The sequence below is a fragment of the Ostrea edulis genome, chromosome 8 (genome assembly GCF_947568905.1).
Source record: "Ostrea edulis chromosome 8, xbOstEdul1.1, whole genome shotgun sequence".
Classification (NCBI taxonomy): Eukaryota; Metazoa; Mollusca; class Bivalvia; order Ostreida; family Ostreidae; genus Ostrea; species Ostrea edulis.
This window is the reverse complement of record NC_079171.1, coordinates 43,655,718-43,789,942: the sequence shown is the minus strand read 5'-3', so window position 1 is coordinate 43,789,942 and position 134,225 is coordinate 43,655,718. Positions and strand designations below refer to the sequence as shown.

Sequence of the window (134,225 nt, the reverse complement as noted above, 5' to 3'; positions counted from 1 at the left end):
TAAGTATATGCGTCTAGAGGCCTCGAAACATATCTATAAAAAAGTAGGTCACGATGACCTACTTTTTAAATTTTGCAGACATTCATATTTCACATTTTCAATTTTAGATGCATATTTAGGACACTATGAAAGCTAGGATCATTAAACTTTGTCCGTTGATGCATCTTGAGTTTTCATAGTTTGTTGACCAAAACGTAGGTCACCGTGACCTACTTTTGGAATTTGACGGCTATATTTTAATATTTCAGATACTATTTGACTTACAATTATCAAACTTTGTCAGTTGATGCATGTTGAGTCTTCAGAGTGTGTTGACTAGAAAGTATGTCATCGTGACCTAGTTTTAGATTTTGACGGCTATATTTGAATATTTCAGATACTATTTGACTTACAATCATTAAACTTTGTCAGTTGATGGGTCTTGAGTCAATATACAATGCGATCCCGTTGTTCTAATTGTATGCATAGTAAATTCGGTATTTAGCACCCCAACCGTCTCTATGTCCTTTGAAAAAATTCATGTAGAAGAGAAATATGTACTACCCAGATAAGCACGTAGGTTAAGTAACTTCATTTTGTAATTATGTTGATTGCCTTATCTAATAGTGTATTGTATGACATCCCCTTCATACACTATCATGTGATAGGTCTTTAAAACCTTGTTAATTGACGAATCTTGGTTAGTGAGAATTTTTGCCTGTTCTACAATGTATCAGAAGAGCGATTCTAGGCCCATGAGCCTCTTGTATCATTGTGCTACATGTGGCTTGTTACAGTAATTTTCAGAAGCGTACATCATTAAATCACATATGAACGGTTTTGGAAAACAATATTTCGCAATAAAAAGATATTTAGAAGCTGCCCCAGTCGGTCAATGTAAAGAACATGACAGATTTTGAGAAAAGAATAATCCATTCTAGGATGAAACTTCACAGTAGCTTTCATTGACGAAAACCATCTTAAATTCTCCAAAATGTAAACAATATATGCTAGCCCAAAATATATGCATCGATTCCGAATTTGTAAAAACGTTGCTATTGCTTGGTAGATAACATACAAAAACCAACCAGAGTAATGTGAGACAGATCACGTGTCATGGTTGAAGTATACACAATACTTATCCATGCTGATATAATGTAAAATACATTACAACATGGCTATAGGGAACACACATATCCCGAAGGCAAGTTTACAGTGAGAAGTAATTTTCATTCCATGTAGTTTTAAAACGTAATATGATGTTCTTGAATATATTAGGTCAAAATATGTTTCATGCCAATTGTTAGGTCGTTCTTGGCACACTGATTCCGACTACGGATTACTCCATTTACCTGATCAAGATACAGGGCTGACGTCGAATGTGACCGGTTGACAGGAGATGCTTATCCCCCTAGCCACCCGACCCCACTTCTGGTATATCAAGGGGTCCGTCTTTGCCCAACTCTCTATTTTGTATTCTTTATAGGAATTATGAAATTGATCACTGTTCGCTATCTTTCCTTTCCATGGAGTTACGTTTGCAATGAATAAGATTGTTCGTGCTAGGAACTTCTCTATGAGCCTGTTTTACTGCATCTATCTTATTATACGTTGAAGTTGCGAAAAAGTTCAAACCAAAGTCATTCCGTTTCAAACACTTTTATGAAATTACACTGCGAAATTACCGAAGATAACAGGGGGGGGGGGGGGGGGGGGGACTGATAAATCTTTGTCCCCAATCCTTTTGATTTGATCAAATAAATATGTTCAAAGACCAACATTTTTAAGTCGACGAGGCAAGTTGCCAAAAAAAAAAAGTTAATGTCACACAGATTTCAACAGTATCATTTGAAGTCAGCATTTCGCAAATTCTAAGTTAATTAAATGATCTTTTTTGTAAATTCAACATGTCGTTATGTCTAATGCTGTGTGACTGGCCTATAGTAATTTTTGGGACATTCTCGAAATACTGATTTTTACTACCGATTGCTCCATTTACTTGATCAATACAAAGGCGGGTGTACATGTAACCGGTCAACAGGGGATGTGTAATCCTCCTAGGCACCTGACTCCTTCTCTGGCGTGTCCAGGACTCTACTTTTACCCTATACTCCTAATTTTTGTATTCTGTATAGTCATTATGTCATTGCGATCAATCACTTTCGGTGATTTTTACTTTTTCATGTAAATTATGTATGCATGGTAACGGAAAAACCAAAAGAACAAAGGAATATGTAGTAACAAATCATATCAAAATCGTCTGACTTGTAATATAACTTAGAAGTAAGGGAGCTTATCAATCGATATATTTATTGTTCAGTTCTCCATTCTTACATCGCGTCAAACCTCAGACGTAAACCATTGGTTAGTAACTATTCCTTCTCCGTTCGCCCGCCAATAGAAGTGAAAGTCACGTGACTTTCGGATATGTCCAACAAATGTTCAAAGTCACGGTTGGCGTTAGCATGATAAACAAATCACCGCAACAGTCTAAGTGTAATATACAGATCACGATCTGCGGCAGTTCACCCAACGATGACGATGTCTTTACAAAGATGAAAACATGTTGAATGGGACGTAAAACAACGTACACTTCTGAATCTGCGCTTGTCTTTGTATGTTACACGTAGCTTCTTATTTTAATGTCTAATATAAAGACCGGCGATTTTCAACTTCTAATGCGAAGTTGCAGTTACTACATAATTATTATGTTAAATGTCTTATGCATATCGCGGCAGTTGAGACCAAGCATGACGACTTCCGGTTGTAAAGCGGATGTTTTAACCACTAGGCTTTCGCGTCCAATATCCTTATTCTTAGTCTATGGTTGTTGTCGCAATATATATTTTTATCAATGTGTGAAGAATTATCAGATGTACGGTAGAAAGGAATTAATACTGATTACTTTTGTGACTTCTGTAACACTCCTAGTTCCTGTAGTGTTTGAGTCTGGACGGGCAGAGGTAGTGTCGATGTCTGGACGGGTAGTGTGGGTGTCTTCAGCAATGGTGAAGATCTCTATACGTGTAGAACCGGCGTCTGTACGAACGGTGGAATCTGAAAAGAAAGTGCATTATGATAAATCTCTTTTATATTGCATTCATAGCACCAGCAATGCATCGGGAATTGCTTCTAAAGTTATTGCAATAAATCGTTTCGGTGCAAGGAAATTCATTTTTAAACGTTTTATATTCTTGATTTATAGTGTAGATGGTGTCTTCCAATTTTCATAAATACAATGTATGTGATTCTGTGTTGTTAACTATGAGAGATGAATGAAAATGCGGAGATGAATAATGGAAGGCGATGCGATTCAGTCGTTGCCTTTACACAGATCATCCAATCAGTATTTCCGTAAAATGGCTGAAATATTGCCAAAACAGCGTAAAACCATAATCAACCAATCAACACATCAGTATTAAGTGGATGTTTTATAACAGAGCACACACCAGTTGATTCTTAAACACTGCCACAATGCATTGAATGTTTACAGTGTTATTGATTTATTTTAGATATTTTAATTAATTAAAGACATTTTATGAGGATATATTAGCCTTTCCATTGTATGAAATCACTTACGAAGATATCGACAAAATTCTCGTTTAGGGTATGACGTCACAGTCTATACGAAATATTAATGACAATATGGCATTATCAGTAACAAGTATTTGCATGCAAGGATACACTCCCTCGCACCTTTCATCATAGATAATAGGGGATTATTTTGTATCGATGCTTTTGATTACCTGCATTTCATTAAATGAATATCGCGACAAGGGAGGGGACATTTTCACAGTAAAGTACATAATATATTCTATATTCAATGCAAAATGTTCACAGTTTACCAACATCTATTCGAAATATCAGATTTGGTTTTTTTCTGGGGGGGGGGTTCAAAATTTCATACTTTGTACATGTACATTCATTTCTTTCATTGTATTGTTAAATGCCAATTATTTTGATAAATTCCCTTTCATTTGGCGCTTTTCGCATACGCATGCAGACGAAACATAGAAAAACACCGCGAAGAAGTGTATTTTGTAATGTTCATTTAGCAAAATTAATTTCAAATTAATCACATAACGTCATGAAATCCTATTTATCCTATCTGGTTTTTATATATCCTACCAGTCCACGATGTTTGCCGAATACATTTATATCAATGGATAGCAACACGAGATGGGGTGTTGACACATTAAAAAGTACCTTACTGTCGCTATATAATGACACATGTACCTGTACTATACACATCTAGTGTAGATATACAATGCAATGTATTACATTGTAGTGGACCGATTGATATATCAACAAAAAATGTCTCAGAGACCAATGACCCTCTTCGCAAAAAATCTTACAATTAAGATGCAAATTTTAAAACTATATAATTTTTCTCTCAAATATTTCTGAATGAGCAAAACTGTGTATATATAGGTGATACAACTTGTATTCTTACTCATGAAATAGCTGCACTGTATTGAAAATAATGCAATTTTTTATTATGGAAATAACCACTGAGGAGTATCGACAGCCACAAAAACTTTACCTGAATCACAATCCATATCCTCAAATACCCCGTCCTTCAACAGTGTTCCTTTCAGATTGGAAGGGCTCTGACACGACGGTATGAAGACATGCCCTAACTGAATGTTTCGCGATTCAGCAAACCTGAGGAGGGCGACTAATTGACAATCGCAATGCAGAGGATTATCTTCTATTGCACTAAAAAGGCAGAAATCATGTAAAGATAAAAGCGACAAACATTGTGACCGATACTGGCAATGGGAAACAGTAAGAGTATCAAACAAATTATACCCTGTATTCGAAAAAAAACAACCTAAGGCGATAAACAAGCTATTATAATAATCAATTTCAAATTCAAAATTAAGAGAAAGGCAAACATGAACCCCTGGACATACCAGGATCAGGTAAAAAGGAGTGATTGATTGAATATTGTTTAACGTCCCACTCGAGAATATTTCACTTATATGGAGACGTCACCACTGCTGGTGAAGGGCTGCGAAATTTAGGCCTATGCTCGACGCTTATGGCCATCGAGCAGGGAGGGATCTTTATCGTGCCACACCTGCTGTGACACGGGAGCTCAGTGTTTGCGGTCTCATCCGAAGGTCCGTCCCATTTAGTCGCCTTCTACGACAGGCAAGGGGTACTGAGGACCTATTCTAACCCGGATCCCCTCGGGAATAAAAAGGAGCGAGTATTCCCCACCGTCCGCACACGTCTTGACCAGGTAATCGGAGTAATCCGCAGTCAAAATTAGTATGTAAAGAACGGTCTAAATAAAAACAATTGTATGAAACACGTCAGAATACAGTCCACGTAATGAGGAAACATTTTAATCCCATCGGTAATGTTAACTCCGCTCCGCGTCGGGCAATATTTCGTCGCTTGGGAAATAAAATTATGAATTTTGCCCGAAAACACTGTCAATAATTGTTTCATTATATGAAAAACATAACAAATCTATAAAATTCTATTTTGTTATCATTCATATATATTCAACGTACAAATCATTGGAAAGAAATTCATGAAAGGTGAAAATAACGAACAGGAATTAATCTCATAACTCCTATAATCAATACAAACTAGAGAGTTTGAAAACAGAGCAAACACGGATCCCTGGACATACTAGAGGTGGGATCACGTGTATAATAGGAGTAAGTATCCCCTGTCGACCGGTCACACCCGTCGTGAGCCATATATCTTAATCAGGTAAACGGAGTTATCCGTTGTCAAAATCAGTGTGCCAAGAACGGTCTAACAATCGGCGTGAAACACGTCAGACAGCATGTAACCAATGATGGATTGTATTGGCGAACTAGATCGTTATAATGACCATAGAATTTGCAAAATGCTGTATATACAGTAATGCCCACTGACGCGATAGAATAAGACAGTGGTTATAATTAGCCACAGTCTAAAAATGCCTATAACGAGAACTGTCATAACCCATTTATTTACGGAATGGAATTTTAAATGCTTACTGTTGAACCTGTAGTATAAATGTTTTGTCACAGCAGATTTTTGTAAATTCTTATAAGTATAAGTAAGATAAGTATAAAAAGGAGACGTTTAACTAAGAACACAGATTTAGTAACATTATACAACAGTTATTGCCTATATTCATATACTGAATTCATTTGTTGAGATCCGTATGCCATATCAATATTGAACAATCTTATAACTCCTATAAATTATGCGAATTTAAGAGAAGGGCAAGCACTTTAATATCGAATGGAACAAAACTTAAATATAATGTCTTTTGTATCAGAATGTCATGCATGGTCTATAATTATAATGAGCGACACAGATCGTGCATATGTCAAAGAAGCTAACAAAAAGCGCTTACATTGTTACATTCACCAATCCACCAAACGTCGCCTTCTGTATTGTGGTTATTTGATTATATTCCAGATATCTAAATCAGAAAGATAGTAAAATTAACATCGAATTATCAAAACTGGATTTCCATTTCCAAAGGCTTATTCAATAGTTCTAGCACTAGTGTTTTTGTGAAAACAAAATGTTTAAACTTTAGTTGGCCAAAGATAGTGAAGAAAATAGACGATTTCTAGATCAAGTTGAAGTGAATTGAATTTTCATGAGTTATTTCCACTTGTAAAGATTTAGTAAACTGTTCCCCTCATATATCTGAACACCCTGAATTTTATATTTCTTTAGACATACTATTAATTTTGTTTCTTTAGAAATAATCAATGACAGATCTTTCTTATACATGTCTGGTTATCAAATTCGAAAATTCTGTTTTTGTTTTGGTCTGTGCTAATCATTATGTATGTAAACTTTACCTTTCATGTGTTAAGTATTGCAAAACAATTCTAGAAAAATGGGTGTTTTGTGGATGGGATACTTTGAATTAAGAATAGTATTTTTTTTATTGGTAGAAGTAAGGGAAAGTAAAACTATATTCAATGCAAAACGATTTAAGCTTACTTTTAAGTATTTTTTTAAATGAAAGGATATATGCATGGGTGATCTATATAGATTTAATTTTGCGTTAAATTACTTTTTAAAAAAAATGACATTTTCTTCTATAATTAAAGTAAGTTGACGTAAACGTTATTATGAGATGTGAAGATAAGAACAGTGATCAACCTCACATAAACAATAAGCGCCTGATCCTACCTCTGGTGTGTCCAGGGGTTCGTGTTTGCCCAACTATCTATTTTGTATTCCATATAGGAGTTAACTTATGATATCGATCACTGTCCGTTATCTTCACCTCTCAGGAAGACAGAGAAAGATGAAGGCATTTGATTTGCATCACTTACACGTGATATGAAACATGGCGTCACGTTTTAAAAGGATCTCGATCACATCTTTCCTATAAAGACACTCTCGATACTCCTATAATAATTAGTTACCATTCCAGTACGCACGTGTACAATGCTTATATAGATACTCACAGTTGTTGTAGATTCGTCAAGGCGTCAAATATCCCATTCGGTAACGTTACTATCTCATTTCTGTCCAGTTTTCTGAATAATAAAGATATTTTGATTAACCCGAATTCATCAACTGTGAATTTTGTAAATATGTTACAATAAATAAAATATTACAAACTCTATATAGTGATCTTGGCTTCAATATAAAAATGCCACAAGCAATATCGTGACCCGATGGTGGATAATTATGATTTCATACACAAGTACTCTGAAGTTAAATTAAAAAAAATATGCTGGAGTTCCTCATCGTGGTCTTTGGTGATCAGATTTTCCAACAGTCTGTTGGAATTCCCATGGGCACGAATTGTGCTCCTTTGTTAGCTGACCTGTTTTTATATTCCTATGAAGCAAAATTTATTCAAATAATTCTACGTGAGAAGAAAAAATATGTCTTGCTGTGGCCTTCAATTCTACATTTAGATATATCGACGACATTTTATCTATTAACAATGATAACTTTCATTCATATGTCGAATATAAAATAAAATTAAGATCTAAATTAACATATGGTTGGCCCATTTGTTACGTTAAACGGAACAGCCAATGTATCCTTTAACCTTGATGACACTTCATATTTGGTATTGATTTTGCAGACAAGTGATATTAGAAAACTGGATCGGCCTAGTTTGCATCAAACATACATTTATTCCACGATGAAAGCATTGTCAATTTCAAAAGAAATATAAGAGAAAAGATTCAGTAACTGTAAATATATAGAGATACTTACAGTCGCTGTAGATTCGGCAGTGCGTCAAATATCCCATTCGGTAATGTTGTTATCTGATTGTTCGCCAGGTTTCTGCATAACGAATATAGTTTGATCAACATGAATTCATCAACAATTTATTACAATAAACAAAATTCTTCAAGCTCTATAGCATAACCTTGGTTTTGATAATTCCTGCCAGAATGATCATCGAATGATTTCTGACATCAGAGTTAAATATTTACCCATCACCAAGGGAACGGAATACTAATCTCATTGATAAATGAAGAAAATAGGTAATGATAACAACTCTTCAAATGTTGTGGTATGCATAAAGGGTCTTTTCCTGCACGGACCGCCCTGCTACTTGGCAGAAAGTCTTTGCTGAGGACTCGCTGCGAGCAGCGACTATTGCCCATCGGCCCTCTCTTTGGTCTTCCTCGTTGGGACGGGATGCTGACAAACAGGTCGGTGTTACCAGGGTTACCAGGGTTTCGGGAGCCTCGATTGGGGTCGGTGTTCGCGAGTTCTATCATGGTTATCGTGGCGATCTAGCTTGCCGCTGTATCCGGGGAGTTTATGTTTCCACAGCTCTCTATTTTGTATTGTTTATATGAGATGTGGGATTGGTCGTTGTTCGTTGTCTTCACCTTTCGTTTTATTGCCGCCGAGCAGCAGGCAAGTCGCCGATAAGCGGGACGGCCGCCGTGCTCCTTGGTCGACAGTCTTCACGGAGAACAGACAGTGAGAAGCGACTTTGACCACTCGGTTGCTCCTCGGATGTACCTTCTTTACCGACGACGACCAGCGACCTTTGCCTCCAGCCCGTCAATCGGACTTAGTCATTTACCGCCACCTAGGAGCAAGGTGGCCAACTACCTCTCAGCCGACAGTCTTTTTTAAAAGGTGAAGGTATCAAACAGTGATCAATCTCTTAACCCCTATCAGGAATACAAAATTAAGAGTAGGTCAAACACGGACCCCTGGATATACCAGTGGTGGGTGTCATATGCCTAGATAAAGTAAACATCCCCTCTCTATCGGTCACATCCACCGTGAGCCCTATATCTTTATCAGGTAAACGGAATAAACCGTAATCCAAAGCATTGTGTAACGAACGATCTAAAATTTGGTATGAAACACGACAGAGAGCATTTGACCCATTGACAGGTAGTAATGATAAATTAGATTCTCATAACGTTCAATAGATTAGCGAAGTCGATCTGATCAATTTATGATGCTATAAATATCCCTTCAACAATGTTTATGAAAACAAAGGTTATTCAATTATAGTCAGGAAATTTGTATTTAATTGATTTAGTCAATAGATATGACTTCTATATTATTAGGGGTATTGCTATCCACATCATGAATAAATACTACACTACCCAAATAGTTCAATCTTTTGCAAAATCGATGATAAAATCAAAATTCAAACTACAACCAGGTCATGATTCGTTTCTTGAGCAGAAGATATTTTTTGTGAAACAATCATAAGAAACTGAAAGAGATTTCCCTCTGATGGTATTTGCAACTAGATAAAATGACAATATCTAAACCACATTTAATCATAAAATATAGGACACTAAAGGACCCCCCCCCCCCCCCCCCCCCCCCCCGTCTGGTTCATAATTAGTCATTTTATTGGAAATACATATTAACAGCAAACTAACAACTCAACTTTATGACGAAAGGGATGATTTCAGCTTCTCCATCGTCAATTTCCCATATCTATGTAGCAATGTTCCATTGTCACCTGCATCTATTGTTTATATCTCTCAACTGATTTGATATTGAAGAGCATAAAATGAGCATTTCGCAAACTCTATGGTCGTTATAACAATCTAGTTTGCCAGTACAACCTATCATTGGATCAAATGTTGTCTGACTTGTTTCATATCAATTGTTAGGCCGTTCTTGACACACTGATTTTAACAACGTATAACTCCGTTTACCTGATCAAGATATAAGGCTCACGGCGGGTGTGACCGGTCAACAGGGGATGCTTACTCCTCCTAGGCATATATTCGAGAATCCGTGTTTGTCCAACTCTCCATTTACGACAAGCAAGGGATACTGATGACCTATTGTAACCCAGATCCCCTCGGGATTCATTGAGAGATACTTACAGCCCCTGTAAATTCACCAAAGCGTCAAAGACCCCGTACGGTAACCATGTTAGTTCATTGTTTTCCAAGTATCTGGATAAAAAAGAACACCGAATTGTTAAAGTGCAATGTCATGTACGAGATATTTTGCGTGGGAAGGGTGTGCTGGGAAGCAAAACTTTTCAAATGTATTCAAAAGAAGCTTTAACTGAATTGGGCCATTAGAGATGTTCCACAAACATATATAAAACATTCTCAATATATTTTATGCCTTCTATATGATAAATCTAGAAGTAAAAACATGTTTCCCGCAGCTAGTTATATTTCATCTCAACACACAAGTAATTATAGTAGTTGTAAAACTGTCATTTATTAATGACAAGAAGATATCAAGATAAACAATTAGGGATATCCTTTTGTCTTATCAAATTGTACATAGACTTGGTTTAGGATCTCCCAAAGTTACATGTTAAGATATAGTGTGAAAATTACAATCACTATGATGAAAAATAAGGTGGCAATAAACAATAGGCCACAACTATAGCCAAATGACAACATGTAAAATATACACAGCAGGATGGTTAAAGGGGTGACGGTGGGTATCTTTTCTTATGATTCTCAATATATTTTAAAGTAATAAATGTCCATCAGTCCAGCAAATCAGTTTCCCGCACTTTTTTCTCTCTCTGTTTTAGCATATATTTATTTCATATTTGGTACATTGCTTTGCCATAACAAGTTACAGATAAAAATCCCTTCCCTGCTCAAAGGCTGTGAGCGCCGAGCATAGTCCTATGTTTTGCAGCTTTTCACCGGTAATGGTCTCCATTTGGGTGAAAAATTTTCGAGTGGGACGTTAAACATTATCCAACCAACGATAACTGTCATTGAATGCCGGTTTAGGGCCGCAAAATTTAAGACTTTGCTCGGCGCTTACAGCCTTTGAGCAAGGAGGGATCTTTATTGTGCCACACCTTCTGTGACACGGACTTCCCGTTTTTTGTAGTTTCATCCGTCCCATTTAGTCCCCTCTTGCAACAAGCAAGGGGTACTGAGGACGTATTCTAACCCGGATCCCCACGAGACAAAATAAACTATGATATTTTAAAGATAACGGAGGGTTCTTGATTACATATTTCCGAAAATCAATCTCAATGTGAAGATACTGTTCGATTGTCATAAAAGGAAAAAAATCTAATTTCAGCATATGGAGATACTCACAGTTCACGTAAATTCACTAAGGTGTCAAAGATCCCGTAGTGTAACGTTAGGTCATTCAGTCCCAGGTTTCTGAATAATAAAGATATCTTGATTAACCCGAAATCATCACAGATTGTAGGAGTCCTTAGCAATGTATTGAATTTAAAACTCTAACGTAAACACCTAGATAATTGTATATACAACTACCCACGAATGTAGTTGAAATAATGTAACGATTCCATCTATATTGTAGATGTTTTCAACAAAATCGCCATTTTGAATTGCTTGCTTTCCTAACATTTAAAGCAATACTAGCTGTCATTTTTTGTGTCGAAAATTTTTGTTGCAAACTTGTGATTTACTATTTCAATGCCAGAGAAAAATAAGGTTTATAAAATATTTGTGTTAGAAAACCTATCCAGAGACTCTGAAGGACGCAAATTTACAGCATTGTCTTCCCGTGCACATACTGATTTCTGTATACTGCTATATACATGTATATATATATATATAATTCAATAAAAAAGCAGGAAAATATACAGTTCCAAAATATATTTAAATATATTGACTGTGTGATATCAACTCTTTCTATTTGGATTATATATATATATATATATATATATATATATATATATATATATATATATATTCAATAGAACCGAAATAATTATTTTGATAAATTCTTAATTTTAGTTTTAATATTATTAGTTACTGGGGTTAAAGTTACCTACAAAACTATTATAATAGCTTATTTTCACAACAAAATAGAGGTAATAAACCTGTACAGTAAATCGCAAAGTTGAGTTCAATTCAAATTACGTTTACACTAACAATACCACATTAAGATAGTAAATGTAATATAAATAAGGCGCATTGTAATAATAAAGCAATCATAATTGTTGACGGATAGGAAGAGAGAGAAAGAGATGAAACAGATTCTCTTTCGCTTGCATGCAATCTAATTGAAATTTGATCCTATGATGTAGCGATAGTAGATGAGCGGATCATAGGATCTAATCTTAATTAGATTGGATTGCATTGTGATATGAAACATGGTGCAAGTTTTGTTTCTGAAATTACTTTCAACATAAGAAGAACTCTATTTAGCTACAAACGGTGCTTCACTTTTGTGAATTGATACTCAAGTTTTTTCTTAGCTTTATGAATCCAGACCCTGTATATTGCTACAACGCCCCCCCCCCCCCCCATAATAATAATAAAATAAAATCGAGTAATCGAGGTTGAACGAAAGAGGTTTATAGGATGATTACCCCTCTTATTTTTCATTTTCTTGTATTTAAATTGTTATGCGACATGTGTATTTTGATTTTGTCTGTGGGAGGTTTAGAAGATTAACTTACAGTATGCAAGTGTCCGTGGGGATGTTGGTCGGTAATCCGTGCAGTCCTCTATAATAACAATATACAAGAGCTTCATTACAGGTAGTCTTCCAACATCTACACTGGACAGGACAGGTGCCCGTTCCCTGGCTGTAAAGCACGGAGAGTAAGACAGACAACCACACCAGCAGCCGCGCCATTACTACATATCTATGTGAAGGAGAGTGCTGCTAATCTAAATAGAAACAGTTCTTCCTGGTTAATGCAAGGACTAAAGTATCCCTCTTAACATTCTGACCTAATTGTACTTGATCTCATGTAGTAAACTGTGTCAGCATGCAACCGCATTCATCGAATTTGTTATTTTACACTCTTTTTGTATTACTGTGTAACAAGCAGTTCCCAATAATCCTAAACTGTGTCAAATTATAAATAGTGAGAGAAAGAAAAAAAGAGAAAGAGAGAGAAGGCCACTGCACTTTTTGTTATTTAAAAACCTCAATTTTTCGATGCAACCCGCGTCTTTATGAACTCTCTCTCTCTCTCTCGAACTCTCTCTCTCTCTCTCTCTCTCTCTCTCTCTGTATATCTTACAACTGTTGTGAACGCGATTTCTTGGAAGTGCGTCTATTGATTTTCGCGATATTCACTTGAACTCGTTTAATATAGGTATTTTTCAAATAAATATTATGTTGTTTACTACGTTAGATACTGACGTTTTTCTTTCCTCTCGATTTTTATACGGTTAGTTCTCGGAAACTATTTCAGATGTATTGTTGATAGATGTGTAGAATCGCATTCAAATTTCTTTAATGCGAGTAGCATGCACCGGAAGTCGGTAGGGCTCGAGCATGCGTCACAATGTTTTATTGCATATTTGTTCACATTTTAGGCAATGTCTTTTGATGCATAAATAATTTGGTTGTTTTTTTAAACATATGTATAGAGCAACATTTGCAATTCATGAAGATACTTATTGGATAATATCCGGTTTTAGGTGTCCGCCACTTAAACATGAGGCGGATGGGTCAAACGTCTTCTCTAAATACATGTACCTCTAAGTGCTTTGTTAAAACGTTCAGCAACAGCTAATGTCAACAAAATGATCCCAGATTACGTAATATGTGATTTATAGGCAATTAATGTTTGAAACTTTGATGCTCTTTATCTCTTACAGAAAAAAAAAATATATTTTGTAACGTCTCTTATAAAAGAAACTTTCAAGATTTATTATATACAAGTATTATTTTTAAAAAAAAAACGTGGGGTACATGTGGTCTGCCATGATGTGTTTAATAATATTTTTCGCGCTTTGCGCTCATCCACCATAAACGTCATTCATTCATAATATGCATTAGAAAATCACCGCTTTCTCCTTGAAATAGGAACTTATAGATTTAATGCAACTTCCAGTCCCTTTCTTACTTATGGGTGATTTCAACGTCCATAACCCGCTATGGGGTAGTGACAAAATAACAGATAAAGGTAGAAAACTGGAAGATGCAATATCTCACCACAATTTCTGTATTTTAAACGACGGTTCTAACACGTATCTTCACCCAGGCAATGGTTCATATTCTTCAATCGATATTAGTATAGTTGATCCCTCTTTACTTTTGGATTTAAACTCGTCTGTACATGTTGATTTGTGCGGAAGTGATCATTTCCCTATTATTGTTGAAGCAAATTATCCTCTTGAAAAAAATCCTGTTAGAAACTGGAAACTCGGTAAAGCTGATTGACAATGTTTCAAAGTTCTGTGTTTGCAGGATATTTCAGTTAAAAACTTTGAAAACTACACAAACCACATTCAAAAATTTACTAAAACTTCGACAAATTCTACTAATGTCAAACAAGAGGTCCATGGGCCTTAACGGTCACCTGAGTATCATAGTCGATAGTTGCCTCAATATGGATTTTTTGATGCACGTGTGTATTATCTTTCAAAATATGCATACAATTCATATTCAATTCTAGAAGAAGGAAAAATGGATGTTCGAAGTATTTAGATCACTTTGATTACCCCGATAGTCAAAAATCGACCCGTGGGCCGCGAATTTCATAATTTGAGAAGAAGACATCACGGACATTTGAACCATGTATTTAGTTTATCTCCCATAACTGTCAAGGGAGATGGGGGGGGGGGGAAATTAAGATTCTTGTACATGTTCATATGTGGCCCTGACCCAGGAACCATGCATTTCTCAATTCATTAGGTAGAGTATTTTATATTGTTTAACGTCCAGCTCGAGAATTTTTCACATATATGGAGATGTCAACATTACGGGTGAAGGTCTGCATAATGCAGGCCTATGCGCGGCGCTTATGGCCTTTGAGCAGGGAGGGATCTCTTTTTTTTTGGCCTTGGTTTTTACGGTCTTATCCGAGGGAAGGGGATACTGAGAACCTATTCTAACCTGTATCCCCAAAGCATTCAATGACATCATAACCATGCATTTAGTTCTTTTCAAATATATCTGGGATTAGAGAAGATTTTGAAAGTTTTAATAAATTTTCACGATCCTTCGAATAAGATCCCGTGTCACAGCAGGTCTGGCACGAAAAAGATCCCCTCCCCTACTCAAGGGCCGTAAACGTCGATCATAGACCCACATTTTGTAGCCCTTATCGGCATTGGTGACGTATCCATATGAGTGTAATATTCTCAAGCTAGACGTTAAAGAATATACAACCAACATCCATTATACATATACATGTAAGTGACTAGGTGTTGATGCCGTAACTATACTGTAATCTAATGTATAAGATGACCAATCTCGTAACTCCTATAAGGAGTGAAAAATTAAGAGTTAGACAAACACAGACCCCTGCAAATACCAGCGGTGGGATCGGGTGCCTAGGAGGTGTAAGCATCCACTGTCAACCGATCACACCCGCCGGGAGACTTATATGTTGATCAGGTAAACGGAGTAATCCGTAGTCAAGACAGCGTCCCAAGAATAATAAAAGAAATCCTCGTAATTGTAGATGAGTTGAACTCAAAAGTTTTAAGTCTTCAATGGTTTCTTCTCTTATTAGATTGCGATTTCTACATGATCATTTACAGAATATGTTCACATTGATGTCAACTGTATCAAGAACATTCAATGTGGAGTATCTAAAGTATCCATGGGGAGGGGAGGGGGTCGGAAGTTTATCCAATATAGTTTTCTATTAGTGAGTGGTGTACGTCATCAATTATGCTTTATCGAAGCTCGTTGATTATAGTTATCAGTATGGTGTGTGAAAGTGAGTCTACAACAAATTGTCAATCAATAAACCAGTCGAAAAAGAGACGTAAATTCAATAACGTCAGACTGTTTGCTTTTTTTCCCGCTCTTTACCGTTTCCTGAACTTGATTGGGTTATACATGGGAACACGTGACTGTAAGAGAAGATATGCATGCATTCTTTTTCGACGGTAGAGTCTAAAACAACAATACAGAGTCATACCGGAATTTTTTTTCCGAACTGCCTGAGTAGGTTACGTTTTAGACGTTCTTCAATTTATGTACTGGCTCAGTTTATCCTGTAACATAGATTACCAATCTGATTAAAATACAAATCTTCCAAATCGGGAATAGCGCATGCGCTATTTGAGAGATCGTATTCAGATTAATTGATTGATTGATTGTTTTGATGTTTTTCGCCACATTCAACAATTTTTCAGTTATATAGTGGCGCCCAGTTTTTGTTGGTGGAAGAGAGAACCCAGATACAATGTACCTGGGTAGAGACTACCGACCTTCCGAAAATAAACTGGAAAACTTTCGAACCCGCGCCGACCAGAGATGAGAGGTTTGAGTTTGAGCGCGATGCTCTAACCACTCGGCCACGGAGACATTCAGATAGAAAAGATTGCAGAATTATCGGCGCGCTCCAGTAAAGAGGCGTGTCCTAACCTACACAGGAATGTGTGTTGTGACATTACACATAAGCAAAAAAGAATTGCAAACCTTCAAGATACCATGAAATAAAACAATTAAAATGTTTCTAAATTGCACGGAAGTACCACTACACAAAAACTTAACTTTTAACTCTTTTTTATCGTTGATATAGTATGACACCTTAAGATGTAAGTAAAAAATTAATCGCAATGACATGATCATGATAGTCTTATGCATTTCATTTGCAGCAAGTGGCGAATCAACTGCGGGTTATTTCCTTAATGAAAAAACAACAACAACCTATAATTGAATTGTAAAATGTTGGCAGATATCTAGAAGACTATTAATTTGAGAACAACACCTACCTTATATATACACTAAACTATTTTCCCGTAGAAAAACATTAATGCTTTATTTATCAATAAGTGGGCAGATGGATGGGGCTTTCAAATCAATTTATTGCAAGGGCATACTCTCATTGCATAACAATAGGTTTTTTTTAACGTGAAGCAAACAAATATTATGCTATTTGAAAAGTGATGCGGACCTGATGAAATCTTCGAAGTAAAGTATTTAAATTAAAGTCTGGTTAACCGGTAAGAAATTCAACTCGCATTACATTATAATTTAAACAATCATAAATCGAACTCTTTTTTCATAAACTAAAGAGGTTGTTTAAACCAAGTTCACACGGACGGAATTGCATTCTCAAGTTTTGTATTCATTAGATATGTTACAAGAGGGCACTTGGCTTGATAGGAAACGTTTATAAAAAGCGCTTATAGCGTGTCTCGAAATACACGTGAATTCTCTTACTCTTCTCAACACGAGCTGTATTCTGAATGTCTGTGTACGGGTCATTTTCAAAAAATGTCTATTTCTAAATGACTCATTTCTGAAAAATAGATATGATTTAAATTTTATTGTTTATATCTTTTTTTTTTTTTTTTTGATAGCACATTAAATAACAAAAATCTGACAAGTTGTATAACAGAAAATATTTCTTTTGAAAATTATTAACATTTTATCTATGTCATTTAAAAAAGATCATGTCCTTCTTGTTATTTTTATTAAAAGAGCTGTAAAAGCGATATCCATTTTTTATGAAATAGATCATCAGAAGATAGAAAAGTTACTCTTAAATTCTAGGGTATTTTTTTCCTAACCTATCACGTAATTTTTGATCGAATAACAAAACACCACAAAGCGGTCAAATGCAAATTCCTAGTTTTGTTTTCCATTTCAGTCTCCATGTAGTATATCAATACTGGAAAAAATAGTACAATGTGATATTATTGATTGAAAGGAACAGTGTGTGCAATTGAAATGTACATGTGTTGTACAAAACAGGACAACACCAAAAAGTGTATCTGTAATAGTAAGGACCTAGATGTTACATGAGGGACAAAATTATAACGGGTTGGACAATTATATCAAGTATCATGGGGGAAATAAGACAATAAGCCTTTCTAACAAAAATAGGTTCAGAAAGGATCGTAAAAGGGTACAAGGAAACCGAGATACTAAACACCAAACGTGGTAATTTCTCAAGACATTTGATGATAGTAGATATTTAGATATAGCATAACAAGAAAGACATGATTGTAACAAATGCAATTACATTCTGCAACAGTAATCAATACGCCGGTTTCAAAATACGTTCGAGTTATGTCCCTTTGAAGAACTCTTGTACATAGTAAGGCGGGAAACAAGTTGTTTACATGCGGGAGTGGAATGAATATTCATCACTGCATTAGTGAATGTGCTCAGTAGGTTTCTCATACGCTGTTTCATCACCCAAATTCAACTGATACACAAACTAAGTAAGTGATAAGTATTTAGGGAGTAATTAAACACGTGTAGTTCTTATTATATCACGTAAGTTCGTTGGTCGTAGGTGTCATATCCAGTATATTACTTTTAGATATGACATTGTTTTTATGTTTCTACTTTAGTAAAACATTTTTTCGATGGTATTTTCTATTTCCTACATTAACATATTCAAAGAGAACCCCCTTTTGATACATTTTATCGTCTTCCTCACTGACTGTAGATTCACTCTGTCCCACTTAGGCACTGAAAGTTCTACTAAATGTACCTCCTACACAGGAGACCTCTTATCTTGGAACTGGCGTATTCCTTTATGTGAAATATTACATAATAATAATAAAATGAACAAATGTCATTTAAAAACTATGTATTTAGTTTTATCCGATTTTTAAAATATGCTTTAACCTATAGTAACAGTAGAGACAACATATATATATATATATATATATATATATATATATATATATATATATACATAATGCAACAAGAATACGTGAAAACAAATGAATTTCATAAGAGAATGATTGGTTGATTATATATTGTTTAACGTCCCTCTCTAGAATTTTTTACTCATATGGAGACGTCACCTTTACCGGTGAAGGGCTGCGAAATTTAGGCCTATGCTCGGCGCTTACGGCCTTTGAACAGGGAGGAATCTTTATTTCGCCACACCTGCTGTGACACGGGGCCTCGGTTTTTGCGGTCGCATCCGAAGGACCGCCCCACTTAGTCGCTTCTTATGACAAACATAGGAAATCTTAAGATCTATTCTTACCCGGATCCCCACGGGAAGGTTAATAAGAGAAAGCGACATTGTCATTTGCTCACTGTGTTCCTTTTCCCAACCGCTAAATCTGCTCTGTGTCGCTCTTTCTCAAGGCTCTTTGTCATAGCGTCTTTGTTTTTCAGCAGCGGATACAGGCATTATTATAGACCTATATGCAAATAGAGGTACAAATTACACAAAAATATTTAAGGAGAGATAGAGAGAGAATCATATTGTTTATGTAATTCCTGTTTCCATTTATGGTCATCCTGTTAGCAGAATACACTTCTATGAGAAATAAAATAGTGAGTCATAGTTATACTATGCTACTAAAACCCTTTGAATTTGATAATTATGCATAAGACCACTTGCCAAATGAAAATATGAGTAGATATTGGCATAGCCAGGCTTTCGGTTCAGTGTTACCATTGTTATACGCCTGTTTTTAGACTGGATGTATTATGGTACAGCGATGTCTGTATGACCGTCCGTTCGGGGTTTTCTGTTTCTAATTTCATTTCTCTGTCACATATCAGGCTGAAACTTGCTAAGTAGCTTCTTTGTGGATCATTCTAGATCTTGTTGGAAGATGTGCAGATGGAAAGGATTTTGATTTCCTTCAATATTTGAGAAAATTACAGGTTATTGAACTTAGCTCCTTTTGAGGAAATATAACAAATAGAGTACATGCTTTGTCCGGTGAACTCTCACAGTTTTCAAGCGATGACGTTGTTATTTTACAGAACGATTGTATGGGTATGGAGGATGTACATGTGGCGAGGATTGTGATTTTCTTCAACTTTTGTAATTACAGGTTGTTGGACTTTGTCCATTTTGAGTAAATATTATATTAAATTAAAACTATGATTCGCCCTTAAGCTTATAACTCCTCACAGTTTAGAAGCTAGGGTATTTGTAAATAACTTGAAGATTTGCATACTGCAAGGATTTTCATTCTCAACAATTTGTAATTTTCTTTGACATCTTGAATAGTAACAAGTTGTTGAACTTCGTTGAATTTGGGGAAAATATTTTACACACAAAACTCTTGGTTTGTCTATCTACCTCCTGTCACAGATTTATGCTAAAAAAAACCACCTTTATTCATATTGTACAAAGAAAGTACTGCCAAAGACTGATGATAGCTGATATTACCTGAAGCAAAGTTCTCCAAATTATGGTTTAAGAAAAACACCCTATGTAAGCATTTTCACGGGCGCATTATGTACCGTTTGCGATACTCTTGTCCATTACGTTACCAAAATATGTCACATGGAACCTTTTTTAAACACTAATTATTACTAAAGTAAGTTAAATGCTTTTCAAATAAATAAAAGTATTTATTATTTAGAAAGGTAAAATCAGTCATATTTAATTTAAAAAGAGTCGTATTATATCAAATTTTCTCTACTTTAACCATTTTTGTCCATACTGTTATAATGCTTTTAATGATAACATGAATGATGGTAACAGGGTGGATAAATTTCTATAAAATTCCCTCACATTGTATAATGGGCTCTCCCTGTGTCTTTGAACGTGGCTATTTCAACGCATTTATTTCTCTTATATTAAAAACTTTGAAGAATTCTTGATCAATCTACTTGTAACAGTTATGACTGCTTAACAGCATACACTTCCAATCAGACAATCTTACCATAATTTTGTCCACTTCTTCTTTAATAAAAAAAAAATGCACTTGCTAACTTTGATACAGCAGGAAATTGTGAAACATTTAAGGTCATAAGAAGAGTTCCAGTGAAAGTACATGCTTCATGGATAACAATGATGATTTTGTCGAAAACCTCAATTGGAAAACGGTGTTACATGTAAGTTCATCTCTGAATACAATCAATATCTGCATTATGTAGAATTTATCCACATCTCCATAAAAAAATACTTTTTTTTTTCATGATCTTTTTAAAGCTTACATGTATTATGAATAACTGAACAATGTGACACGGCTTTTAAGCTAATTTTTAGTCAGTATGCATTAATTATTTCCTGTAAAATGTTTCATTAAAAGACTGTGACTTTATTGTCGACCAACTTGTATGGGGTCATAATTAACGGGAAAATAATTTTGTTCAAACATACATTTTAAACGTTTTATGATGGAAAGACAGAATTATGGACATTTTTTGAAAATGACCCTTACCAGTAGTGATTATCGCCATGGTGTGGATTTTCAGTGTCAACTTTAAATACGCCTAAAAAGAGCGATGATTGCGTCCATAAACAATACACATTTAAGATTAGGAAGGGCCCTGGACACACGCACTCATTTAAGGATATATTCTGGTGGTAATTTTACCATATGTGATGAGTCTCCATACCTTTGAAAGTGTTAAAGATGGGAGTGAATTTTGTTATGCACAAAGTAGCACATTTATCTGTGTTTTTATTTATAATTATTGTAAATAAACTTGTCAGAACATGACAACGGTACCTACTTTGTGTAACCTACTCGCACAGCTTTTACTTAACATTTCTCAGACCTTGTACATTATAGACGTTATAAATACATTGAAGATATACTTGTGACAGTGCTTCTGTTGTTTTTGAAAAATTCTCCAAATAATATGCCATTTATCTCACAGGGGCTACGAACGTTTTAAGCCTACGCTCAGTTATACTATGAATATAGAAAGGGATCTAACTCAGATAATGATAAACCTACCCACTCGCTTCAAATTCCTAAATAATCAGAAACTAGGTGCGATATACGTAATTTGCCGGTCTCCTTACATAAATAAATGTATGCCAAATTTCAATCTGCAAGTTTTTAAAATAATGGAGGTATACGTTATCGTTTTCTCGATTTCATTTTTATCAGACATTTTTCGCCTAAGGCAGCAGCAAAATTCAGACAAGTGTGGAAGATTTCGAACTTCGAAAACGAAATCCAGATTCCTCTACGTCTGCTTCGTACTTAGTTTTATTGAAAATATATATAAACCTCTTCCCAGGTACATTGTATCTGGGTTCTCTCTTCCACCAATAAAAATTGGGCGCCACCAGATAACTGAAATATTGTTAAGTGTGGCGGAAAACAGCAAAATCAATCAATCCATCGTCAACTTCCCATATTTATGAACATTCCATTACCCCCTGCATATGATGTTTATATTTGACAACACGCAAGAACGTACGCGTGTTCTGTGTTTGGTAATTTTTGAAATCGAGGCAAGCTACTAACAAACAAGGTGGTGGTACAGGGGTTTCAACAGTCTCGATTGAAGTCAGCATTTCGCAAATTCTATGGTCGTTATAACGATTTAGTATGCCAATACAACCCATCATTGGGTAAAATCTGTCTGACGTGTTTCATACTGATTGTTAGGCCGTTTTGGTACGTTGATTTGACTACGGATTATTCCGTTTATCTGATCAAGATATAGGACTCATGGCGGGTGTGACCGGTCGACAGGGGATTCTTACTCCTCCTAGGTCCTAGGAACCTGCTCCCACCTCTTGTAGATCCAGAAGTCCCAGGGGCGGATCCAGGAATTGTGGTTACGGGGGGGGGGGCACTTTACGAGGCAGTGGGTCCAGGGCAAAACCCTGGTGGGGGCCCAGGGGGCGAAGACCACGGAAGCTCCTGGATTTTACAGATTTTATGGGGCTTGAAATATTTCTCCTATTAAGTCATTTGTACTATTTTCTATCATTTTAATAAAGTGAATTTAATAAAATGATCCAAATTTTAAGGGGTTTTTGGAAAAAATTAAGTTCTTCCAAATAAAGTAATTCAAGAAATTAAAAGATTTTGTTATTTATTTCTCCTTGAGTGGAAGAAATTATTGCTTCTTTTATTGTTTAGTACATGTTACGAAACAAGATACAGCGATTTACCTTAAATTTGAAAATTGTAGGGGCTAAGGGGGGCGCGCATCGGCTGCGCCCCTCTAAATCCGCCACTGGATCCGTGTTTGTATTGTTATAAGAATTATGAGTTGATCACTGTTCGTTATCTCGCCAAGCAAATCAATATCTCCTTAACTATTTTAAGTTAGGTCTTTCATATTTTATGTACAGATTTCTTATGGCAAGCTTTTTTCATTCTACATTATGACCTTTCACCTTGTAGCCTTATAGTTTAATTCTATTGTTAGAAAATGTAATCTATTAAATAATATTCGGAACTATTCAAGGTAGGGCTTTCATATTGTGAATATAGATTCTTTAGTACAAGACCTTGTGATACAATTATGTTTGATATTGTGACCTTGACTTACTCTTTAAAAATCTGCAGGACCTAATCAATATCTCCTGAACTATTTGAGATAAAGATTTCATATTTTGTATAAAGATGTCTTATGGCAAGATCTTTCGTTTCATACTATGATAGACCCGTAGGGATCCGGGTTAGAATAGGTCCTCAGTACACTCTTGTTTGTCGTAAGAGGCCATTAAATGGGGTGGTCCTTCGGATGCGACCGCCAACCCCCCAACCCCCAAATAAATCAAACAAAAAACACCGAGGCTGTGTGTCAAAGTAGATTTGGTGCGATGAAGATCCCTCCCTGCTCAATTGCCATAAGCGCCAAGCATAGGCCTAAATTGTGCAGCCCTTCACCGGCATTGGTGACGTTTTCATATGATTGAAATATTCTCACGATTGATGCTAAACAATATATAATCAATCAATCAATCATACTATGATGTACATGTACAAATCTATGACTTTGTGACCTTGTCTTAATCAGAACGGCAAAGTCATGTTATTCTTTGTATATCCATGTCATGTGAATTTATTTTCAATGATGCTGTGATCCTTTGGGGCACAATATGGGGTCAAAAATTTTGATGGGAATAAATATTAATTCTAAAAAATCATTTTAGAAATCCCAACTGCTGAACAGCGGTAGTGCAGAAGTCACTCAGGTGAGCGATGTGGCCCATAGGCCTCTTGTTTTGTGTTTTTATTAATTTCTGTTAACTAGAGACCACCCTTGAATGCCCGTGTTAAGTAAGACACATGTATTAAAGTTTACTTACTTTTAAATGAACACTCAGCTACATTTTAAAGAATTTACATTTACCTTTACCTGTAATTATGGACCGCTTTGTGCATTTTCTCACTTTCTTACTCTCTTTATTGAATTGCATTAAATCTTTTGTGGGCGTTTGTGTACAGTATAAAGGCGTATCATAAACTTCTCCAGATTTCTTGAATCGTAAATCTAATCCTACGATATTTAATTAAGCAATAATTTTCTCCTCTCTAGAAGCGGATCCAGGATATCAAGGTGTGTCTGTGTGAGAGGGAGGGGGGGGGGGGGTCCAAGTCTTTGGGCGAAACCAAGTAGGGGTCAGTGGTGAAATCACAGAAAGCTCTTGGTTTCTGGGATTTTGTAAGGCAAGAAGGAAATCTGTTAGATAGACAGTTTGACAATTTATTTTAGTCATGCATGATTAATGGTGTACATGTATATAATAAAATGTATCTTAGATATGATATTTTTAGAGTGTCGCGCACCGAGCGCTTTCCCCTATAATTCTGCAACTGCTCACCCCCCCCCCCTCTTTGATTTTTCTTGATCATCTCAGTATATGGATGTACAAAAGTATAATTTATTCCGTTTCCATTTGCTTTTATCTGGATAATTTTCGGATATACTTGTTTAAATTAATTATCGCTAATAAAGTATAATCTCCTATTTTAAAACATCAGTTAAATACAATGTGTATGATACTCAAGCAGAGACAATTTTCACCCGACCCGCGCCATTCATTTACCAGTACTAACGCATACGCATTATATGTATTGGTTGAAATACATCTACACATATACTGTTGGTAAGGCGTCCAATCAAAATAACCCAAGCAATCAGTTCTTAATGATTAATCATAAATGCTTAATTATGTGTACTTTCGTTTCAAATTCTTGATAATTACATTGCATATAGAGAATTGCATTCTATATAGATAATTACATTCTATATAGATAATTACATTCTTTATAGATAATTACATTATATATATATATGAGAAATTCAGCACTTAACATCAATTTCTTTACTTTTCTTATGGGTACCTTTCAATAATTTTAAAAAAAACAAACATTTTTCCTCTCATGTGGAAAAAGTACATGTATGTAAAGACAATTAACTGTCGATATAATTATAATTATTTTAAAAGTATTGTCAACAAAATAACTAAAAAAATAAAGTTAATGTTAACTTATTGATTCAAAGTATCATTAAGCGTTGCTATTGCAACGTTCTGTGTCATTAGCAGTTTGGACTGCAAATTTCTGGTGGTATCAAGCAACAACTCTGCAAGTGGAACGCTTAATGATACAATTGTTTCATAGGGGTGGGGTGGGGGTACCACTAACGGTTTATATTGCAATGTATACAGATATGTAATGTAATGTTCTGTATCCTTAAGCATAATTGTTTCATTAGCGGTTACAGCGACGGCGGTTTTTAATAGAATCTGAAAACGTATGGGACCATTGGTTCCCGCCACGTCTGTGTGTCTCTATATCACGACATCAAATTATTTTTTTTTCGAAATATCTAGTACAATGTAAATGGCATTATATTGTCGGGTCATCTGAACCGCATTTAAATTACTCTTGTCTGCACCAAAGTCCTGTTGTTTCGCAAAATGCAAAACGCACACGTGAAAGATAAATGACATTAACTAATGTATAGTATTTGTAAACAAAATCCTTTATTTTATGATAAAGAAATTACAGCACTGCAAACATCTTTTCTGTTAATATTCAACAAAGCTATTTTGTGATGGCGTTCATACACAATGCGCACGCACAGTGCAGATCCAGATATATCTGAATATATCATACAACTATTCAAATATATATAAACTACATGTATAATAGTTAAATAGGATACACAATGAATTATGAATTCTATACAATACATTGCCGACCTTTCACACAAACACACACTTTCATAATTATACACACGCTTGACGACGGACGCTGTTGCCGGTGTGGCTAGTATGTTTACCAAGTGGTACCCGTTGCCGAGTTTGTCAGCTTCTGTTGCCGTAATCGTGACGTTAATGAAAAGTCTCGAGTACTATTTCTGTAACTGTTCTCGGTGTCAACCGTCCTACCCTGGTCCTGCTATCGTTGTTGGTTTTAGATTCGTATTCAGCGGCAGATCCAAGAATTGTGGTTACGGGGGGGGGGACGCCACTTTATATCCGCCACTGGTATTGTACGTTGGAGATATAAATAGACTACACAGAAATTTACACGAAATATAATTCATGTACATGTAATATAAACTGTGTTATGGGTAAAACATCACCTACATCCTAACGGTGTGGAATAAACAGTTGTTGTTTTCCTCATCTAATTTCAAAAATCTTATCAATGTAAAACAGTTAAAAAAGACGAGAGGATAGAAAATCTGATAATATTTAGACAATGAATTCTATTGAAACAATATGTCAAACATAAAAGTGATACAAATAGGAAAACCCCCAGACCATTTCAATCCAGCTTAATTTTACTAATAAAATATGTCAAACATAAAAATGATAATAATAGGAAACCCCCCAGACCATTTCAATCCAGCTTAATTTTATTAATAAAATATGTCAAACATAAAAATGATAATAATACAAAAAACCCAGACCATTTCAATCCAGCTTTATGCGAGTGCGTTCTCTAATCAAAAGATCCCCACATCACGATTTTTCTCTCTATATGATGTTTAAATATCCTATGTTTCCTGACCAAATCTGTATACAGTATCTATATGTTTTCTGTTAGTTTTTCCTTTATGTTTGATTTTCGCATAGAGCCTGGATTTATGTACACTATCACTATTTCGTTTACGGAACTTTACTTTTTTGTCTTGTTTATACTGTTCATATCAGAAAACAAAACAGCTCCGAGGGTCACTTGCCATGTGAACGCGTAATCTATTTTGCCATGGATAAATATATATGTATATATCTTAAAGGTTATCAAAAGCTACTATAACCGTTATAAAGAAAGCTTGACCAAACATTTGATAAATACAGATCATAATTTTTTAATCATAATTATGCATCATTAAGATAACGAAATAATCGATATCGCATATTAGATACCCGCATTCAGAGTTATCGCCCTTTAATGTCCCTTTGAGACGTAAATACCGATCCCTAATATCTAAAAAATAGTATATTAACAGTCAGCATAATGATTGTAACGTTACATCTTGTGTGCACTATGCTAAAACAGATGTAAAGGTTTTAGTGCCTTCGGTTTGTGCACTATGTGTCAAAGCCCTAAGAATTATTTGGCATACATATGTAATGCATGAAAAATAGTTAAGGAAAGAATTCATAAATTTCTTTCGTCGGATGGGGGGTAGCGCATGATGAAAAGTTTTCCATCTTTCTGTTTTTGGTGGTATACCCCAATCCAACAAAAAATAATGGAATTTATTCCTTATCTTATATGACATTATCATATAAATACACTTCATCCAGGGTTTAAATCAAAACATAAAAATATGTCCTATCTTCGCCACATTTGGACCCGCCTTGTCATCGTTCACACATTAAGGAACCCTTGATCCACCAACCACTGTTTCACTATATCGTAGTTTTTGTCCATCCAGTTGATGTTGCTCTTGGTTTTCTCAATAGCCTGTTGGAACGCACGGGTCCCAGATCCCATATTTGGATTTTCTTTCAGAAAGGTTTCCAACTGTTTTAGAGATAACAAAAAAAAAAAAATAAATAAATAAATAAATGTAGGTAGTGCCTATACAAGATATACAGCATTACTCGTCTATGTCGAGTGCTATGCAATCCGAAATATTGTACAATTCGTACTGAACTAATATATCAAAACATATCTTGAATGTCGAATATCATCTAAACCGAATCATTGTATAGAAGCGCGTCCGGCAGAGACAAGTTTCACTGTAATATATATATATGAGAGGGTGAGATAAATATATTTTTAATCTTTTATCATATTATTGTTCAAAAGTTTAAACTTCTCCTCAATCAGATAATAATTATTGTTATCATAGTAATTAGTGATGTAATATTGAGATGCAAAATCCAAGAGATATAAAAGTACACAAGCTTCCTACATGTAAACATTACGCAGAGAACATGCCGTGACACTCACACGCATGCGTATATAAATACCTGGGTTTTTGATAAGCATTTCATGCGTATACGTCACAGACAAATATCACACCTAAATTCCCATCACTTCATAACATTGCCTAAACTTCCCACATGGAGCAGGATTCTATGGAATATATCCGCGTATGTTACTTGTAGATGCTACACGTTCAGGAAAATCCTAGGAAGCACCTATCGTCTAGTGCGTCTGTGAGTACAGACTCATTATATTGAGCAACTTTCGACTAAATACTGTAAATCACGATTTATTCGCGAGAACTTTATTTACATGTAATGGCGTCAGATCCTCTCAACGCGTATATTAATAAGTTAAACTTCCTTGTAAACAGATATATAAATGATCATATCGTAACATATGAAAAGTTGGAGCGCACTTATAGTAACATATCAAGACGCGTAACTCAAAATAGACCAATTGGAATATAACTATAACTCCCACTTAAAACTATACTTAAACGTGTGAAATCATTTGCCTTTTTTCATACTCATACCCACTCTCTACTCAGAGTTATCATTCCTAACATTCACAGGTCTGGGGGATTTTTCAAGATTCTTGTAAAACGGAGAAAATGCTCAAATAAGATATCATTTCGACTTCAGTTGCATAAATAAATCAGTATTAAGTATATGTCAAGAAGTCTTTCTGTGACATAAAAAGCATCAAATTGTCGTGAAACGTGGATATTGTTTGATTGCACTACATAGGTAGATATGTATTGTAATGGGAAATAAAAACTACAGTAAGTTACTTGCCCAATATTTTCCTGATATTTCATAAACTATTTCTTAGTTATGTTTTTATTAAACGTGAAATAGTGGATTTACACGTTGAGTAACACTGCTAATTTTAAGACGTTGAATGAGGTATATGTGAATGTCAAGGCCGACAACACTGGGTAGAGATTGAAACAATCTTTAGATAGATCAGAGTTACCTGCCCCTGCTTTAGGGATACTGATACCGATTCATTAATTGTGACTTCCGCTTTCAATTCTTAGAAGACGTGCCCGATATCGTTTTATTTTAGTATTGTTTGCGACGGATGTTTTACCGTTTTCTAAAATCAGTTGCGCTATCCATACCAATATTTTAGATGAAACGCCGTAGAGGCAGACGGTGTCGATATACTGACTCTAGAATAAAAACTAAACAACTCATGGACTTTATATCTGTTCAAAGAATAACCGGACACTAACTAGTTTTCACGGTCATCAGCAGGCCCCCATTACAAGAAAAGGGACATAACTCATATATATAATAGTACCACATATTGTCATTTCAATGATTCGCAGAAAATATGTCTCGCAAAAATCACGATGTCATTATCTCGCGAAAATAAAGTCTCTCAAATAATAGGTGATTTACAGTAGCTGTAATGAACTGTTTTGTACCTGAGAATGTTCAAAATTAGTGTTAAATGCTGCGGTCACTCCAGATATTAGTCGAGAAAATTGAAATGACGATTCACCATACCTGTAACAGACAATCACGTGATTAAATAATCAATCTGGTGCTGATGGAGATGAATTAATTCTTATCTTCATGATAAGACTCTAACAGGCCTCTAGTGCATATTAAATATCTCACCCCATCCCCCCACCCCCACGAAATAAGCGTCGTTTGAACAAATGTTTTAATACTTTTGATTTCCATTAGTGGAACTCTTCAAATTAAAGGCGCGTAAAGTCGTGCTACCGGGACAACGTAAACAAATATGACATTGAATACGAATTATAATCAACTGCAAAACACAACACTGATCAAAATTCTAAAGTTAAAAAAATTTAATTATTTTAACAAGAAAAAAGACAAACTTATTAAACTATGTGAGGGAGCATAGGTACTGAATTTGCTAAATTTGACCGATATAAAACATCAACTGCAAGAAGAACTGTAAAGGTTTTACCTATGCACATCCAACATAACAAAATCTTCTTGCAAATAATGGGGATTCATATGCTTTTAAAGTTATTCTGTCAGACTATGAAGATATTTTATCATACAATTAGTGCAGGTTCATATGGCATGAACTTTGTAAGTATAAATTGGTACAGTATAAGTTTTACATGTAACACCCCCCCACCCCCTCCTTTTCTAATATTAGAAAATAAATTACCCATCTGTCAAACTGCAATTTTGTTTTAATTTTGAGATGTTTATAACACTAATTAACACAACTGCTATGTTTCTGAACTTCATCTAAACTATTTCAAAAATTACATATGTCGATGGAAATCGGATATAAAACATCGATTTTTGAAACAGATGTGATGGCGTTCAAAAACACATTAGTCTTATATATTAGTGTTAGATTTTTTAAATGTAACTTGACTAATGGCTATTTTACCATATATATATATATATATATATATATATATTGTACAATACCTGAGGTAATCTATGTGTGTATACAGTATATATATTGTACAATACCTGAGGTAATCTATGTGTCTGTATACAGTATATATATATATATATATATATATATATATATATATATATATATATATATATATATAAAATTATATATAAAAGGGGGGGATCAACGTTTTGCTTATGTCCCGGTAATCTCGCACTTGCTCGCGAGACTTGTTTCATTGACGCGCAAGAGTCATCAAAGCGCGATAACTCTGATGGGCTGGTAATAGGAAGTATTCCTTTCACCCACTTTCTATTAAATGTTCAACTAGTGGATTGACCGGTACTTTAATAATATCAACAATAATTTAGCGTACACAAACACAAAGCATATGGTAGAAATAAGTTTATTGATAACTACATGTATATGGAGGGAGGGAGTGGGTGTACATGTATGGCGAGGAGAGGTAGCCATTCAGAATTGTCCTTCCATTGATGTGTCTGTTCAACACGAATTCCTCCTGCTGTTATAATGCATGTAATTATAGAATATGTAAAAACATGCTTTCACAGGTTTTCCATATACAGTCGAGCATCGACTGGAACAATAATAAATATCATAAAGAAGAAACAGGCTTACTTTCGTACTTTGCTAGTTGGCTGGTTTTTTTTTTTTTTTTTTTTTTTGTCTGTCCAGGTTTTTTTTTTTTTTTTCTTTTTTTAGTGTTTGTTGCTTTTTGGTTAGTATTTAATTTGGTTTCTTCTTTTGTTCAAAAATATGTTAAAATGGTATTAGATAACTAAAGAAATAAACAGGAAAATCGTTTTGCAAAATGAATGTAATACTGGTAATGTGAGAAAAATTTATCAAATTTTCTGTAGCTTTGACATCTCACGAAACTGTAAAGGCTTCCTGCCCAAGAGAAAAATTATTGATTAGAATGTGTCCAAAATTCGAAACTTTCGCTAAGAATTTGAACATTAAACTAATAACACAATGTCAAAGGTTAACGCTAGTATGTTTTTACCGGGAAGGAACGACAACTTCAGTGCCTGGACACAGGGCAGTGCAGTGCTTCACCTTACTAAACAAATACGTGATTCTCTAACATTCTGATTTCTTGTTCTTTTCAATAACACGTCATAAGTCAATCAGCATAGAATCAATATTCGATTAATTTCCGTTGCTGCCCTTTGAATTTCATTCAGAATCACTAACTTCTTTGCTTGAATCTAAAATGAATGATTATTTTTCATCTTTCTGTTTTTATAATGTTACGCTATATTACTATTATGTATTTGAATGACACTTTCGTACATACATTAACACACACAAGACGACACAATTTCCTCTTTTAAGGGTAACTTATACAAATAAAACGTAATTTTAGATACAAATTGTTTAATACATTCAGTTATTTTATAGACTATATAATGTTACATCAGTTTAAACCCTTACCCTTTTGTTAAATACTTTGAATTGCACGTGATATAAAACACAGTATTTGAACTTGTTAGATGTACCGTATCTGTCCTAATAAAAATTCCCGATACTAAACTCTTCCAGAATTCCAGAAAACGACCGAATACGTGTCATGGATACAAATGTTATTAGCAGGAAGTAACGTGATTTCGATACGTATTGACTAATACACCATTCATTCCGGCATAAGCGATTGGAATCTTGTGACGAATGCCTGCATACTGAAAGATCAAAAGTATTATGTACGTCGCGATACAAGTAACATCGAACAATTCAACTGTCGCACACGAAGGACCGTTTCAAAACTGCCAAGAAGACAACCCCCGCAACACCAGTCTTGACAGATACATCGACGGCTATATCACTTGGAATCAAGCCTCGCCAAGTCACTGATAGGCTACCATTAAATGCTCATTTACGTCCATGCTTACATGTACATGTATGTGATTTCTACATTATTGTCATTGCGCGTTTCCACAGGAAAAAAAAGTTATGTTGACCAGTGCTTTGTTGAATATACTCTTGTCTAAGGTGTCGGTGATATCCATGATGAATGGAAGACTTCTTTTCTGGTCATCGAGAGGAATACACCATATCCCATATTTTTCAATACAGCATTGATTCTCTTCATCAGAATATCATTCAGAAGTTTTTTTAAACTCCCAACTCACACCAGCAACGGATCACGTTTTGGTTAAGTTAGACACGTGCATGTACGTAAGCGTCAAAATCTCCACAAAGTGTTAGAGTGACAGCACGTTTGTTTAGATCGAAAAGAAAAATCAGATAATCCGTGTTACACCCATGTGATATACCCAGACGGAAGACATACATTTTATTTAATGCTGAAACATACAAAATGTTGTCGACAATGTCAAGGAAATTTATAAAGTTTGAATATTCATCTTTAGCAGTACAAAATTAAATTTATGACATTTCTGTTACATAACAGTCCAATATGATGTTGTTTTGTTTTTGTGTTTTCGTTTACTGTGTGATGCGGGTCCTTCGCGTGTTAGAAATATTTAGCCATGTTTGTTACACTCATTGTGTATTATCTTATAAGGGATATATAAATAATTAGGCAACCATGCAAATTCGAGTAAAACTCTCATACAATTTTGACATTTGGCAAACTTCAGCAGATTCCAGTACCCTACATCTAACCTCGGATGTAAGACGGTAAGTGATATGTAGCTGCGTCTAACATTTGCAATGCGGTCGTCTATTTACTCTCCCGGAAAAACTTTCACTTTCAGGAAGTAGTGATCAAAATATGTTTTTAAATGAATTTTTTGAGTTTGCCTTAGAAAATAGCCCTCTATTTCGAAAAAAAACAATCTCAAAGAGAAACAGTTGCAAACATTGAGAGTGTTACATTGCATATGTTAAAATGGACTATATTTCGCGGGAGCTGTCCGTAGTTCCTGTTAATCTAAATAACACATTATACAGGGATTCGGTTCTGGCCTTTTCACCTCATCCACGGACGCGCTTCCGGCGAAGAAATGCATCGATTTGATGCAATTCCTGATCCGATCCACATCCGAGTCTTCTTATCGGATTACGGAAAAAGACGAGCGCGTGATCCGATTGACATCCGAGGTTACATATTGATGGAATTGATCGAGGTGATCCGAGTTTATTTTACTTTTTTTTTTTTGAAGGACATGATTCACACGAATATTGACAATATGATGTGAAATTGACACTAAGCAGTGAGGTTGACTCTATGACGTGATATTGACTCTATTATGTGAAATTAACACTATGACGTGTTATTGACAGTATGATGTGAAATTGACACTATGACGTCATATTGACACTATGGCGTGATATAAACACTATGGCGAGATTTTGACTCTATGAAGTGATTTTCAATGTTACCTGATACAATTCAAAACGGGTATTCACCGAACGCAACAAACCCATGATCAATCTACCAAAGGTGCTCATTTGGCCGAAGCTAAAAATAAATTTAACATGGGAATATTTCATAAACACAAACTGTTAGAGAAAGACCTTCAAGGGATAACACATTTCTAATTTCCCTATTGAAGGGAAATTAAGAGAGATATTGGGGAGGGCGTAGTAATTGTTACAAACATATTAAGCTACTGTATGTTAGCTTAATATTTTTACGCTTAAATCATCCTACTTTTGACGTATTCTCGAAAACTAGTTCTGTCTGTTTGTGCCATCACAATATAGGTTTAAGTGAGAAAAAATTGATAATTGCCTTATATCAATATACACCATGTCTCTGACAATGTAGATTGAAAAATCTATGAATAATGCTTTTTTTCACTTACAATACGTAAATTTTAATCATTTAAGAAATGAACATCACTTTTGAGCTGTTCATGGTCAGTATGAACGGATTTGGATTTGAGTCAAATTCTGTGAATTGCGCTAGCAGCTCAAAAGTGATGTTCATTTCTTATATTTATATTCATTTAGTAAAGCACCCTTTGTTTACATTGCTTCTATTTTGTTGCATAAAACGAACTCCACTCCTCTGTCACAGTTGTTATTGTGACGTATGACAACACATAGACATGACGTCACATTTCGTCTCAACCTGCCTTTTATCAACATTGCAAGGTGCACTGTATTTTGGAGGTTGGAGATAATCCACGTAAGTTTACAATCTTAATCCAAAGGTGTGACTTGCGAGATCTTTGTAACAGTTGTTCTATTTTTCTTCTTCAAATCATTACGCTCTCTCAGTCGCGTGCTTTAAGCTAGTTCATAATCCGTTCATAGTCGATGTGAACGGATTGTGTCGCGCGCTGAAATTGGTTGGTTCATAGAGGAAAATGCGATTTGTAATATAAATATATTGGCATATGGAGCTTAAAGTATATTCTACAAGTACTAACACATGTTAATATACTCTGCCTCAGAAGTTAAGATGGAACATAGATGTTATATTATACATGTATAATATGAAATATTGGAATGCTTGGTCATGGCACTGAATATTGAAACAAAATACACAATGAATGAATTTACAACACCCATATTAGTTCTAAATCTCTATTACTCGTAAAAAATACAAAATTGATATACATATCTTGGGGTATAAATACTGGTAATATATTTTTTGAAATTGATAGGGCAAAATCATGCAAAGTTACAACTCGTTTATATATATAAAAAAAAAAACACCTTCCACCACAAAATAGTCCTTTCCACATTTAGATATTAATTTGCATAAAAAATGAACTGGAAACTTCAGGGTTACCTAACGAATACAAATTTATTTTTATGTGATTGGATCCATAGGATAATTTCTGAATTTTGGATATAACCGCTAAGCGGAGGCCCTGTATCGCAGCAGACGTTGGCACATCAAAGAACCAACACCGCTACGGTTCTAACTACCCAACAGGAACTTCCTCAGAGTATGAAGGGTAGTGGCGTGAGGATTTTTCTCATATTTGGCGGATTCATGGACTCTAAATAAAAATATGTCCAAACAAATGAGTTTTCCGTCATTTTTAAGATAGTATAGACATGAAAGAGTTACATCCCTTGAAAATCACTGAAAACTACATGAAAAAAAATCCATGTGATTACTGTATTATACGCACTAGAACGAATGGATACCTAGTCAAGGCTCTTTTAGTGATATAACTGAAATATGATGAATAAACATAGTATATGAAAAATTAGCTACAGGTTTTTTTTTTTGTTTTTTTTGTTTTTTGCCCTTGTTATTCATCTTATTAAAAACTACTTTATAAAACAGAGTGTGTCGTTGATTTTTTTTTTTTTTTTTTTTTTTTTACAAAACACATTATTTTTGGTATTCAACACGTCATGGTAAATATGCAGTACCCTAACTGACCTCAATGTTGAACTTTGTGACATTGAACTTTGTGCACTACCACTGTGACCCATTAGCTAGGGCGTTCGCGTCGCGACCAGGAGGCCTGGGTTCAACCCCAGTGCTGCATCAACCCTAAGACACCTTACAAAGGCCGTGACAACTCCTTCGCCTAATGCCCGATGATGAAAGTACACAGCATGGATACGAGTTTTAGAACGGATGTCCCATATCACTACTATGACCCTAAGCGCCATGCATAGAGCAAAACTATATGATACTTCACCTACAGCTGTTGACATCTCCACACGAGTGAGAATTTCTGGAATGGGCTGTAAAACGCTTTCGACAAGATATAGAGTTTGACCGGTCAACTGGGGATGCTTACTCCTCCTAGATACCTGATACCACCTCCTAGACACCTGATACCACCTCTCTTACTCTTCCCAGACACCCGATACCACCTGTGTTACGCCTCCTAGACACCCGATACCTGTGTTACTCCTCCTAGACACCTGATACCACCTCTGTTACGCCTCCTAGACACCCGATACCACCTGTGTTACTCCTCCCATGACACCCGATACCATCTCTGTTACGCCTCCTAGACACCCGATACCACCTGTGTTACTCCTCCCAGACACCTGATACCACCTCTGTTACGTCTCCTAGACACCTGATACCACCTCTGTTACGCCTCCTAGACACCTGATACCACCTCTGTTACGCCTCCTAGACATCTGATACCACCTGTGTTACTCCTCCCAGACACCTGATACCACCTCTCTAACTACTCCTAGACACCTTATACCACCTGTGTTACTCCTCCCAGACACCTGATCCCCCCCCCCTTTTATTACTCCTCCTAGCACCTGATACCACCTGTGTTACTCCTCCTAGACACCTGATACCACCTCTGTTACGTCTCCTAGACACCTGATACCACCCCTGTTACTACTCCTAGACACCTGATACCACCTGTGTTACTCCCAGACACCTGATACCACCTGTGTTACTCCCAGACACCTGATACCACCTCTGTTACTCCTCCTAGACACCTGATACCACCTGTGTTACTCCCAGACACCTGATACCACCTCTGTTACTCCTCCTACACACCTTATACCACCTGTGTTACTCCTCCTAGACACCTGATACCACCTCTGTTATGTTTAGGGTGCCGTGTTCATGTATATGTCTGTCCTACTCTTAATTTTGTAATCTTTACAGGAAATATGCTATTGATCTTTGTTCGTTATTTTCACCTTGTCCTGTTGTTTGTTTTTTTTGTTTTTGTTTTTTTTTGTTTTGTTTTTTTTTTGGTTTGCTTTTTTTTGGAAAGCTCATCGCTCGCGTGGAAAATAAGAAATGCAAATTCTGAAAGGCAACGTGAAGCGTATTGATAAACATACAGTGCATGGTGATATAGTCACTAGTGATAGAAATAAGACGTCTGGGCACTAGCTGCTTAGACCTTCTTTCTTTGATTTGTCGCATCGATAATCGAATTGTTAAAGACATGACCCACTGTCCGTTTTATGAACTAGCAATCATTTATTGAATGAGAAAGTATTTTCCAATTATACTTTAAATTTAAATATTCATCAATTAGCAGCGTGAATGTCATGTTTCCAAAAAACACATTCAAAACATAATTCCAATACGCATTGGTCTAACCAAGTTTTTAATGAGTATTAACATTTGCATCACTGATTAATTTCCAAAATTTCCAAAACATGTGTTATGCACTTTTTACTACACTGACGTCAGATAAATTGCATCAACACGTGTAATTTTGTCAACCTGGTAGTATTAGAATATAAATGGAGTAAGATCCTTGAGCAGTGTCTTTTTTAAAACAAAATGTGAAAAATTCTTTCGGAGATTCAAATGTCGGTCATTTTGTAAAAGGAAATGATGGAGAAACATAAGGAATGATATAGCGCAGGTGCATATATTCTTCGGGCTCCCAGTCGCCCATTTCAGATAGCAGTACCTTGAGTAATACGGGATACCCATGTATGCAAGCAAAAGCAAACTTTACTTACGCCATGCGCATGCGCGTCAACATAACCTGTAAATTACCTCTTTTAATTCATATCTTGTGTTGAATTTGTTCAAAATTCCGGAAACAAGACGAGCAAATCTATATAAGACACTTCCCTGTCTGTAAAAATGAACCAGATGGACATGAAATTTCGTGAACTTGCCAAAATACAATACATATTCATTATTGGTATGGTGTACTGTATATTTAGGGAAGTTAAACCTTCAATCTTTCCTCTGAAATAAAACAGTATATCGCTGACCACACAATTTCATGATTTTGTTCAATAATAATCAATGACGTGTATTCAATAATATTTAAGCCACAGTTTCCCTTTAAATAAATTGTTCTCCAAATAATTTAATGCTTAATACTGTTGTTTATTTGTAAAAGTATATTAAAGTCATACATTGAATGAAGTTCAACGATCTTTATGATTCAATCGGTCATGTTCCCTAATAAAGGCCTCATGAATTCATTTCAAAATGTCATATGTATATAAACGATACATGAACAAGCGGGCTATGTATTCAATATCTTTCACATTTCAAATACATCATGACGATACTGAATATAAGTATTGTAAGCAGGGCGTTGTTTGTAATGTGGAAACTGTTGTACATATATTTTAGATTGATTGTTAACACGCGCAGTTCAGAAACTTTTAATGTATTGGTATAGAAACAAACAGCTGAAACTGTATAGAGAGAGAGAGAGAGAGAGAGAGAGAGAGAGAGAGAGAATGAGAGAAAGAGAATGAGAGAGAGAATGAGAAAGAGAGAGATTTACACCAATACACCCCATACCTATACCCTGGTAATGACCATTTAAGGATACAGTATTCATTTTTTAAAATTCAAAATCATCCTAACTATATGCTAGTATACTCACTCTTCCAGTAGTTTATTCCAATGCGCGCGCACAAAATCCCAAGCTAGGCCACGCCCAATCGCATTCTCGGAGATGTAAACAATGACGGAAGTGGAATCCTGTCTCCGTATTTCAGAGGAAATTAACGAGTACTGTAAATACCTAAAGAAAAGAGTACATAAATGCATAAAGTACTGAACAGTGTACTTGTATATAGGTATGTATTATGTGTACATACAGGACATTGTATATAGGTATATTTTATGTGTATATACAGGACATTGTATATAGGTATGCATTATGTGTAAATACAGGACATTGTATATAGGTATGCATTGTGTGTAAATACAGGACATTGTATATAGGTATGTATTATGTGTAAATACAGGACATTGTATATAGGTATGTATTATGTGTAAATACAGGACATTATATATAGGTATGCATTATGTGTAAATACAGGACATTGTATATAGGTATGCATTGTGTGTAAATACAGGACATTATATATAGGTATGCATTGTGTGTAAATACAGGACATTATATATAGGTATGTATTATGTGTAAATACAGGACATTGTATATAGGTATGCATTGTGTGTAAATACAGGACATTATATATAGGTATGCATTGTGTGTAAATACAGGACATTGTATATAGGTATGCATTGTGTGTAAATACAGGACATTATATATAGGTATGTATTATGTGTAAATACAGGACATTATATATAGGTATGTATTATGTGTAAATACAGGACATTATATATAGGTATGTATTATGTGTAAATACAGGACATTGTATATAGGTATGCATTGTGTGTAAATACAGGACATTATATATAGGTATGCATTGTGTGTAAATACAGGACATTGTATATATGTATGTATTATGTGTAAATACAGGACATTATATATAGGTATGTATTATGTGTACATACAGGACATTGTATATAGGTATGCATTGTGTGTAAATACAGGACATTATATATAGGTATGTATTATGTGTAAATACAGGACATTGTATATAGGTATGCATTGTGTGTAAATACAGGACATTGTATATAGGTATGTATTATGTGTATATACAGGACATTATATATATGTATGCATTATGTGTACATACAGGACATTGTATATATGTATGTATTATGTGTAAATACAGGACATTATATATAGGTATGCATTGTGTGTACATACAGGACATTGTATATATGTATGTATTATGTGTATATACAGGACATTGTATATATGTATGTATGTATTTTTTGTCAATGGAGTCGTTGTGAAGTCTTGACCAATGACGAGTAACACATCGTTCCATTTTGTTTTTAAAAAATGGAAACATACAATAGATGCGATATCATGAAATTAAATATTTTTTTTGTCCGCTCTGCTCCTTGGATTATCTTTTAAGCTGTGGATTCAGATTTCGTGGAGCTCGGAAAAAAACTTTTTGAAGATTTCACACTAAAATTACAATCAATACCACGAAAACATAATACATATAGACATATTATAATCTCCATTGATAAGATTTTGAATAATATGTTGTAATCCTAAACTTTTAATAGATATGACTTTTTCTATTCCTCAATATGAACTTCATTTACCGTTACCGGTATATTTAAAAAAATATATTTCCTTTCTGAAAATACAAGAGGGTAAAACTGTGCCGCAACAAGCCGACATATTTTGAAGCGTGTTAGCGCTTCATGAAAAATATGTCGGCGTGGGGCGTTGCAGTTCACTGCTTTGTGTATTTTCAAAAGCGAATTATATTTCTACTCTCATTTCTGTTGGTATTCCCAGCCGTTTACATGTAAATAGACGAACTATATTAACCAAAATTCATACGCGCATTGTTTACATCTACAACGTATTCACGAGGAATTGACTATCGTTACATATTGCAAAGGTACATGTATCAAAGGTAATAGGCATACTACATATACCCAAAACAAACATTGAAAATGTGAATAATTTGAAATATTCGTTAGCTATTCTCTATTGTTATGTTCTTACAAAAGAAACACAAATTATGTTTTCCCAACCTCTATATTAATCACCCTAAAATCCATGGATCTTAAGAGAAGGTCATTCATACATAAGAATAGAGCAACGTTGTAAAACAAACCTTACCTACTTAACACCCAGACCTCATTGCTACACGACAAAGCAACCATAAGTCTAGATTTCTCCGACGCGACATTGGCTTCTTGATACATCTTATAGGCAAAGTCCCACTCCTCAATGGTACCGTGCTTGATGGCGGTACAATACACTGTCAAACGCACAGATGATCGAATTCTGAAACGCAATACGTAAGTATCAAATTCACTAGACGCTTAACAGTCAAACCATTTTGCATTTTTTAAAATATCCAATTAGTACGTTATCTTATTCGAGGGATGAGGGTATTATTATTTTGCCGTTAATACAGATTCAATATGTACTACTTTGTTATAAATTGGGTCATCTGAGCGCGCATACGTAGCTCGAAACTTAAACCTAATAACTCGAACAAAACCATTATGCAAGCAGTAAACAACCGCAAATATTATAAGACTTCGAAACTTTCAAATTTAGCTAGAAAAACTATTTTTCAATTATTTTGGTAAAATCATCGAATTGCTCTTCTGAAGTCTTTAAAACGTTCATTTATCATTCATTGATTGTACGAAGTGGGGAACTTTTAATAAAACATTAATTTAGATGCACTATATTCATATATGTAAAACTTTGGTATATTGAAGTTAAGAGCAAGAAAAGACAAATACTAGAATGAACTTGTAAAATGTTGGTTGGCACGTGTTTGCATTAGGATTTGTTTGGTGTGCGAAAGTTTTAAGCAAAGTACTTTAAATTAATATTTGTAAAATTGAGAAAATTGTGTAATATATGTTTTCGAATGTTTAATAAAGCAAGATAAAAATAACTTCACAAAGAGTGCAAGAGACCCATGTGCCATATCGCTCTACTGGGTCACATTGACCCTACTGGTTTTCAGCTGTTGTGGTCTGAATAAGATGTTTGGCCAATCTTTATTATTATGAAAAGTTTCAATCCCATACTACGGTCCCAACATAGTTCCAAATGATCGCGACATAACCATGACACAACGTCACAAGAAAATCATGGAATGAATGTAAGGTCTTGTGATAAGAAATCTATATTCAAAATAAGAAACCTCCCACACAAAATAGTTGAGGAGATATTGCCTAGGTTAAGTTTTCTTAAAGGGACTGGTTCACGATTTTTGATAAAAATATTTTTCATTTTTGATGTTAAACATTAGAAATATAACTCATTTAATGTTGACAGCCAACATTTTGACCTTCTGAATGCATGAATGAAAGCAATATTTTAGCCTTGAATATGTGTTATGTAAACAAAGACTCCAGTCTTTTTATGTAAACAAACAAACAAGTGAAATATTGATTTTGTAATACAATGCATCTTAATTTTGCATAGTCACAAATTTTAACTTTTAGATGACACATTTCACCCCAAAAATGCTTGAAAAATGAAAGATATAATAATACTTAGATCGATATCCATTTCTTTTGAAAAATCCGTAAACAATAACATATCACAATCTATGTTTACAAAACAATTAATAAACTCTCTAAAATGAGCTTCTGTGATGATGTATAACCTTTTTCATGTGAAATCTTTCAAACAGATTAGACAGTAGATTTTGATCATTAAAAGTGAAAAACAAAATTTTGGGTAAAATCGTGAGTCAGTCCCTTTAAAAGATAGTCAAACTCAAAGTGAAGATCACAAGGTTAGAACTTTAATATAAAAAACGCGCTTGTCACAGGAAATCTACGTTTGCAATATGAGAGTCATCATTCAAAGGTAAGAAGAAGATTAAAGTTTTGGTTAAGGTTTTGAAATTTGAGTCCATCCCTGAAGTCTAGACCACAAGGTCAAACAGCATGACATGATATGTTGGGTCTTGCCTTAAGGAATCTATAGATACAAGATATGAAATCCCTACCTTACGTTCAGGAGATATTACCTAGGTTAAGCTTCCTTAAAAGTAGGTCAAACTCCAAGATCAAGGTCACAAGGTTTAAAAATATGGTACCAAAAGAATGTTCATTCAAAAGAAATGCACATATTAAATATGAGACCCATATCATCCACCATTCAAATGTAATGGGCAGCATTAAGGTTTCCAACACACAAACGGATATGACAAAAAGAATATGTCCCCGCCTTTTGTCACGATGGCATAAGAAATTGAATCCACTGAGGTTAGAAACTTTTGCCTTTTGATATGATTGTGTGGCTCTGCTACTCTTGGAAAGATTTTGTTTGAAATGATTTCCTGTACATTCCCATTCAAATTTTGATATCATCATGACCCCACCCTACCCCTCAGTGCCCCTGAATTGAACGAACTTGAATCTGCACTACCTGCAGATGCGTGCGTATTAATTTGACTAATCAATACCCTGCTGTTCTTGAACAGGAGATTTTAAAGATGATTCCTCTCTATTTCCATATCAAATTCCCTATTGTGGACCCACCCTACCCCCGGGAGTCAGGATTTGAACAGACGTCAATCTGAACTACCTGGGGATGCTTGTTTATAACGTGATAGGAGTACCTATGACCCTGCTGTTATTGAGAAGATTTAAAGATATTCCCCCTGTATATTTGCATGTAAAACTTCAATCCCCTTTTATGGCCCCATCCTAACCCGGGGGCCACAATTTGAACAAACTTCAATCTGCACTACCTGGAGATTCTTGCAAATTCACATGATGTCTCATCAAGGCTCTGTTGTTCTTGGGAATATTTTAAATATTTCTCTATATATCTCCAAAATTGTGATTCCCTGTTGTTTCCTAACTTACACCCGGAGGCCATGATATAAACTCTGTCTGGAAACTTGTGTAAATTTCATCTTTTCTGGCCCAGTGAAGAAAAAGATATTAAATGACCCAACACTATTTTTACCTTTTCTTGATTATTCCCACTTTGAAGAGAGCATGACCCTTCATATGAACAAACTTGAATTGCATTTACCGTAGACAAATATGTATCAAGTTTGATTAAGTTTGGTTGAGTGGTTCTGGTGAAGAAGTCGAAAATGTTGGAAGTTTATGAACAGAGAGACGAATGGACGGGCGCCGGACAAAACGTGATAAGAAAAGGTCACTTGAAGGTGAGCTTATAAGAATTATAATTCTCCCGTATAGGTCCGCTGATTTGTACAACTACCACACCATGAGTTAAATATTCATGAACTTGGGCACAACAAAGAGCAGACATTACATGAACGAAGCAGCATCTGATGCCTTACGGGTTTTGTTTTGGTGTTTGTTTCCAGAGGTTGAAGAGTCGGGAGGCTTCATTAACACAGCTCTGTATCCCGTATTTACAGGCCTCCGCAGCGATCAGCGTGTTCACAAAGCTAAATATAATTAAAGACTTTTCAGCAAAATATAATATATTTCTTTAAAAATTGCAATGTTATTTTACGTATACGTACGATTTATATACCTGTATACGTATATTGTGGTCATAAAGTAGAACTTTGTTGAATTGAGAAATCTATAGAATTGCATTCGATATAAGGATTTTAAAGAGAAGAGATTGGATTACAGCTTTATAATAGATTATCTTTTAAAAAATAAACTCAGTTTGGTAGATGAATGACTTTGCATGCTTACGATTCCAGATGTGTCATATTTGAGCTACTCAAAGAGGATGGATTGAAAATGCCACTGACTTTATTCCTCATGAATTTCTGAAAAATAAACATACAAAGGAATGTTTTAATGGAATGTCTAAAAGTGATACATTATTGCGAAATTTTACATAGGTGAAAATGTGAAAAGATTATTTCTACAAAACATAATGATTTTATAAATGATAAATATCATCAATGAGTTACATTTATCACACACTTCTTTAAAACATCTTCATCTTATATGTAAACTTTTGAGATATTCCCCGTTTCATTCGATAATGTTTCACTCATCAAGAACCGTTACCAACGTTAGGTAACGTGCCGCAAATTTTGACCAATCTAGGGCGGTTACGGCCGCAGCAGTAAATGATTCTTTATTCATTGATTGATTGTATATTGTTTAACGTAGCTCTCTGAAAATTTTCACTCAAATGCAGACGTCACAAAAGCCGGTGAAGGGCTGCAAAATTTAACTTATGCTCAGCGCTTACAGCCTTTGAACAGGGAGGGATCTTTATCGTGACACACCTGCTGAGACACGGGATCTCGGTTTTTGCGGACCACCCCATTTATACGTATTTTACGACAAGCAGGGGGTACTGAGGACCTGTTCTAACCCGTATCCTCATGGGATTAAAGGATTCTTGTCAACACCTACATGGCACTGTGACACGGGACCTCCGTTATTAAGGCCATATCCGAAAGACCCGTGACTTTCACTACTAATACCGGGCGCTCGACGAGGGAACAGTCACTACCTATTTTGAATATGAAAGTCTTAGGTTTAACGCGGGGATTTAATCATGGTTTTCTTTGTTGCGAAACAAACGCCTTACCCATTAGACTAACGGTCACGGTGCTCAAAGACTGTAAGCGTCGAGTACAGTCCTAAATCATATAGCCCGTCACCAACAATGGTGACATTTCAGTATGAGTGCAAAATTCTTGAGAGGGACGTTAAACAATATAAAATCAACCAATCACATGTACACTGTACATATGAACGTTCTGGTGGTAACATTTACTTGATACTCACAGAGAATGGACCATACAAAGACGTCCGTTCCAGCATGGAGTCTACGTATCCCAGCTCACGGAGAGCGGCCTGCCAGGCCACAAATTCCTTCTCTTTATCCAAGTAATTGACGGTTTTTAGTGCAATGACCATATCTAAATCACCAGATCTGAAATATAGAGACATGAAAAATATTGTGGAATCATTTAAATTCGTGGGCGTCAATTTTCGAGGATTTTCAGGATTTTACGGTTTCGTTGGGATGTAATTTCGTTAATATGATTCCTGTACATTAAATTTGCTCATCACTGAAGAGACATAATTTGTCGAAATGCGCATCTGGTGCATCAAAATTGGCACCGAATAAGTTTTTCATGGACACGTTATACTTGTATAATCTGTGTCTTTTGTTGTGAAATAGGTGTGGAGGAGAGCCAAGTGCCGTATACAAAAATATATCTATCTTATAGATGATGTATATTAAACATAACGAGGCATCCTATAGACTTACAAAACAAAGCATCTAAATTCAAGGAACACAAAATTTTCAATTTCCAAATTTTTCAAAATTCTATTGCGATGTGTTACATGTAATACTGGTTTGATATAGTAGGGGGATTTTCTCTTGGGGACGCATGAAGAATTAAACCTTCCTAACTGAGCTTTGACAACATGTTATTCATAATCCAATACTTTATTCAATCATTCAATATTTGGTATTTTTTCAAATAGTATCCAAGAAATCATTAGATTTGTTCTGATAGGTGAGTCTGTTAGAATATTCCGTCTTACTTAGCCAAGTTCCAGGCGTCGTTGATAATTTGAGCTCTATTGGTTGGATATAAAACCTGAAAAAATATATCAACCATTTAATGCCTTCTTCATTTCAATTTAGAAAAAGTACTTTAGAGCCTTTATACCGATTCAATAAAAGGAAAAGCAAACCGAAATATTAAGGCAGTGCATAATTAGAAAAGAAAATGTCTACTTTCGCAGACTGAAAAAATATCTTCATAATGACAATGATATTTTTATATATGATATACATTCCCGATAATACAAAACAACATAGTAGACGTTCCATCCTTATTTTCATATTTTGTACACTAAAGTTACAATTGATAATTTTATGTTCGAATAACCTTCCATACAAAGTAAGCCTTATTTTGACGTAAACATGAATTCCTTAATAATGACATGTAAACATTGATCCGGTAAAAGACTGTTATTGATAGATGATTTGTGAATGTAGATGATATAATACAAGGAATATTTCATGTGGTAGCTGCGATTCAATATGTAGAGCAGCAAACATTCATTGAGGAAAATCCCCGTATAGCCCATTCACTTCTTACCGTATGATCCTGGTTCATTTGTTCAATAAGCCTATTCCAATTCTCGTTGCTGTAGGTCACGCGGTAATACCCATACTGCATCACGTTACCAATTATCCAATCAGACTGCGGTATGTTAGATGCGATAATTTCTACAATAAGATGTTAACATATGCACATATATGTATTATGAAACAAAAACTCATATTTACTACACATGTAGCTGCAGTAAAGTTGGCATGGCTTTTACAGTACTTAAAGCAATAAAAGTTATTTTACACACGACACAGGTAGTTCCTTTGAATTTTAATATAAAAGAAGCTGTTGATTAAACTATAGGATTAATTCCTCACTGAATATTACTAAATTATGAAAAAAGTGAAAGGATTTCTCTTTTTCTTACTGTCACTATAAAATGTATAGATCACGGTAGTGAGTATTAAAGTCTCGCCTATAATAGTGAAAGCACAACTGTCAAAAAAATTCTCAAAACCATATAAACCTTGGTCTGTCTTATGCATCCAGTGAATGTCGGCATCAGTTACATTAAATTTGGGGTTGGATTTAGTCGTGAATGTGAAGGGAATTTCCCATTTGTAACTGCAAAGAAGAAACAAAATCGTGATTCTTAAAATTCTGAAAATTGCACTTGGTGTATTTTTAGACAAAACTATGATTTTCATAATACCTCTGTTTTTTCACAAAATATCATCAAATTGGATTCACATCTTATAAATGGTAATACAGCATGTGATATCATAGAACCTTACATTGCTGATTGGTAATCTTGGGAGAACTTTCTGGGTGATGTAACTACATGTATCACGGTACTAGTTTCCACAGTACATGGGTTTGACATTTTTACTCTCAAACCGGTTATATCAGTGCATACACTCTACCCACGTGACCACGTTTTATTGCAATTAATACCATGACTTCACGAATTGTTTTCTTTTTATCTATTACATAACTCATTTATATCTAACATTATCTAAAATCGTGTATTCATATAATATACGTATGCAAAATATATTTGCAAATGCAACCTCTCGTTAGGTCGAATACTGCCTGAGGAGTTTCATACCAAATGTTAGATTTTTCTTTACCTACTGAATTTGACTACGAATTACTTTGTTTCCTTGATCAAAATATAGGACTGATGGCGGGTGTGACCCGTCAACAGGGGATTTCTACTCCTCTTTTGTACCTGCCGTGTTTGCCCTACTTTAAATTTGTATCCTTTCTAGGATTTACGAGATAGATCATTTCTCGTTATCTCCATGAATATGTGAGTACAACGGTTTTTAGTTTGTCTAGTTTTTTGTTGTTACTTATTTTGTTTGTTAATTTACCGAACACAAGTTATGTCATTTATTTTAAACACAAGATAGTTTTAAGACAACAAAATGCAATTGTTTTAAACTAAATGTCTATGTCCATTCATAACTGCTCTCTCCTTACTTAAAAGGTGACACGTATTTCCCCGGATCCGTGGAGCCGTAGTCTCTTAGGTATCTTTTCTGTGTGATTCGAACATTTCCGTCCGCCATGACAGTAACCTTGACGACGGGATAATTCATTTGAAGTGTCCACGTGTCCATAATTTCCTTCACATTTAAGTTCTTGTTTTCAACAGCAGATTGCTGAAAGTAAAGAGAAGTTTTACTTGTCAGCTACCATTCAAAGCTATCCTTGAAATAGGAGAGAACTTGTCAAAATTATTATTCCACGTTTTATAATATACCTTTATCGTGGAATCAGGAATTGTATAAAAGGTAGCGTGGAAAATTGCTTAAATATCTAATATTGTTATAATAGTAGGCTACCTTCAATACCCCTTCACAATAACAATAGATAAAATCATGAAATTCTTAAAAACAACAAATTCATAGATGAATCATTCGATTCTTAACACAAGATATTTTATACTCACATTACCAAGAGCATACCACAGATCATCATGAAAGGCGGCTTTGTACGCTAGGTTGTTCAAGTATCGCTGAAATATTGTAATGCATACACGTACATATATACCCGTACAAGCACACTGAATAAACACATCATAGACATATCCTTAGTTGTAAAGTTTTCACATGATATTCATAATTTTCAAATTAATTTCGTAATCACGTGTTAAATAGTCTTTTTTACAAATGAAATGCTATTTCAAATATGGCAAAAATGATAAATGGCATACCTTTAACCCATTTTTAAACGTTTCTTCACCCAAGAAAAACCGCATCATATGAATTATAGACGCCCCCTAAAAGTACAACACACGCACATAATCAATTTTAAAGAAGGGCAAATTTACACTTCAAGTATAAATATTCTTTTTTCTTTTTACAAATTGGTCTTGCATTTTATAACAACTTCTTTTGAATTTAAATCTCTTCGTGCTGATGTGGTATTAATTATCAACATCATATGTGTATATTGTGTACAAGAGCTATGTCATAAGTTAATATGAACAACAGTAGACCATTTCTATTTGTGTGTCCATTTGCTGCATACATAATGATCAGGAGTAGAGCATTGAACATACCTTTCCATATGATATTCTATCAAATATTTCATTAATTTGGTCTGGATGAGACACAGGAACATATACCGGATGTGACGTCACCAATCCGTCAAAGTTGAATACGTCTTGTATGTCTTCAACAACGATTTGATCAAACTGAGGAAAGAATCAGTACGTATTTTGTAAGAAAAAGAACTCATCTGTAACATTATAGTATTAGTCGATTTCTTACTACGCAGAATAATACCACTAAAAGTATCACGTCTTTAAAACTTTCATTAATGTAACAGTTAACATAAAAAGAAAGCCATTAAGTTTGCAATCGTTTCATTCCGTTCTGGTATTTTATTCATTTTTAAAATCGCAAGGCTTTTGGCATTATTCGCATTTTGCAACATGCTTTGAGGTTTTCCATGATACAAAAACTTTAGCAATAAAACACTGCCGTGGTAAATTATGTAACTGAATCAATATAGAGTTCAATGAGTGAATTGGATCCCCGATCGTATCAAGCTCCACGTGTCATTCACTGAAATACATGGAGGATTTTATTTCACATTTCACATCATAATCAGATGTCTCATCGTTTGATTTGAACAGGAAGATGATCTTTAACCGCGTTTATTACATGCAATGCCCAGCGCGTTCTCTATACACCCACGTTCCTCCCAGAGTCGCGTAATGGCTTGAGCGCTCGGAACCGGAAAGTCCCCATCAAACCTAAGGGCATCTCACATAGATAGTGTTACCGTAGAGACTGTTCCTACAACAACCGCCGAAAATTACAAGAGAGAGTCAGGGATATCTCAAATAGGAGGTACCATGTTACGATAGACGTTAACACTACAAAGAACCCCTAATACTATGACCTTGACCTTCATATACATAAATCAACATTTGTCACACAGCATTTCAGCTGGGGACAAATCCGAGTGATTCTTTTTAATGAGACGTGCCGATATATCAACAAACACGTCACACCCACAAAGTTACTATTTTTTATTGAAAATGTCCAATACGAATTTTAACACCAATGACCCGGGCCTGTGGTGCCAGTCTAGTTTCTACAGATTGACCCGGGCCCGTGGTGCCGGTATAGTTTCCACACATTGACCCGGACCCTTGGTGCCGGTTTAGTTTCTACAGATTGACCCGGGCCTGTGGCGCCGGTATAGTTTCTACAGATTGACCCGGGCCTGTAGTGCCGGTATAGTTTCTACATATTGACCCAGGCCTGTGGTGCCGGTATAGTTTTTACATATTGACCCGGGCCTGTGGTGCCGGTATAGTTTCCACACATTGACCAAGGCCCTTGGTGCCGGTTTAGTTTCTACAGATTGACCTGGGCCTGTGGTGCCGGTATACTTTCTACATACTGACCCAGGCCTGTGGTACCGGTATACTTTCTATATATTGACCCGGGCCTGTGGTGCCGGTATAGTTTCCACACATTGACCAAGGCCCTTGGTGCCGGTTTAGTTTCTACAGATTGACCCGGGCCTGTGGCGCCGGTACAATTTCTACATATTGACCCGGGCCTGTGGTACCGGTATACTTTCTATATACTGACCCGGGCCCGTGGTGCCGGTATAGTTTCTACAGATTGACCCGGGCCCGTGGTGCCGGTATAGTTTCCACACATTGACCCGGGCCCTTGGTGCCGGTATAGTTTCTACAGATTGACCCGGGCCTGTGGTGCCGGTATAGTTTCCACACATTTACCTGGGCCCGCTGTCTGAATCTAGTTTCTTCATGACATCTAATTTCGGAATGATACATGTACCTAGATGTACATTAAAGATAAATGAATGAAACAGACAAACCGGTTTCCACTCAGGGTGTACATGTTCGATTCCCATATACTCCACAAAACTTGCAAATCCCTCGTTGAGCCAGAGGTCATCCCACCAAGACGGCGTCACAAGATTTCCAAACCACTATCAAATATTTATAGCAATAAAAACAAAATACATCAATAATTAGTGTGGTTAGAGGTGTAGGTAATATATTCCACGTAATATATACCTTGAATAATTTTAAGCATTTCGCCGCAAACATCCCCATCTCTTCTGTAGTATAATTATTATCACTTGGTATAAAAAGGTATTTCACATTTATTTTCAATTTGTTTAAGAGTGGTTAAATCGCCTTATGTGACGATCAATTCGCATGTTAAAGAAATCTGAGATTCATTAATAAAACTGAATTTTGATTTACTGCAATTGCAATCTCCAATATTTTTGTTGAATGTTTAAAATATATCAAGGGTGAAATATTACACCCGAGAGAGAGATTACATCTAATGATAAAAGCCAAATAACAAATGAATGACAACCAAGAACTTTCTTATCTGTGTCAGTATTAATTCGTGCTACTCAATTCACTGAGATACAAACCTGATGTGCAAGTTCGTGTGAAATAACCTCAGCCACGCGCTGTTTGTTAGATTCGGACGACTCGTGCTCGTCATACAACATGGCGGTTTCGCGGTATGTAATGAGTCCCCAGTTCTCCATGGCTCCGGCAGCAAAGTCCGGTAGAGCTATCATATCTGTATAAAATGTCGTTTATTGGGTAAATTTTGGCGTCAGGAATATCTAGTAGATTTTTCTGTTTCAAATTCATTTTTGGTCGCCATTTCATTCAGTCTATCATTCATATGAGAAGATATTTTGATGTTTTTAGTTTTGGTGACTGTTGCCTTTTTGCAAAGCAATCCAAAATTTTCCAGCGCACCAAAATTACCCGATGTGGGGAATAAATATGTCCTTATCAATGTAATTCGATTTGTTTTTAAAAAAGGAAAACTCTACCAAATTACCAATAAACAACCGTGTTGGTGATAAAATATTTTATGAAAACTGATCGTAATGAACGTCACCAGTTTAACCGATACGGAAATATTTTAGACTACACTGTATATGCGCATCGATCAAATACTGTATGCATTTATTTTCCCGGTATTTAAATTCTAGTGGCGTTGGTGGTAAAGTAAGAACCCTTATTTAAGGTTGAGCTACAATATGCTGTGTTTACATACATGCATTTTGACTTTTCAAAAAGAATAAGACGTAAGTTGTATCTTTACCTTGTTTTGGGAGTGGGAAAGGAATTCCAAAGTAATTCTCAAAGTAAGTGAGTACTTTTGTTCCAACAGACAAGGCGTATTCAGTCTGGTTCACTGCCTCGGGTCTGGCCCAGGCTCTGTACTAAATGGAAAGTGTACAAATAACAATGAATACGAAACAAATCAGAACGAATTAATAAAACATGGTTCTATTTGAGGATGTTCCTGAACAGTTAGGCTACTGAAAAATAGCAATGTTCATCTCCTATTTGTAATAGAATTCCAGCCCATACATGCAATCAAAAGAATGATGTACATCGTTATTGATGTACTGGGTAAAAGCTTGAAAAGGGATACTTTCACGGGCGTGTGTGTATCTCCTTTTTCACGTAGCGTTAAATTGACGGTGATTTGTCTACTGTATACAAAGAAATGTTCGCCCCCGTTTTATTTTCGCCTTTTTCGCCCTTGTTGTCAGTGGGTGAATTTGAGACTGGGCAAAATTGTTTTTCTCTCTTACATGTACATCTCCTTTACCACAACTGTGTCTGGGCGAATTTAAAACTATGCGAAACCGTCAGCAATTGTAGAACGGCGAAAATAACACGGGACGAAAATACCCCTGTATACAGTATCATATATACAAATATGTGTACGCTATGACGTGGTTGTGGACACTGCCGGTTTAACTTTTCGGATTTGTTCTACAGTGAAATCCGCAAAAATGAAATTGATTGCAAAAGTAATGTTGTATACTATAATGAAGTGTACAGAAATGCTGTATAGAACACGTGACGTACTGTGATTCCATTGGCTGTTACATCTTCCTTGTAGATGAAATCGCTGACAATGAAGGCCAGTAAATAGGTGGATACTGGCGGGGTGGTATTAAAATGATCAGCTATCCAGCCATTTCCTCTACAGCGAACAAACTCGGATCAGTAAACAAATATATAACATATTCCATCGTATTTCATTTCTCGATAAAGACGCTGCCCTTCAACTTCAAATAAAAACATACATTCATTAAAAATAAATCAAAATATAATGATAAGTAATAATGACAGTGAGAAAAGAGTGGAGGCATGGTAGGAATTTCTGTATAATCGACTTTACAGACCTCACACATCCATTGCTCTTTATATCCTCGTGGTACAAACAACGTTCACGTTTATTCCGTAACAAATCAACGTAATGCAATTACTGATAAAAATATTGTAAAATAAAAAAAAACTAACGAGACATTTATTCTTTAACAAAAAAGTAATACAATTTAAATACCGATACAGATTTTGTAAAGTAACATTTTCTAGACATTTACTATTTAACAAAACAAAGTAATATAATTCAATTACCGATACACAATATATATTGCAAAATAACATTTTCTTGACATTTATTCTTTCACTAAACAATGTAATTTCTGATACAAATATTACAAAATAACATTTTCTATACATTTATTCGTAACTAAACAAAGAGATTGAATTACTGATACAAATATCATAAAATAGTATTTTCTAGACAGTTATTATTTAGCTAAAAAGAAAAGTTAAATCCATATTGATATCAATAATGTAAAATAACATTTTCGAGCATATGGTTTCTGAATATGGATAGCGTAGTTCATAGAAAAGATAGGGTCGATAAACAGACCCCTTTATGACCCCTTCATGACTGTTTCGGTAATTCAACACATTTTATATTTCAAGTAGGATATCATAATACCACGATATGAAGATTAGACAGGTTTAACCTTAATTGTAAAGAGGGATAACATTTGAAATGTCCTTATATAAATGATTACTATAATTAGATGATTTCATTTGTAACTATATGTAACTACGATTAAGTGCATTTAAAGTGTGTTATTGTATACTATATCCAATATTTGAGTGCATCAAATTACACAGGATGAAGCTATGTTATGAAAGGTTATTGAATGGTTACTGAAAGATGACTGTCATTCCGTCACATATCCGGACCATTCATTGAACTTGATTTCAGTAAACTGTAGGACAGTTTCATCCTGTTATATTAAAATGACCATATAAACACTAATTTCTTTGACACATTAAGGTTGAAGTTGATATGGATGGAGAGTGGAAGATATGTACAACAATAATTTGAAATTTGAAATAGAACACTTTCAAATTTTCTTTATCTAGTAAAAATAAAATGCAGTTTTAGTATAAAACAATTTGGAAAAAACCTGCTGAACTATAACTAGGGATCCACATTCAGCAGTGGACGCGCTAACTAACTGAGCTATTCAGCTTGGCATTGCTTTTTTTTTTAATGAATAGACAAATATTGCTAATATTTATATTTCCATTCTGTTTTAAAAAGAATTCAGCCATTATGACGATGTAGAGTACCCCCTTAAAGATATGACCCCTAAAATGGACACGTGATTCACTTCCGATGTTTTATTCCATATACATTTAATTGAAATTTTTTTTTATCGACTTTCGATGATTTTTATTGTAGTTTGTGGCATATTTTGATAAACGTAACAAAATAATATAGGTCTTTACACTTTCCTTAAAATCTCGTGTATCGCGAGACTACATATAAAGTCGTTCACTTGTTAATGAATTATTGATAACCTGCGATCGCGAGATATAGTTAGCCAGTTTCAATACCAACAAGAACACGGGGAATTTAAAACAAATTCATCAAGAAAAAATCCGTCTACACGTTTACGTCATTATGTAAGGCCTGTTTAAAGTAGCTCAACTTGATGACATCTTCTTCAGGATGTTACATGTTAGAGACAACAATATCCATTAACTTTACAAAGTAAATGAAGTATTTGGGGTAATTCATAATTATATGTAAAACATTTATTTTTGTGTTTTATCTTCGACATATAACCATCGAATTCGCAGTTATGTCAATGTTCTTTTCATCGTTCGTTAAGTACAATTTTGGGAAATGAAAATTTAGCTTCTATTGAAAAATACCACAGATACATATATTCAATGTAGAAAGCAGCGCTTTGCAGTTGATTAAAACAGATGCACTGTATACAGTATATACACATATTTAAAAGAAAGGAGAGGAAGAGGGAACTATACATTGTATATACGGGGAAATTTTCAACTCGTGTTATTTTCGCCTTGATGCACGAAAAAAGAACCATTTTGTTCCAAAGTCATCATGTTTTGCTTCTTTGATATATTGCCCTAATATTTATAAATTATCCATAATCTTTTTCAGAAAAGGTCGAAAATGAACGAGTCAAAATATCCCTGTATGCATTAAATGCATTTAAAAATAGCTATGCAATTATTCTAAGATAAGTTGTTTTTTTTTAACTCAAATGTAAGTGCTTTCAAGAAATATTTTCAAAAATGGCACAGTTATCTATTGATGTCAAACATATAAGAAGAAAGAAATCATATTTGGTTACGCTCTCGGAGAGCTATTTTTGTAAAAGATCAATTTCCAACCATGTCAGCTTTAATATGTAAAACGTATACGGTACCAATTTTGATGCACCAGATGCGCATTTCGACAAATAATGTCTCTTCAGTGATGCTCAACCGAAATGTTTGAAATCCCAAATAACTATGAAGTTTTGGAGCTAAATATAGCCAAAAACAGCGTGCCAAAAAAGTGGAGCCAAATTCGTCCAAGGATAAGAGCTATGCACGAGGGAGATAATCCTTAATTTTGAAATGAATTTCTAAATTATATAACAGCAATTAAATATACATCCGTATTTTCAAGCTAGTAACGAAGTACTAAGCTACTGGGCTGTAGAGACCCTCGGGGACTAACAGTCCACCAGCAGAGGCCTCGACCTATATATATATATATATATATATATATATACGTGTACATATAGCACTCGAAAGTAAGATGCATGCTTAGTTACGATAATATAATCCTTATGATATCATTAAGTCACGCACGTTGCTTCGTTGTGTGATTATACGTAAGCCTACTACATACTATATCGGGATTTTTTTTCCACCCAAGTAGATAACTGAAGTACCACAAATATTGACATATTGGTGGCGATTACAGCGGTAAACAGTGAGGGTTCTTTATCGTGCCAGCCTATCTTGTCACAGGACCTCCGTTTTTTTAAAGATGTCGTCCGAAAGACATAAATGTGACGAGGCCATGGTACGAGCGCGGAACGAAGGCAATTCCATATAGTTATATCGACCTTACTTTGTTCATATAAAAAGTATCGCCTTGTGGTACTACGCATTACTACATGAACATATCCCTATTACAAAATGTTTTCCCGCCAATTTTTGAAATGTGGGACAATTCTATCCGTGACAGAGGACAGTCACACTTACAATTAGTACTTTTTGTAGTACATCACATCATCAAGGGGAAAGATATCTGGTTGGCATTTATATGTCAATTGATAACCTCTTCAGCATTAAAATAATATTTAATTCTAATTTATTAATTCATTTATCTATTTTTTTTTTTTACAATATCGTCAGATAGCATGTTAGAGATTTTATATTTGTACATTTATTAGGTATTTTCGTAGGTTAATTTAAAAGGAGAAGAAATATAATTCTAGCGAGGAAGTTAGTGCTCTAAGCTAGGCCCTTTGTTACCTCTCCTGTGAGTGTAAACGGATCGTATTAAATAATGACGTCATATTTTCTCTTCGCCAAAGTGTGACGTCAAATTTGGCCTTGATGGCAGGTTCGTCAAAACACGGAAGTATGTTTCTGGCGAACGACGGCGCTAGAAATGAAGCTACAGTAAATCTGAAATAGAAAGTGACATAAAAACATAAAACTCACCTATCTTCAGAATTTATTTTCGGCATATTTGACAATGACGTCATATGACTTTTGCGTACTAAAGTTATATCAAATTTTGCTTTTATAGCTGGTTCGTCGAAGCAGGGGAAGGTTTTCCGCAGGTCGGTTGCTTGAAATTGGGTAGCAGCGGCATATCTGTAAAACATTACATGCTAAATGGAATTCATATATTTTTTTAAAAAAATGGCAAAGAGCGATTCATATAATTCATTGATTACGTGAATATATGAGCCGTTCCTAGCAAAAAGGGTCGTTAATTATATCAGTGCTAAAAGTGTGAACGATATAGAGAACATCCCTCAAAATATTAGAGCAATGTTGATTGTCGTTAAAATATTACAGTCAATCAAAGATGGCAACCAACTCGTGATTGGTAATCATGACCTTTGGCTTTACAAGTATACCAAAAAATGACGTCACTCTTTTTTTCCCTAGGAACGGCTCATATGATCAGGTAAAAAATGGCAGTAAATACTATCCATGCAAACTTAAGCAATGTCAAACATGCAGACTCTAATCACTCTTAGGTTTGAAGCGGCCATGTCACGAGCGGAACTCGTACTTACGACCTCCCGGTCAAGAAGCGAACGCTCTACCATTGAGCTACCGCGACCAGTCTGAGAATTCATAGCAACTGATCTAAGCAGTGCGGCTGTTAGATGTATTCTTTCAGTCACAAAGTACACACGCTGTTATTTAGTGATCGGCAATACAAAGTTTATTAAGTATAAATATGTCAACATCGTTTTGTATCAAGGAATCTGAAACTGGAGTTTTGAAAATATATATAGTATATATAAGAAGTTAATATGACAAAGAGTAATATGAATCTACCTTCTTCTATCCAAATAGGAATCTGCACTAATAAGAAGTGACGTCTATGATAATTGTACGTACATGTATCACGAGTTCAGTAATCAGAACATGGGCACGTGTAACAGTGGCTGTAATTCTTAAAGGAATCCCTCTCTAGCATGTAGAGTATGTCAGATGCACGATCCCTCACATAGATGATTTTTATAAATAAAAATATATTCAAACCACTAACATTTATACTATTTTATCAGAACCCTGCAGCTTCAAGACAGACCCCTTGACCTTTACTGCACCCGGTTCTGAAGTTTTTGGATCCGCTACTCTATGTGAAATCATTCATGAAAAATGTGATGATTTCCATAATAACAACGCCTTATGCATAACTCATCACATTGCCCATTGGAATCAATCAGCTCACACACCCATCAGACTAGATAGTGTGATTGCTTATACTTATATTTGAAATAAAAATGAAATTATGAAATAACTACCTAATAGAAATTAAGATACACATGTTAATTTCTGTTGTCCCTTGTCAGTGGCAAGAGACAACATAAATTAACATGTGTATCTTAATTTCTATTATGTAGTTATTTCATAATTTCATTTTTATTTCAAATATAAGTATAAGCAATCACACTATCTAGTCTAATTTGTATGCACGTGAAAAATTAATACCAGTTGGGGAGTCCCCATGATTTTTTTGATTAATCACACACTCGGAGATCATCGCGTGGTTCGTAGCGGATAAACTGGCAAAATAGCCAATCAAAATAAGTTTATTGATACAGAATTTGCTTGCATAGCCACTGTTAGTATGGTATATTTCATTTCATATGTAGTTATATACTTAACTTGCTTATAAAAGAGTGGTCTGCAAACATTTTGTTTGTAATTATTTTAAGCAAACATTATACACGTTTCATCTGCGGATACAGCCATTGAAATATCGAAATCTGTTATCATGACTGTGATTGGTCAATAAAAGATGTGTCATTTCAGAAATGTTCATGAATCAAAGTCGAGGTTTCGCTGATCATCTCAGCCACGGTTTGAGGTATGGTAGGTACTCCCAAACTCGGTAAGCGTGGCTAGCAACGATAATGCTAATGTAGCGTATGGAGAAACTAACACATTTGGATATCTCGAGAGCACAGCTGGACATGTAAATATATTAAAATAAATCTACAACTTGAATTCTGAAACTTAGATATCCTATATATTTCCTCGCTGTTCCGAAAGTCGGATACGAACATTGCACGTCAAACACTGCTGCAATGATGTGATAAAAGATATAATTCATTTTGTAAGGTAATGTTTCGACATTGAAAAATGTGTGCTATTATCATTTGATAAATATTCGCCTAGAGGGATATTGTAAAACACCTACTATTTCGGACAAGCCTGTATTTCTGTTACTTTGAAATACATTTAAGAAATGAATTTCATTTTTTTGAAAATACATGAGGGCGTGAACGGCGATGTTTTACGCCAGCACACTTCATATTAATTCTATGAAAGTGTTTGATTTTAAAATAAATCCTCCTAATGAAAGATTTCATTCCATTGATCACATTTTAACAATCCCTTCTAATTATTTTCATCATCCCATATGCTATCACAATACATCACAAAATGGGGTCTTGGATATCATATGGCAGGGGTTCCGAGTGATTACCACTTCACAACACAATATGAAAAATATCCATTTGCTGTAAAACCACCATCGTATAAAGAAGTAACACCAGCGTTTATTAAAAAAGCTTCATCTTTTGAAGGAAAAAATCACCAACTTGAACGTAAAAAACCTCATCTTATGATAAAACCCCAGCATGTAATAAAGTGTCACCATCTTAACATAAAAGAACCATAGCATAGTATGACAATCCATATAATAAAAACACTATATCAAAAATGAAACACTTGACAGCATATGTATGTCACAAAAAAGCACCACCTTATAATTAAAAAACCACAACATGAAAGGTGAAGATAACGAACAGAGATCAATCTCATAACTCCTATATGGAATACAAAATAGAGAGTTGGGCAAACACACAGACCCCTGGATATACCAGAAGTGGGATCAGGTGCCTGTAAGAACCATAACGTATTATGAAAAGGCACCACCTTATGAAAACAAAAAACAAAAAACCACACAGTACATAATAAAAATGCACATCCTTATCATGAAAGAATGACTGATCACTAGGTATGAATATTTCCTTTTTCCATTTTTGTTGAGAAAGCATCTGTCTATGATGTCAAACAGTCTAGTATTTGCTTTAACGTGATGAATGGTCGTGTAAAGTGTTGAAAAGTCACACGTTTTGATGTTGGTGGTTTGAAAAAAGTTTTGAAATTTACTAAAAGTTTTTAAGAATCCACATTTGATTTACACCACTTCTGGCATATGTTATGGCACAATACATTTGACATTTCTCCTTCACAACTGTTAATGTTTTCATGAGGAGCAAAGATATGGGCTTGGGAGAACACTTACTAGATCCAGCAATGTATCTTTGTTTGTAAGGGTTTTGCTGAAGTTTAGGAATCCAATATAGGTACGGTAACTCATATAAATTCGTCCCATTGTATTGGATATCAAATGTGTTAACACAAGGCCTATGGGCCAAGATTATTTTCCAGTCTTTAATCCCATGAAACATTTTGACCCCATATTGTGGCCCCAACCTAGCCCAAAGGCTCCCAATATACACGTTACTGATTGATTGATTGATTGTATCTTGCTTAACGTCTCACTTGAGAATTTTTCACCATGTAATGCCTGTGTCACATTACTAGCGGGTACCGGGCGAGGTATAGGTATCGGGGGGGGGGGGGGGGGGGGGGGCTGTCAAGATCTAACACCGTAGGGACACATTTCCAAGTCTGCCGGGTGATTAACTCTCCTCATATACCGCCCGCACCTCGGGCGGGACAAGGAAGGCAGCCGTATGTTTACCGGGCGGGGAGCTATGGAATGATGGTGTTGGTGGCCGCCCGATATCCATAAGGTTATCGGTAGGTAACCGGAAGGTAACCGGGAGGGGTACGTCCGGTACCCATACGGACATCGTACGGACTAGGTACCCCGTGCGGTCACCGCTCGGACACCTGAGGGGTATCGGATGAAGCCCGGACGATGTCCGTTCTGAGAACATCCGGGTATCGTTCGGTGACCTTTGCCTTTTCATGCGTGTTAAGTGCAATTAAGGCAATTGCAAACTGGTGTATATATACCTATCGTCATCGTCATCATCTCCAACATCATCATCGACGCTGTTGCCATCAACATCGACATGGTCAATCCTCCGAGGCATCTGAGACTGCCGTTCCTACGTCTACAACTCGCTGAAGCACGTGAGCGTTATCTTACGATGGGGTTGACATCGCCAGGATTTAACTCCGCGCTAAAAGCTGCCGGTGGGGTATACGGGCCCTGAATGGCGTGTTCTCACCGCATGGTCCCCGGCCGGACACTTTTCAGATTTTGGCATTCTCAGGCCGCTCAGAACCCGCTACCTAGTCGGATACCTAATCGCAGTGTAATGTGACACAGGTATTACTGAAAATGAATTCACATAAGACAACGATACCTCAACACCAATATGACTAACATGATCTTGTTGTTCTGGATAAGAACAAGGTCACGAGGTCATTGATCTTGGTATGATATGAAGACATTGCCATAATGAATTTATATACTGAATATGAAAGCTCTACCTTACATAGTTCAGGAGATGTTAGATGGGGAAGGTTTTTTATTAAAAGTAAATCAAACTCCAGGTCAATGTCACAACGTTAAGCTTCACAAAATGATAAGGTCTTGTCATAAAGAACATATATACAAAATATGAAAGCCTTACCTTAAATAGTTCACGAGATATTGAATAGGTCAGCGATTTTTTAAAAAATTAGATCGAACTCAAAGGTCAAATGATCAAACACCATTAGATGAAAGGTTTTACCATAAATTATCTATATTTAAACCCCACCTAGAATTGTTCCGAATATATTTAAGAGGTTATGTTTTCTTTAAAGTAGGTCATACTCTGACTTCAACGTCACAAGATCACAGATAATGATATGAAATGAAAGCCCTTGTCATAAAAGATTTATATACAGGATATGAAATATTTACCTTGAATAATTCAGGATACATGTATATTGTGTAGCTCAGATTTTTTTATCAAAAGTAGGTCAGACTCCCAGGTCAAGGTCACAAGTTCACACATCTTTGCATCACATGAAAGGTCTTTCCGTGAAATAGTTCCAGAGATATTTCAAAAGATTTTCCCATAAATGTCTATCAGCATATAACAATCTGATCCACCACTGTGGCCACATCCTACCCCGGGGACCATGAATTGCACAAACTTGGATTGACTCTATGTCAGGAAGCTGTCATGTAAATTTGAACTCTTCCGGTGCAGTTATATTTTAGAAGTTTTCCCTTAATACTTTGATCCCTTATTGTGGCCCCACCCTACCCCCAGGGGCCATGGTTTGAAGAAACTCAAATTTGCACTACGTCAGGAAGCGTTCTTGTAAATTAATTTTTTCTGGCTTAGTGGTTCTTGAGAAGATTTAAAAAATAATTCGTATATTTTCGCATGTAAAATTTTGATCCCTTATTGTGGCCCCATTCTATCCCCGGGGGCCATGATTTGAACGAATGTGAATTAACACTATGTCAAGAAGCTGTCATGTAAATTTGAACTTTTCTGGTTCGGTGGTTGTTTTTAAATGACCCCACCCTATTTTTGCATTTTCGTGATTATCTCCCCTTTGGAGGTGACATCGCTCTTTGTTTGAACAAACTTGAATACTTGTATCTACCAAGTTTGATTGAAATCGGCTCAATGGTTCTGGAGAAGATGAAAATGTGAAAAGTTGTCAGATAGACGGACGGACAGACAACGGGTGATCAGAATAGCTCACTTGAACTTTCAGATCAGCTGAGCTAAAGGGATAGCAAATGTAATTTTGTTCAAATATTTTGAAAGAAATAAAATGAATTTAAACGACTCGTACAAGTTATTTTCCCTGTGAAAAAAATAACAATTGTATGCATTGATCTGCAATTATTTCCAAATTGAAAACAAGTATAATCTTCAAATTATGTCCCCATACGTCTTGCTTTATAGACAAAAATTCAATCTGCTATAGAAGTTGACTCCTACTGTAGTTTAATGCTAGACAAACACGCAGTCATTTAAGAATTGAATAACATCGTTCATATATCTTTTTAACTACAAGTATATTAGGAAGACATAAGATGATTTGGGTTTAGGGGGGAAAATTATCAAAATGGGCTTTAATATATCTTTAAAAACTAAAGCATGATTTAGGCAAAAGCTTGAAATGTTCGATAGTATCAAATAAATTGAAGCAATATAAAGTGTGACTGACGGTATTTTTCAACTAGTAAAGTATTCACTAATTAACATCCGTCGGTATAACTAATATAATCCCCAAGATAAAAATAAACGAAGAAATATTGTTTCGTATAAACCGCCATAGCCTCGAACACCATCGTCATATCCTCGGATACGGGAACGATAATTGTCGAGCATAATCGTGTTCCCGAGATCGAGACCATTCGAATATGGAAACTTTTAAAATATTACATCGTATCATGAATGACATTCATGTATGGTAAGTGTAAAAAAAAAAAAAAAAAAAAAAAAAAAAAAAAGCAGTTATAATTACAGAAATGTATCATTTAAATGCAATTTCGATAAAGAATTTTCAATAAAATTGGCATAGTGGATGAATTCAATATCACGAGGTTACATGGGGAATCCTCGCTAAATCTGCATTAGTTTCATCGATTAAAATAATCTTGAATTCATTCGATCGATCAATCTGCTCGCTGATGTAGATTTTGTTTTTGCTTAACTTTGAATTTACTTCTCGTTTTCATCGTTATTTAGCAGAATCAATAATTTTCATTTCCCGGCACAAATATGACACTAAAGCGCTTTGTCTGCATTTTTCTAATGACCTCCGGGGTCAATGCACATCGGAAATTATGAATAGGAAATATTGTCAAGAAAACAATAATTCATGAATCGACATTTTCTGCAGATTTGACGAGTTTAATGCTTCAGATCCACTCTGATTTTAATAATGAGATTTATATATTCAATCACAAATACGTTATTCTATTTGTTCTTCTATTTTTTTTTCAATATTTTATCATCATTTATATAGCTTGCATTTCTTTAAAGAATTCATGTGTGGAAAAGTAAGAATTTAATTAGCATTCAATTTGCATAGCATATTTTATTCATTGAGAGATGCACATTTCAAAGGTAATGCACTTTAATAAAATGTAAGAATTGTGTCCTTGGTTTTATTTGTCTCGCTATGTGATATATATTGTGTTCGACTTTTGTCTGTAATATGATGTTTAATCTGATAATATAGCTGTGTAATATTTATGTCTACCCGTGTGTCCCAGTTTCGAAAAAGAAAAAAAAAAGAAAACCATCTAGTACAAGGTTTTCACTAGGTGTCACAACTGTGGCCTCTATGCAAACTCTACCCAAAAGGTGGCCAAGTTGGAGACTCTCTCTCTCTCTCTCTCTCTCTCTCCAAGAATGTTGTTCTGCGTTAACTCTCGAATTTTGTGCTAAGCATCATGGATACAAAGGATAAAAAACAAGTCTGATTACACTTTTCATGGAATATATTCACTTAGGTCAGGTAAAATCCAATGAATAACTTTCAGAGGATAAATTCAATTATCTGTGAATTAAATAACCAATGCAGTGCTCCTTATCCAGTCTCCTTCCGAACAAAAAATATTCAATTTACAAGCATATTGTAAGCAAATGTAAATCTTTTTTATATGTACTATTTTGTTATAAGTGTTACGAGAATAATATAAGTGTGATGCTAAACAATTAACTAAATGGAAAGTTAAATTGATAAAATTACTTTTCTTAGTTTAATAAATTTATGGGTTTGTTAAACGGGGTATGAAAATTGCATTTTTTTTCTCTTATGTTTGCAACTTTCATTTCCGTTTAACAAATCAAAGGCATTTTCTTACTAATATTTTTCTGTAAAATATAGATATTATTGACCTGTATCTTATTTAAATGTAATGGCTGAGAATCATTTTAACTTAATTTGTCTTCATATTTTGTAATGATATCCATATTACATAATATATCCAAGTGCTTTTATCATTCTAAAAAAAAAATATTAAACAAAATGTGAAAAATTACACCAAAAAACATATTTTCCAACAATTTCAACAATGTTGCGAAATAGGTCGCGAAGTTTGTGGAATGTGCATATCCACACGCGAACGGACGGCACCAAAAAAAAAAAAAATAATAATAAAAAAAACGGATTGTGCTAGATTGAAACATAATGAATCTTCATAGTTGTAAATGATTGATTGATTAAATATTGTTTAACGTCCCTCTTGAGAGTATTTCACTCATATGGAGACGTCACCACTGCCGGTGAAGGGCTGCAAAATTTAGGCCTATGCTCGGCACTTATGGTCATTGAACAGGGAGGGATCTTTATCGTGTTATACCTGCTGTGTCACGGGGCCTCGATTTAAGCGGTCTCATCCGAAGGACCGCCCCTATTAGTCGCCTTTTACGACAAGCAAGGGGTACTGAGGACCTACATGTATTCTAATTCGGATCCCCACGGGACGGATGTAAATGACAAGCTATGTCAGTAATGTATTGCGTAGACGTATTTAGAATAATATATAATACATGAATTGTTGACTTAAAAAGTCACACATCTTTAATTTGATAAGTCATACGCAAAAGGTTTAGATTTGTAAACCACGTCTCGTATTGTTATCGGTGACATGATATGGTAATTGTTGAGTTTGCCTGGTTTATTTGTTTGAGCTACTGGATTTCGAGTTCGTTATGTTTGGGCAGGGACGGATAAAAAAAAACATTCTTTGGGGGTGGGGGAGGGCTTGTGACCCAATTTTGTACCCTTTCCATCCCAAGGGGTGAGATGAAGACACCAAATTGGCAACCAACGGTCATTTATGTTACAAATACTCAACCTAAATGGTATGGTGCAACTCCCGTATCCAAAGGCGGATCCAGGCCCCTCCCCTCCCTCCCCCCCCACACCGTTTGATTTTTTTTTTTAATTTTTACAATTACAAACGCCCACAAAAGAGCAAAATATACGTATGTAGACGTTATATGTTCATTATCTAAACGAAAAAGAACCCACTCTCTTATTGGCACGATTTCGTTCGCCCCCTGCACCCCCATCAATGCAAAGCTTCAAGGCAACCCCAGCCTTCTACTGCGCCCCCCCCCCCCCCCCCCGTTATGAAATTCCTGGATCCGCCACTGGTATCCCATTCTAGATCCGCCACTGGGGAACTATCAGGTTGTGATTGGTTGATATGTGAACTTGTTTGCCGTATGTCCAATACTGTGGAATCATTTTAATTCGCGTGGCCCAATGTTCGTGGGTAAACAAAATTTTGCTGGTTCGTGGGGACGTCGTGCGTAAGCGATACGACGTCACTACGAAAGATAACTCTACTTGGTTTTAAAAAAAAATGTTTGAGGACACGTAAATTCGTGGGTAAGTGTGACCTACGTACATCAATCCCCCATGAACAATGGTGATTCCAAAGTATATGATATATAAGGACTGGTTATCTCTGCTACCGAAGTATTATACCACCCTCCTTAAAATGCCAAGTGTTTGTTTTGTCCCAATACGGAGTAAGAGAGAGCATTATAAAGCACGTAAAGATGAAACGAACAAACACTGCTACCACATATACCGGGAATTTACTACACTCTGTGACATTAGGGTGATGGGATTATCACAGGTAAATATAAGCACGAGGAATATAACCGAAAATTTATTTAACTTCAGTATTTAGGATACCTCGCAACGAGAAAGAAAAAGAAATTATTGGCTGTGTATATCAGACTTTACATATATCACTGATTGTAACTAGAGAGCTACAAATACCGAATGGTCTGGTCAGGAAAAATAATGACCCCCCCTCCCGATAAACGGTTGGTTTGAAATTGTCTTTCTTTCAATCTATGCAATTATTCACAACAAAACATACGAAGGTATGAGAAAGTTTGTCTGGAATTGAAAATCATTTGTGGTAATTTCCAAACTATTTACTTGATTTATCTACGTGGTTGTCAATGAAGTATACCGCAGTGACAGAGACAATTTAATAGAAGCATTATGGGTATTCCCCATCATTTTTCAACGGATGAAGAGCAAACCACGTGACTCAATTGTGTAATCGACGCGTCGCTGTGCTTCGCTCACTATGATATGACGTGAAAAGGCGGCGCTCCTCTTCTTAGTTTTTCTTATGCAAAATGAAAATTTTGTTTAGGTAAAATCGTATTTACGTAGATGTATTTTCGCAAGATAAACAAAACACATGTTAGAAATAAAAATTTTGTTGATAGGAATGAGGTTGAAAACATAAATTAAGAGGATCGGTAATTAGCCTCGCTCTGAATCACGTTTTCTTACCTTTGCCCAAATATTACTTAACATATTTCAATACATTGACCATGTACATTTATTCTATATGTATACTCCTCAACGTCATGCACTACGAGAGGATGATAAGCAAATTGTGCACATACAACAATAAGTACATTATATAACTTACACAGGCTTGTTGTTTCTGGTGTATGTACTTCGATACAATCCATGGAGGTCGTCCTTGAGGGGACCGATAAAAGACATGTCAAGGTCATATTCCTGATCTGGCTGCAGAGGAACCGATGTGTAAACAATTAGAAACTGACGAGTCGTGTCTATTTCATGCCGCGTGTATTGGATAGAAATAGAAGAAGAGGCTGCAGTGACTCGAATTTCCCCTGTCAGGTTTAATTTGTTGATATGGAGAGTTATGTTAGAAGTTGTTTCGTGACATTTAACCCTGATTCGCACAGTTCCGTTAAAGGTGAAGCGGTCAGGAGGTCCTTCGTACATGTTCGGCTGAAGTTCGACTGTGTATAGTTCCGGAAGCACGGAGCGAGGGAGCCGCACGTCCAGCAACATAGGGGGCGCTGGTGTGGTCACTGGAATAACTGTAGACGATTTCTTACACAAATCACCTGCAATAAGAACAGACTTGTATAATCGAATTTCATAGAGAATGATAATATGGTTGGTTTGTTAGTTGTACAAGTGTAACGTTCCGTTGGAGATTTTTTTCACTCATATGGAGACGTCACCATTGCCGGTGAATGGCTGCAAAATTAGACCTATGCTCGGTGCTTACGGCCTTTGAGCAGGGAGGGATCTTTATCGTGCCACACTTGCTGTAACACGGGACATCGGTATTTGCGGTCTCATCCGAAGGACCGCCACATTTACACGCCTCTTACGACAAGCAAGGGGGTACTGAGGACCTATTCTAACCCGGATCCCCACGGAAATATACATAGACGTGTATAAAAGCTTGTGGGCAGAACTCTAAGAGATGAGCTACGACGCAAAACGAGACAATATACTAAACTCTGAGAGAAATATTTCCATATATTCTGTAAGAATTTGCTTTTTCGAATCTGATTAAAATGGATGTGATGTTCATTTTGTTCATTTCTGAAAGATTAAATTGAGTCCAAATGACTCGTGCAAGTAATTTCCTGTAAATTATAACAATTTTATGCATTAAGCTACATTTACATCCAAGTATAAAACAGTTATCATCTTCATATTACATGTACGTCCCCTGAATTTTTGCTTCTTGGACACAGATTCCAACTGCTTTATAAGTTGTCTCCTAGCGTAACTTTTGATGAACATGCAATCATTTCAAAGTGGATAAATATCATTCATTTATCTCTTTTTTTATAATATTAGAAAGGAACATGATGATTTGGTATGAGAAAAAAAAATCATCAAATTGAACTATATTAGCTATTTAAAAGAAACTAGAAAACTGACACGGTCAGCAAGGGCCCCGCTGAGGGTTATTAGAGGAAAATGACATTTGTATTTGATATAGCCATGTTTGGGGTTGGTATATATGTTAGAATTAATAATATATAAAGATACATTGGAATGCCAATTTGTGAAAAAGGAATCATGAAGCATATTTATGAGAGACTTATGCAATTTAAATTACTTCTGTTTGACACACACTCATGACATCCACTCAAACACAACAGAGTGCAACAAAATCCAATTGTAATAGGGGATTCAAAATGGATAACTGGTACAAAATATGGTACATACTATTCGAAAAGGATTATAAATTTGACATAGTGATGTCTTGGAAAAGGAAATTCTGACATCGGGGCTCTAAGCTTAGCGTTTTCAAACACATTGTCATTTCTTGCGGGGCCCTAATTAATAGGAATCTTCACCACTATTATGTACGGTCTTGAGTTCCAGCCTGCTTATTAATTTTGATTAGCTGGTACATAATTGGGAACTAATTGTATCGATTTAAGGATCGCGATATTTGACATTCTAACGCAACTGGAAGGAAGAGTATGGTTAAATGCGATTAAAATTACTACGCGTATATTACTTCTCTATCACATGAACTTGTACACATACATCTATTTAAACAATGAAGAGCGTTTTGCTGCCAGTATTTGAGGCGTGTCGATCGCCAGCGTTTTCGAGAAATCAAGTAACGCCCTTCCTACATTTCTCCCCTACAACTCTGAAGAATGTGACCCCCCCCCCTATCATTTCATTGTTTATTTTGTTGTATCTGTTTATTTGAATTATGTCTCTGAGAAGTTTTTACCCATATTGAGATGTCGCCAGTAGTAGGTGAAATGCCACATTTAGTTTTGTGTATGGAGTTCGCGGCCGCAGCAATGAGAACTTATAGGTGATTACACGAGTTTCTGATTGGCGGGGAGGTCCGCTTTATTCCTATTGTGTTAGTGTGGTAATCCTGTGAAAAATCGTATGTTTGAATTAGGTTCCAATGTCTGTGCTTTAACAGATAAAACAGCAAAGAAATATTTCGTTTTCAGTTTTTCAGCCACTGACACGTGGCCCACCCACATCATTGTTTGGTATCGTGTGAAGTACAGTCAAATTCTCAACCCAGTTCAAGTTCAGTTTATTCTCTCTAACCGTTTTTGGAACATGAAGTGTACAACAGCAACATAATAATCAATGAATAAAAGTTTTTACATGTACATTGTCGATAAGATTGATTGATTGTATACTATTTAACGTCTCTCTCGAAAACATTTCACTCGTATGGAGATGTCACCTTTGCCGGTGAAGGGCTGCAAAATTTAGGCCTATACTCGGCGCTTACGGCCTTTGAACAGGGAGGGATCTTTATCGTGCCACACCTGCTGTGACACGGGACCTCGGTTTTTGCGGTCTCATCCGAAGGACCGCCCCATTTAGTCGCCTCTTACTACAAGCAAGGGGTACTGAGGACACATTATAACCCGGATCCCCACCTGACTTAAGAAGTCGAAACTCTAAGCAGAGCTTATATGGGGAAAAAAAGTGAATAAAAACAAAAACCAAAACAAAACAAAAAACCCAGGGTGGATGGGTGTAAAAATAGCCTTACACAGCATTATAATTGAAAGGGGAAGAGGAACGCCTGCCGATAAAGTGAATAAAACGTAACATAATTTCTAATTTTGATTTATCAGTTGTTGTTTTTTTCAAATATGATTTAAAGCTGTAATATCATATATCGACGGCAAGATGCGATTGGAGAAAAGATAATGTTTTAATGGCTATAAATGTCTGATCATTGAGCCCGTTGCATTGGAAATTTAACATCATTTGCAAAAATACTTTATGCGTGGTGTGTGCGCTGCAAAAATGACATTTTGTTTCTTAATCTGCGTAAGCAATCCGACAATGATTATCAAAATGTTCTGTGAAGAGAGTTCTTTATTTTAAACCGGCAAAGTTAGAGAATGTAACAAAATTTCATAGTTTAAATGAGAGGGGAAAAAATCCCTACCCCTAAATTCCTAACCCTGTCAGATTTTTTTCCAAGCATGTAAGTTTATCACAAGCTTTTGTAGTTCTGTGGTATCTTAATACACATTTTTTCCAGCTATTTTACTCCACGCATTCCTGCCGTGAACGCCACGCTTTCATTATACGGCCAATGCACCTCCACTTATCAAAGAAACCGTGCAGTGATCATGTAACGAAATTTTCTTTTCTTTCAATTTCCTTTTTTTATTTTTAACTTAGTGCATTTTTCCAGAACCCATGGTACGTTTGATGTATATATAATTTTTTTTTGATAAACCAGATATATATTTTTTGTTTATCTCATGCCTATCACAATTCATAACATCTGGAAATCCCCTCATCATAAACTTCTACTTTAATAATAGGATTCAGAAAAGAATGAATGTGATTTTGATACCTCTTTCTCAGCACGCGAGGTGCTTCTCACAATATCTTAATATTGTTTGATGTGCGGGAGTTTGTAAAATAGGTTACACACAGACGCCGCCTGAGGCCCCCCGAGGTTTTCCCCCATTCACTAATGCAGCGTACTCCCCGTAACGAAAAGAATCTTGGATGTTAAAACAAGAGTGTTGTATTTATGAATCTCTCGATATCTTATCACTGACATACAATATGTAGTGACGCCTTGAGACAGAGAAAAATGGAGAAGCATTACTGAAAATTTTCCGAGATAGCAAGGAATGAAAGCAAGTCGAGGGGAAAACATTTGATTTGATAAATATTGGGCGCAAATGTCATGTGTCATAATGAATATTCGCAGTTATTTATCAGAATGCAATACACATATGATGATAATATTGATAGTACCATGTTCTAGCATATTTCGTAGAAGACGGTAGCCGAACGAGGTATAATACAACAAAGTCATCATGAAAAAAAAAAATAGGGACTTCGATTGTTTTTGTTTTTATCATTCGTTCTTTTTTTTTTTTTATTCCATTTCTCATCATAATTATAAACTCGAGATTTCTCACTCTAATTTTTTTCCAGAATTTTCATTTTCTAATTTGAGGCCGATTACATTGAAGTACGCGAAACCCAATTTTTTGAAATTTAAAAAAACAAAACCAAAAACCAGAAACAAATAAAACAAAATAAAAGAATAAAAATGAAAAGGAAACTGCTAAATGCAAACACCCACCTCCTTAACTTTAAAATACAATTTTCTTACTATGAATGAATTTTGTTCAATCATATTTTCGTACTACACTAAATGTGTATGATAAAGGTGATATATCCTGAGTAACTTGTAAGACGAGTTCTCATTGGTTAACAAGCCGGGTGTAAATATCCGTACACCTTGCTGAAGCTGGGGGTAACTGAGATTACACCGCATGCAATGTGAATCTACACACATCAAAACTATAATGACGTTTCTTCCTAATTAGATCGTATTAATTCGATTAATTCACTGTAAAAGCATGTTATTTACCCTCGGTTTGCAAAACACGCAAACATCTTTATTGTAATCACTAAATAATTACATCTAATATCAGTACATAGGAAATGATCCAGCGGGGAAGCCCTAGCTTGTCGACGTAAGAGGCGATTAAATGGGGCGGTCCTTCGGATGAGACCACAAAAATCGAGGCCCCGTGTCACAACAGGTGTGGCACGATAAAGATCCCTCCCTGCTCAAAGCCCATGAGTGCCGTGCAGCCCTTTATCGTCAATGGTGGCATCTCAATATGAGCGAAAAATTCTCGAGCGAGATGTTGAACAATATACAATCAATCAATCGACCTCGAGCTTGTGTAATGGGTAAATCAAGGTACATTCTTCATTGGACCGCTTCTATACGCACTAAAAACTAATGCATTCTGTGCTAAATTTGAAAAGACTATTCATTACAACTTTGGAATAATTACGAATTCACCTATTTTAGAATTCGACCGTTTGATCTGGATGAGGACGCGCATGGGGTTATCAGGGGAGACAATTTCCCGGTAAACGCTGTCTAGGTATATTATTAAAAGCAGGAAGATGGCCATGATCAGCAATTGCCCCAGCCCTCCCACACCACGAGCCCCACCCCCACCCCCATCACTCCTTCCCCACCACCAATCCTTGCGTCAAGTATCGTGATAGAAAATAGTTGAAGTTCCTTATCAATATCGCCCGAAAAATTTTTATTTACCACGCCTCGGATGAAATTTTTTACGAGCAGGTGTTCCCTGAAAACGCAGGCTGGGGCACTTGGTGCTTCACTGCGAATTGTCCAGTTGATATATTTCATGAATAAAACAGATCATCAAAAAAGCGGCCAATTTGTTATTAGAATGAAAAATCTTTACGCTTTATATTATGTCTTTCCTCTCTAGATCCGCCAATTTAATTTCTTTTGTGCGTGTCCAGGATAGATTTGAATTCTGAGAACCGTTCTCATAATGATGTTTAGTTCTGTATAGTGGTGTTTCTAACGCCAATATTTGTACTGTGTATATGTGTCTACTCGATTGCGTTTTCTGTGATATAACCCTGACTTCACCAGGTTTTGACAGAGAGACACGAACGCATCAAACATAGGAGTGGTTTTACGGCAGTTTAACTTTTTAAAAAATGAAAATAAAAAAAATTATCGCCAGCAATAAAATGAAAGTAAACTGAGTCATTTCACTGGTTTTATACCGAACGTTTCATTTTTTCTATAATATTACACAATTTACTATTTCTGCAACACCAACTTATCCTTTACAAAATGTTATCGATATATAGAAAACGCAATTCCCGGCCGTCATTTAAAAGCCATTACTAAAGGCTATCAATTTGGCCGCCAGAGTTTAACCCCTCCCCCTTTTTTATATCTGCTTTTATCTATATTTAAGTTTCTCACAAGTAGCACGCCATTCTCCACAATTACAAAAAATTAGTGTGTCGGGCGGCGAAAAAGTCCCGATATTGTTCTCAAATTAATCGTGATATATTTCACATAAAACAAAACGTTGAAATTTATTTTATAAATTTATATATTAATTGAAATTATTTTTATAAAGAAAAATATGTCTGAAACGTTTCTAAACTTTTCTGTTGCCGTTAGACGTAGCTCGAGATGCATGTACACTATGTACATGCACAGAGTCCACGGAATATCAACGTACCCCTTGTATCGCGTTATGATTTACAATATACACACAACCGCATTACGCCGCTCTACGAACATACAATGTACATAATAGAAAACACAAAACACATTCTTTTCATTTATTAATCAGATAACAAGCACTAGCAAGCATGTTTACAAAAATATTATTATATCTTTATAAAAGCTGTTTTCATAACCTCTCGTTCGTCTTCGGTCATTAGGTTTGGTGCGCAATACGGCACGTGTAAACTTTCGCGCGTGCTTTCCCTTCAGATTGCTGAATCAGATAGTGTTAATTACTATGTGTATTTAGATCACAGATCCCTGTAACGCAGTGGTTTTTCCTCGGTCATTTGTCTTCATAATTCTGCCGTTACCGGGTTTAAATATCAGGGCGAGAAATGGCTGCGTAAGGGTTCGTGACAAGGAATAAAGAAATTATACAAAGCCTCAAGAAAATATCCAAAGATGTAAATTATATGTCAATGAGATATCTTGAAGCACAAAACAAAATTTCTCTTCTGTTGCAATTTCATGTGACTTAAGATACATCACATTTGAACATTTATTTTTATGTCTTAGAATTATTTTTTAAAAATATATCCATAGACCTTTCTCTCTATCTATCTCTTTCTTTCTCAAAACGCAGTTATCTGAAATGAATGTTTCAAAGCAAGAACATTAAATTTTTTTAAAAGTTTTTTTTTTTTATTATTATCGATAAACTAATCCACCCCATCATGTGAGACCTCCCTATCTACACAGTAATACTTAAATTTATTTTAGTTTGGGCACGTATCGGTTTCATTTATATTCGTTAAAATTTTGACATATTCATATCTGAAAACTCAACAATATAGATTTTTGCTGGGGTGGCATCTTCATCGACAGGAAAAATTATATCAAACACATTTCAACACCTACACAAAAATTCACTTAACCATCAATGTTAATCTATCTCGTGGAAATTTTCTAAGACTCCAGAATTTTGAAATTCTGTCTCCCCGTCTCTTTGTACTATTAACAACAATATACTTTGAAATGAAGTCATATTTAAAATCATTTTGATTTACAACCAACGTTTGAGTAAACACTAAACGTGCAGAATTGATTGCTAAACTGAGATCATTTCAAAGTGGCTTTTGTTCAAATAAGATGCTTTTTTTTTGTTTTCCTGAAAATATCCCTACAGATATTGATAGTGAATGGGCATTCTTAGTAAAACGGAGACTTATTCACTACAATTAACGTACTGATTCAGTAAATAATACATGTAAATGTATGTGAGCATATATATACATGTAGTCGAATTTTTTAGCGTTCAAGTCTCGCCTTTCAGCTATTCAACATTAATGGCTTTCTCTCGTTCATCGGTATATATTCTGTTATCTTAATATGACACACCGAGTCAAAAACTAAATCGATTTCAAGGTCATAAGATTGAGGTATTCAAATCACACGCCCATTCGTTCTAGATCCGCCACATAACGCCTCACCGCATTCCTGTACCTGTAGGTAAATCTTACTAAGTGTGCGTTAGAGACTTCTAACATCGTAATACTACGTAACCACTAATGACTCATTTATACAGTAGGTAAATTTTACAATTCAAATGGTGCAATTATTCATCACGGGATTTCCGACTTGAAAGGGATTATAATTGTTTAATTAATTCTTACAATTACAAAACCTTAAGTACTCATTTACAATGCAATTTCTCTTTTCCTTTTCCATTCAAATGAAAGTGGACTGGGTTTTCCTTACAAGACAATCGAATTCTATATATTCAATTTGAAGTCGAATAATATAAATGTTGTTAATCATAGACTGATATGGACCTCGTCTATTTTATTGAACTCGGTTTATTGGACAATCGAATAGATGACGAGGCCAATGTCTTTTAAAGTGCAAATTGTTTTCCGAACACAGATTTCATTGTGTATTATGGTGCATAAAGAATTCTAGGAGGAGTGAAATTGATTTGTTGTGACAGATTCATCACACCAACAATTAGAACTGTGGCACGTTTTCATTGCTCTAGATTACGCAATGAATTCTACAGAGAAAGAGAGCGAGATAGATAGAGAGAAAGGGGGATAGAGAGAGAGGAAGATAGAGAGAGGGGGATAGAGAAAGTTAATATTGTTCATAGAAAGGAAGAGGGATGATAGAGAGAAAGGGAAAGAGAGAAAGGGAAGAAGAGAAACAGAGATTTGAGAGGTCGTTTAAATTGTGTGACATTCTGTTCTAATTTAAACTAGACAAAGAATCGGCTCGTGCAGGGTGAATGAGATTTATTAATCAAAGGATACAAATTACAAAGTTTAAGGATGTGCATCGAGACTAAACGTTTACTCACAACAAAAGAGTTGCATAATTCCTGTTTCCTTTGTTGTACTTCTACATTGGATAGAAGTCAAATTATTCATGTTCGACGAGGGAGAGAGGAAAGAGAGAGAGTGAGAGAGAAAGAGAGAGTGAAAGAGAGAGAGAGAGAATGAGAAGGAACAAGAAATATGGGTTCTAATTTGTAAAATACTTACATATACTGCTTTCCCCATTAGTAATAAGGTCTTTGCATTTATCAGCTAATCCCGCCGCATTTCCATTGGAAGCACCGGGATTTTCACTGCAGGCGTTATCCTTTCCGGCAAAGTACACGAGAAGTCCCACTCCTATCACTAAACAGACCACGAGAAAGAGAATTACAATCCCCACAAATATCGAAATAAAACAGCCCTTTTTGTTGTTGCCCAGAGTCAGCTCCGCATCGCTGTTGTATTTAGCCATGTCTGTGAAGTCAAAGGATTCCGCTTTGCCCATAGCGAAAGTTATCCGATTGTGTAGATTTGATCCGATCCGAACCGAATTCACTGCAGGGGCTAAAAGGGTTTCGCGCCGGGTTTCAAGATGGACGTGACACAAATTTCGCAGAGGTCGTGAGAGTTTGATTTCGACTTTATCGGGGTTGGTTATTCCCCTACGGATGCCTTTTAAAATGATAAAAGTTTATGTAAATCCAGCCGTGTATATTTCAAAATATCAGACCCAACTGGTGTATATTTAAAATTTAAAGATAAACGTTAAACACATTCTTGTTTACGCAATGTTGAATTAAAATGTAAAGGTGTGGAAAGTGTAAACATAATTATGCGTGCTTTGATTGGTTTTATGTTAATTGGGATCCTTCTGCTAATGTGTGAATGTGGTTAAAACTTATGCATCAAGTTCATCAAACTCAAATGTGCATAAATGCAAGACGTGAAAAAAAGAAAAAAAAACTTGATTATGATAACTATGAAAAAGATAGGAAATCAACAAGTGCAGCTATTCTCATTCGATATAATCCACATGCAGCGACAGATCCGACATGTAACATTTTGTTTTGTGTCCTTAAGGACACAATCTATTACCGTTTGAAATTGAAAGTAATAATGATTCTATAACAAACATCTTGCCGTAGAGTATGAATGAATGAAAAATATGTTACACGACGACGCATTGTTTATATATGACATCGCATAAGCACAATGTGCAAAGTTGTGTACGCGGTTCAATGTGTTGTCTGAAGCGTGACGGCGCGATCTACAAAATCGGTGTAAGCCGACATAGTGTTGTCTGAAGCGTGACAACATGGTATGTAAAGTTGTGTACGTGTGACGGCAAGAAATCCAAAGTTACGTATGCGTGACGGCGTTTTGTCTGAAGCTTGACGGCGCAATATACAAATGTTGTTTTTTTTACGCACAATGGCGTGCTGTGTGAAGCGCGACGTCGCAATGTGAAAAGTTGTGTACGCGAAACGGCGTGCTGTCTGAAACGTGACAGCGCGATATTCAAATATGTGTACGCACGACGACGTTTTGTCTGAAACGCGACGGCGCGATATACAAAGTTGTGAACGCGCAACGGCGTGTTATGTGAAGCATGACCGCGCGATGCGCAAGTTGTGTATCCGTAACGTCGGTTTGTCTGCAGTGTGAAAACGTAATAAACACGATTGTGTATGTGCTATGGCGTGGTGAAAACGTGATGTGCTACGTTGTGCATACGCGACGGTGTAATATCTGAAGTGCGACTGTGGGATGTGCACAGTTGGGTACGCGCGATGGCTTGTTATTGGAGACGTGAGGGCGCAAATTGCAAAAACTCTCTATGTGCAGAGGCGTGTTGAGTGTAATGGCATGTTATGTATGTACAAAGGCGTGTTGAGTGTAGTGTGATGTTAGTTATGTATGTACAGAGGCGTGTTGTGTGTAGTGGGATGTTATGTATGTACAGAGGCATGTTGTGTGTAGTGTGATGTTAGTTATCTATGTACAGAGGCGTGTTGTGTGTAGTGTGATGTTGTGTATGTACAGAGGCGTGTTGTGTGTAGTGGGATGTTATGTATGTACAGAGGCATGTTGTGTGTAGTGTGATGTTATGTATGTACAGAGGTGTGTTGTGTGTAGTGTGATGTTATGTATGTACAGAGACGTGTTGTGTGTAGTGTGATGTTATGTATGTACAGAGTCGTGTTGAGTGTAGTGTGATGTTATGTATGTACAGAGGCGTGTTGTGTGTAGTGTGATGTTATGTATGTATAGAGGCGTGTTGTGTGTAGTGTGATGTTATGTATGTACAGAGTCGTGTTGAGTGTAGTGTGATGTTATGTATGTACAGAGGCGTGTTGTGTGTAGTGTGATGTTATGTATATACAGAGGGGTGTTGTGTGTAGTGTGTTGTTGTGTATGTACAGAGGCGTGTTGTGTGTAGTGTGATGTTAGTTATGTATGTACAGAGGCGTGTTGTGTGTAGTGTGATGTTAGTTATGTATGTACAGAGGCGTGTTGTGTGTAGTGTAATGTTAGTTATGTATGTACAGAGGGGTGTTGTGTGTAGTGTGATGCTATGTATGTACAGAGGCGTGTTGTGTGTAGTGTGATGTTATGTATGTACAGAGGCGTGTTGTGTGTAGTGTGATGTTATGTATGTACAGAGGGGTGTAGTGTGATGTTAGTTATGTATGTACAGAGGCGTGTTGTGTGTAGTGTGATGTTATGTATGTACAGAGGCGTGTTGTGTGTAGTGTGATGTTATGTATGTACAGAGACGTGTTGTGTGTAGTGTGATGTTATGTATGTACAGAGGTGTGTTGTGTGTAGTGTGATGTTATGTATGTACAGAGGGGTGTCGTGTGTAGTGTGATGTTATGTATGTACAGAGGGGTGTTGTGTGTAGTGTGATGTTAGTTATGTATGTACAAAGGCGTGTTGTGTGTAATGTGATGTTATGTATGTACAGAGGCGTGTTGTGTGTGATGTGATGTTAGTTATGTATGTACAGAGGCATGTTCTGTGTAGTGTGATGTTAGTTATGTATGTACAGAGGTGTGTTGTGTGTAGTGTGACGTTGTCTATGTACAGAGGCATGTTATGTGTAGTGTGATGTTATGTATGTACAGAGGTGTGTTGAGTATAGTATGCTGTTAGTTATGTGTGTACAGAGGCGTGTTGTGTGTAGTGTGATGTTATGTATGTACAGAGGCGTGTTGTGTGTAGTGTGATGTTAGTTATGTATGTACAGAGGCGTGTTGTGTGTAGTGTGATGTTAGTTATGTATGTACAGAGGCGTGTTGTGTGTAGTGTGATGTTATGTATGTACAGAGGCGTGTTGTGTGTAGTGTGATGTTAGTTATGTATGTACAGAGACGGGTTGTGTGTAGTCAGATGTTATGTATATACATAGACGTGTTGAGTGTAGTGTGATGTTATGTATGTACAGAGGCGTGTTGTGTGTAGTGTGATGTTATGTATGTACAGAGGCGTGTTGTGTGTAGTGTGATGTTTTGTATGTACAGAGGCGTGTTGAGTGTAGTGTGATGTTAGTTATGTATATATAGAGGCGTGTTATGTGTAGTGTGATATTATGTATGTACAGAGGCGTGTTGTGTGTAGTGTGATGTTAGTTATGTATGTACAGAGGCGTGTTGTGTGTAGTGTGATGTTATGTATGTACAGAGGTGTGTTGTGTGTAGCGTGATGTTATGTATGTACAGAGGCGTGTTGAGTGTAGTGTGATGTTAGTTATGTATGTACAGAGGCGTGTTGTGTGTAGTGTGATGTTATGTATGTACAGAGGGGTGTTGAGTGTAGTGTGATGCTAGTTATGTACGTTTATACAGAGGCGTGTTGTGTGTAGTGTGATGTTATGTATGTACAGAGGCGTGTTGAGTGTAGTGTGATGTTAGTTATGTATGTACAGAGGCGTGTTGAGTGTAGTGTGATGTTATGTATGTACAGAGGCGTGTTGTGTGTAGTGTGATGTTAGTTATGTATGTACAGAAGTGTGTTGTGTGTAGTGTGATGTTATGTATGTACAGAGGCGTGTTGTGTGTAGTGTGATGTTAGTTATGTATGTACAGAGGTGTGTTGTGTGTAGTGTGATGTTATGTATGTACAGAGGCGTGTTGTGTGTAGTGTGATGTTATGTATGTACAGAGGCGTGTTGTGTGTAGTGTGATGTTATGTATGTACAGAGGCGTGTTGTGTGTAGTGTGATGTTATGTATGTACAGAGGCGTGTTGTGTGTAGTGTGATGTTAGTTATGTATGTACAGAGGCGTGTTGTGTGTAGTGTGATGTTATGTATGTACAGAGGCGTGTTGTGTGTAGTGTGATGTTAGTTATGTATGTACAGAGGCGTGTTGTGTGTAGTGTGATGTTAGTTATGTATGTACAGAGGTGTGTTGTCTGTAGTGTGATGTTATGTATGTACAGAGGCGTGTTGTGTGTAGTGTGATGTTATGTATGTACAGAGGCGTGTTGTGTGTAGTGTGGTGTTATGTATGTACAGAGGCGTGTTGTGTGTAGTGTGATGTTTTGTATGTACAGAGGCGTGTTGTGTGTAGTGTGATGTTATGTATGTACAGAGGCGTGTTGTGTGTAGTGTGATGTTAGTTATGTATGTACAGAGGTGTGTTGTGTGTAGTGTGATGTTATGTATGTACAGAGGCGTGTTGTATGTAGTGTGATGTTAGTTATGTATGTACAGAGGCGTGTTGTGTGTAGTGTGATGTTATGTATGTACAGAGGCGTGTTGTGTGTAGTGTGATGTTTTGTATGTACAGAGGCGTGTTGTGTGTAGTGTGATGTTTTGTATGTACAGAGGCGTGTTGTGTGTTGTGTGATGTTATGTATGTACAGAGACGTGTTGTGTGTAGTGTGATGTTAGTTATGTATGTACAGAGGCGTGTTGTGTGTAGTGTGATGTTATGTATGTACAGAGGGGTGTTGAGTGTAGTGTGATGTTAGTTATGTATGTACAGAGGCGTGTTGTGTGTAGTGTGATGTTATGTATGTACAGAGGCGTGTTGTGTGTAGTGTGATGTTAGTTATGTATGTACAGAGGTGTGTTGTGTGTAGTGTGATGTTATGTATGTACAGAAGCGTGTTGTGTGTAGTGTGATGTTATGTATGTACAGAGGCGTGTTGTGTGTAGTGTGATGTTATGTATGTACAGAGGCGTGTTGTGTGTAGTGTGATGTTAGTTATGTATGTACAGAGGCGTGTTGTGTGTAGTGTGATGTTATGTATGTACAGAAGCGTGTTTTGTGTAGTGTGATGTTAGTTATGTATGTACAGAGGCGTGTTATGTGTAGTGTGATGTTAGTTATGTATGTACAGAGGTGTGTTGTCTGTAGTGTGATGTTATGTATGTACAGAGGCGTGTTGTGTGTAGTGTGATGTTATGTATGTACAGAGGCGTGTTGTGTGTAGTGTGGTGTTATGTATGTACAGAGGCGTGTTGTGTGTAGTGTGATGTTTTGTATGTACAGAGGCGTGTTGTGTGTAGTGTGATGTTATGTATGTACAGAGGCGTGTTGTGTGTAGTGTGATGTTAGTTATGTATGTACAGAGGCGTGTTGTGTGTAGTGTGATGTTTTGTATGTACAGAGGCGTGTTGTGTGTAGTGTGATGTTATGTATGTACAGAGGCGTGTTGTGTGTAATGTGATGTTAGTTATGTATGTACAGAGGTGTGTTGTGTGTAGTGTGATGTTATGTATATACAGAGGCGTGTTGTATGTAGTGTGATGTTAGTTATGTATGTACAGAGGCGTGTTGTGTGTAGTGTGATGTTATGTATGTACAGAGGCGTGTTGTGTGTAGTGTGATGTTAGTTATGTATGTACAGAGGTGTGTTGTGTGTAGTGTGATGTTATGTATGTACAGAGGCGTGTTGTATGTAGTGTGATGTTAGTTATGTATGTACAGAGGCATGTTGTGTGTAGTGTGATGTTATGTATGTACAGAGGCGTGTTGTGTGTAGTGTGATGTTATTTATGTATGTACAGAGGGGTGTCGTGTGTAGTGTGATGTTATGTATGTGCAGAGGCGTATTGTGTGTAGTGTGATGTTAGTTATGTATGTACAGAGGAGTGTTGTCTGTAGTGTGATGTTATGTATGTACAGAGGCGTGTTGTGTGTAGTGTGATGTTATGTATGTACAGAGGCGTGTTGTGTGTAGTGTGGTGTTATGTATGTACAGAGGCGTGTTGTGTGTAGTGTGATGTTTTGTATGTACAGAGGCGTGTTGTGTGTAGTGTGATGTTATGTATGTACAGAGGCGTGTTGTGTGTAGTGTGATGTTAGTTATGTATGTACAGAGGTGTGTTGTGTGTAGTGTGATGTTATGTATGTACAGAGGCGTGTTGTATGTAGTGTGATGTTAGTTATGTATGTACAGAGGCGTGTTGTGTGTAGTGTGATGTTATGTATGTACAGAGGCGTGTTGTGTGTAGTGTGATGTTTTGTATGTACAGAGGCGTGTTGTGTGTAGTGTGATGTTTTGTATGTACAGAGGCGTGTTGTGTGTTGTGTGATGTTATGTATGTACAGAGACGTGTTGTGTGTAGTGTGATGTTAGTTATGTATGTACAGAGGCGTGTTGTGTGTAGTGTGATGTTATGTATGTACAGAGGGGTGTTGAGTGTAGTGTGATGTTAGTTATGTATGTACAGAGGCGTGTTGTGTGTAGTGTGATGTTATGTATGTACAGAGGCGTGTTGTGTGTAGTGTGATGTTAGTTATGTATGTACAGAGGTGTGTTGTGTGTAGTGTGATGTTATGTATGTACAGAAGCGTGTTGTGTGTAGTGTGATGTTATGTATGTACAGAGGCGTGTTGTGTGTAGTGTGATGTTATGTATGTACAGAGGCGTGTTGTGTGTAGTGTGATGTTAGTTATGTATGTACAGAGGCGTGTTGTGTGTAGTGTGATGTTATGTATGTACAGAAGCGTGTTTTGTGTAGTGTGATGTTAGTTATGTATGTACAGAGGCGTGTTATGTGTAGTGTGATGTTAGTTATGTATGTACAGAGGTGTGTTGTCTGTAGTGTGATGTTATGTATGTACAGAGGCGTGTTGTGTGTAGTGTGATGTTATGTATGTACAGAGGCGTGTTGTGTGTAGTGTGGTGTTATGTATGTACAGAGGCGTGTTGTGTGTAGTGTGATGTTTTGTATGTACAGAGGCGTGTTGTGTGTAGTGTGATGTTATGTATGTACAGAGGCGTGTTGTGTGTAGTGTGATGTTAGTTATGTATGTACAGAGGTGTGTTGTGTGTAGTGTGATGTTATGTATGTACAGAGGCATGTTGTATGTAGTGTGATGTTAGTTATGTATGTACAGAGGCGTGTTGTGTGTAGTGTGATGTTATGTATGTACAGAGGCGTGTTGTGTGTAGTGTGATGTTTTGTATGTACAGAGGCGTGTTGTGTGTAGTGTGATGTTTTGTATGTACAGAGGCGTGTTGTGTGTAATGTGATGTTAGTTATGTATGTACAGAGGTGTGTTGTGTGTAGTGTGATGTTATGTATATACAGAGGCGTGTTGTATGTAGTGTGATGTTAGTTATGTATGTACAGAGGCGTGTTGTGTGTAGTGTGATGTTATGTATGTACAGAGGCGTGTTGTGTGTAGTGTGATGTTAGTTATGTATGTACAGAGGTGTGTTGTGTGTAGTGTGATGTTATGTATGTACAGAGGCGTGTTGTATGTAGTGTGATGTTAGTTATGTATGTACAGAGGCATGTTGTGTGTAGTGTGATGTTATGTATGTACAGAGGCGTGTTGTGTGTAGTGTGATGTTATTTATGTATGTACAGAGGGGTGTCGTGTGTAGTGTGATGTTATGTATGTGCAGAGGCGTATTGTGTGTAGTGTGATGTTAGTTATGTATGTACAGAGGAGTGTTGTCTGTAGTGTGATGTTATGTATGTACAGAGGCGTGTTGTGTGTAGTGTGATGTTATGTATGTACAGAGGCGTGTTGTGTGTAGTGTGATGTTAGTTATGTATGTACAGAGGGGTGTCGTGTGTAGTGTGATGTTATGTATGTACAGAGGCGTATTGTGTGTAGTGTGATGTTAGTTATGTATGTACAGAGGAGTGTTGTCTGTAGTGTGATGTTATGTATGTACAGAGGCGTGTTGTGTGTAGTGGGATGGTATGTATGTACAGAGGCGTGTTGTGTGTACTTTGATGTTATGTATGTACAGAGGCGTGTTGTGTGTAGTGTGATGTTATGTATGTACAGAGGCGTGTTGTGTGTAGTGTGATGTTAGTTATGTATGTACAGAGGGGTGTCGTGTGTAGTGTGATGTTATGTATGTACAGAGGCGTATTGTGTGTAGTGTGATGTTAGTTATGTATGTACAGAGGAGTGTTGTCTGTAGTGTGATGTTATGTATGTACAGAGGCGTGTTGTGTGTAGTGTGATGTTATGTATGTACAGAGGCGTGTTGTGTGTAGTTTGATGTTATGTATGTACAGAGGCGTGTTGTGTGTAGTGTGATGTTATGTATGTAAAGAGACGTGTTGTGTGTAGTGTGATGTTATGTATGTACAGAGGCGTGTTGAGTGTAGTGTGATGTTATGTATGTACAGAGGCGTGTTGTGTGTAGTGTGATGTTATGTATGTACAGAGACGTGTTGTGTGTAGTGTGATGTTATGTATGTACAGAGGCGTGTTGAGTGTAGTGTGATGTTATGTATGTACAGAGGCGTGTTGTGTGTAGTGTGATGTTAGTTATGTATGTACAGAGGCCTGTTGTGTGTAGTGTGTTGATGTGTATGTACAGAGGCGTGTTGTGTGTAGTGTGATGTTATGTATGTACAGAGGGGTGTTGAGTGTAGTGTAATGTTAGTTATGTACGTTTGTACAGAGGCGTGTTGTGTGTAGTGTGATGTTATGTATGTACAGAGGCGTATTGAGTGTAGTGTGATGTTAGTTATGTATGTACAGAGGCGTGTTGAGTGTAGTGTGATGTTATGTATGTACAGAGGCGTGTTGTGTGTAGTGTGATGTTAGTTATGTATGTAGAGAGACGTATTGTGTGTAGTGTGATGTTAGTTATGTATGTACAGAGGCGTGTTGTGTGTAGTGTGATGTTAGTTATGTATGTACAGAGGGGTGTTGAGTGTAGTGTGATGTTAGTTATGTATGTACAGAGGCGTGTTGTGTGTAGTGTGTTGTTATGTATGTACAGAGGGGTGTCGTGTGTAGCGTGATGCTATGTATGTACAGAGGCGTATTGTGTGTAGTGTGATGTTAGTTATGTATGTACAGAGGAGTGTTGTCTGTAGTGTGATGTTATGTATGTACAGAGGCGTGTTGAGTGTAGTGTGATGTTAGTTATGTATGTACAGAGGCGTGTTGTGTGTTGTGTGATGTTATGTATGTACAGAGACGTGTTGTGTGTAGTGTGATGTTAGTTATGTATGTACAGAGGCGTGTTGTGTGTAGTGTGATGTTATGTATGTAGAGAGGGGTGTTGAGTGTAGTGTGATGTTAGTTATGTATGTACAGATGCGTGTTGTGTGTAGTGTGATGTTATGTATGTACAGAGGCGTGTTGTGTGTAGTGTGATGTTGGTTATGTATGTACAGAGGTGTGTTGTGTGTAGTGTGATGTTATGTATGTACAGAGGCATGTTGTGTGTAGTGTGATGTTATGTATGTACAGAGGCGTGTTGTGTGTAGTGTGATGTTATCTATGTACAGAGGCGTGTTGTGTGTAGTGTGATGTTAGTTATGTATGTACAGAGGCGTGTTGTGTGTAGTGTGATGTTATGTATGTACAGAGGCGTGTTGTGTGTAGTGTGATGTTAGTTATGTATGTACAGAGGCGTGTTGTGTGTAGTGTGATGTTAGTTATGTATGTACAGAGGTGTGTTGTCTGTAGTGTGATGTTATGTATGTACCGAGGCGTGTTGTGTGTAGTGTGATGTTATGTATGTACAGAGGCGTGTTGTGTGTAGTGTGGTGTTATGTATGTAGAGAGGCGTGTTGTGTGTAGTGTGATGTTTTGTATGTACAGAGGCGTGTTGTGTGTAGTGTGATGTTATGTATGTACAGAGGCGTGTTGTGTGTAGTGTGATGTTAGTTATGTATGTACAGAGGTGTGTTGTGTGTAGTGTGATGTTATGTATGTACAGAGGCATGTTGTATGTAGTGTGATGTTAGTTATGTATGTACAGAGGCGTGTTGTGTGTAGTGTGATGTTATGTATGTACAGAGGCGTGTTGTGTGTAGTGTGATGTTTTGTATGTACAGAGGCGTGTTGTGTGTAGTGTGATGTTATGTATGTACAGAGGCGTGTTGTGTGTAATGTGATGTTAGTTATGTATGTACAGAGGTGTGTTGTGTGTAGTGTGATGTTATGTATATACAGAGGCGTGTTGTATGTAGTGTGATGTTAGTTATGTATGTACAGAGGCGTGTTGTGTGTAGTGTGATGTTATGTATGTACAGAGGCGTGTTGTGTGTAGTGTGATGTTAGTTATGTATGTACAGAGGTGTGTTGTGTGTAGTGTGATGTTATGTATGTACAGAGGCGTGTTGTATGTAGTGTGATGTTAGTTATGTATGTACAGAGGCATGTTGTGTGTAGTGTGATGTTATGTATGTACAGAGGCGTGTTGTGTGTAGTGTGATGTTATTTATGTATGTACAGAGGGGTGTCGTGTGTAGTGTGATGTTATGTATGTGCAGAGGCGTATTGTGTGTAGTGTGATGTTAGTTATGTATGTACAGAGGCGTGTTGTGTGTAGTGTGATGTTATGTATGTACAGAGGCGTGTTGTGTGTAGTGTGATGTTAGTTATGCATGTACAGAGGTGTGTTGTGTGTAGTGTGATGTTATGTATGTACAGAGGCGTGTTGTATGTAGTGTGATGTTAGTTATGTATGTACAGAGGCATGTTGTGTGTAGTGTGATGTTATGTATGTACAGAGGCGTGTTGTGTGTAGTGTGATGTTATTTATGTATGTACAGAGGGGTGTCGTGTGTAGTGTGATGTTATGTATGTGCAGAGGCGTATTGTGTGTAGTGTGATGTTAGTTATGTATGTACAGAGGAGTGTTGTCTGTAGTGTGATGTTATGTATGTACAGAGGGGTGTTGTGTGTAGTGTGATGTTATGTATGTACAGAGGCGTGTTGTGTGTAGTGTGATGTTAGTTATGTATGTACAGCGGGGTGTCGTGTGTAGTGTGATGTTATGTATGTACAGAGGCGTCTTGTGTGTAGTGTGATGTCAGTTATGTATGTACAGAGGAGTGTTGTCTGTAGTGTGATGTTATGTATGTACAGAGGCGTGTTGTGTGTAGTGGGATGGTATGTATGTACAGAGGCGTGTTGTGTGTAGTGTGATGTTAGTTATGTATGTACAGAGGTGTGTTGTGTGTAGTGTGATGTTATGTATGTACAGAGGCGTCTTGTGTGTAGTGTGATGTTATGTATGTACAGAGGGGTGTCGTGTGTAGTGTGATGTTAGTTATGTATGTACAGAGGTGTGTTGTGTGTAGTGTGATGTTATGTATGTACAGAGGCGTGTTGTGTGTAGTTTGATGTTATGTATGTACAGAGGCGTGTTGTGTGTAGTGTGATGTTATGTATGTACAGAGACGTGTTGTGTGTAGTGTGATGTTAGTTATGTATATATAGAGGCGTGTTGTGTGTAGTGTAATGTTATGTATGTACAGAGGGGTGTCGTGTGTAGTGTGATGTTATGTATGTACAGAGGCGTGTTGTGTGTAGTGTGATGTTAGTTATATATATATAGATGCGTGTTGAGTGTAGTGTGATGTTTTGTATGTACAGAGGCGTGTTGTGTGTAGTGTGATGTTATGTATGTACAGAGGCGTGTTGTGTGTAGTGTGATGTTATGTATGTACAGAGGCGTGTTGTGTGTAGTGTGATGTTATGTATGTACAGAGGCGTGTTGTGTGTAGTGTGATGTTATGTATGTACAGAGGCGTGTTGATTGAAGTGTGATGTTAGTTATGTATATATAGAGGCGTGTTGTGTGTAGTGTGATATTATGTATGTACAGAGGCGTGTTGTGTGTAGTTTGATGTTATGTATGTACAGAGGGGTGTTGTGTGTAGTGTTATGTTAGCTAGGTATGTACAGAGGCGTGTTGAGTGTAGTGTGATGTTAGTTATGTATGTACAGAGGCGTGTTGTGTGTAGTGTGATGTTATGTATGTACAGAGGGGTGTTGAGTGTAGTGTGATGTTAGTTATGTACGTTTTTACAGAGGCGTGTTGTGTGTAGTGTGATGTTTTGTATGTACAGAGGCGTCTTGAGTGTAGTGTGATGTTAGTTATGTATGTACAGAGGCGTGTTCAGTGTAGTGTGATGTTATGTATGTACAGAGGCGTGTTGTGTGTAGTGTGATGTTAGTTATGTATATACAGAGACGTGTTGAGTGTAGTGTGATGTTATGTATGTACAGAGGGGTGTTGTGTGTAGTGTGATGTTGTGTATGTACAGAGGCGTGTTGTATGTAGTGTGATGTTATGTATGTACAGAGGCGTGTTGTGTGTAGTGTGATGTTAGTTATGTATGTACAGAGGCGTGTTGAGTGTAGTGTGATGTTATGTATGTACAGAGGCGTGTTGTGTGTAGTGTGATGTTAGTTATGTATGTACAGAGGCATGTTGAGTGTAGTGTGATGTTATGTATGTACAGAGGCGTGTTGTGTGTAGTGTGATGTTATGTATGTACAGAGGCGTGTTGAGTGTAGTGTGATGTTATGTATGTACAGAGGCGTGTTGTGTGTAGTGTGATGTTATATATGTATGTACAGAGGCCTGTTGTGTGTAGTGTGTTGTTGTGTATGTACAGTGGCGTGTTGTGTGTAGTATGATGTTATATATGTAAAGAGTCGTGTTGTGTGTAATGTGATGTTAGTTATGTATATACAGAGGCGTGTTGTGTGTAGTGTGATGTTATGTATGTACAGAGGTGTGTTGAGTTTAGTGTGGTGTTATGTATGTACAGAGGCGTGTTGTGTGTAGTGTGATGTTAGTTATGTATGTACGGAGGCGTGTTGTGTGTAGTGTGATGTTATGTATGTACAGAGGGGTGTTGAGTGTAGTGTGATGTTTTGTATGTACAGAGGCGTGTTGTGTGTAGTGTGATGTTATGTATGTACAGAGGGGTGTTGAGTGTAATGTGATGTTAGTTATGTACGTTTGTACAGAGGCGTGTTGTGTGTAGTGTGATGTTTTGTATGCACAGAGGCGTCTTGAGTGTAGTGTGATGTTTTGTATGTACAGAGGCGTGTTGTGTGTAGTGTGATGTTATGTATGTACAGAGGCGTGTTCAGTGTAGTGTGATGTTATGTATATACATAGGCGTGTTGTGTGTAGTGTGATGTTAGTTATGTATGTACAGAGACGTGTTGAGTGTAGTGTGATGTTATGTATGTACAGAGGGGTGTTGTGTGTAGTGTGATGTTAGTTATGTATGTACAGAGACGTGTTGAGTATAGTGTGATGTTATGTATGTACAGAGGGGTGTTGAGTGTAGTGTGATGTTAGTTATGTATGTACAAAGGCGTGTTGTGTGTAGTGTGATGTTAGTTATGTATGTACAGAGGCATGTTGTGTGTAGTGTGATGTTTTGTATGTACATAGGCGTGTTGTGTGTAGTGTGATGTTATGTATGTACAGAGGCGTGTTGAGTGTAGTGTGATGTTAGTTATGTATGTACAAAGGCGTGTTGTGTGTAGTGTGATGTTAGTTATGTATGTACAGAGGCGTGTTGTGTGTAGTGTGATGTTTTGTATGTACATAGGCGTGTTGTGTGTAGTGTGATGTTATGTATGTACAGAGGTGTGTTGTGTGTAGTGTGATGTTATCTATGTACAGAGGCGTGTTGTTTGTAATGTGATGTTATGTATGTACAGAGGCGTGTTGTGTATAATGTGATGTTATGTATGTACAGAGTCGTGTTGTGTGTAGTTTGATGTTATGTATGTACAGAGTCGTGTTGTGTGTAGTTTGATGTTATGTATGTACGTACAGAGGCGTGTTGTGTGTAGTGTGATGTTATGTATGTACAGAAGCGTGTTGTGTGTAATGTGATGTTATGTATGTACAGAGGCGTGTTGTGTGTAGTGGGATGGTATGTATGTACAGAGGCGTGTTGTGTGTAGTATGATGTTAGTTATGTATGTACAGAGGTGTGTTGTGTGTAGTGTGATGTTATGTATGTACAGAGGCGTGTTGTATGTAGTGTGATGTTATGTATGTACAGAGGCGTGTTGTGTGTAGTGTGATGTTATGTATGTACAGAGGTGTGTTGTGTGTAGTGTGATGTTATGTATGTACAGAGGCGTGTTGTATGTAGTGTGATGTTATGTATGTACAGAGGCGTGTTGTGTGTAGTGTGATGTTATGTATGTACAGAGGTGTGTTGTGTGTAGTGTGATATTATGTATGTATAGAGGGGTGTCGTGTGTAGTGTGATGTTGTGTATGTACAGAGGCGTGTTGTGTGTAATGTGATGTTATGTATGTACAGAGGCGTGTTGTGCGTAGTATGATGTTGTGTATGTACAGAGGCGTGTTGTGCGTAATGTGATGTTATGTATGTACAGAGGTGTGTTGTGTGTAGTGTGATGTTATGTATGTACAGAGGCGTGTTGTGAGTAGTGTGATGTTGTGTATGTACAGAGGCGTGTTGTGTGTAATATGATGTTATGTATGTACAGAGGCGTGTTGTGTGTAGTGTGATGTTGTGTATGTACAGAGGCGTGTTGTGCGTAATGTGATGTTATGTATGTACAGAGGTGTGTTGTGTGTAGTGTGATGTTAGTTATGTATGTACAGAGGCGTGTTGTGTGTAGTGTGATGTTATGTATCTACAGAGGTGTGTTGTGTGTAGTGTGATGTTGTGTATGTACAGAGGCGTGTTGTGTGTAGTGTGATGTTATGTATGTAGAGAGGTGTGTTGTGTGTAGTGTGATGTTAGTTATGTATGTACAGAGGCGTTTTGTGTGTAGTGTGTTGTTATGTATGTACAGAGGCGTGTTGTGTGTAGTGTGATGTTATGTATGTACAGAGGTGTGTTGTGTGTAGTGTGATGTTATTTATGTACAAAGGTGTGTTGTGTGTAGTGTGATGTTAGTTATGTATGTACAGAGGCGTGTTGAGTGTAGTGTGATGTTATCTATGTACAGAGGCGTGTTGTGTGTAGTGTGATGTTATGTATGTACATAGGTGTGTTGTGTGTAGTGTGATGTTAGTTATGTATGTACAGAGGCGTGTTGTGTGTAGTGTGATGTTGTGTATGTACAGAGGCGTGTTGTGTGTAGTGTGATGTTATGTATGTACAGAGGTGTGTTGTGTGTAGTGTGATGTTATGTATGTACAGAGGCGTGTTGTCTGTAGTTTGATGTTGTGTATGTACAGAGGCGTGTTGTGTGTAGTGTGATGTTATGTATGTACAGAGGCGTGTTGTGTGTAGTGTGATGTTATGTATGTACAGAGGAGTGTTGTGTGTAGTGTGATGTTGTGTATGTACAGAGGCGTGTTGTGTGTAGTGTGATGTTGTGTATGTACAGAGGCGTGTTGTGTGTAGTGTGATGTTATGTATGTACAGAGGCGTGTTGTGTGTAGTTTGATGTTATGTATATACAGAGGCGTATAGTGTGATGTTATGTATATACAGAGGCGTGTTCTGTGTAGTGTGATGTTATTTATATACAGAGGCGTGTTGAGTGTAGTGTGATGTTATGTATGTACAGAGGTGTGTTGTGTGTAGTGTGATGTTGTGTATGTACAGAGGTGTGTTTGTGTAGTGTGATGTTATGTATATACAGAGGTGTGTTGTGTGATGTTAGTTAGCTACAAAGGCGTGTTGTGTGTAGTGTGATGTTATGTATGTACAGAGGCGTGTTCTGTGTAGTGTGATGTTATTTATATACAGAGGCGTGTAGAGTGTAATGTGATGTTATGTATGTACAGAGGCGTGTTGTGTGTAGTGTGATGTTATGTATGTACAGAGGCGTGTTGTGTGTAGTGTGATGTTATGTATGTACAGAGGTGTGTTGTGTGTATTGCGATGTTAGTTATGTATGTACAGAGGCGTGTTGTGTGTAAAGTGATGTTATGTATGTACAGAGGCGTGTTGTGTGTAGTTTGATGTTATGTATGTACAGAGGCGTGTTGTGTGTAGTGTGATGTTAGTTATGTATGTTCAGAGGCGTGTTGTGTGTAGTGTGATGTTATGCATGTACAGAAGGGTGTCGTGTGTAGTGTGATGTTATGTATGTACAGAGGCGTGTTGTGTGTAGTGTGATTTTATGTATGTACAGAGGCGTGTTCTGTGTTGTGTGATGTTATGTATGTACAGAGGGGTGTTGAGTGTAGTGTGATGTTAGTTATGTATGTACAGATGCGTGTTGTGTGTAATGTGATGTTATGTATGTACAGAGGCGTGTTGAGTGTAGTGTGATGTTATTTATATACATAGCGGTGTTGTGTGTTGTGTGATGTTATATATGTACAGAGGCGTGTTGTGTGTAGTGTGATGTTATGTATGTACAGAGGCGTGTTGTGTGTAGTGTGATGTTATGTATGTACAGAGGCGTGTTGTGTGTAGTGTGATGTTATGTATGTACAGAGGCGTGTTGTGTGTATTGTGATGTTATGTATGTACAGAGGTGTGTTGGGTGTAGTGTGATGTTAGTTATGTATGTACAGAAGCGTGTTGTGTGTAGTTTGATGTTATGTATGTACAGAGGTGTGTTGTGTGTAGTGTGATGTTGTGTATGTACAGAGGCGTGTTGTGTGTAGTGTGATGTTATGTATGTAGAGAGGTGTGTTGTGTGTAGTGTGATGTTAGTTATGTATGTACAGAGGTGTGTTGTGTGTAGTGTGATGTTATGTATGTACAGAGGCGTGTTGTGTGTAGTGTGATGTTATGTATGTACAGAGGTGTGTTGTGTGTAGTGTGATGTTATGTATGTACAGAGGTGTGTTGTGTGTAGTGTGATGTTAGTTATGTATGTACAGAGGCGTGTTGAGTGTAGTGTGATGTTATGTATTTACAGAGGCGTGTTGTGTGTAGTGTGATGTTATGTATGTACAGAGGTGTGTTGTGTGTAGTGTGATGTTAGTTATGTATGTACAGAGGCGTGTTGTGTGTAGTATGATGTTGTGTATGTACAGAGGCGTGTTGTGTGTAGTGTGATGTTATGTATGTACAGAGGTGTGTTGTGTGTAGTGTGATGTTATGTATGTACAGAGGCGTGTTGTCTGTAGCTTGATGTTGTGTATGTAAAGAGGCGTGTTGTATGTAGTGTGATGTTATGTATGTACAGAGGCGTGTTGTGTGTAGTATGATGTTGTGTATGTACAGAGGCGTGTTGTGTGTAGTGTGATGTTATGTATATACAGAGGCGTGTTGTGTGTAGTGTGATGTTGTGTATGTACAGAGGCGTGTTGTGTGTAGTGTGATGTTGTGTATGTACAGAGGCGTGTTCTGTGTAGTGTGATGTTATGTATGTACAGAGGCGTGTTGTGTGTAGTTTGATGTTATGTATATACAGAGGCGTATAGTGTGATGTTATGTATATACAGAGGCGTGTTCTGTGTAGTGTGATGTTACTTATATACAGAGGCGTGTTGAGTGTAGTGTGATGTTATGTATGTACAGAGGTGTGTTGTGTGTAGTGTGATGTTGTGTATGTACAGAGGTGTGTTTGTGTAGTGTGATGTTATGTATATACAGAGGCGTGTAGTGTGATGTTAGTTAGCTACAAAGGCGTGTTGTGTGTAGTGTGATGTTATGTATGTACAGAGGCGTGTTCTGTGTAGTGTGATGTTATTTATATACAGAGACGTGTAGAGTGTAATGTGATGTTATGTATGTACAGAGGCGTGTTGTGTGTAGTGTGATGTTATGTATGTACAGAGGCGTGTTGTGTGTAGTGTGATGTTATGTATGTACAGAGGTGTGTTGTGTGTATTGCGATGTTAGTTATGTATGTACAGAGGCGTGTTGTGTGTAGAGTGATGTTATGTATGTACAGAGGCGTGTTGTGTGTAGTTTGATGTTATGTATGTACAGAGGTGTGTTGTGTGTAGTGTGATGTTATGTATGTACAGAGGTTTGTTGTGGGTAGAGTGATGTTATGTATGTACAGACGCGTGTTCCTTGTAGTGTGATTTTATGTGTGTACAGAGGCGTGTTGTATGTAGTGTGATGTTATGTATGTACAGAGGGGTGTCGTGTGTAGTGTGATGTTAGTTATGTATGTACAGAGGCGTGTTGTGTGTAGTGGGATGTTATGTATGTACAGAGGCGTGTTGTATGTAGTGTGATGTTAGTTGTGTATGTACAGAGGCGTGTTGTGTGTAGTGTGATTTTTTGTATGTACAGAGGAGTGTTGTGTGTAGTGTGATGTTGTGTATGTACAGAGGCGTGTTGTGTGTAGTGTGATGTTATGTATATACAGAGGCGTGTTGTGTGTAGTGTGATGTTATGTATGTATGTACAGAGGCGTGTTGTGTGTAGTGTGATGTTATGTATGTACAGAGGTGTGTTGAGTGTACTGTGATGTTATGTATGTACAGAGTCGTGTAGTGTGATGTTGTGTATGTACAGAGGCGTGTAGTGTGATGTTGTGTATGTACAGAGGTGTGTAGTGTGATGTTGTGTATGTACAGAGGTATGTTGTGTGTAGTGTGATGTTATGTATGTACAGAGGCGTGTAGTGTGATGTTGTGTATGTACAGAGGTGTGTAGTGTGATGTTGTGTATGTACAGAGGTATGTTGTGTGTAGTGTGATGTTATGTATGTACAGAGGCGTGTTATATGTAGTGTGATGTTATGTATGTACAGAGTCGTGTTGAGTGTAGTGTGATGTTATGTATGTACAGAGTCGTGTTGAGTGTAGTGTGATGTTATGTATGTACAGAGTCGTGTTTAGTGTAGTGTGATGTTGTGTATGTACAGAGTCGTGTTGTGTGTAGTGTGATGTTATGCATATACAGAGTCGTGTTGAGTGTAGTGTGATGTTTGTGTATGTACAGAGTCGTGTTGAGTGTAGTGTGATGTTGTGTATTTTCAGAGTCGTGTTGTGTTTAGCGTGTTGTTATGTATGTACAGAGGCGTGTTGTGTGTAGTGTGATGTTATGTATGTACAGAGGCGTGTTGTGTGTAGTGTGATGTTGTGTATGTTCAGAGTCGTGTTGTGTGTAGTGTGTTGTTATGTATGTAGAGAGGCGTGTTGTGTGTAGTGTGATGTTATGTATGTAGAGAGGTGTGTTGTGTGTAGTGTGATGTTAGTTATGTATGTACAGAGGCGTGTTGTGTGTAGTGTGATGTTTTGTATGTACAGAGGCGTGTTGTGTGTAGTGTGATGTTATGTATGTACAGAGGCGTGTTGAGTGTAGTGTGATGTTAGTTATGTATGTACAGAGGCGTGTTGTGTGTAGTGTGATGTTATGTATGTACAGAGGCGTGATGTGTGTAGTGTGATGTTAGTTATGTATGTAAAGAGACGTGTTGTGTGTAGTGTGATGTTAGTTATGTATGTACAGAGGCGTGTTGTGTGTAGTGTGATGTTATGTATGTACAGAGGCGTGTTGTGTGTAGTGTGATGTTAGTTATGTATGTTCAGAGGCGTGTTGTGTGTAGTGTGATGTTATGCATGTACAGAAGGGTGTCGTGTGTAGTGTGATGTTATGTATGTACAGAGGCGTGTTGTGTGTAGTGTGATGTTATGTATGTACAGAGGCTTGTTGTGTGTTGTGTGATGTTATGTATGTACAGAGGGGTGTTGAGTGTAGTGTGATGTTAGTTATGTATGTACAGAGGCGTGTTGTGTGTAGTGTGATGTTATGTATATACAGAGGCGTGTTCTGTGTAGTGTGATGTTATGTATGTACAGAGGCGTGTCGTGTGTAGTGTTATGTTATGTATGTATAGAGGTGTATTGTGTGTAGTGTGATGTTGTGTATGTACAGAGGTGTGTTGTGTGTAGTGTGATGTTATCTATGTACAGAGGCGTGTTGTGTGTAATGTGATGTTATGTATGTAAAGAGGCGTGTTGTGTATAATGTGATGTTATGTATGTACAGAGGCGTGTTGTGTGTAGTTTGATGTTATGTATGTACGTACAGAGGCGTGTTGTGTGTAGTGTGATGTTATCTATGTACAGAGGCGTGTTGTGTGTAATGTGATGTTATGTATGTACAGAGGGGTGTTGTGTGTAGTGGGATGGTTTGTATGTACAGAGGCGTGTTGTGTGTAGTATGATGTTAGTTATGTATGTACAGAGGTGTGTTGTGTGTAGTGTGATGTTATGTATGTACAGAGGCGTGTTGTATGTAGTGTGATGTTCTGTATGTACAGAGGCGTGTTGTGTGTATTGTGATGTTATGTGTGTACAGAGGCGTGTTGTGTGTAGTGGGATGGTATGTATGTACAGAGGCGTGTTGTGTGTAGTATGATGTTAGTTATGTATGTACAGAGGTGTGTTGTGTGTAGTGTGATGTTATGTATGTACAGAGGCGTGTTATATGTAGTGTGATGTTATGTATGTACAGAGGCGTGTTGTGTGTAGTGTGATGTTATGTATGTACAGAGGTGTGTTGTGTGTAGTGTGATGTTATGTATGTACAGAGGTGTGTTGTGTGTAGTGTGATGTTATGTATGTATAGAGGGGTGTCGTGTGTAGTGTGATGTTGTGTATGTACAGAGGCGTGTTGTGTGTAATGTGATGTTATGTATGTACAGAGGCGTGTTGTGTTTAGTGTGATGTTGTGTATGTACAGAGGCGTGTTGTGCGTAATGTGATGTTATGTATGTACAGAGGTGTGTTGTGTGTAGTGTGATGTTATGTATGTACAGAGGCGTGTTGTGTGTAGTGTGATGTTGTGTATGTACAGAGGCGTGTTGTGTGTAATATGATGTTATGTATGTACAGAGGCGTGTTGTGTGTAGTGTGATGTTGTGTATGTACAGAGGCGTGTTGTGCGTAATGTGATGTTATGTATGTACAGAGGTGTGTTGTGTGTAGTGTGATGTTTGTTATGTATGTACAGAGGCGTGTTGTGTGTAGTGTGATGTTATGTATGTACAAAGGTGTGTTGTGTGTTGTGTGATGTTGTGTATGTACAGAGGCGTGTTGTGTGTAGTGTGATGTTATGTATGTAGAGAGGTGTGTTGTGTGTAGTGTGATGTTAGTTATGTATGTACAGAGGCGTGTTGTGTGTAGTGTGATGTTATGTATGTACAGAGGCGTGTTATATGTAGTGTGATGTTATGTATGTACAGAGGTGTGTTGTGTGTAGTGTGATGTTATGTATGTACAGAGGCGTGTTGTATGTAGTGTGATGTTATGTTTGTACAGAGGGGTGCCGTGTGTAGTGTGATGTTAGTTATGTATGTACAGAGGTGTGTTGTGTGTAGTGTGATGTTATGTATGTACAGAGGCGTGTTGTGTGTAGTTTGATGTTATGTATGTACAGAGGCGTGTTGTGTGTAGTGTGATGTTATGTATGTAAAGAGACGTGTTGTGTGTAGTGTGATGTTATGTATGTACAGAGGCGTGTTGTGTGTAGTGTGATGTTATGTATGTACAGAGGCGTGTTGTGTGTAGTGTGATGTTATGTATGTACAGAGACGTGTTGTGTGTAGTGTGATGTTATGTATGTACAGAGGCGTGTTGAGTGTAGTGTGATGTTATGTATGTACAGAGGCGTGTTGTGTGTAGTGTGATGTTAGTTATGTATGTACAGAGGCCTGTTGTGTGTAGTGTGTTGATGTGTATATACAGAGGCGTGTTGTGTGTAGTATGATGTTATGTATGTACAGAGGGGTGTTGAGTGTAGTGTGATGTTAGTTATGTATATATAGATGCGTGTTGAGTGTAGTGTGATGTTTTGTATGTACAGAGGCGTGTTGTGTGTAGTGTGATGTTATGTATGTACAGAGGCGTGTTGTGTGTAGTGTGATGTTATGTATGTACAGAGGCGTGTTGTGTGTAGTGTGATGTTATGTATGTACAGAGGCGTGTTGTGTGTAGTGTGATGTTATGTATGTACAGAGGCGTGTTGAGTGAAGTGTGATGTTAGTTATGTATATATAGAGGCGTGTTGTGTGTAGTGTGATATTTTGTATGTACAGAGGCGTGTTGTGTGTAGTTTGATGTTATGTATGTACAGAGGGGTGTTGTGTGTAGTGTTATGTTAGCTAGGTATGTACAGAGGCGTGTTGAGTGTAGTGTGATGTTAGTTATGTATGTACAGAGGCGTGTTGTGTGTAGTGTGATGTTATGTATGTACAGAGGGGTGTTGAGTGTAGTGTGATGTTAGTTATGTACGTTTTTACAGAGGCGTGTTGTGTGTAGTGTGATGTTTTGTATGTACAAAGGCGTCCTGAGTGTAGTGTGATGTTAGTTATGTATGTACAGAGGCGTGTTCAGTGTAGTGTGATGTTATGTATGTACAGAGGCGTGTTGTGTGTAGTGTGATGTTAGTTATGTATGTACAGAGACGTGTTGAGTGTAGTGTGATGTTATGTATGTACAGAGGGGTGTTGTGTGTAGTGTGATGTTGTGTATGTACAGAGGCGTGTTGTATGTAGTGTGATGTTATGTATGTACAGAGGCGTGTTGTGTGTAGTGTGATGTTAGTTATGTATGTACAGAGGCGTGTTGAGTGTAGTGTGATGTTATGTATGTACAGAGGCGTGTTGTGTGTAGTGTGATGTTAGTTATGTATGTACAGAGGCATGTTGAGTGTAGTGTGATGTTATGTATGTACAGAGGCGTGTTGTGTGTAGTGTGATGTTATGTATGTACAGAGGCGTGTTGAGTGTAGTTTGATGTTATGTATGTACAGAGGCGTGTTGTGTGTAGTGTGATGTTATATATGTATGTACAGAGGCCTGTTGTGTGTAGTGTGTTGTTGTGTATGTACAGTGGCGTGTTGTGTGTAGTATGATGTTATATATGTAAAGAGTCGTGTTGTGTGTAATGTGATGTTAGTTATGTATATACAGAGGCGTGTTGTGTGTAGTGTGATGTTATGTATGTACAGAGGCGTGTTGAGTGTAGTGTGGTGTTATGTATGTACAGAGGCGTGTTGTGTGTAGTGTGATGTTGTGTATGTACAGAGGCGTGTTGTGTGTAGTGTGATGTTATGTATGTACAGAGGGGTGTTGTGTGTAGTGTTATGTTAGCTAGGTATGTACAGAGGCGTGTTGAGTGTAGTGTGATGTTAGTTATGTATGTACGGAGGCGTGTTGTGTGTAGTGTGATGTTATGTATGTACAGAAGGGTGTTGAGTGTAATGTGATGTTAGTTATGTACGTTTGTACAGAGGCGTGTTGTGTATAGTGTGATGTTTTGTATGCACAGAGGCGTCTTGAGTGTAGTGTGATGTTAGTTATGTATGTACAGAGGCGTGTTCAGTGTAGTGTGATGTTATGTATGTACATAGGCGTGTTGTGTGTAGTGTGATGTTAGTTATGTATGTACAGAGACGTGTTGAGTGTAGTGTGATGTTATGTATGTACAGATGGGTGCTGTGTGTAGTGTGATGTTAGTTATGTATGTACAGAGACGTGTTGAGTATAGTGTGATGTTATGTATGTACAGAGGCGTGTTGAGTGTAGTGTGATGTTAGTTATGTATGTACAAAGGCGTGTTGTGTGTAGTGTGATGTTAGTTATGTATGTACAGAGGCGTGTTGTGTGTAGTGTGATGTTTTGTATGTACATAGGCGTGTTGTGTGTAGTGTGATGTTATGTATGTACAGAGGCGTGTTGAGTGTAGTGTGATGTTAGTTATGTATGTACAGAGGCGTGTTGTGTGTAGTGTGATGTTAGTTATGTATGTACAGAGGCGTGTTGTGTGTAGTGTGATGTTAGTTATGTATGTACAGAGGCGTGTTGTGTGTAGTGTGATGTTAGTTATATATGTACATAGGCGTGTTGTGTGTAGTGTGATGTTATGCATGTACAGAGGCGTGTTGAGTGTAGTGTGATGTTTTGTATGTACATAGGCGTGTTGTGTGTAGTGTGATGTTATGTATGTACAGAGGGGTGTTGTGTGTAGTGTGATGTTAGTTATGTATGTACAGAGACGTGTTGAGTGTAGTGTGATGTTATGTATGTACAGAGGCGTGTTGAGTCTAGTGTGATGTTAGTTATGTATGTACAAAGGCGTGTTGTGTGTAGTGTGATGTTAGTTATGTATGTACAGAGGCGTGTTGTGTGTAGTGTGATGTTTTGTATGTACATAAGCGTGTTGTGTGTAGTGTGATGTTATGTATGTACAGAGGCGTGTTGAGTGTAGTGTGATGTTAGTTATGTATGTACAGAGGCGTGTTCTGTGTAGTGTGATGTTGTGTATGTACAGAGGCGTGTTGTGTGTAGTGTGATGTTAGTTATGTATGTACAGAGGCGTGTTGTATGTAGTGTGATGTTAGTTATGTATGTACAGAGGTGTGTTGTGTGTAGTGTGATGTTATGTATGCACAGAGGCGTCTTGTGTGTAGTGTCATGTTATGTATGTACAGAGGGGTGTCGTGTGTTGGGTGATGTTAGTTATGTATGTACAGAGGTGTGTTGTGTGTAGTGTGATGTTATGTATGTACAGAGGCGTGTTGTGTGTAGCTTGATGTTATGTATGTACAGAGGCGTGTTGTGTGTAGTGTGAAGTTATGTATGTACAGAGACGTGTTGTGTGTAGTGTGATGTTAGTTATGTATATATAGAGGCGTGTTGTGTGTAGTGTAATGTTATGTATGTACAGAAAGGTGTCGTGTGTAGTGTGATGTTATGTATGTACAGAGGCGTGTTGTGTGTAGTGTGATGTTAGTTATGTATATATAGATGCGTGTTGAGTGTAGTGTGATGTTTTGTATGTACAGAGGCGTGTTGTGTGTAGTGTGATGTTATGTATGTACAGAGGCGTGTTGTGTGTAGTGTGATGTTGTGTATGTACAGAGGTGTGTTGTGTGTAGTGTGATGTTATGTATGTACAGAGGCGTGTTGTGTGTAGTGTGATGTTATGTATGTACAGAGGCGTGTTGAGTGAAGTGTGATGTTAGTTATGTATATATAGAGGCGTGTTGTGTGTAGTGTGATGTTATGTATGTACAGAGGCGTGTTGTGTGTAGTGTGATGTTATGTATGTACAGAGGGGTGTTGTGTGTAGTGTTATGTTAGCTAGGTATGTACAGAGGCGTGTTGAGTGTAGTGTGATGTTAGATATGTATGTACAGAGGCGTGTTGTGTGTAGTGTGATGTAATGTATGTACAGAGGGGTGTTGAGTGTAGTGTGATGTTAGTTATGTACGTTTGTACAGAGGCGTGTTGTGTGTAGTGTGATGTTTTGTATGTACAGAGGCGTCTTGAGTGTAGTGTGATGTTAGTTATGTATGTACAGAGGCGAGTTCAGTGTAGTGTGATGTTATGTATGTACAGAGGTGTGTTGTGTGTAGTGTGATGTTAGTTATGTATGTACAGAGACGTGTTGAGTGTAGTGTGATGTTATATATGTACAGAGGGGTGTTGTGTGTAGTGTGATGTTGTGTATGTACAGAGGCGTGTTGTATGTAGTGAGATGTTATGTATGTACAGAGGCGTGTTGTGTGTAGTGTGATGTTAGTTATGTATGTACAGAGGCGTGTTGAGTGTAGTGTGATGTTATGTATGTACGGAGGCGTGTTGTGTGTAGTGTGATGTTAGTTATGTATGTACAGAGGCATGTTGAGTGTAGTGTGATGTTATGTATGTACAGAGGCGTGTTGTGTGTAGTGTGATGTTATGTATGTACAGAGGCGTGTTGAGTGTAGTGTGATGTTATGTATGTACAGAGGTGTGTTGTGTGTAGTGTGATGTTATATATGTATGTACATAGGCCTGTTGTGTGTAGTGTGTTGTTGTGTATGTACAGAGGCGTGTTGTGTGTAGTATGATGTTATATATGTAAAGAGTCGTGTTGTGTGTAATGTGATGTTAGTTATGTATATACAGAGGCGTGTTGTGTGTAGTGTGATGTTATGTATGTACAGAGGCGTGTTGAGTGTAGTGTGGTGTTATGTATGTACAGAGGCGTGTTGTGTGTAGTGTGATGTTGTGTATGTACAGAGGCGTGTTGTGTGTAGTGTGATGTTATGTATGTACAGAGGGGTGTTGTTTGTAGTGTTATGTTAGCTAGGTATGTACAGAGGCGTGTTGAGTGTAGTGTGATGTTAGTTATGTATGTACGGAGGCGTGTTGTGTGTAGTGTGATGTTATGTATGTACAGAGGGGTGTTGAGTGTAATGTGATGTTAGTTATGTACATTTGTACAGAGGCGTGTTGTGTGTAGTGTGATGTTTTGTATGCACAGAGGCGTCTTGAGTGTAGTGTGATGTTAGTTATGTATGTACAGAGGCGTGTTCAGTGTAGTGTGATGTTATGTATGTACATAGGCGTGTTGTGTGTAGTGTGATGTTGTGTATGTACAGAGGTGTGTTGTGTGTAGTGTGATGTTATCTATGTACAGAGACGTGTTGTTTGTAATGTGATGTTATGTATGTACAGAGGCGTGTTGTGTATAATGTGATGTTATGTATGTACAGAGTCGTGTTGTGTGTAGTTTGATGTTATGTATGTACAGAGTCGTGTTGTGTGTAGTTTGATGTTATGTATGTACGTACAGAGGCGTGTTGTGTGTAGTGTGATGTTATCTATGTACAGAAGCGTGTTGTGTGTAATGTGATGTTATGTATGTACAGAGGCGTGTTGTGTGTAGTGGGATGGTATGTATGTACAGAGGCGTGTTGTGTGTAGTATGATGTTAGTTATGTATGTACAGAGGTGTGTTGTGTGTAGTGTGATGTTATGTATGTACAGAGGCGTGTTGTATGTAGTGTGATGTTATGTATGTACAGAGGCGTGTTGTGTGTAGTGTGATGTTATGTATGTACAGAGGTGTGTTGTGTGTAGTGTGATGTTATGTATGTACAGAGGCGTGTTGTATGTAGTGTGATGTTATGTATGTACAGAGGCGTGTTGTGTGTAGTGTGATGTTATGTATGTACAGAGGTGTGTTGTGTGTAGTGTGATGTTATGTATGTATAGAGGGGTGTCGTGTGTAGTGTGATGTTGTGTATGTACAGAGGCGTGTTGTGTGTAATGTGATGTTATGTATGTACAGAGGCGTGTTGTGCGTAGTATGATGTTGTGTATGTACAGAGGCGTGTTGTGCGTAATGTGATGTTATGTATGTACAGAGGTGTGTTGTGTGTAGTGTGATGTTATGTATGTACAGAGGCGTGTTGTGAGTAGTGAGATGTTGTGTATGTACAGAGGCGTGTTGTGTGTAATATGATGTTATGTATGTACAGAGGCGTGTTGTGTGTAGTGTGATGTTGTGTATGTACAGAGGCGTGTTGTGCGTAATGTGATGTTATGTATGTACAGAGGTTTGTTGTGTGTAGTGTGATGTTAGTTATGTATGTAGAGAGGCGTGTTGTGTGTAGTGTGATGTTATGTATCTACAGAGGTGTGTTGTGTGTAGTGTGATGTTGTGTATGTACAGAGGCGTGTTGTGTGTAGTGTGATGTTATGTATGTAGAGAGGTGTGTTGTGTGTAGTGTGATGTTAGTTATGTATGTACAGAGGCGTTTTGTGTGTAGTGTGTTGTTATGTATGTACAGAGGCGTGTTGTGTGTAGTGTGATGTTATGTATGTACAGAGGTGTGTTGTGTGTAGTGTGATGTTATTTATGTACAAAGGTGTGTTGTGTGTAGTGTGATGTTAGTTATGTATGTACAGAGGCGTGTTGAGTGTAGTGTGATGTTATCTATGTACAGAGGCGTGTTGTGTGTAGTGTGATGTTAGTTATGTATGTACAAAGGCGTGTTGTGTGTAGTGTGATGTTGTGTATGTACAGAGGCGTGTTGTGTGTAGTGTGATGTTATGTATGTACAGAGGTGTGTTGTGTGTAGTGTGATGTTATGTATGTATAGAGGCGTGTTGTCTGTAGTTTGATGTTGTGTATGTACAGAGGCGTGTTGTGTGTAGTGTGATGTTATGTATGTACAGAGGCGTGTTGTGTGTAGTGTGATGTTGTATATGTACAGAGGCGTGTTGTGTGTAGTGTGATGTTATGTATGTACAGAGGTGTGTTGTGAGTAGTGTGATGTTGTGTATGTACAGAGGCGTGTTGTGTGTAGTGTGATGTTGTGTATGTACAGAGGCGTGTTGTGTGTAGTGTGATGTTATGTATGTACAGAGGCGTGTTGTGTGTAGTTTGATGTTATGTATATACAGAGGCGTATAGTGTGATGTTATGTATATACAGAGGCGTGTTCTGTGTAGTGTGATGTTATTTATATACAGAGGCGTGTTGAGTGTAGTGTGATGTTATGTATGTACAGAGGTGTGTTGTGTGTAGTGTGATGTTGTGTATGTACAGAGGTGTGTTTGTGTAGTGTGATGTTATGTATATACAGAGGTGTGTTGTGTGATGTTAGTTAGCTACAAAGGCGTGTTGTGTGTAGTGTGATGTTATGTATGTACAGAGGCGTGTTCTGTGTAGTGTGATGTTATTTATATACAGAGGCGTGTAGAGTGTAATGTGATGTTATGTATGTACAGAGGCGTGTTGTGTGTAGTGTGATGTTATGTATGTACAGAGGCGTGTTGTGTGTAGTGTGATGTTATGTACGTACAGAGGTGTGTTGTGTGTATTGCGATGTTAGTTATGTATGTACAGAGGCGTGTTGTGTGTAGAGTGATGTTATGTATGTACAGAGGCGTGTTGTGTATAGTTTGATGTTATGTATGTACAGAGGCGTGTTGTGTGTAGTGTGATGTTAGTTATGTATGTTCAGAGGCGTGTTGTGTGTAGTGTGATCTTATGCATGTACAGAAGGGTGTCGTGTGTAGTGTGATGTTATGTATGTACAGAGGCGTGTTGTGTGTAGTGTTATTTTATGTATGTACAGAGGCGTGTTCTGTGTTGTGTGATGTTATGTATGTACAGAGGGGTGTTGAGTGTAGTGTGATGTTAGTTATGTATGTACAGATGCGTGTTGTGTGTAGTGTGATGTTATGTATGTACAGAGGCGTGTTGAGTGTAGTGTGATGTTATTTATATACATAGGGGTGTTGTGTGTTGTGTGATGTTATATATGTACAGAGGCGTGTTGTGTGTAGTGTGATGTTATGTATGTACAGAGGCGTGTTGTGTGTAGTGTGATGTTATGTATGTACAGAGGCGTGTTGTGTGTAGTGTGATGTTATGTATGTACAGAGGCGTGTTGTGTGTAGTGTGATGTTATGTATGTACAGAGGTGTGTTGGGTGTAGTGTGATGTTAGTTATGTATGTACAGAAGCGTGTTGTGTGTAGTTTGATGTTATGTATGTACAGAGGTGTGTTGTGTGTAGTGTGATGTTGTGTATGTACAGAGGCGTGTTGTGTGTAGTGTGATGTTATGTATGTAGAGAGGTGTGTTGTGTGTAGTGTGATGTTAGTTATGTATGTACAGAGGCGTGTTGTGTGTAGTGTGATGTTATGTATGTACAGAGGCGTGTTGTGTGTAGTGTGATGTTATGTATGTACAGAGGTGTGTTGTGTGTAGTGTGATGTTATGTATGTGCAGAGGTGTGTTGTGTGTAGTGTGATGTTAGTTATGTATGTACAGAGGCGTGTTGAGTGTAGTGTGATGTTATGTATTTACAGAGGCGTGTTGTGTGTAGTGTGATGTTATGTATGCACAGAGGTGTGTTGTGTGTAGTGTGATGTTAGTTATGTATGTACAGAGGCGTGTTGTGTGTAGTGTGATGTTGTGTATGTACAGAGGCGTGTTGTGTGTAGTGTGATGTTATGTATGTACAGAGGTGTGTTGTGTGTAGTGTGATGTTATGTATGTACAGAGGCGTGTTGTCTGTAGCTTGATGTTGTGTATGTAAAGAGGCGTGTTGTGTGTAGTGTGATGTTATGTATGTACAGAGGCGTGTTGTGTGTAGTATGATGTTGTGTATGTACAGAGGCGTGTTGTGTGTAGTGTGATGTTATGTATATACAGAGGCGTGTTGTGTGTAGTGTGATGTTGTGTATGTACAGAGGCGTGTTGTGTGTAGTGTGATGTTGTGTATGTACAGAGGCGTGTTCTGTGTAGTGTGATGTTATGTATGTACAGAGGCGTGTTGTGTGTAGTTTGATGTTATGTATATACAGAGGCGTATAGTGTGATGTTATGTATATACAGAGGCGTGTTCTGTGTTGTGTGATGTTACTTATATACAGAGGCGTGTTGAATGTAGTGTGATGTTATGTATGTACAGAGGTGTGTTGTGTGTAGTGTGATGTTGTGTATGTACAGAGGTGTGTTTGTGTAGTGTGATGTTATGTATATAGAGAGGCGTGTAGTGTGATGTTAGTTAGCTACAAAGGCGTGTTGTGTGTAGTGTGATGTTATGTATGTACAGAGGCGTGTTCTGTGTAGTGTGATGTTATTTATATACAGAGACGTGTAGAGTGTAATGTGATGTTATGTATGTACAGAGGCGTGTTGTGTGTAGTGTGATGTTATGTATGTACAGAGGCGTGTTGTGTGTAGTGTGATGTTATGTATGTACAGAGATGTGTTGTGTGTATTGCGATGTTAGTTATGTATGTACAGAGGCGTGTTGTGTGTAGAGTGATGTTATGTATGTACAGAGGCGTGTTGTGTGTAGTTTGATGTTAGGTATGTACAGAGGTGTGTTGTGTGTAGTGTGATGTTATGTATGTACAGAGGTTTGTTGTGGGTAGAGTGATGTTATGTATTTACAGACGCGTGTTCCTTGTAGTGTGATTTTATGTGTGTACAGAGGCGTGTTGTATGTAGTGTGATGTTATGTATGTACAGAGGGGTGTCGTGTGTAGTGTGATGTTAGTTATGTATGTACAGAGGCGTGTTGTGTGTTGTGTGATGTTATGTATGTACAGAGGGGTGTTGTGTGTAGTGTGATGTTAGTTGTGTATGTACAGAGGCGTGTTGTGTGTAGTGTGATTTTTTGTATGTACAGAGGAGTGTTGTGTGTAGTGTGATGTTGTGTATGTACAGAGGCGTGTTGTGTGTAGTGTGATGTTATGTATATACAGAGGCGTGTTGTGTGTAGTGTGATGTTATGTATGTATGTACAGAGGCGTGTTGTGTGTAGTGTGATGTTATGTATGTACAGAGGTGTGTTGAGTGTACTGTGATGTTATGTATGTACAGAGTCGTGTAGTGTGATGTTGTGTATGTACAGAGGCGTGTAGTGTGATGTTGTGTATGTACAGAGGTGTGTAGTGTGATGTTGTGTATGTACAGAGGTATGTTGTGTGTAGTGTGATGTTATGTATGTACAGAGGCGTGTAGTGTGATGTTGTGTATGTACAGAGGTGTGTAGTGTGATGTTGTGTATGTACAGAGGTATGTTGTGTGTAGTGTGATGTTATGTATGTACAGAGGCGTGTTATATGTAGTGTGATGTTATGTATGTACAGAGTCGTGTTGAGTGTAGTGTGATGTTATGTATGTACAGAGTCGTGTTGAGTGTAGTGTGATGTTATGTATGTACAGAGTCGTGTTTAGTGTAGTGTGATGTTGTGTATGTACAGAGTCGTGTTGTGTGTAGTGTGATGTTATGCATATACAGAGTCGTGTTGAGTGTAGTGTGATGTTTGTGTATGTACAGAGTCGTGTTGAGTGTAGTGTGATGTTGTGTATTTTCAGAGTCGTGTTATGTGTAGCGTGTTGTTATGTATGTACAGAGGCGTGTTGTGTGTAGTGTGATGTTATGTATGTACAGAGGCGTGTTGTGTGTAGTGTGATGTTGTGTATGTTCAGAGTCGTGTTGTGTGTAGTGTGTTGTTATGTATGTACAGAGGCGTGTTGTGTGTAGTGTGATGTTATGTATGTAGAGAGGTGTGTTGTGTGTAGTGTGATGTTAGTTATGTATGTACAGAGGCGTGTTGTGTGTAGTGTGATGTTTTGTATGTACAGAGGCGTGTTGTGTGTAGTGTGATGTGATGTATGTACAGAGGCGTGTTGAGTGTAGTGTGATGTTAGTTATGTATGTACAGAGGCGTGTTGTGTGTAGTGTGATGTTATGTATGTACAGAGGCGTGATGTGTGTAGTGTGATGTTAGTTATGTATGTAAAGAGACGTGTTGTGTGTAGTGTGACGTTAGTTATGTATGTACAGAGGCGTGTTGTGTGTAGTGTGATGTTATGTATGTACAGAGGCGTGTTGTGTGTAGTGTGATGTTAGTTATGTATGTTCAGAGGCGTGTTGTGTGTAGTGTGATGTTATGCATGTACAGAGGGGTGTTGAGTGTAGTGTGATGTTAGTTATGTATGTACAGAGGCGTGTTGTGTGTAGTGTGATGTTATGTATATACAGAGGCGTGTTCTGTGTAGTGTGATGTTATGTATGTACAAAGGCGTGTCGTGTGTAGTGTTATGTTATGTATGTATAGAGGTGTTTTGTGTGTAGTGTGATGTTGTGTATGTACAGAGGTGTGTTGTGTGTAGTGTGATGTTATCTATGTACAGAGGCGTGTTGTGTGTAATGTGATGTTATGTATGTAAAGAGGCGTGTTGTGTATAATGTGATGTTATGTATGTACAGAGGCGTGTTGTGTGTAGTTTGATGTTATGTATGTACGTACAGAGGCGTGTTGTGTGTAGTGTGATGTTATCTATGTACAGAGGCGTGTTGTGTGTAATGTGATGTTATGTATGTACAGAGGCGTGTTGTGTGTAGTGGGATGGTTTGTATGTACAGAGGCGTGTTGTGTGTAGTATGATGTTAGTTATGTATGTACAGAGGTGTGTTGTGTGTAGTGTGATGTTATGTATGTACAGAGGCGTGTTGTATGTAGTGTGATGTTCTGTATGTACAGAGGCGTGTTGTGTGTATTGTGATGTTATGTGTGTACAGAGGCGTGTTGTGTGTAGTGGGATGGTATGTATGTACAGAGGCGTGTTGTGTGTAGTATGATGTTAGTTATGTATGTACAGAGGTGTGTTGTGTGTAGTGTGATGTTATGTATGTATAGAGGCGTGTTATATGTAGTGTGATGTTATGTATGTACAGAGGCGTGTTGTGTGTAGTGTGATGTTATGTATGTACAGAGGTGTGTTGTGTGTAGTGTGATGTTATGTATGTACAGAGGTGTGTTGTGTGTAGTGTGATGTTATGTATGTATAGAGGGGTGTCGTGTGTAGTGTGATGTTGTGTATGTACAGAGGCGTGTTGTGTGTGATGTGATGTTATGTATGTACAGAGGCGTGTTGTGTGTAGTGTGATGTTGTGTATGTACAGAGGTGTGTTGTGCGTAATGTGATGTTATGTATGTACAGAGGTGTGTTGTGTGTAGTGTGATGTTATGTATGTACAGAGGCGTGTTGTGTGTAGTGTGATGTTGTGTATGTACAGAGGCGTGTTGTGTGTAATATGATGTTATGTATGTACAGAGGCGTGTTGTGTGTAGTGTGATGTTGTGTATGTACAGAGGCGTGTTGTGCGTAATGTGATGTTATGTATGTACAGAGGTGTGTTGTGTGTAGTGTGATGTTAGTTATGTATGTACAGAGGCGTGTTGTGTGTAGTGTGATGTTATGTATGTACAGAGGTGTGTTGTATGTAGTGTGATGTTGTGTATGTACAGAGGCGTGTTGTGTGTAGTGTGATGTTATGTATGTAGAGAGGTGTGTTGTGTGTAGTGTGATGTTAGTTATGTATGTACAGAGGCGTGTTGTGTGTAGTGTGATGTTATGTATGTACAGAGGCGTGTTGTGTGTAGTGTGATGTTATGTATGTACAGAGGTGGGTTGTGTGTAGTGTGATGTTATGTATGTACAGAGGTGTGTTGTGTGTAGTGTGATGTTAGTTATGTATGTACAGAGGCGTGTTGAGTGTAGTGTGATGTTATGTATGTACAGAGGCGTGTTGTGTGTAGTGTGATGTTATGTATGTACAGAGGTGTGTTGTGTGTAGTGTGATGTTAGTTATGTATGTACAGAGGCGTGTTGTGTGTAGTGTGATGTTGTGTATGTACAGAGGCGTGATGTGTGTAGTGTGATGTTATGTTTGTACAGAGGTGTGTTGTGTGTAGTGTGATGTTATGTATGTACAGAGGCGTGTTGTCTGTAGTTTGATGTTGTGTATGTACAGAGGCGTGTTGTGTGTAGTGTGATGTTATGTATGTACAGAGGCGTGTTGTGTGTAGTGTGATGTTGTGTATGTACAGAGGCGTGTTGTGTGTAGTGTGATGTTATGTATGTACAGAGGCGTGTTGTGTGTAGTGTGATGTTGTGTATGTACAGAAGCGTGTTGTGTGTACTGTGATGTTGTGTATGTACAGAGGCGTGTTGTGTGTAGTGTGATGTTATGTATGTACAGAGGCGTGTTGTGTGTAGTTTGATGTTATGTATATACAGAGGCGTATAGTGTGATGTTATGTATATACAGAGGCGTGTTCTGTGTAGTGTGATGTTATTTATATACAAAGGCGTGTTGAGTGTAGTGTGATGTTATGTATGTACAGAGGTGTGTTGTGTGTAGTGTGATGTTGTGTATGTACAGAGGTGTGTTTGTGTAGTGTGATGTTATGTATATACAGAGGTGTGTTGTGTGATGTTAGTTAGCTACAAAGGCGTGTTGTGTGTAGTGTGATGTTATGTATGTACAGAGGCGTGTTCTGTGTAGTGTGATGTTATTTATATACAGAGGCGTGTAGAGTGTAATGTGATGTTATGTATGTACAGAGGCGTGTTGTGTGTAGTGTGATGTTATGTATGTAAAGTGGCGTGTTGAGTGTAGTGTGATGTTAGTTATGTATGTACAGAGGCGTGTTCTGTGTAGTGTGATGTTGTGTATGTACAGAGGCGTGTTGTGTGTAGTGTGATGTTAGTTATGTATGTACGGAGGCGTGTTGTATGTAGTGTGATGTTAGTTATGTATGTACAGAGGTGTGTTGTGTGTAGTGTGATGTTATGTATGCACAGAGGCGTCTTGTGTGTAGTGTCATGTTATGTATGTACAGAGGGGTGTCGTGTGCTGGGTGATGTTAGTTATGTATGTACAGAGGTGTGTTGTGTGTAGTGTGATGTTATGTATGTACAGAGGCGTGTTGTGTGTAGCTTGATGTTATGTATGTACAGAGGGGTGTTGTGTGTAGTGTGATGTTATGTATGTACAGAGACGTGTTGTGTGTAGTGTGATGTTAGTTATGTATATATAGAGGCGTGTTGTGTGTAGTGTAATGTTATGTATGTACAGAGGGGTGTCGTGTGTAGTGTGATGTTATGTATGTACAGAGGCGTGTTGTGTGTAGTGTGATGTTAGTTATGTATATATAGATGCGTGTTGAGTGTAGTGTGATGTTTTGTATGTACAGAGGCGTGTTGTGTGTAGTGTGATGTTATGTATGTACAGAGGCGTGTTGTGTGTAGTGTGATGTTGTGTATGTACAGAGGTGTGTTGTGTGTAGTGTGATGTTATGTATGTACAGAGGCGTGTTGTGTGTAGTGTGATGTTATGTATGTACAGAGGCGTGTTGAGTGAAGTGTGATGTTAGTTATGTATATATAGAGGCGTGTTGTGTGTAGTGTGATGTTATGTATGTACAGAGGCGTGTTGTGTGTAGTGTGATGTTATGTATGTACAGAGGGGTGTTGTGTGTAGTGTTATGTTAGTTAGGTATGTACAGAGGCGTGTTGAGTGTAGTGTGATGTTAGATATGTATGTACAGAGGCGTGTTGTGTGTAGTGTGATGTAATGTATGTACAGAGGGGTGTTGAGTGTAGTGTGATGTTAGTTATGTACGTTTGTACAGAGGCGTGTTGTGTGTAGTGTGATGTTTTGTATGTACAGAGGCGTCTTGAGTGTAGTGTGATGTTAGTTATGTATGTACAGAGGCGAGTTCAGTGTAGTGTAATGTTATGTATGTACAGAGGTGTGTTGTGTGTAGTGTGATGTTAGTTATGTATGTACAGAGACGTGTTGAGTGTAGTGTGATGTTATATATGTACAGAGGGGTGTTGTGTGTAGTGTGATGTTGTGTATGTACAGAGGCGTGTTGTATGTAGTGAGATGTTATGTATGTACAGAGGCGTGTTGTGTGTAGTGTGATGTTAGTTATGTATGTACAGAGGCGTGTTGAGTGTAGTGTGATGTTATGTATGTACAGAGGCGTGTTGTGTGTAGTGTGATGTTAGTTATGTATGTACAGAGGCATGTTGAGTGTAGTGTGATGTTATGTATGTACAGAGGCGTGTTGTGTGTAGTGTGATGTTATGTATGTACAGAGGCGTGTTGAGTGTAGTGTGATGTTATGTATGTACAGAGGTGTGTTGTGTGTAGTGTGATGTTATATATGTATGTACAGAGGCCTGTTGTGTGTAGTGTGTTGTTGTGTATGTACAGAGGCGTGTTGTGTGTAGTATGATGTTATATATGTAAAGAGTCGTGTTGTGTGTAATGTGATGTTAGTTATGTATATACAGAGGCGTGTTGTGTGTAGTGTGATGTTATGTATGTACAGAGGCGTGTTGAGTGTAGTGTGGTGTTATGTATGTACAGAGGCGTGTTGTGTGTAGTGTGATGTTGTGTATGTACAGAGGCGTGTTGTGCGTAATGTGATGTTATGTATGTACAGAGGTGTGTTGTGTGTAGTGTGATGTTAGTTATGTATGTACAGAGGCGTGTTGTGTGTAGTGTGATGTTATGTATGTACAGAGGTGTGTTGTATGTAGTGTGATGTTGTGTATGTACAGAGGCGTGTTGTGTGTAGTGTGATGTTATGTATGTAGAGAGGTGTGTTGTGTGTAGTGTGATGTTAGTTATGTATGTACAGAGGCGTGTTGTGTGTAGTGTGATGTTATGTATGTACAGAGGCGTGTTGTGTGTAGTGTGATGTTATGTATGTACAGAGGTGGGTTGTGTGTAGTGTGATGTTATGTATGTACAGAGGTGTGTTGTGTGTAGTGTGATGTTAGTTATGTATGTACAGAGGCGTGTTGAGTGTAGTGTGATGTTATGTATGTACAGAGGCGTGTTGTGTGTAGTGTGATGTTATGTATGTACAGAGGTGTGTTGTGTGTAGTGTGATGTTAGTTATGTATGTACAGAGGCGTGTTGTGTGTAGTGTGATGTTGTGTATGTACAGAGGCGTGATGTGTGTAGTGTGATGTTATGTTTGTACAGAGGTGTGTTGTGTGTAGTGTGATGTTATGTATGTACAGAGGCGTGTTGTCTGTAGTTTGATGTTGTGTATGTACAGAGGCGTGTTGTGTGTAGTGTGATGTTATGTATGTACAGAGGCGTGTTGTGTGTAGTGTGATGTTGTGTATGTACAGAGGCGTGTTGTGTGTAGTGTGATGTTATGTATGTACAGAGGCGTGTTGTGTGTAGTGTGATGTTGTGTATGTACAGAAGCGTGTTGTGTGTACTGTGATGTTGTGTATGTACAGAGGCGTGTTGTGTGTAGTGTGATGTTATGTATGTACAGAGGCGTGTTGTGTGTAGTTTGATGTTATGTATATACAGAGGCGTATAGTGTGATGTTATGTATATACAGAGGCGTGTTCTGTGTAGTGTGATGTTATTTATATACAAAGGCGTGTTGAGTGTAGTGTGATGTTATGTATGTACAGAGGTGTGTTGTGTGTAGTGTGATGTTGTGTATGTACAGAGGTGTGTTTGTGTAGTGTGATGTTATGTATATACAGAGGTGTGTTGTGTGATGTTAGTTAGCTACAAAGGCGTGTTGTGTGTAGTGTGATGTTATGTATGTACAGAGGCGTGTTCTGTGTAGTGTGATGTTATTTATATACAGAGGCGTGTAGAGTGTAATGTGATGTTATGTATGTACAGAGGCGTGTTGTGTGTAGTGTGATGTTATGTATGTAAAGTGGCGTGTTGAGTGTAGTGTGATGTTAGTTATGTATGTACAGAGGCGTGTTCTGTGTAGTGTGATGTTGTGTATGTACAGAGGCGTGTTGTGTGTAGTGTGATGTTAGTTATGTATGTACGGAGGCGTGTTGTATGTAGTGTGATGTTAGTTATGTATGTACAGAGGTGTGTTGTGTGTAGTGTGATGTTATGTATGCACAGAGGCGTCTTGTGTGTAGTGTCATGTTATGTATGTACAGAGGGGTGTCGTGTGCTGGGTGATGTTAGTTATGTATGTACAGAGGTGTGTTGTGTGTAGTGTGATGTTATGTATGTACAGAGGCGTGTTGTGTGTAGCTTGATGTTATGTATGTACAGAGGGGTGTTGTGTGTAGTGTGATGTTATGTATGTACAGAGACGTGTTGTGTGTAGTGTGATGTTAGTTATGTATATATAGAGGCGTGTTGTGTGTAGTGTAATGTTATGTATGTACAGAGGGGTGTCGTGTGTAGTGTGATGTTATGTATGTACAGAGGCGTGTTGTGTGTAGTGTGATGTTAGTTATGTATATATAGATGCGTGTTGAGTGTAGTGTGATGTTTTGTATGTACAGAGGCGTGTTGTGTGTAGTGTGATGTTATGTATGTACAGAGGCGTGTTGTGTGTAGTGTGATGTTGTGTATGTACAGAGGTGTGTTGTGTGTAGTGTGATGTTATGTATGTACAGAGGCGTGTTGTGTGTAGTGTGATGTTATGTATGTACAGAGGCGTGTTGAGTGAAGTGTGATGTTAGTTATGTATATATAGAGGCGTGTTGTGTGTAGTGTGATGTTATGTATGTACAGAGGCGTGTTGTGTGTAGTGTGATGTTATGTATGTACAGAGGGGTGTTGTGTGTAGTGTTATGTTAGTTAGGTATGTACAGAGGCGTGTTGAGTGTAGTGTGATGTTAGATATGTATGTACAGAGGCGTGTTGTGTGTAGTGTGATGTAATGTATGTACAGAGGGGTGTTGAGTGTAGTGTGATGTTAGTTATGTACGTTTGTACAGAGGCGTGTTGTGTGTAGTGTGATGTTTTGTATGTACAGAGGCGTCTTGAGTGTAGTGTGATGTTAGTTATGTATGTACAGAGGCGAGTTCAGTGTAGTGTAATGTTATGTATGTACAGAGGTGTGTTGTGTGTAGTGTGATGTTAGTTATGTATGTACAGAGACGTGTTGAGTGTAGTGTGATGTTATATATGTACAGAGGGGTGTTGTGTGTAGTGTGATGTTGTGTATGTACAGAGGCGTGTTGTATGTAGTGAGATGTTATGTATGTACAGAGGCGTGTTGTGTGTAGTGTGATGTTAGTTATGTATGTACAGAGGCGTGTTGAGTGTAGTGTGATGTTATGTATGTACAGAGGCGTGTTGTGTGTAGTGTGATGTTAGTTATGTATGTACAGAGGCATGTTGAGTGTAGTGTGATGTTATGTATGTACAGAGGCGTGTTGTGTGTAGTGTGATGTTATGTATGTACAGAGGCGTGTTGAGTGTAGTGTGATGTTATGTATGTACAGAGGTGTGTTGTGTGTAGTGTGATGTTATATATGTATGTACAGAGGCCTGTTGTGTGTAGTGTGTTGTTGTGTATGTACAGAGGCGTGTTGTGTGTAGTATGATGTTATATATGTAAAGAGTCGTGTTGTGTGTAATGTGATGTTAGTTATGTATATACAGAGGCGTGTTGTGTGTAGTGTGATGTTATGTATGTACAGAGGCGTGTTGAGTGTAGTGTGGTGTTATGTATGTACAGAGGCGTGTTGTGTGTAGTGTGATGTTGTGTATGTACAGAGGCGTGTTGTGTGTAGTGTGATGTTATGTATGTACAGAGGGGTGTTGTTTGTAGTGTTATGTTAGCTAGGTATGTACAGAGGCGTGTTGAGTGTAGTGTGATGTTAGTTATGTATGTACGGAGGCGTGTTGTGTGTAGTGTGATGTTATGTATGTACAGAGGGGTGTTGAGTGTAATGTGATGTTAGTTATGTACATTTGTACAGAGGCGTGTTGTGTGTAGTGTGATGTTTTGTATGCACAGAGGCGTCTTGAGTGTAGTGTGATGTTAGTTATGTATGTACAGAGGCGTGTTCAGTGTAGTGTGATGTTATGTATGTACATAGGCGTGTTGTGTGTAGTGTGATGTTGTGTATGTACAGAGGGGTGTTGTGTGTAGTGTGATGTTATCTATGTACAGAGGCGTGTTGTTTGTAATGTGATGTTATGTATGTACAGAGGCGTGTTGTGTATAATGTGATGTTATGTATGTACAGAGTCGTGTTGTGTGTAGTTTGATGTTATGTATGTACAGAGTCGTGTTGTGTGTAGTTTGATGTTATGTATGTACGTACAGAGGCGTGTTGTGTGTAGTGTGATGTTATCTATGTACAGAAGCGTGTTGTGTGTAATGTGATGTTATGTATGTACAGAGGCGTGTTGTGTGTAGTGGGATGGTATGTATGTACAGAGGCGTGTTGTGTGTAGTATGATGTTAGTTATGTATGTACAGAGGTGTGTTGTGTGTAGTGTGATGTTATGTATGTACAGAGGCGTGTTGTATGTAGTGTGATGTTATGTATGTACAGAGGCGTGTTGTGTGTAGTGTGATGTTATGTATGTACAGAGGTGTGTTGTGTGTAGTGTGATGTTATGTATGTACAGAGGCGTGTTGTATGTAGTGTGATGTTATGTATGTACAGAGGCGTGTTGTGTGTAGTGTGATGTTATGTATGTACAGAGGTGTGTTGTGTGTAGTGTGATGTTATGTATGTATAGAGGGGTGTCGTGTGTAGTGTGATGTTGTGTATGTACAGAGGCGTGTTGTGTGTAATGTGATGTTATGTATGTACAGAGGCGTGTTGTGCGTAGTATGATGTTGTGTATGTACAGAGGCGTGTTGTGCGTAATGTGATGTTATGTATGTACAGAGGTGTGTTGTGTGTAGTGTGATGTTAGTTATGTACAGAGGCGTGTTGTGAGTAGTGTGATGTTGTGTATGTACAGAGGCGTGTTGTGTGTAATATGATGTTATGTATGTACAGAGGCGTGTTGTGTGTAGTGTGATGTTGTGTATGTACAGAGGCGTGTTGTGCGTAATGTGATGTTATGTATGTACAGAGGTTTGTTGTGTGTAGTATGATGTTAGTTATGTATGTAGAGAGGCGTGTTGTGTGTAGTGTGATGTTATGTATCTACAGAAGTGTGTTGTGTGTAGTGTGATGTTGTGTATGTACAGAGACGTGTTGTGTGTAGTGTGATGTTATGTATGTAGAGAGGTGTGTTGTGTGTAGTGTGATGTTAGTTATGTATGTACAGAGGCGTTTTGTGTGTAGTGTGTTGTTATGTATGTACAGAGGCGTGTTGTGTGTAGTGTGATGTTATGTATGTACAGAGGTGTGTTGTGTGTAGTGTGATGTTATTTATGTACAAAGGTGTGTTGTGTGTAGTGTGATGTTAGTTATGTATGTACAGAGGCGTGTTGAGTGTAGTGTGATGTTATCTATGTACAGAGGCGTGTTGTGTGTAGTGTGATGTTATGTATGTACATAGGTGTGTTGTGTGTAGTGTGATGTTAGTTATGTATGTACAGAGGCGTGTTGTGTGTAGTGTGATGTTGTGTATGTACAGAGGCGTGTTGTGTGTAGTGTGATGTTATGTATGTACAGAGGTGTGTTGTGTGTAGTGTGATGTTATGTATGTACAGAGGCGTGTTGTCTGTAGTTTGATGTTGTGTATGTACAGAGGCGTGTTGTGTGTAGTGTGATGTTATGTATGTACAGAGGCGTGTTGTGTGTAGTGTGATGTTGTATATGTACAGAGGCGTGTTGTGTGTAGTGTGATGTTATGTATGTACAGAGGTGTGTTGTGTGTAGTGTGATGTTGTGTATGTACAGAGGCGTGTTGTGTGTAGTGTGATGTTGTGTATGTACAGAGGCGTGTTGTGTGTAGTGTGATGTTATGTATGTACAGAGGCGTGTTGTGTGTAGTTTGATGTTATGTATATACAGAGGCGTATAGTGTGATGTTATGTATATACAGAGGCGTGTTCTGTGTAGTGTGATGTTATTTATATACAGAGGCGTGTTGAGTGTAGTGTGATGTTATGTATGTACAGAGGTGTGTTGTGTGTAGTGTGATGTTGTGTATGTACAGAGGTGTGTTTGTGTAGTGTGATGTTATGTATATACAGAGGTGTGTTGTGTGATGTTAGTTAGCTACAAAGGCGTGTTGTGTGTAGTGTGATGTTATGTATGTACAGAGGCGTGTTCTGTGTAGTGTGATGTTATTTATATACAGAGGCGTGTAGAGTGTAATGTGATGTTATGTATGTACAGAGGCGTGTTGTGTGTAGTGTGATGTTATGTATGTACAGAGGCGTGTTGTGTGTAGTGTGATGTTATGTACGTACAGAGGTGTGTTGTGTGTATTGCGATGTTAGTTATGTATGTACAGAGGCGTGTTGTGTGTAGAGTGATGTTATGTATGTACAGAGGCGTGTTGTGTATAGTTTGATGTTATGTATGTACAGAGGCGTGTTGTGTGTAGTGTGATGTTAGTTATGTATGTTCAGAGGCGTGTTGTGTGTAGTGTGATCTTATGCATGTACAGAAGGGTGTCGTGTGTAGTGTGATGTTATGTATGTACAGAGGCGTGTTGTGTGTAGTGTTATTTTATGTATGTACAGAGGCGTGTTCTGTGTTGTGTGATGTTATGTATGTACAGAGGGGTGTTGAGTGTAGTGTGATGTTAGTTATGTATGTACAGATGCGTGTTGTGTGTAGTGTGATGTTATGTATGTACAGAGGCGTGTTGAGTGTAGTGTGATGTTATTTATATACATAGGGGTGTTGTGTGTTGTGTGATGTTATATATGTACAGAGGCGTGTTGTGTGTAGTGTGATGTTATGTATGTACAGAGGCGTGTTGTGTGTAGTGTGATGTTATGTATGTACAGAGGCGTGTTGTGTGTAGTGTGATGTTATGTATGTACAGAGGCGTGTTGTGTGTAGTGTGATGTTATGTATGTACAGAGGTGTGTTGGGTGTAGTGTGATGTTAGTTATGTATGTACAGAAGCGTGTTGTGTGTAGTTTGATGTTATGTATGTACAGAGGTGTGTTGTGTGTAGTGTGATGTTGTGTATGTACAGAGGCGTGTTGTGTGTAGTGTGATGTTATGTATGTAGAGAGGTGTGTTGTGTGTAGTGTGATGTTAGTTATGTATGTACAGAGGCGTGTTGTGTGTAGTGTGATGTTATGTATGTACAGAGGCGTGTTGTGTGTAGTGTGATGTTATGTATGTACAGAGGTGTGTTGTGTGTAGTGTGATGTTATGTATGTACAGAGGTGTGTTGTGTGTAGTGTGATGTTAGTTATGTATGTACAGAGGCGTGTTGAGTGTAGTGTGATGTTATGTATTTACAGAGGCGTGTTGTGTGTAGTGTGATGTTATGTATGTACAGAGGTGTGTTGTGTGTAGTGTGATGTTAGTTATGTATGTACAGAGGCGTGTTGTGTGTAGTGTGATGTTGTGTATGTACAGAGGCGTGTTGTGTGTAGTGTGATGTTATGTATGTACAGAGGTGTGTTGTGTGTAGTGTGATGTTATGTATGTACAGAGGCGTGTTGTCTGTAGCTTGATGTTGTGTATGTAAAGAGGCGTGTTGTGTGTAGTGTGATGTTATGTATGTACAGAGGCGTGTTGTGTGTAGTATGATGTTGTGTATGTACAGAGGCGTGTTGTGTGTAGTGTGATGTTATGTATATACAGAGGCGTGTTGTGTGTAGTGTGATGTTGTGTATGTACAGAGGCGTGTTGTGTGTAGTGTGATGTTGTGTATGTACAGAGGCGTGTTCTGTGTAGTGTGATGTTATGTATGTACAGAGGCGTGTTGTGTGTAGTTTGATGTTATGTATATACAGAGGCGTATAGTGTGATGTTATGTATATACAGAGGCGTGTTCTGTGTAGTGTGATGTTACTTATATACAGAGGCGTGTTGAGTGTAGTGTGATGTTATGTATGTACAGAGGTGTGTTGTGTGTAGTGTGATGTTGTGTATGTACAGAGGTGTGTTTGTGTAGTGTGATGTTATGTATATAGAGAGGCGTGTAGTGTGATGTTAGTTAGCTACAAAGGCGTGTTGTGTGTAGTGTGATGTTATGTATGTACAGAGGCGTGTTGTGTATAGTTTGATGTTATGTATGTACAGAGGCGTGTTGTGTGTAGTGTGATGTTAGTTATGTATGTTCAGAGGCGTGTTGTGTGTAGTGTGATCTTATGCATGTACAGAAGGGTGTCGTGTGTAGTGTGATGTTATGTATGTACAGAGGCGTGTTGTGTGTAGTGTTATTTTATGTATGTACAGAGGCGTGTTCTGTGTTGTGTGATGTTATGTATGTACAGAGGGGTGTTGAGTGTAGTGTGATGTTAGTTATGTATGTACAGATGCGTGTTGTGTGTAGTGTGATGTTATGTATGTACAGAGGCGTGTTGAGTGTAGTGTGATGTTATTTATATACATAGGGGTGTTGTGTGTTGTGTGATGTTATATATGTACAGAGGCGTGTTGTGTGTAGTGTGATGTTATGTATGTACAGAGGCGTGTTGTGTGTAGTGTGATGTTATGTATGTACAGAGGCGTGTTGTGTGTAGTGTGATGTTATGTATGTACAGAGGCGTGTTGTGTGTAGTGTGATGTTATGTATGTACAGAGGTGTGTTGGGTGTAGTGTGATGTTAGTTATGTATGTACAGAAGCGTGTTGTGTGTAGTTTGATGTTATGTATGTACAGAGGTGTGTTGTGTGTAGTGTGATGTTGTGTATGTACAGAGGCGTGTTGTGTGTAGTGTGATGTTATGTATGTAGAGAGGGGTGTCGTGTGTAGTGTGATGTTAGTTATGTATGTACAGAGGCGTGTTGTGTGTAGTGTGATGTTATGTATGTACAGAGGCGTGTTGTGTGTAGTGTGATGTTATGTATGTACAGAGGTGTGTTGTGTGTAGTGTGATGTTATGTATGTACAGAGGTGTGTTGTGTGTAGTGTGATGTTAGTTATGTATGTACAGAGGCGTGTTGAGTGTAGTGTGATGTTATGTATTTACAGAGGCGTGTTGTGTGTAGTGTGATGTTATGTATGTACAGAGGTGTGTTGTGTGTAGTGTGATGTTAGTTATGTATGTACAGAGGCGTGTTGTGTGTAGTGTGATGTTGTGTATGTACAGAGGCGTGTTGTGTGTAGTGTGATGTTATGTATGTACAGAGGTGTGTTGTGTGTAGTGTGATGTTATGTATGTACAGAGGCGTGTTGTCTGTAGCTTGATGTTGTGTATGTAAAGAGGCGTGTTGTGTGTAGTGTGATGTTATGTATGTACAGAGGCGTGTTGTGTGTAGTATGATGTTGTGTATGTACAGAGGCGTGTTGTGTGTAGTGTGATGTTATGTATATACAGAGGCGTGTTGTGTGTAGTGTGATGTTGTGTATGTACAGAGGCGTGTTGTGTGTAGTGTGATGTTGTGTATGTACAGAGGCGTGTTCTGTGTAGTGTGATGTTATGTATGTACAGAGGCGTGTTGTGTGTAGTTTGATGTTATGTATATACAGAGGCGTATAGTGTGATGTTATGTATATACAGAGGCGTGTTCTGTGTAGTGTGATGTTACTTATATACAGAGGCGTGTTGAGTGTAGTGTGATGTTATGTATGTACAGAGGTGTGTTGTGTGTAGTGTGATGTTGTGTATGTACAGAGGTGTGTTTGTGTAGTGTGATGTTATGTATATAGAGAGGCGTGTAGTGTGATGTTAGTTAGCTACAAAGGCGTGTTGTGTGTAGTGTGATGTTATGTATGTACAGAGGCGTGTTCTGTGTAGTGTGATGTTATTTATATACAGAGACGTGTAGAGTGTAATGTGATGTTATGTATGTACAGAGGCGTGTTGTGTGTAGTGTGATGTTATGTATGTACAGAGGTGTGTTGTGTGTATTGCGATGTTAGTTATGTATGTACAGAGGCGTGTTGTGTGTAGAGTGATGTTATGTATGTACAGAGGCGTGTTGTGTGTAGTTTGATGTTAGGTATGTACAGAGGTGTGTTGTGTGTAGTGTGATGTTATGTATGTACAGAGGTTTGTTGTGGGTAGAGTGATGTTATGTATGTACAGACGCGTGTTCCTTGTAGTGTGATTTTATGTGTGTACAGAGGCGTGTTGTATGTAGTGTGATGTTATGTATGTACAGAGGGGTGTCGTGTGTAGTGTGATGTTAGTTATGTATGTACAGAGGCGTGTTGTGTGTTGTGTGATGTTATGTATGTACAGAGGGGTGTTGTGTGTAGTGTGATGTTAGTTGTGTATGTACAGAGGCGTGTTGTGTGTAGTGTGATTTTTTGTATGTACAGAGGAGTGTTGTGTGTAGTGTGATGTTGTGTATGTACAGAGGCGTGTTGTGTGTAGTGTGATGTTATGTATATACAGAGGCGTGTTGTGTGTAGTGTGATGTTATGTATGTATGTACAGAGGCGTGTTGTGTGTAGTGTGATGTTATGTATGTACAGAGGTGTGTTGAGTGTACTGTGATGTTATGTATGTACAGAGTCGTGTAGTGTGATGTTGTGTATGTACAGAGGCGTGTAGTGTGATGTTGTGTATGTACAGAGGTGTGTAGTGTGATGTTGTGTATGTACAGAGGTATGTTGTGTGTAGTGTGATGTTATGTATGTACAGAGGCGTGTAGTGTGATGTTGTGTATGTACAGAGGTGTGTAGTGTGATGTTGTGTATGTACAGAGGTATGTTGTGTGTAGTGTGATGTTATGTATGTACAGAGGCGTGTTATATGTAGTGTGATGTTATGTATGTACAGAGTCGTGTTGAGTGTAGTGTGATGTTATGTATGTACAGAGTCGTGTTGAGTGTAGTGTGATGTTATGTATGTACAGAGTCGTGTTTAGTGTAGTGTGATGTTGTGTATGTACAGAGTCGTGTTGTGTGTAGTGTGATGTTATGCATATACAGAGTCGTGTTGAGTGTAGTGTGATGTTTGTGTATGTACAGAGTCGTGTTGAGTGTAGTGTGATGTTGTGTATTTTCAGAGTCGTGTTGTGTGTAGCGTGTTGTTATGTATGTACAGAGGCGTGTTGTGTGTAGTGTGATGTTATGTATGTACAGAGGCGTGTTGTGTGTAGTGTGATGTTGTGTATGTTCAGAGTCGTGTTGTGTGTAGTGTGTTGTTATGTATGTACAGAGGCGTGTTGTGTGTAGTGTGATGTTATGTATGTAGAGAGGTGTGTTGTGTGTAGTGTGATGTTAGTTATGTATGTACAGAGGCGTGTTGTGTGTAGTGTGATGTTTTGTATGTACAGAGGCGTGTTGTGTGTAGTGTGATGTGATGTATGTACAGAGGCGTGTTGAGTGTAGTGTGATGTTAGTTATGTATGTACAGAGGCGTGTTGTGTGTAGTGTGATGTTATGTATGTACAGAGGCGTGATGTGTGTAGTGTGATGTTAGTTATGTATGTAAAGAGACGTGTTGTGTGTAGTGTGATGTTAGTTATGTATGTACAGAGGCGTGTTGTGTGTAGTGTGATGTTATGTATGTACAGAGGCGTGTTGTGTGTAGTGTGATGTTAGTTATGTATGTTCAGAGGCGTGTTGTGTGTAGTGTGATGTTATGCATGTACAGAAGGGTGTCGTGTGTAGTGTGATGTTATGTATGTACAGAGGCGTGTTGTGTGTAGTGTGATGTTATGTATGTACAGAGGCTTGTTGTGTGTTGTGTGATGTTATGTATGTACAGAGGGGTGTTGAGTGTAGTGTGATGTTAGTTATGTATGTACAGAGGCGTGTTGTGTGTAGTGTGATGTTATGTATATACAGAGGCGTGTTCTGTGTAGTGTGATGTTATGTATGTACAAAGGCGTGTCGTGTGTAGTGTTATGTTATGTATGTATAGAGGTGTATTGTGTGTAGTGTGATGTTGTGTATGTACAGAGGTGTGTTGTGTGTAGTGTGATGTTATCTATGTACAGAGGCGTGTTGTGTGTAATGTGATGTTATGTATGTAAAGAGGCGTGTTGTGTATAATGTGATGTTATGTATGTACAGAGGCGTGTTGTGTGTAGTTTGATGTTATGTATGTACGTACAGAGGCGTGTTGTGTGTAGTGTGATGTTATCTATGTACAGAGGCGTGTTGTGTGTAATGTGATGTTATGTATGTACAGAGGCGTGTTGTGTGTAGTGGGATGGTTTGTATGTACAGAGGTGTGTTGTGTGTAGTGTGATGTTATGTATGTACAGAGGCGTGTTGTGTGTAGTGTGATGTTGTGTATGTACAGAGGCGTGTTGTGTGTAGTTTGATGTTAGTTATGTATGTACAGAGGCGTGTTGAGTGTAGTTTGATGTTATGTATGTACAGAGGCGTGTTGGGTGTAGTGTGATGTTAGTTATGTATGTGCAGAGGTGTGTTGAGTGGATTTAACACTGAAGTATGATTTTTAAAAAGAGAAGCTGGAATATAATCATGATTACCAAATATAACGAATTAATGTTGTTTAATATACAGTTGTAATAATGTATCTTAGAACAAATATAATGGTGTTGCAAGATTCGTCAACTGGCAGCAAAAGAAAACATATTCCTCGTGTAAACTATCTACTTCTTTTATCACAGAAATGTATATTATACGCACGTGTGTTTGGATGTGTGTATTACAGGAATTTAATATTCCTTATTTTTTTTTGAAAAATATATTCTGACAAGGCATCATCTTTCTTTTCATTGTAAGCCCATCGTCTGACATATTGTCTGACAGAATATATATTTAGAATATAGAGGACGTTATGTCGCCAATTGAAAGTGCAGGGTACTCTGATTTTAAGAAACCTTTGAAATACGTGATGTAGGGTTCTCATTTTGAATCATTGTCGACTTGGATTTACGATGAAAAGGAACAACAAAGTGAAAATTCAAAGCGTTATTGCGGTTTTCACAAGACATCTTTTGTAAGCTTCTAACTTTTACAATATCTAACAATTTTACAAATCATCCTAAAAAGAAAAAGTCTTAAAGGATCCATAAATCATTAGGACTTTGTTTCTGAGGAAACTTGGTATTTGTAAATTATAGTACGCAACAAGAAACAAATATATATAGCGCCCATGAATACCTCAGAGAAGCCTCTTGCTACTTTGCTATTCGATGGCTTTATACAGACATTCTAAACACATTCCAGTTTTCAATACCTTTCTATTTAAACATGCAACATTTTTTTAACCTTAGAGAAAAAAAACCGTTCTATTTAAAACGACGATTTTCTGAATGATAACCTTAGATTATGTTTTGGCGCATACGATTTTATTGGTGCATGCAGTTTTATTTTTATCCGCTGCTTTATAGAATCATGACAAAAATATTGGGTGTACATAATACGAGAATAATTGAGGTTTTATGCACTTCTCGAGTGACTGATATTACATTTGTAATACATGTACGCATTTAAAAATATTGTAATTCTAGTTGAATTAATATTGGTAATAAATGGCTATTTACAACCCAGTTTGGACTACTGTTACAATATTTGGGCAAAAATAAATTCCAGAGTGGAATAGACTCAGAAAGAACATATTATCAGTAAGACAGTGTAATATGATATATAATACTCTGTATTTTATTTTCACTCTGCACATTTACGCCATTGCACATCATAAAGCTTTACACAAGTTCGCATGCACTTCAATACCATGTCACTGCATAAATAGGTCAGGGTAATGCTGTCAAATTCAAAAGATTCCCGGTGTTAGAGGGAAGGGGGTAAATGACGGTTCTTCCAGCAATAAATATTCCAATGCATGCATGCTCTCGGTAAAAAGGATTTGTTGACTGCACTGAAAACAATATAAAGAAATGATTTACCTACAGCAGGTGATGTTTCTGTATGAGTAAACATGAGGAATAAAACAAAATACAAACAAATACAACAATCATTAGGTTTTAAGAAGATCTTCAGGAGACACCCCCCCCCCCCCCCCCCCCACCTTTCACAGAGCGTTTTGTCCTGGACTCAGGCTGTTTTCCCCCTTTGGTGGGTTCTATAAATTCAAAATCTTTCATTTTAAACATTTGATAACAAAACTTAACTGAGGTAAAAGGTGCAAATTACGAATCTAAAGTTTTACCCACCTTCAAGTCAATGTGACTGGTTGCAGGCACTCGTGAATTGTGCCTCTGTTGCAATAGTAATTCGTATTGGTGGGGGGGGGGATTAATTTTTCATGTAATAGAACGCGTTTACATGCATGTAGTGTAGTACTCAACGCCATAAAACTTCGTATTGCCCTCATTCATAAACTTTGTATTATCATTATCATTAAACATGATTCACTTATTGCCCTCATAAAACGTTGTATTGTCCCCATAAAAACGTTGTATTGGCATAATAAAACAAAAATTGCCCTCATAGAATATCAAATAGGCACCATAGAATCTAGTATTGTCCTAAAATGGTAGCAATGTGGAGTATCATTAAACGACATTTCATTTTATATTGACAGTATTCGAGAAATGTTTCCCCCTCGAAGAATATAAATTTCAGAAATAAAGAGCGCGTTTTTAAATATTTATTTTTAAAAATATTTAAAATATTTAATTTAATGTTGTCGGATTAAATCAACTGCTTTGAAAATTACACTTACATACATCTTGTCCGTGCATCGTCATTTTAAAAGTGTATCGTCATATTTATTTGTGTATCGCCATGTTTACATGTATATCGTCATTTGTACATGTGCACCGTCATGTTTATTTGTGTATCGTCATGTTTACATGTGCACCGTCATGTTTATTTGTGTATCGTCATGTTTACATGTGCACCGTCATGTTTACATGTGTATTGATGTCTGAAAACATAAGATTGATTTACATTGAATGGCACATGTTCTTAATCATTTATAAATTTCTTTTGTAATTTGATTAATTTTTATGATGTTGAAATAGAATTATCTGTTATGGGCTTAATTGTTGTATCAGGAAAGCACAAAGTGCAAGCGATATATGTATACATTTATAAATCCGTATAATGCAGAATAATGACCACGGCATTCCTTCGATCTTTGCAATAACCGAGGAAGGATTCCCAATTGATAATCGGTGTCTACCAAATTTGACTTATGAAAACCTATACCAAGGAACACAACAACGAAAAGGGAAAACTACGGGATTTAATGATGATCATGTGGGAATTGTTATGAGTCAGAATTGACCTTAAAATAAACTCAGTTTTGAAGTCAATCATAAAGACATTCACAAATTTAACAATTTATTTACAATTATTTACAGAAAAATATATAAATAAAATGCTTACAATAGATATTACCCACGTTCACAAAATCAGTGTTCGGTGTTAATTTATTGTCAAAAACCGACTGTTAAATCCAATCAGTCAAAATCCCACAAAATAAGTTCATAATGCTACAAAAAAAATACAATGAATTTATACTTAAATGAAGTTTCGAGATCTTTCGCTTTTACGACTCAAATAAACAGTGACATCGTCTTACAAATAATAGAACGTCTCCAATCCTGTCTAGACCACAGGTGTCCATCACGTACAATTGTATTACATAACAGGAATTCTATGTACAGACCTCAGCAGTAGACGGCTTAGAAGTCTTTGTTGTGGATCAGAATTAGAATCCGACCGTGCTGCTATACATGTAAATGCAATGAAAGTTGAAAGAGTTGTTGACAGTTCATATTACTATTGTCAAATAATATTACTTGCATGTAGCTCACGTCAGTCACGAAGAAAGTGCTGTTGCAGATATGCGTTTGATGCGGTAACATTTTCATCGATGAATGAAAGGTGAAGATAGTGAACAGTTATCAATCTCATAACTCCTACAAGCAATACAAAATAAATAGTTGGGCAAACACGGATCCCTGGACACACCAGAGGTGGGATCAAGTGCCGAGGAGGAGTAAGCATCCCCTGCCGAGAACGATGAAGACACTGACAGATATATGTCTATTGAGGAAGAGTGAAGGGACACATTTGTTTAGAATTCGGCCATTTATTCTGTGAATTTTAAATTATTTTTAAAGCATTCATTATTTTACCACTGGTCGTAGGACAGGGCGTTGGGTTCGTTGACTCCGAGGTCAAGGGTTCGAGCCCAACCCATGCCTTGGCCTCATCGAGCGTGAGACGTAAAATATATTGTGAAAACTTCTACATCACACGTCCAGGAAATGGAAGTGAAAGTCGCGAGCCGTTGAGACCTCGTGTCTAGTGTCGTTGAAGATGTCGACCAGTACGATATTAAGAACCCTCACTGTGAGGGCCCTGAGCGGCGGTCATTGGTTTAAATTTAAATCAAAACGGTTAAAAATACCTCTTGTTTTGAGTGAGCAATTCTCAAATGGAACATTAAAATTCGATGTATCAGTGTAGTTGTATTAGGGATGCCCCCTCTGACATTCAACTTTTAAATGTTTGAAAGTGCAAGGATAGGGTGGGGTGCTTATGAAACAAAAATAGAATGTCATATCTTTCATCAATTGTGAAGAAGATTGATCACTATGTTTGCACTGACTAGTGTGTTGGTAAGTCCAAGGGCGATAAATCTGGTGAACGTATATCGATAGAACGTGAACTTGCTCTGAAAGTTAACATTAACTAGAATTCTGCTTAATCTTCAGTCATCGTTATAAGATTACACACCAGAATTATATCTGACATCATCTAATAGAAGATCAGGCAGTAAAAATATCAAGTCTGATAATATCAACTTTAGTGGAAAAGATGTCAATCAGCATGAACCCCAAAATTCATCTGCATCGATATATGAGATATACATCTACCAAACATTCAACTCATCATCCACAACACAGCTAAGGAAGTCCGGAAAGCAATGAACAATTAGTATTTTTCAGGTCATGTAATAGTCCACTGCAAGCGCTATACCAAGTTCATCGCCTTTCGGGCAAAAGGGTTTTTAAGATATTGAACAAATTAAGCTCATTTTCTTACTAGGTTGTCACCAATAACCTTGTGAACTCACATGATGATTATTAAGCATGAATATGGTAAGCTTTGCAGGAGTATTAGCCTTCATTTTGCCACATTGAATTCATTGAAACTTGTTCTACATTATATATTTCAGTAATAACACTAGTATTGAATTATTTCAAACATTTTTAACCTCAAAGCAACCATATGAATATGTAATTTTGGTGATTAAATAATCATTGTCTTGTAAGACAATAAGTCTTCCTTATGCATGTCTTTACACTAAAAGTAGTTATTTAACGCGGTATATTAGGTTTCTCTTGTTTTTGTTCAAAATAAATGTTTTTATTACATGTAGTCATTAATATACATTCCTATGCCATTGAGAGATTTTAAGAAAAATGGTTGCCATCACTTTCACAGCTAATGCCTCTAGAGAGGTAATTTGGTGAAAAAATACCAATCGACTTGAAATTCGATCTTGATCTGTAAGTCATTACGCAATATAATGACAAGATAATAATGTAATAAGTCTACAAGCACAAAAACAAAAAAAATCCGAAGAAGTAACGAATGACAGAGCTAGGGCTGGACAAGCCTCAAACCTTTCATGGCGGGGGTACATAACAAATAAGCACTGCTCTAGTTGTGTGTGCATGCAAATGATCACTGCATACATTATAATCAGGATAATGTTTAACAAATTACCAACACAGTTCAGGTGGCCAATGGAAATTTACAAAAATATGCAATTGTAAAAAGACATCATTTATAACGATGGATGGAACATTTTGGAACTTTACTGACATTGGATCAAAATATAATGCACTAAAAATACATATTCAGGACGAATATATTTTATTGATCACCCAAGTCCCACCCTGGATCCCGAAAACGAATTCTACATTGCTCATGCAAACGGTTTGCCTTTTGGATTTCCACGAGTAAAGAAGACATTCCTTTAAAAAGGTCGTATTTTCAACATATCAGCAACTAAGCGCCATCCTGGGACTTGAGTCCTGAAACCATTCGTCAAAAATTCCAAGTTGTTTATCATGGTCATACAAAGCGTTAGTCTGTTTGATGTCCAGCAGTAAAGAAGATTCCCCATGTATTCTTACATAATAGACATAAAGATCAATCTAGCCCCATCCTGGTACAGCTGTGCCTGAATCCACAGTGTTGGGAGAGGGCGCAATGATCATTTTAATCAGGATAACATTTCGTTTTCTTGATGTCCATAAGAAGAGAAGTGTTTATAAGATATAAAGCATGCTTGATATATGACCAACTTACCTTCACCCTGTGACATGAACCATGAACGCAGGGGTCAATGATTTTAACAGTTTGTGGTACTCAAGAAGCCCACATGCCTTATCGGTCACCTAAGTATTAGTTGAAAGCATGACAATGCCCACAAGGGCTATGAAATCAAGAACGATGTTCTCATCAGCGTATCTAAGCTAAATTCTACTACTGATCAACAATATAAAACAGGACGTTTTCTTAAAACTTAAATGACCCCGAAAGTGCCAATACTGAGACAGGCTTTACATAATATAATATATGTAGCATAAACACGATATGACTAATTTGAACTCGTCCAAGAGTGAAAACTACGGGGTTGCGAAACTCGCAATTTTGGTACATTCTTTTCTGCTTTTCCTAAATTTATATTGAATTTTTCATACCGTATCAGTAAATTTAAAGAGGTCTTTATAAAGACAATAAGCACTGTGGTAATTTTGGCTCCACCCTGGAACCAAAGCCCTTACCCCCAAGATCATGAAATTTGCAATTTTGGTTAAGGACTGTCTACGCAATCTAAATATATATTTAGTTTCAATTAAATATCAATAGCATTGAAGAAGATACTATCTAAATATTTTATAATATATACCAAAGTTGGCAACGTCCTAGAGTCACAAACTAGAGGTCGGGGATCATGAAATTTAGAATTTTGGTAGAGACCTCCGTGACAATAACGAACAGTAATCAATCTCTTAACTTCTACAAGAAATACAAAATAAAGAGTTGGGCAAACACGGACCCCTGGACATACCAGAGGTGCCTAGGAGGAGTATGTATTTAGTATTTCTTACAGATGTGCAGTTGCAGAGAAGAATATTGATAAGTTTTTACCCAACCCCTAAAGCCCTGAGGGTGCAGAAGCCCTAAATTTACAACTTTTGTTACCCGTGTCCCTTCAAAAATATCTTGTGTTGTAAAAATGGAATGACAGTGATCAGGAAGAAGTACAAAAAGTACAAAATGTTCAATTGTTACGTGTAACACATCAAGCCATTGATCATTTTGGCCCCACCATGATACATGTATCAAAAGACCCTTACCCTTGGAATCATGAAATTTACAATTATGGTAAAATGATACCCGTCCTTTCTAAATATCAATTTAGTTTCAATTTAGCATCAATAGCACTAAAGAAGAAAGGTGTTATTTAAATATTTTACACATGATGACTATACACCAAGTTTGGTCCAGCCCTTGAGTCAGATCCTCAACCCCGGGGAACATAGATTTTACGATTTTGGTAGATACCTTCCTGCTCTACATTACTATGCATTAAGTTTTTCTTACAGATGTGCGGTTGTAGAGAAGACACTTTTTGATAATTTGTCAATTCTGACAGTTTTTTGCCTTATATATAAGGCCCCGGGGGTGCAGAGGTCTTGGAATGTACAATTTATGCCCTCTTGTCCCCCAAATGCTCCATACCATTTTAAAATAATTGGAATGGTAGTTATGAAGAGTTAAAATGTTCAATTGTTGAAGCATGACTGTCTGACCAATTGCAAGGGGTCACCAGAGTTTACCTATAAATGCATTGCTTACTGTAACCATGCCACTAGTTTGACTGCTTGAAGTCCAGGAGTAAAGAAGAGTTTTGAAGATTGCATTATTTACTTTTTATGGTTTTATGGCCACAGCTCTCAAGCCTAGGGGGGGGGGGGGGGGGGGGGGGGGGTAGATACCATGGAATTCACAACTTTTGTTCCCCTTAATCTTAGATGTTAAATACCAAAATTGGTTGAAATTTGTTCAGCCATTCCAGAGACAAAAACCCGGAAATGTTCAAATGTTTCCGACTGGCGAACGACAACTGAAGAAAATAGCAATACCCGAGTCAGGTGACCTAAACATATAGTATGTTACAGGTCTAATTTCATGTAGGGGAGCTGTGTGTTGTTTTTAGAATTGCTCTCTGAGATTGACAATGAGAGCTACTATACATATAATGACACATTTATCACGTGATTTTCAGTACTTTCTCGCAGACCGGAGTACCTTTTTAGAAGAGAGTTATTTTCTAATTTGAAATGATCCTCCATCGTGTTACTAAAATTGCGTTGAAAATTGCGATTCCCGTAGACAAATGTTCACTTATATTGAGACGTCTCCAGCTGTAGGTGTAGTACCACACATTCAGAGCAAAGACAATGAAAATTGTGTAATCCTAACACAGTTATCCCTTTTCTTGTGCAGATTTGAATTGAAAATATGGAGGGATGGTGGTTATTGAAAATGGTGTTCCCCATCACTTTAATTTACAAACAGGGGTCATGAAATTTGTCAGTATCTCCGACTATCCGAGAGCCAACCCACTTCATAAGCGATGTTTGCTTGCTAGTTTGTTGTTGTTTGATGTCTTCTTCGAGAATTTGTTTAAAGTCATTTAGAGACGTGACTTCATGCAGATGACATTACCTGTATTCTGACTGATGTAGAGTGCCTAAAGCCTTAGCGGTGAAATTCTTAATCGTGTTCACTCCTTCTGATGACGTCTAGATATCAATGTAAACTTTCAAACAAATACACAAACAAACCAACACATCATTTAACAACCCATTGATGACGCATCAACATTGTAATTCGGTGTAATTTCTATATTTATCATAAGTTGGTATGTAACTCTTGGTCGTGTTTATGTTTAGATCTAGCCAGGCAAAAAATATTGTTAAGCATTAACTGTTCTAACAGAAAAACACCGTTATATTCTGAATGAATTAAATAGTAAAGTAGATCAGAAAAATGCTTGTTTTTTGTTTTGAAATATTAATCATAGACCAAAAAGGTCTTTATTCATATTTACATTGTAGTGTGTATATGGGGCACATGTACTCAATCTTTATAATATTCCTACAATTTGTGCTATTGAATTATTTTTTAATATTTATTTTCATTCAGTAGTGGTTTTATATACCGTGTCGTATATATTTTGCGTTTTATCACAAAGAAGACTTCAAGGAAAGAAAATAGTTTCTTGTACAATTGTGAAATTGGATATTTACATTCATTATATTCCCGAGTGTCTTAACAGCTTAGTGTTTAACACGCTAGCTTCTTACAGCAGTGACCCGAGTTCAATCCCAATGATTGACAGTGTTTGTATGTAATAGGGTATGGTGGTCAGCCACTCGGACACGTGGATTTCCTCCCGGTACTCCAGTTTCCTCCCAGAAAATAACCCCCCCCCACATATACATTGCTGTTATGTACGGCTTTACAAATAAGAGTTATTATTATATCTATATCATCAAATGTATTGACGTATAATACATATGTAGCTTGCATTTTCG

At 37.3% G+C, this 134,225-nt stretch overlaps 2 protein-coding genes across 7 annotated transcripts in view; both read right to left on the bottom strand.

Moving 5' to 3' along the window:
- LOC125662638 (leucine-rich repeat-containing protein 15-like) overlaps window positions 1-13,048 on the bottom strand; it is an 18,367-nt gene extending 5,319 nt beyond the window's left edge. Inside the window, exons 1-8 of one of the 2 annotated variants that reach the window (XM_056146210.1) lie at window positions 12,839-13,048; window positions 11,499-11,567; window positions 10,299-10,370; window positions 8,191-8,262; window positions 7,425-7,496; window positions 6,347-6,415; window positions 4,523-4,698; window positions 2,878-3,036 (exon numbers count right to left, since the gene is read on the bottom strand). In XM_056146210.1, coding sequence (XP_056002185.1) covers window positions 2,878-3,036; window positions 4,523-4,698; window positions 6,347-6,415; window positions 7,425-7,496; window positions 8,191-8,262; window positions 10,299-10,370; window positions 11,499-11,567; window positions 12,839-13,017 — 868 coding nt within the window. In that variant the 5' untranslated portion in view covers window positions 13,018-13,048. The remainder of the gene's footprint in view (window positions 1-2,877; window positions 3,037-4,522; window positions 4,699-6,346; window positions 6,416-7,424; window positions 7,497-8,190; window positions 8,263-10,298; window positions 10,371-11,498; window positions 11,568-12,838) is intronic. The other variant, XM_048894923.2, reaches the window with a different exon arrangement.
- Window positions 13,049-25,959: 12,911 nt separating this feature from the next.
- On the bottom strand, window positions 25,960-77,659 carry LOC125661583 (aminopeptidase N-like). Of its 5 annotated transcripts, none has more exons than XM_048893630.2 (21): window positions 76,912-77,659; window positions 67,964-68,414; window positions 57,265-57,420; window positions 53,473-53,590; window positions 52,694-52,814; window positions 52,002-52,156; window positions 51,429-51,542; window positions 49,627-49,761; window positions 49,279-49,344; window positions 49,015-49,080; window positions 48,543-48,724; window positions 47,584-47,681; window positions 47,103-47,233; window positions 46,540-46,595; window positions 45,769-45,916; window positions 44,713-44,789; window positions 44,343-44,453; window positions 41,165-41,332; window positions 39,044-39,184; window positions 29,824-29,905; window positions 25,960-27,980 (listed from the first exon to the last, which is right to left on the bottom strand). In XM_048893630.2, exons 1-21 carry the CDS (start codon window positions 77,189-77,191, stop codon window positions 27,825-27,827), a joined length of 3,012 nt encoding a protein of 1,003 aa, XP_048749587.1. In that variant the 5' UTR covers window positions 77,192-77,659; the 3' UTR covers window positions 25,960-27,824. The 5 variants fall into 5 exon arrangements, with proteins under 5 accessions (XP_048749587.1, XP_048749586.1, XP_048749588.1 ...); XM_048893629.2 differs by lacking the exon at window positions 57,265-57,420 and adding an exon at window positions 57,457-57,612 and having other exon boundaries at window positions 76,912-77,654; XM_048893631.2 differs by lacking the exons at window positions 29,824-29,905; window positions 57,265-57,420 and adding exons at window positions 38,191-38,272; window positions 57,457-57,612 and having other exon boundaries at window positions 76,912-77,653.
- Window positions 77,660-134,225: the final 56,566 nt, after the last annotated feature.

What these genes read in the sequence shown, in the direction of transcription:
- LOC125661583 (XM_048893630.2), bottom strand. Translation starts at nt 77,191, where the DNA reads ATGGGCAAAGCGGAATCCTTTGACTTCACAGACATGGCTAAATACAAC. An exon ending in CGTTTAAAAATGGGTTAAAG is followed by an intron (nt 49,081 to 49,278) that starts GTATGCCATTTA and finishes ACAATATTTCAG; the next exon opens with CGATACTTGAACAACCTAGC. An exon ending in GACGCCTGGAACTTGGCTAA is followed by an intron (nt 45,917 to 46,539) that starts GTAAGACGGAAT and finishes TCTATATTTCAG; the next exon opens with ATCTGGTGATTTAGATATGG.